The 140178-nt window shown below is 33.9% G+C and overlaps 17 protein-coding genes across 36 annotated transcripts in view; 10 read left to right on the top strand and 7 right to left on the bottom strand.

The window, feature by feature from the left end:
- Positions 1-3128, top strand: part of LOC110658628 (transcription factor bHLH110) — a 5985-nt gene extending 2857 nt beyond the window's left edge. Inside the window, exons 5-7 of one of the 6 annotated variants that reach the window (XM_021816328.2) lie at positions 124-183; positions 2324-2386; positions 2709-3128. In XM_021816328.2, the coding sequence (XP_021672020.2) occupies positions 124-183; positions 2324-2386; positions 2709-2864 (279 nt within the window). In that variant the 3' untranslated portion in view covers positions 2865-3128. Of the gene's footprint in view, positions 1-123; positions 190-2323; positions 2387-2702 lie in introns of all 6 variants that reach the window. The other 5 variants (XM_021816327.2, XM_021816326.2, XM_021816325.2 and 2 more) reach the window with 5 other exon arrangements.
- Positions 3129-5757: 2629 nt separating this feature from the next.
- Positions 5758-9694, top strand: LOC110658627 (bifunctional nuclease 1). Its single transcript, XM_021816323.2, has 11 exons — positions 5758-6114; positions 6505-6823; positions 6990-7160; positions 7269-7318; positions 7461-7517; positions 7773-7838; positions 7938-8012; positions 8224-8339; positions 8855-8946; positions 9287-9351; positions 9444-9694. The coding sequence occupies exons 2-10, from the start codon at positions 6523-6525 to the stop codon at positions 9346-9348; spliced, it is 990 nt and encodes a 329-aa protein (XP_021672015.2). The 5' UTR covers positions 5758-6114; positions 6505-6522; the 3' UTR covers positions 9349-9351; positions 9444-9694.
- An 839-nt stretch (positions 9695-10533) lies between these two features.
- Positions 10534-24278, top strand: LOC110658626 (phosphatidylinositol/phosphatidylcholine transfer protein SFH8). Of its 3 annotated transcripts, none has more exons than XM_021816320.2 (14): positions 10534-11298; positions 12830-13127; positions 13503-13602; positions 13816-14082; positions 14216-14293; positions 14406-14507; positions 14600-14649; positions 14744-14843; positions 14970-15053; positions 15165-15278; positions 16286-16418; positions 16568-16965; positions 23747-23821; positions 23948-24278. In XM_021816320.2, the coding sequence occupies exons 1-14, from the start codon at positions 11235-11237 to the stop codon at positions 23966-23968; spliced, it is 1884 nt and encodes a 627-aa protein (XP_021672012.2). In that variant the 5' UTR covers positions 10534-11234; the 3' UTR covers positions 23969-24278. The 3 variants fall into 3 exon arrangements, with proteins under 3 accessions (XP_021672012.2, XP_021672013.2, XP_057986797.1); XM_021816321.2 differs by lacking the exon at positions 10534-11298 and adding an exon at positions 12112-12461; XM_058130814.1 differs by lacking the exon at positions 10534-11298 and adding an exon at positions 12177-12334.
- A 1040-nt stretch (positions 24279-25318) lies between these two features.
- LOC110658623 (bifunctional dihydrofolate reductase-thymidylate synthase) lies at positions 25319-36099 on the top strand. 4 transcript variants are annotated; one of them, XR_009141865.1, is made up of 10 exons: positions 25319-26096; positions 26450-26994; positions 27076-27475; positions 27608-27652; positions 27828-27893; positions 28223-28284; positions 28353-28427; positions 28508-28673; positions 29095-29201; positions 35536-36099. XR_009141865.1 is itself a non-coding variant. In XM_058130806.1 (9 exons), exons 1-9 carry the CDS (start codon positions 26046-26048, stop codon positions 29122-29124), a joined length of 1440 nt encoding a protein of 479 aa, XP_057986789.1. In that variant the 5' UTR covers positions 25320-26045; the 3' UTR covers positions 29125-29538. The 4 variants fall into 4 exon arrangements, 3 of the variants coding, with proteins under 3 accessions (XP_057986789.1, XP_021672002.2, XP_021672000.2); XM_058130806.1 differs by lacking the exon at positions 35536-36099 and having other exon boundaries at positions 25320-26096; positions 29095-29538; XM_021816310.2 differs by lacking the exon at positions 35536-36099 and having other exon boundaries at positions 25975-26079; positions 29095-29538.
- LOC110658624 (inositol-pentakisphosphate 2-kinase) lies at positions 29858-40858 on the bottom strand. Of its 6 annotated transcripts, XR_009141866.1 has the most exons (9): positions 40627-40856; positions 40280-40402; positions 39853-40059; positions 39357-39504; positions 36537-36577; positions 36325-36435; positions 35503-36102; positions 35146-35349; positions 29858-29917 (listed from the first exon to the last, which is right to left on the bottom strand). XR_009141866.1 is itself a non-coding variant. In XM_058130812.1 (8 exons), the coding sequence occupies exons 2-8, from the start codon at positions 40379-40381 to the stop codon at positions 35209-35211; spliced, it is 1305 nt and encodes a 434-aa protein (XP_057986795.1). In that variant the 5' UTR covers positions 40382-40402; positions 40627-40858; the 3' UTR covers positions 34275-35208. The 6 variants fall into 6 exon arrangements, 5 of the variants coding, with proteins under 5 accessions (XP_057986795.1, XP_057986793.1, XP_057986791.1 ...); XM_058130812.1 differs by lacking the exon at positions 29858-29917 and having other exon boundaries at positions 34275-35349; positions 39402-39504; positions 40627-40858; XM_058130810.1 differs by lacking the exon at positions 29858-29917 and having other exon boundaries at positions 34275-35349; positions 40280-40390; positions 40627-40858.
- Positions 40859-51124: 10266 nt separating this feature from the next.
- Positions 51125-55193, top strand: LOC110658594 (abscisic acid 8'-hydroxylase 4). Its single transcript, XM_021816275.2, has 10 exons — positions 51125-51421; positions 51526-51847; positions 52267-52416; positions 52536-52725; positions 52818-52897; positions 52991-53077; positions 54167-54245; positions 54363-54469; positions 54559-54677; positions 55058-55193. The coding sequence occupies exons 1-10, from the start codon at positions 51174-51176 to the stop codon at positions 55158-55160; spliced, it is 1485 nt and encodes a 494-aa protein (XP_021671967.2). The 5' UTR covers positions 51125-51173; the 3' UTR covers positions 55161-55193.
- A 5360-nt stretch (positions 55194-60553) lies between these two features.
- LOC110658622 (uncharacterized) lies at positions 60554-61964 on the bottom strand. Its single transcript, XM_021816306.2, has 2 exons — positions 61840-61964; positions 60554-61678 (listed from the first exon to the last, which is right to left on the bottom strand). The coding sequence occupies exon 2, from the start codon at positions 61653-61655 to the stop codon at positions 60696-60698; it is 960 nt and encodes a 319-aa protein (XP_021671998.2). The 5' UTR covers positions 61656-61678; positions 61840-61964; the 3' UTR covers positions 60554-60695.
- Positions 61965-68172: 6208 nt separating this feature from the next.
- LOC110658618 (glucose-1-phosphate adenylyltransferase large subunit 1) lies at positions 68173-73040 on the top strand. The gene is made up of 14 exons (XM_021816302.2): positions 68173-68913; positions 69012-69134; positions 69303-69476; positions 69646-69738; positions 69824-69907; positions 70015-70070; positions 70137-70230; positions 70600-70785; positions 70924-71004; positions 71088-71174; positions 71257-71361; positions 71665-71771; positions 72464-72524; positions 72688-73040. Exons 1-14 carry the CDS (start codon positions 68677-68679, stop codon positions 72787-72789), a joined length of 1590 nt encoding a protein of 529 aa, XP_021671994.2. The 5' UTR covers positions 68173-68676; the 3' UTR covers positions 72790-73040.
- A 47-nt stretch (positions 73041-73087) lies between these two features.
- LOC110658620 (mannan endo-1,4-beta-mannosidase 7) lies at positions 73088-75818 on the bottom strand. The gene is made up of 5 exons (XM_021816304.2): positions 75063-75818; positions 74757-74951; positions 74134-74256; positions 73843-74045; positions 73088-73712 (listed from the first exon to the last, which is right to left on the bottom strand). The coding sequence occupies exons 1-5, from the start codon at positions 75384-75386 to the stop codon at positions 73310-73312; spliced, it is 1248 nt and encodes a 415-aa protein (XP_021671996.2). The 5' UTR covers positions 75387-75818; the 3' UTR covers positions 73088-73309.
- Positions 75819-85243: 9425 nt separating this feature from the next.
- Positions 85244-88386, bottom strand: LOC110658619 (low-temperature-induced cysteine proteinase). Its single transcript, XM_021816303.2, has 5 exons — positions 87865-88386; positions 87139-87374; positions 86802-86942; positions 86280-86711; positions 85244-85719 (listed from the first exon to the last, which is right to left on the bottom strand). Exons 1-5 carry the CDS (start codon positions 88370-88372, stop codon positions 85621-85623), a joined length of 1416 nt encoding a protein of 471 aa, XP_021671995.2. The 5' UTR covers positions 88373-88386; the 3' UTR covers positions 85244-85620.
- A 1536-nt stretch (positions 88387-89922) lies between these two features.
- Positions 89923-93254, top strand: LOC110658616 (uncharacterized). Of its 4 annotated transcripts, none has more exons than XM_058130804.1 (8): positions 89923-90252; positions 90574-90675; positions 91138-91279; positions 91775-91922; positions 92002-92080; positions 92183-92294; positions 92393-92484; positions 92669-93254. In XM_058130804.1, exons 2-8 carry the CDS (start codon positions 90643-90645, stop codon positions 92711-92713), a joined length of 651 nt encoding a protein of 216 aa, XP_057986787.1. In that variant the 5' UTR covers positions 89923-90252; positions 90574-90642; the 3' UTR covers positions 92714-93254. The 4 variants fall into 4 exon arrangements, with proteins under 4 accessions (XP_057986787.1, XP_057986788.1, XP_057986785.1 ...); XM_058130802.1 differs by lacking the exon at positions 90574-90675 and having other exon boundaries at positions 89925-90090; positions 90199-90252; XM_058130805.1 differs by lacking the exon at positions 90574-90675 and having other exon boundaries at positions 89924-90252; positions 92005-92080.
- A 3779-nt stretch (positions 93255-97033) lies between these two features.
- On the top strand, positions 97034-101734 carry LOC110658615 (probable GTP-binding protein OBGC2). Of its 2 annotated transcripts, XM_021816294.2 has the most exons (11): positions 97034-97189; positions 97278-97747; positions 97953-98044; positions 98387-98470; positions 99465-99542; positions 99748-99948; positions 100027-100134; positions 100551-100625; positions 100753-100809; positions 100896-101008; positions 101235-101734. In XM_021816294.2, the coding sequence occupies exons 1-11, from the start codon at positions 97107-97109 to the stop codon at positions 101332-101334; spliced, it is 1461 nt and encodes a 486-aa protein (XP_021671986.2). In that variant the 5' UTR covers positions 97034-97106; the 3' UTR covers positions 101335-101734. The 2 variants fall into 2 exon arrangements, 1 of the variants encoding a protein (XP_021671986.2); XR_002495609.2 differs by lacking the exons at positions 100896-101008; positions 101235-101734 and having other exon boundaries at positions 100027-100450; positions 100753-100811.
- Positions 101735-102742: 1008 nt separating this feature from the next.
- LOC110658593 (dehydration-responsive element-binding protein 2D-like) lies at positions 102743-103847 on the top strand. The gene has a single exon (XM_021816274.2). It carries the CDS (start codon positions 102804-102806, stop codon positions 103524-103526), a length of 723 nt encoding a protein of 240 aa, XP_021671966.2. The 5' UTR covers positions 102743-102803; the 3' UTR covers positions 103527-103847.
- Positions 103848-104993: 1146 nt separating this feature from the next.
- LOC110658613 (purple acid phosphatase 2) lies at positions 104994-107873 on the bottom strand. Its single transcript, XM_021816291.2, has 8 exons — positions 107551-107873; positions 107120-107320; positions 106909-107020; positions 106585-106814; positions 106362-106500; positions 105827-106047; positions 105496-105617; positions 104994-105403 (listed from the first exon to the last, which is right to left on the bottom strand). Exons 1-8 carry the CDS (start codon positions 107725-107727, stop codon positions 105208-105210), a joined length of 1398 nt encoding a protein of 465 aa, XP_021671983.2. The 5' UTR covers positions 107728-107873; the 3' UTR covers positions 104994-105207.
- An 872-nt stretch (positions 107874-108745) lies between these two features.
- Positions 108746-111951, bottom strand: LOC110658614 (purple acid phosphatase 2). The gene is made up of 8 exons (XM_021816293.2): positions 111574-111951; positions 111123-111323; positions 110909-111020; positions 110590-110819; positions 110361-110499; positions 109822-110042; positions 109244-109365; positions 108746-109154 (listed from the first exon to the last, which is right to left on the bottom strand). Exons 1-8 carry the CDS (start codon positions 111739-111741, stop codon positions 108956-108958), a joined length of 1392 nt encoding a protein of 463 aa, XP_021671985.2. The 5' UTR covers positions 111742-111951; the 3' UTR covers positions 108746-108955.
- A 1605-nt stretch (positions 111952-113556) lies between these two features.
- Positions 113557-116181, top strand: LOC110658597 (protein NRT1/ PTR FAMILY 8.2-like). Its single transcript, XM_058130509.1, has 5 exons — positions 113557-113678; positions 113759-113867; positions 114000-114217; positions 114413-114972; positions 115093-116181. Exons 1-5 carry the CDS (start codon positions 113580-113582, stop codon positions 115949-115951), a joined length of 1845 nt encoding a protein of 614 aa, XP_057986492.1. The 5' UTR covers positions 113557-113579; the 3' UTR covers positions 115952-116181.
- A 5143-nt stretch (positions 116182-121324) lies between these two features.
- On the bottom strand, positions 121325-124150 carry LOC110658612 (protein WALLS ARE THIN 1). Its single transcript, XM_021816290.2, has 6 exons — positions 123841-124150; positions 123670-123732; positions 123428-123544; positions 122913-123321; positions 122113-122264; positions 121325-121883 (listed from the first exon to the last, which is right to left on the bottom strand). The coding sequence occupies exons 1-6, from the start codon at positions 124062-124064 to the stop codon at positions 121691-121693; spliced, it is 1158 nt and encodes a 385-aa protein (XP_021671982.1). The 5' UTR covers positions 124065-124150; the 3' UTR covers positions 121325-121690.
- Positions 124151-140178: the final 16028 nt, after the last annotated feature.

Here is a 140178-nt window from a genome sequence, read left to right as displayed (position 1 = left end):
AATCAATTTTATGCTTGCTTCACAATTAACTGTATACATCTAACACTATAAATTTGAGTTTAGATAAAAATAAATTTAATAATTATTAAACTAATATAAATTGGGTTTTGGAGAATACTGCAGACAGACACAGCATCCGTACTAATGGAGGCTATTGGATACATTAAATTCCTTCAAAACCAGGTGGAGGTACTTTCACTTTCCCAAACATTCTCCTTAGTTAGGTTTCCATGGCTTCCTATATATCTGCTACTATTATGCTATAGTAGTAGTAGCAGTAGTCTGACATTGTTTCTTTTATAGCATTAGAATAATATATACGATATTGACATTGGATGCATCAAATTCCTTCCCTCCAATACGTTCCTAGGGTTCCCAACTTTCAATACTAATATTCCTTTCTGTTTGAAATTGTAAAATCTTTGAGTTTAAATTCTAGTCACAGTTAAATAAATAAATCTAAGAAATAAATCAATGATAAAATCACTTATTTTTAATTAATTAAATAATTTGTAAAATTTAATTATTTACTTTTTTATTTTTATAAATTTTTTTAAGTTTGACTATTAAAAAAAGTTGGTATTTTTTTAGTTTATTTAGCTCTGATTAGGATTGAAATTAAAAACCTAATTAGGTTTAGTCGTCACTTTAATATTATTGAATTAAAGTTAATGTTAATTGATAAAATTAATTTAATTTTAATGATATTAACCTATGAGAAGAAATAAATATTTACTCTAAAAAGGCAGATAATGGGTAAGATAAATGTGTTTCAGCTGTCATGATAGATTAATAATTTCTTTTTTCCATCCATTACAACATAATCATTAAATCTTCATTAGGAAAAAAAATATATTTATAAGAATAGAATTCAATTTAATTCTTATATAATTATATTATTTTGATATTTATTTTTTTAATATAATTTTTTTTTAAATTCAAAAAAATTGAATGCCTATTAGGTTTTTAAAAAAAAATTAAAAAAATAAAATTTGAATTGAATTCTTATAAAATTTTAATTTTTATATAAGAGTAAAGAAAATGAAGCTTTTTTTTTTTTTTTGAATTGCACATTTCATTGCATTAAAACTTAGAGGGCAAGTAACATTTTACAAGACTTAAGGCCTACACCCATACAATTTACCCACTCAATGTGCAAACCCAAACCAACAAACCTAGTCCCTAGCCAGCAACCCTAGTTGAACCACCCAGGTAGAAAACCCAAGAAGCTCACTCAACACCACTAACCACCAGAACCGAGCAAGAACTATCCATTGGAGTTGAAACAGTTAGAGATCAACCTCCAAATACCAGCCGCCATAGCTAAACTAGCCCAAACTAAGAAGAAAACCTCTACAGTCAAAATCACAGTAAGACAGCTCTTCTATAGAAGCACCTAGGACTCACCACCGCCATTTTTAGAGGAAAGGAAGGCAGGAGCCATGGCATCTCAGTCTCCATTAGCCATGGGATGCTGGCAACCATCCTTTAATGCCAAATCTATAGATCCCCAAGCAGCCTTCCAACAACTTCCCCCAAAACGAATGGCCAAACACTAGATATGGGAGAAGTAAAAACCCATGAAGCAGAAATCACCCATTAGATCCTCCCACTGCATTCCCATTGCAGATCCTCTTCAATCCACCCTCACCATTTAGATTCCATATCTACAGAACCAGATTCACCAAAAAACCAAATCATACAAACCTAACCGAGGAAGGGGAGGGAAACCTATAACCTAGCTGGAAACCAAGCCTTCAAAAGCAATTACTTACAACAATAGGTTAATTTCTATCTATTGATGTAAACATCAATAAGTAGATTGTTTCCTGAAAACTTATAGAAACTTATAATTGGAATGGTAAAGACATAACCTAATTGGCAATCATTTGAGAGGGTTCAGGTGATAAGGATTATCCCATTCCCATTCAAATCAATCATATCTTCTAACAAGCTGTATCTTCTTTATCTTAACAACAACTATACCTGCATATATTTGTAACACAAGCTACATCAATGCAATTAAGTGATTCGATGTTCAGTCTAGCCTATATACACTGAACTTATCTATCTAATCAGCCGAACTTCTACAAGGTTCTCTTTAATTTTTATACTGTCTGGAAACTTATTGAAAAATTTATCTTTAGCCTTTCAAGATTATAATAATAATAATTCTTGCATAGACCAAGCCCAATTTGAACCGAAATATAAATATGTGAGATCCTATCATATATTTAGTGTTTCAAGTTAGACCAAATTTAAGTTAAAAAAAAAAAATTACAAACATTTAGCAGTTTGACAATTTTTCTTCTTGTTTTGGCAGACACTAAGCGTTCCATATATGAAGTCATCTCGCAACAAGACCAGTATTGGAGCTACGCAAACAGTAAGTGATTTTCAAACCTCTCTAATTAAGAGAAAATTATTATATATGACTGCCTTTTCTTGAAGTGCTTTTTTTAATCCTGCTTAATTATCCTGAAGTAGCATAAATGCACCAGCTTATTAACTATCAAGATTTAATTCAGAAAAAAAACAAATGAAGCTTGGCTAGACTTTTCTTACTATAACTTGGCTTATATCGGAAATTCAAATTTGAAATTTTACAATTTTGATGACGACTTGAATTAGTAGCTAAATGATTTGTTTGAAATGTGTAATTAGCATATGTATATATAGAACCAACAGTAGTTAAAAATTAGTTTCAGGGTTCAACCATGGAGGATGGAAATGATGATGAGCCAAAGAAAGATTTAAGAAGCCGAGGGCTGTGTCTGGTTCCATTGTCTTGCATGTCTTACGTAACCGGCGATGGTGGAGGAGGAGGCATCTGGCCACCGCCTAATTTTGGTGGAGGAACATAGAACTGTGTAATTTAATTAAACATATTGAAGTGTTGGGCGGACAAGATTAATTAGCATGTTCATGATTGTTCTTTTAAGCTCATGTTGGATAGGAATTTAAGGTTAACTAAACTAGTTTTGTTCTAATGGAGCAAGTTTGGTCATCTTGTAAGAAATCAAGGATTCCAGAGAGCAGGATGGACCAAATTTGATCCATTAACAATTCAGTTAACATTCATATGTAATTTAATTAAGGAACCCCTTAAATTCACTCTTTTTTTACACCCTCTTCTTTTCCTATCTACATCGGCCCAACCCAACCTAATTTCTATTGGGCTTTAGTTTGAATTGTCTTAAGAATGCAAGGTTTTTTTTTTTCTTAATTGTTTTAGAGTAAAAAAAAAATTTAAATGATCTACAGTGATATTTTTCTTAATTTAAATTAATTTATAAATTTTAAAAATAGATTTACTTGTTTATTTATGACACTTTTTTAGTTTATAAATTGTTTTTACAAGGGATACTAATTTTTTATTTTAGTACTTATAAGTCTTATATTTATAAATTAATTTAAGTATTTTACCATATTATTTTTATTAAATTTTTAAAACTTCATTATAAATCTTATTTTTTTTAATCATTTTAATAATAAATATATTTATAAGCTATTTTTTATCAAGCACATCAATTGTTTATCAGTCACTTATAAATACTTTAACAAATATATAAATTCTTATAAGCTAAAATTAGCTTACAAGTAGGTATGGCAACAAGTTAAATTTTTGCAGGTACCTAGTTGATCAAAAATCCTAATAAGACGAGATTGAGTAATATATAATCTGGATTGGAACAAGTTTAGTTTTGAAATTTAATATCCAGTGATGAGTTCAAATTTTACATATTAGGTATTTATTACCTGAAACTCATTTATATAAATATTTAATTAATATAAAATATATGTTTTTAATAATAGTATTTATAAATTTTTATATATTTTATTTTATATAGAACAAAATTAAAATATTTTATAAAATTATTAAAATTTTAAAATAAATATTATTAATAAAAATAAATTTTTATATAAATTTTTAATTAAAATATATAAAATTAAATGAGTTTGGCTGGGTGATAATAATTGGATTTAATATGAGTTCAATATATGAAAATAAATTTTAATCAGAATTATAACAGTTTTAAATTTTAAAAATATTAATCAAATTTAAATTTATGTACGATAATTTTGATTGATATTCTATTTATTATTATTCCTATTTATAAGTAAATTTTCATAATTTAAGCTAAATACATTTTTATTCATCGGCTAAAGATTTATCATTTACTTAGAATACTCAAAGTGAGTCTAACCCTTTCAATTTCTCTTTTAAATAAAGAAAAAAAAAAGCCAAACGACGACGTACGAGAGTGGATAATGTTTGTATGGTTCAAGAAAACCTGCGTACTCATGTCCGCCAGTGGGCCATTCCTGAACTAAATGACCCCAGCAACCCTCCTCCCCCTTTGTGGTAATTGGGCGCACTCTTAGTTGGCAAAAGAGATATTTTCTTTTACAGGTTAGAGAGTAAAAGAGATTTTTTTTTTATTTAATTTCTTAATTTTGTATAAATAATTTATTTTTAATCGAATTAAATTAACTTATAATACATACAATAATGAAAATAATAATGTTCAAGAGAAATATTAACCTTGCATTATGTATTAATATATTTTTATTAACTGCCTAAATATAGCATTCAAATCACTCACAACATGAAAAATATCATGAACGTGCATTTTCCAGCATGAAAAATGTCAAAACTTTGCTTTAAGGTGAGATTTCATTTTCAAGAAACGAATAAGCTTTAGAATTTTGCGAGTCTTATATTCTACATTTCTTTGAAGCATAAATGGACATTACAAAAAATAAATAAATATTTATATATAAAAATATAAAATTGTGTATGCCCATATGAATTTGAAATTTTGAAACTTCCCAACAATATAAAATTGTATAGTTAATGTATCCAAGGCAATGAACTTAGAAATTACCCATATGAAAGCAACGCACCAACCACTTGCCAATATTTTGATTTTATGTCTCTAAATGAATTTATTTAATTTTTATACAGTTTAATATTATATTATGTAATTATTTATATAAAATTAAAAATAATTCTAATAATTACATTATCTGTGGTGTGGGCAGTGGGCCTGTGATACTGTAGAGAAAAAAAAGGAGATTTTTTTGGGAGAGGAGAGAGTTTATCCAATCACTCAGTCCCACGTGGCAGTCATCTGGTCGCCTTGGTTTTTTGGGCTGTCGGACGTGTTAATCTGTGGGCGGGATAGCGAATGTTTATGTCATTCCGAGGAAAGTGTTGTATTTTGATTTTTTTTCTCTCTTTATCCGTTTTGATCTTTATGTCGTTTATACCCTTCTACCCTCGACTAAATTACAGTATACAGCTTGATTGGCCAATGGATAGGGCCCATCCAAGCACGAGCTTCAACTTAAAATGATCTTTTTGAAATATAATTAAAACTTTATAATTAAATTGAATATCACAATAAAAAATTTAAATTTATATAAAAATAAATTTAATAATTATTATATTAAATATTATTTTTAAATTTTTATATTCATTATTCAACATAAATATTAATGTTTAATTTAATAATTATTAAATTTATTATTATGTAAAACTGAGTTTATATTAAATATATTCAATTAAAATATATTAATTTATAAAATTTAATGATCTGTAATAAGTATGTTGATAAGCACCTTTTTTTTTTTGTCTGATTTTGCTAAACACTTTAATCATTATCAATATGGCATTTAGGAGCGTAATTAGCCAATGGGGTTAAAACAGTCATTTGACGAGAACATTATAGACAAAAGGAGTTGGCATCATAGAGTGATGCATCTCCTGAAAGCTGAAACAGTTACAACCCTTTCTTAATTCTCGCAAGCTTACCAAAAGCCAAGAAAGAATCTCTTATCTCATTACTCCTCCTCGCCCATCTCTCATTCCCCTTTTATCTGATCCTTTCTTGTCGGTTCGTTCAAATCTTTTACCATCTTAATTGCTTACACTCCAATACCTCTCTTTTCATCCCTTTCATTCCTTCGATCGTTTCGCTTTATTTCTCAGAGGAATTTATTGAATTGGCCTGGTTCTTGAGAATCATACTAGCTGTGATACGTGAGTTTTGACCGCTCATCCTTGTAAAGAGGTCCCGAGATTGCTGCTTCTTTTTTGGAGGATTTCAGGTGGTGTTCAGGTTTTGGATTTTATTTTGGTCTATGTGATCATTCAGTTTGTCTGATGCTATGATCTTACAATGATAGTTCACTATTAGGGATAGATGATGATTCAGTGTTGTGTGGATTTAGAAGACTGAATCTTCCTTGTTTGGTTGCTGAGAAACATTATTCGATTCTTTATGTTGTTATTAAACTGATGAAATATCTTGAATTATTTCTCATTACCCCCCTAATTGTGAAAATAAATCAAGGGAAGCTTGCACCCCATGTAATTCTATTGCACTTTCAATTTTACCGTTGACCTCTTTTATATATAATTAAGCGTATCTATTGTATATTCTTACGTTTCTGTGCGTTGATTTATGGATTTTCTGACTTATATTGGTTGTCGAGCAGGACTTGTGAGGAGGTGAGATGGCGTCATTGCAAGGACCTGTTATTTGCCCTGCTGGGCGTGCAAAACAAGCAGGAATTTACACTCTGCCAGTGAATGTCCCTTTGGTGAATGCTAGGCTTATTAGAAATGGGTTATGGAGATTCAAGAGGATCGATGGTTACAAAACTAAAGTGGGTTTATTTTCTCCTCAACTAATTGCACAAGGGCGCTATACAGTGCAGTGTTGTTTGAGTTCATCCTCGAATGGCAATGGGAGCACAGCCGAGAATTTCAATGAAAACGATGAAGATTATGTCAACTCCAGCATAGTTGAAGCTGGTATGTCCGTATAACAGCTAACTTATGGTTCTGCCCTTTAAATTCCAAGAGTGGTATGTATGCACATATTGGTGATCTATTGAGTATATGGTGTCTCCTTGTGAATGATCATTGCGGTTTCAAAATATCATTAATTACTAATGTTGCCCTTGATTTTTTCTTATAGTTGAGGTTAAGAGTGGAGCAGATGGTTTCACGATCAAAATGAGGGATGGGAGGAACTTACGATGTGTCCATAACAACCCTCAAGGTGGGCGTCTGCCAGACTATGCACCACATCCTGCAATTGTATTGAAGATGGAAGATGGGACTGGTCTTCTTCTCCCTATAATTGTTTGTATGTGCATCTTATTGATTGTTTGCATTTAGTAGTTTTTAGAATAAATGGACCTTCATTTATGAAATTTATTTTAGATTCATTTTTAAGATCTGCTTTTGTATGCAGTGGAGATGCCAAGTGTGTTGCTTATGGCAGCTGTGCGCAATGTTAAAATAGTATGTTTATAATATCCTCATTTATTATGTTAGGATCTTTATATTTTTGGACTAACGGAGATGTCAAAGTTGGACTTTTGCAACTGCCTGTATTTGTGTCGAATTACACACTGATGAATATTATTTGCTTGTTGGTCTGCAGGCTAGACCAACTTTGTATCAAGTGGTGAAGGAAATGATTGACAAAATGGGCTATGAAGTAAGTTTGTGTTCCTTTATTTTTATTTTATGAAGAAATAACACATACTGAGAGGGGATAAAAAGGTAGAGCATATGCTCGAATGGTCAGAATTTTACAAGCGACCTTATCTGACATGGCAAATTACAACCTACCAGATAGAAATTCTATGGAGAAGATATTAAGCTTGTGTTCCTTTCTGCTGTTGTAATCAAAATCCTTCCATGTGTTGTCCCTTGAGAATCTTGATTATGATCCTTATCTTCCCATCTGCAGGTCAGACTTGTTAGAGTTACTAAGAGGGTGCATGAGGCATATTTTGCTCAGTTATACCTAACAAAGGTGCTTACATCCTTGTCATTCAGTTGAATCTTGTGTGATGTTATTGTCTTAACTTGTGTAAGCATAAAAATTTTACTGAAACTCTTGGATGTCTCACAGATGGGCAATGAGAAAGAATGGGTCAGCTTTGACCTGCGTCCTTCAGATGCCATCAATATTGCAGTGAGATGCAAGGTGCTTTGTGAATGTTGTTATTTGTTTTTTTTTCCCCCTCTCCATTGAGCATTTTAAGAAGCCATTGAATTGAGTTTCTCTGAGTTTGGTTTTTCAAACTACAATTTTAGTATTCTTTTTAATTTTCATTTTTCCATGAGTTGAACTTTGAATGCTTCGTATTAGCTGTTTAATGATCTGCGGCAATGTATCTTTTTTATATTCTATCCAGGTGCCAATTCAAGTCAACAAGTACCTGGCATACAGTGATGGGATGAGAGTTATTGAATCTGGAAAGCTAACACATTCTCCTGCTTCAGATGGTTTGTTATTTACTGAACAAGATCGGTTAGTATTGAAATCCTTATGATTGGAAATTTTTTTTTTCTTTCATCTTTTCTTTTAGGGGAATGGGGGATTGAAGAGATGGAGAAAATGAAAAATTGTATTTCCATTGCAAGAGGTTTCATTATCCTGTAGCAGTTGAACCTTTTTTTTTTTTTGTGATTTATTGTCAATGGTTAAGCAATGACTTCATAGAAGTGGATGTCTTTCACAGTTTGACTAGGAGATTAATGCTACTCATCTAAGATTTGAGATTATAACTGCTGTTTGTTAAATGTTGTCTCAGACATGAAATATTCAATTGGATCCTACCCAAATTCTGACAGATTCCAGAATGTAATAAATTGAAATCTGAGCTTAAATTCATGAACACTAACATGGCCATGATGATTGAATTAATAATCACGACAAGCAGATTGATAACTGAATCAGTACTTACACAGCGGATTAGTATCAATGTACACGGTACCTTTGTTTCAAGAAAGAAAAGTGTGCGACTGAAAGCAGTATGTTTGCAGGCCTACTGGTCAGCCTTGTCTTGACACCAAGGAGTTTAATCTTGTCCGCAACATGATTACAGCAGCCATTGAGGAACGTTACCAAGATGCAGGTACATTTTCTTTTAATTGTTTTCCATGTTTGTAGGTTATGACATTATTTGAACAGTGCTGGTGGCCTTGTATTGGATGCTGTCATTTTGAAATGATGCCAAATTAGTTTGCTTAGAACTGCACAATGCAAAACCCCCCTGTAATCAAATGTATATGTTTTTCTTTGAGTTTTGGAAATTGTCTTTTTTACAATGATATTATATGGATGGTCTGATTAATATTTTTCCTTGGGAGCATTATAGCTGGATTTTGCAATTCCCTTATTCTTTTTAATTGTGTTTATTTTCATTAGTAATTTTGCATCTTTTACATTGTAATGATCTTCATGTTCTATTAAAGCTCAATGGAGGGACAAACTTGGTCAATTTAGGGCTAAAAGGAACTTGAAGAAATATACATGACAGGTGAGAACATCAGTACCATTATTTTTAATGAAAAAATAGGTAGATTCTGATTCAATTAAAGGAATTTGATGGAGTATTCGTTCTTGTTTCAGTTATTCCACGAGAAATTGTATATAGAAAACATTGTTGGAAGCTGATGAGATCAGTTTTATACAGCAGTAACCAATTATGTCCCTTTCCCTTTCTACCAATGTGCGTGTAACAAGTTTGTGAATATATGTATAGATAAAACTTTGCTTACAAAAACGTTGAAGCAATTTAACACTTGTTGATTTCTGCTTATTATTCTGCTGTGGATGCTGAAGCTTATCAGCTATTAATTGCATGAGGGGTTCTTCTTGCATTTTGCTGTTATGTGTTAGACATCTATACTAAAGCTGTTGTATGAAATTTATGAAATCACAAACGGTAGAGAAATGTTTGGATGGGCTAAACTGATTGAAGATGACTTCCTTCCCACCCTACCTAGTTTCTGAATATTTAGCCTGGCCTTGATCAATTTTTGTGAACGTTAGGAGTTCTTCGACTCGGCCAAATTCTAATGCATAAAGGGGTTGCTTGTCATCCTTCTTTTCCTTGACCTAGAATCTGCCCCTTTCGCCTAGTGGCCTTGTCTGCATGTCTGCTCTACAATTAACTATTTATGGAGATAAAGATAATAGCTGCCCTGCTTTGGCGCGGGTTCAATTTAGGGGAAAATTAAGCTACATGTGCAATTCCAAACGGCAATACCTTCTTTAATGAAGCTTACATGTTAGTCTATGTGTTTTTTATTAATCTTAAAAGATTTTTTTTAATTTTTCAAATTATTATTAATTTTAATAAAATTAATCAAAATAATACGATTCATTTATAAATTTTAGGTTTTAATATAAAATAATTTTTGATGTGATAAAATTAAAATTTCAAATATTTTAATTTTATAAATTAAATTAGTTAATTTTATAAAATAATTATTAATTACATAATTAAATATTAAATATTAATAAATCTTAATTTTTAGTTATTTTTAATTGTATTTATGTTTTAAATATAATTTTATTAATTATATATATATATATATATTAAAAAAAAAGAAAAGAATATGGGTGTTGAAGTCTAGGCTCTGTCAAAATTTTTTATCTATACTCGATGATACTCATATAAGTAGGTCTTAAAAAAAAAAAATCGAGACTGTATAGCGTCTAGATTCAAATCTGAAGGTCCCCTCCCTCCCCTGTTCCTGTTTCAGTCCAGCTTGCTTCCTCTCTGTTCCTCTTCTAAGACTAGCTCTCCACCTTCTCTGTCAAAGATCTCCATGACCTTTGGGATCATCTTAAATCCAATCTCATATCTATGATTCTGTATTTAACCCTCCAAGTGTTTTTGTTGACCGTTTATTTCCTCACTTGCCCCCGCCCTACTTTACCTTGTGGATTTTTCCGGTTATGAGCTTGATGATTTGAGAAAATGTACCATGCAAATTTATATTGAAAGGTCTCCGTTAAGGGGTTCTTTTGCTAAGCATAGCCTTAGGTTTCAAAGGAAAATTCTTGAAGGGCTTGGGCTTGGAAGGTCACTGCAAAGAAGTGAAGACCGCCAGATTCGTGCCAGCAACGACAAATTGATGCTCACCCCGTTCGATCTTATCCTAGGAGATATGTTCAGATCGAAGACCTCCAGATGTGTCGACGCTTGAACACGGCTTCAACCTTGTGGGCTTCGCAACATGCACAAAGGAAATGGGTGAGATTCATTGTCTGGCCAAAAAGAGCTGGTTGAGGATGATATTGGAGATGGATGAACAGGGATGAGGAAGTGGTTAACTGTGAAATGGTGTGATTCGGTCTGTGAGGGAGATTGGAAGTGGTGATGACGGTTGTTTTTGACTGATTTGTGAGGGGATGAAGAGGGGTGGACCCACCAGGAGGTGCTGGAAAATAGACGACGTCAGCGAATGCGGCAGAGGTATTAGGGCATTATGGTTTTTTTTTTCCTCTCTAAGTAACGGAGATTTAACCGTGATTATAGCATCATAATTAATATATATAGAATTTAAAATTATAAAAATTTTATGAAGTAAATTATAATTTACCTTTTATTTAAATAATCTTAAAGTAATTGTAGCATGAGAACCTAATAAAGTAAAAAAAAAAAAAAATAGGAAAAGGGTCCCGTATGATTTCCTTGGAATTTTCAGTATCAGCTGCCTAGTTTTCCCTTTTCCCGCTGGTTAAGTCTAAATTGATGGCTTCGGAAATTTTATGAGGCTGTAATTTTCATCTTATCTCATCTGGAAATCTTCTGTTTAATTTTATTTTTCTTAAAATTAATTATGGCCATAAAAAAAAAACAGCTCACTGTATATGACATTGGACTGTTATTAAACAAAAAATATATATATTTTAAAAATATTTATTAAAAAAATTAAATTTTAATTTAATATATTTTAATTATAAATTTTGAAATAATTAAATAATTTTTAAAATTATTTATTTTAATAACATTAATTTCTGTATAAGTAAAATCACGATCCAAAATGGTTTAGCTTGATTTGAACTCATTTATTTCATGAGTGTTGGGTTTCCTATAAAAACATTAAAAAAAAAATCCAAAAAGCGGTTAAAAAGTAAGTTAACGTCGCACTCGCTCTGGGAAGCTTAGCAAAATTCCCGCCAAGCAAAACCCCCCTATTTGACTGCCACGTGGTCGTAGGACCCACCCAAACAACCAACCACTGGACAAGAAAAATCCTAATTCCCAGCTGTTATTCGGCACCGTGTGTGGCATTTCCAAACCTCTCGCTTTCAAATTGCTTCAGCGACAACTACTACAAATTTCTTTTCTTTTTTTTTTTTTCTGGTCATTTTCCCTCTCGTTTATTATCCACTGCACGTAAATCTCTCTCTCTTTGCTACGGCTCTCTTTTCCTCTACCAGCTGGAGCAGTAGCCGACGAAAGATCGTTAGATTTTGAATTATGCGATGCGGGATCCGTATTAGCAGTACGATTCTTTGATCTTTCGCTCCTTAATTATCTTTTCGAACGATTACTTTCTTTTCTATAATTGAATCGATCTTGTGAGCTGAAAGTCCACATGTCGGGACCTTTGGATCGCTTCGCGATGCCTTGTAAGTGCTCCCTTCTTTGACTGATTCAATTCATCACCGAATAATTTTCTTTTTCATATTCTATTTTTGTGGATTATTTTGGGTTTAAAATTTTTTCCATTACTTGTTAGTTATAGGATTAGCGCTCGTTAGTTTGCTTGGAATTGTTAAGCTTCACGTTAATGGTAGTAAATTATGCACCGAAAATTCTACTGACGTCTTTGGCAATCTTGGGTTAAGTTAATGTGCTGATTCAAATTGCAAAAGTGGGAATTATATTATGTCTAAGAATGCTTGGAAGAGGTAGTGAAGACTTGAATTGGTAATTAGTTACTCGTTTTCCATTCTACTTTTGAATTGGGCTATAATCTTTCCTCCATGTTCTATAGGTTTTGATGGCTCTTCCGGCAATGATGAAAGGAGAGAACGGAAATCAGATTTTGAAAACTCAGAGGAAGACAGGAAGACTAGAATTGGGAATCTAAAGAGGAAAGCAATGAAGGCATCTAAAAAAATCAGACGTTCTCTCCATAAGAAGAAGAGTAAAAATAGCGGTGAAGAGATTTCTGCTGCAATTGAGGATGTTCGGGATGTTGAGGAGCTGCAGGTTGTAGATGCTTTTAGACAGGCACTCATTGCGGATGACTTGCTTCCTGCAAGACATGATGATTATCACATGTTGCTGAGGTGCTTTTCCTATTCTTCCCATTTGTGCTTATGAATGAAAACACTAGTTGCTCATTACATCTTTGCTATCTTAAAGTTTGCCTTTCACTTAGGTCACATATGGGATTACAGCAGTGTTTCTAATTGTTGACGCTGTTCCAGTTTTTGATTCATGTACAGTGAATTATTTCATGTTCAGTCTTTACCTTTGTAAACCTCATTGTATTTTGTGCAAGAATTGGTTCCTTAAATTATGTTCACATTGATCTTGAAAGCTTCATTTTCTATGCAAATTTAGATATATATTGCTGCATTAAAACAAGCCATACTTGCTTCAGTTTACTTGGTGCTTATGTACAGCTTCACCATCATTCTTATGAATTGCCCTTTCTTCAGGTTCTTAAAAGCAAGGAAGTTTGACATTGAGAAAGCAAAGCAAATGTGGGCCAATATGATTCAGTGGAGGAAGGACTTCGGCACTGACACAATTATGGAGGTATTAATATTTTATTATTTTCCTGGATCTAATGCAATCTTTGCTACCATGCTCCCGTGTTTCTTATTTATCTTATCCTGGCTATTCCTTAGTTTAGCAGTTAGTATCATATAATTCTGCCTTCTTCTTTTCTTTCTCCTTAAAAAAGGCATTGTGTTGATGCATGAGATTTCTGCCTTATGTTGTAAGATATCTTAATTTTTTGTTTTCCAGGATTTTGAGTTTAATGAGTTGAATGAAGTTCTCAAGTACTATCCCCAGGGTTACCATGGTGTAGATAAAGAGGGTAGGCCTGTCTACATTGAAAGACTAGGGAAAGTTGATCCCAGCAAACTTGTGCAAGTGACCACTATAGAACGATATTTGAAATATCATGTGCAGGAGTTTGAAAAGAGTTTTGTAATTAAGTTTCCTGCTTGCTCTATTGCTGCAAAAAGACACATAGATTCAAGTACAACTATTTTGGATGTGCAAGGAGTGGTATTCTCTCTCTCTCTCTCTCTCTCTCTCTCTCCTTCTAACATTTTAAGTTCCATAAGGGCAGCATTTCAAGTTTGTTCTGGTCGGATTATACCTTATCCTGCATTTCTTGTTCAAATGAATTTGTTCTTAGGGTTTGAAAAACTTTACCAAGTCTGCACGAGAAATCATCATACGTCTACAAAAGATTGATAGTGACAACTACCCTGAGGTACATAGTTTTGCTTTCGAGTTCTCAAAAGTTATCTAAGAATTGTAATCCCTTTATTTTGGGAATCAAAGTCAAATTGAAAGTTATCCGTCTTAAATGCCAAATTTTGCAGACACTTTGCCGAATGTTTATAATTAATGCTGGTCCTGGTTTTAAGTTGCTCTGGAACACGGTGAGATCTTTTCTTGATTCTCAAACAGCCAGCAAGATTCATGTGAGTAGGTCTATACTCATTCATATTTAACCATCTGCTATACTTAAAAGAAGTGAATCATAGGATTGGCTGATTTTTGAATTGAACCTCAGGTTTTTGGCAATAAGTTCCAGAACAAATTACTTGAAATAATAGATGCAAGGTAATTAAATTTTATGATTTTGAGTTTTCTGGTTGTTTCCGTTTCAATTATACCAACTATCTAAAACTTTTGAAATATCTTCAAACTTGTCTAGTGAGTTGCCCGAATTTCTGGGTGGGAGCTGTACATGTGCTGATCAGGGAGGTTGTATGAGATCTGACAAGGGGCCATGGAAAGATCCAAACATTCTAAAGGTTTGTGATTTTCTTGAAATTAATGATGATTCTCCTGTATAAATTGTCTCACTATTTTTTTGTCCCTTTCTTAGGTAAACATCCTGTATTTATGTTTAATAAATAAGATTGCCTGTCTCTATGCAGATGGTTGAGAATGGTGAAGCACTATATTCCAGACAAATAGTAACATTTTCAAACAGTGAATCTGATAAGCAACGTTATCCACTGGTATTGTCCAACAAAATTTCTTTCACCACATAGACCAAGATTCTTTTAGTACAATTTAAAATTGTAACTTCAGATGTTCTCTAATATGGGTTTCATTCTTCTGTAAATCAGATAAAAACTGGTGATACATCTACCGCAGAGTCAGGATCTGAAGTGGAAGATGTTGCATCTCCTAAACCAACTAGGAGTTATTTGCTCCCAAGCTTGACTCCTGTCTGTGAAGAAGTAAGTGTTGGCAATACATTAATACATCCTAGAAACATCCAGATCACTTGAGATTTATTTGAGGGTTTCTATTTTTTGTGAGTTTGAAGAGCCAAAATTCTCTTGCTTGATTACAAATGCAGCTTTATCATCTTCTATTTTATGCGTACTTATTGCATGATAAGGTTGCATGGATGGTATATGGAATGGGTCTCATTGAAAACCTTGGCTTTTCTGCACTTTAACCTGCTGTTCTTAAGTAGTAGATGCAAACCAGCTACCTATGAAGCTAGGAGCTTCTGGCCTCTTTTTTCTGACTTGTCGGACACTGGATACATCGGCTTGTGGATTGAAATCACAAAAATTAGATCTTGATATTGATATATTAATCCTTACTTTTTAATAGTAAAATTCTTATGCCTAGGTATTCTGAATGTTATGCCTGACAAAACCCATTCGTGATAATCTCCCCTGTAGGTTAATGATTGATTGCCAAAATCACAACAGTGATGGATTTTAGACAATTTAATAATAATTTTTATTAGATTCTTCAGTCACAAACTCTTTCTTCTGTCTATTGCAGTGCATTAATGATATATGCATAATCTTTGATTTTTTTCCTTTTCACCTAGAATCACAAGTGATATCATATAGTTGTTACTGTGAGATCCTTGTAACATTTTTGTGTCAGGTGCAGATGTATTTTTGGAGTTTAATGTAAAGTTTTAGTTTGCCGAAGAAATTTCATTACCAATTTGATAAATGCATTGCTGTTTCATGGCTCGTATTTTCCTTATTTTGTGATATGTTGAAAACGTCATCTATTGATTTCATTGCTATTCCTAATATTAAGAGGTCAGAATTATGGGGGTCTACGGTAGGCTTATTTAAATTTGTTGAAAAGTGTGACTGACACCTGTTTAGTTCAACAAAAAATCAGTGACAACGTGAAATGCAAATATTAATGTAATGCTAATAGATTCTTTAAAATTCAACTCATTGTTATATTTGCTTGGATGTTCATACAGGCTAGGGTTATTGGTAAGGCAAGTCCTGCTAGAGGCTTCTTAGAATATGATGAATATGTACCCATGATTGACAAGACTGTAGATGGTGGATGCAAGAAACAAGTGCTCTCTCAAGAGCCACATACGTCCAGAGGTTATCAAGTTTAACTGCAATAGGCTCTAAGCATTATGCTTTCTTTGTCTTGTCTGATGAGGGTACCCTTATCACAATTGGATTTAATTTTATCTACTTTGATATTATAATGATTGGACACTGAATGGGTTCCATGAAATTCAACGTAGGAACACTACCTCCACCAAGTGTAGAAAAATCTCCAGAAGGATTATTTGCTTGTATTTGGGCTCTGCTCATGGCAATCTTCATAGCATTCCTCTCTGTCATCCATTCATTTCCAATTTGGTTGACTAAGAAAAACCCTGAGCCTAATTCTGTCTGTGATGCTTCTGATCCAACTCTTGAACCAATGCTCAAGGAGGAGTCCCGTCCCCCTTCTCCTGCTCCAGGATTTACTCAGGCAGACCTGCTCTCGTCTGTATTGAAAAGGCTGGGTGAACTTGAAGAGAAGGTTGACATGCTACAGATGAAGCCTTTTCAAATGCCTTATGAGAAAGAGGAGTTGCTGAATGCTGCTGTTTGTCGGGTGGATGCACTAGAAGCTGAGCTAATTTCTACAAAAAAGGTGATCATATCTCTTATTCCATCCTACCCTTCTTGCAGAAATACAGTGATATGGTACAAATTCATTGGTTTGCTTCCTTTACCTACTTCAAAAGTTAAATTTTTAACATTTCGCACTGGAGATGCATCTATCATATGCATAGATTCGGACCTCAATTACTGGGAAGTATGTTGAGTAACTGTTTCCCTAGGGTGAAAAATGTGGTTGTATATGATCTCACGAGTGTCATACTTTATCAGTAAAAGCTAGGATATTACTTGACATCTTAACTGTGTGCTGTGCCCTGGAATTCTCTTAAAGCCCTGAAGCAGTGGAATTTCTACATCTTCCTTTTTCTCTCTTCCTGTGAATGCATGTTATTGGAAAGCAAATAATTTGTTAACAGACCATTACGAAGCTACACACGCAGGAAGACACGTGTGAATATCCAGGAAATTGAAGACTAGTTCAGCATTTAGTTATTTTTGACTCTTTCTTAATTTGTTATTTTTTTCAGTTATTTTAGGAGATTTATGCTCCATGTAATCAAGTTGTGATTCCTTTGATTGTGAAGGTTGTTACCTACAATCTGTATAAATAATCAATAATAATCAATGAAGAGGAACTTGAAAATCAATTAGTCTTGAGTACTTTACACTCAAAGGTCTAGGTTCCCTTTGATGAATCTAATATTATAAACATAGGTCGAAGTAAGAAAACCCCTGTTCCACCTTCCTCTCCTACTCCATCTTTCCCTGCAAGCAGACCCGTAACTCGATCCTTATCTCGGGTACATAACAAATTGGTATCAGAGCCTGGAGTTATGGGCGATTCAACGCAGGAGCAGTTAAACAAAATGTTTGAACTATTACTTTCTGAACAAAAAGCGAATCAGAATCGCAGCGAACAAATGGATCAATTCCAAGCTCAATTGGATGCAATTTCGCGAGACCTGCAATCAACCAAACTCAGTTTATCGTCTTCCAGCACCGAGAGCCAACACCGTCCTCGCAAGGAAAAAGGTACGATGGGTGCAACCAATTCCGAATCTTCCGGAGAACATTTGGTTGTTCCTAAGTACACAAAGCTCGATTTTCCCCGCTACAACGGATTGGAAGACCCATTGGGTTGGCTCAGTCGTTGTCAACTCTTCTTTAAGCATCAATCCACACTAGAGGAGGAAAAAGTTGGCCTAGCATCCATCCATCTAGAAGGAATTGCCCAATTGTGGTACTTACAATTGATTCAAGATAATCCCGAACCCACCTGGACTGATTTTGAGAGTCAGTGTAACAAGCGATTTGGCCCCCCAATTCGCAGCAATAAGCTCGGCGAGTTAGCAAAACTGAAGCAGACCGGTTCCGTTGAAGATTACCAAAACAAATTTGAAACTCTGGTTTCTCGTGCAGGTACCCTAACGCAACTTCAAAAAATCCAACTATATATCAGTGGTTTGCAGGAATACATAGCTGTGGAGGTTGAACTCCATCAACCACAAGACCTGGTTTCGGCCATGAGCATGTCACGCTTTGTCACGAAAGGAAGGCTGAATTCTCGACTGCCCTCTAATCGAGATTTCCAGCGACCTTCAAACCCACCTGAACCACGTACAGCGCGTCCAATCAAGCGGCTCACTCCCGACGAGATGGATGACCGCCGGAAGAAGGGATTGTGCTTCAACTGTGATGAGCCATTTGTGCGAGGGCACCAATGCAAACGCTTGTTTCTCATCGATCGCGGAAGAACCGCAATCGGATGAAGATATGGACTTGGACCCGCCCGTAAATTTCTTTACATGCCATCACAGAACACAAACTTCTCACCATGCGTTTGCGTGGAGTTTGGAATGGTTTACGTGTCTTGATATCGTTGATTCCGAGCACGCACGCTTTATTTCAAGCTAAACTCTCGTAAAATGGGGTGAATGTCGACGCCAAGGCGTGATTTAGGGTGAAAGTAGCCAACGGCGAACAATTGCATCTGGTATTTGTAAAAGCTACAATTAATCTCTACCCCATTTTCTTTAGGGTGGATTTATTTGCTTTACAACTAACGGCTTTGATATAGTGTTGGGTGTCAATTGGTTGAGAACATTGGGACCCATTTTGTGGGACTTTGAAATTATGCAGATGTCCTTCTATTTCAGAAACCAATTGGTTGAGTTGCGAGGAATAAATTCCAAATCAGAGGCGAGCCCAGAACTGCACTCTCTCCTGGCCGCATCCAACCCTGATCTGCAATTACAGAATTTATTGACAGAATTTGCGGCGATCTTCGAACCTCCAAAGGGCCTTCCTCCAGCACGCAACTGCGACCATCGCATTCCCTTGGAACCCGGATCCAAACCGGTGGTAGTGCATCCGTACAGGTATCCACATGGCCAGAAGGATGAAATCGAAAGGCAGTGTTCTGACATGCTCAATCAAGGGATCATCCGACCGAGTCGTTCTCCCTTTTCCTCACCGGTTATCCTGGTCCCTAAAGCCGACAAGACATGGCGTCTTTGTGTGGATTATAGGGAGCTTAACGCCAGAACTATAAAAGACAAGTTCCCAATCCCAATTATAGAAGAACTTCTGGATGAATTAGGAGGGGCACAGTTCTTCACCAAACTTGATTTGCTTGCAGGATATTATCAGGTTGCCATGTACCCGCCGGACATTGAAAAGACGGCCTTCCGAACACATCATGGCCATTTTGAATTCCTGGTAATGCCGTTCGGGTTGTCAAATGCCCCATCCACTTTCCAATCCTTGATGAATGAGGTATTCCGGGATTATTTACGCAAATTCGTTCTGGTTTTTTTTGACGACATTCTGGTTTTTAGCAGTTCTTGGGCAGAACACTTACAGCATCTTCGCCAAGTATTTCAACAATTGGCAGCTCATAAGCTTGTCCTGAAGAAACCCAAATGTTCGTTTGCACAACTCCAGGTGTCCTACCTTGGCCATATTATTTCACAGGTTGGAGTTCAAGTTGATAATTCAAAAATTTCGGCCATCACCGATTGGCCTCAGCCTACAACTCCACGAGGGCTACGCGGTTTCCTGGGGCTTACTGGATATTATCGCAAGTTTGTATACAATTACGGCTCAATTGCTGCACCGCTAACAGCTTTATTAAAGAAGAATTCTTTTCAATGGACGGCTGCCGCAACTCAAGCCTTTGAATCCTTGAAGAAAGCTCTAACTTCCACTCCAATTCTGGTTCTTCCCAACTTTGATCTTTTATTTGTAATCGAGTGTGATGCCTCTGACACAGGAATCGGCGCCGTACTGCTTCAAAACAATAAGCCAGTGGCCTTCTTTAGCCGAGCAATGGCTGTCCGTCACATTAGTCTTCCGGCGTACGAAAAAGAATTAATTGGTCTGGTCAAGGCAATTCGACATTGGCAGTCTTATTTATGGGGGAAGCAATTTGTGGTGCGTACAGATCATTATACTTTAAAGTTTTTGCTCGAACAGCGTTCACTCTCCTCGCCCCAACAACATTGGGTGAGTAAGCTACTACCATTCGATTTCAAAGTTGAGTACAAACCGGGCAAAGCTAATACAGTGGCAGACGCCTTATCACGCCGGGATGTTGACCAACACAGCCTCTATGCTATATCACTGCCTCAACTTGATTTATTTGATGACATCCGAAGGGAACAACAGTCTTCGTCAGATATTCAGCAGCTGATTACTACAGTATTAGCTGGTACCGCAGCCGATGTGTGGAGCTTTAAACAGGGGTTACTGTTCTTCAAAAATCGAGTTTATATTCCTCCAGAGTCACCTTCGGTTACATTAGTCATGACAGCACTACACAATCAAGGTCATGAAGGTTATCAGAAAACTCTCCATCGCATTACCAGGGATTTCTATTGGAGGGGCATGAAACATATGATTCAAGATTTCGTTCGTGCTTGTGAAGTCTGCCAACGTAATAAAACTCAGACCTTGCAACCAGCTGGTTTACTACAGCCACTGCCTGTTCCGCAACAGATTTGGGCGGATATTTCACTAGACTTCATTGAAGGGCTTCCCAACTCCAAAGGTAAAAATGTTATCTTGGTAGTGGTAGATCGGTTCTCTAAGTACGGGCATTTCTTGGCACTTTCTCACCCATATACTGCCATCACTATTGCTCGTTTATTTTTTGATAACATTTTTCGATTGCATGGGCTGCCTGAGTCTATGGTCAGCGATAGAGATGTTACTTTCACTAGTTCCTTTTGGAGAGAATTGTTCAGGTTGTGTGGAACGAAATTATGTTTCAGCTCAGCTTATCATCCACAATCGGACGGGCAAACCGAGGTGACTAATCGTACCGTCGAGATGTATTTAAGGTGCTTCACCAGCTCTCAACCACACAAATGGTGCGACTGGCTTCCGTGGGCTGAGTTTTGTTATAATACAAGCTTCCATACTGCTCTCAAGTCCACTCCATTCGAAACAGTCTATGGTCGGCCTCCACCAAGACTCCTTTCTTACTTACCAGGTAGCTGTGCTATTGAAGCTGTGGATGTTGTTCTCCAACAGCGGGATGAAATGCTACAGCATCTACGCTCTCACCTGTTGGATGCTCAAAACCGGATGAAAATTCAGTATGACCGCCACCATAGGCCATTGGAATTTCAAGTGGGTGACCAAGTTCTCTTGCGCCTTCAGCCTTATCGACAGTCTTCTGTTGCCACAAGAAGAAATCAAAAGCTCGCTGCCAAGTTTTATGGGCCATTTAAGGTGCTTGAACGGGTTGGAACAATGGCTTACAAGTTGCAGCTTCCTCCGGAGTCCAAAATACATCCTGTTTTCCATGTTTCTGCACTCAAACCATTCCATTCCGGATTACAGACTGCTGCTACAATCCTTCCTCCTTTGGACGACCCAGCACAGCAAGCTCCTCTCACTGTTCTGGGTCAACGAATTCGAGCGGGCATACATGAAGTGTTGATCCATTGGAAGAATACAAACCCTGCCGACTCATCCTGGGAACGTGTCTCAGACATCAACAACCGATTTCCCGAATTCAAGCTTGAGGACAAGCTTGCAGTGGGGGTGGGGAGTATTGTTAACAGACCATTACGAAGCTACACACGCAGGAAGCCACGTGTGAATATCCAGGAAATTGAAGACTAGTTCAGCATTTAGTTATTTTTGACTCTTTCTTAATTTGTTATTTTTTTCAGTTATTTTAGGAGATTTATGCTCCATGTAATCAAGTTGTGATTCCTTTGATTGTGAAGGTTGTTACCTACAATCTGTATAAATAATCAATAATAATCAATGAAGAGGAACTTGAAAATCAATTAGTCTTGAGTACTTTACACTCAAAGGTCTAGGTTCCCTTTGATGAATCTAATATTATAAACATAGGTCGAAGTAAGAAAACCCCTGTTCCACCTTCCTCTCCTACTCCATCTTTCCCTGCAAGCAGACCCGTAACTCGATCCTTATCTCGGGTACATAACATAATTCTTGGATATTATACGTTTATACTATTTGCAATTAGTTTAGGCTTTTAGCAGACAACTATGTAGAAAAGCAACTAACCTCTGGATATTATATACATTTATACTATCTGCAATTAGTTTAGGCATTTAGCAGATAACTATGTAGGTAGACCAAAAATGGCACAAGCTGGAGTCAAGAGTTGTAAAAATGATTTTATGTCATGATAACTCAAAGAAAGCTCAGTTCAGTGAAGGCCAAATTGGTGATAAGGAAGGAGTTAGTTTGAATGGAGTGGCACTGTCCCAAAGTAATCACTTTAAATATCTAGGCTCAGTTCTTCAAGTAGATGGGGGATGTGAGGAGGATGTTAGTCATAGGATTAAAGCCGGATGGTTGAAGTGGAGACGTGCCACGGGAGTTTTATGTGATCGTAAGATTCCCAATAAATTAAAAGGAAAATTTTACTGACCATACGACCGGCTATGCTATATGGTAGTGAGTGTTGGGCACTGAAAGAGTCGTATGCATTTAAGATAAGAGTTGCAGAGATGAGAATGTTAAGGTGGATGAGTGGCCATACTAGACTAGATAAAATCCGTAATGAAAGTATTAGAGAAAAGGTAGGAGTGGTGCCAATAGAAGATAAGTTGAGAGAAGGGAGATTGAGGTGGTTTGGTCATATGAAGCGTAGACATACGGAGGCTCCAGTTAGACAAGTAGAGCACATTAGGCTAGAGGATAGAAAGAAAAAAAGGGGTAGACCTAAATTGACTTGGAGTAGAGTAGTACAGCATGACTTAGAAGCATTACACATTTCTGAGGATTTAACCCAAAATCGTTCAGAGTGGAAAAAGCGAATCCATATAGCCGACCCCAAATTTTTGGGATAAAGGCTTAGTTGAGTTGAGTTGAGTTGAGTTGAGTTGTATAACTCAAAGAAAGCTGGTCTTGAACATCATGGAGAGAGAGAGAGAGAGAGAGAGAGAGGATCTCCCTAGTAGTTTGGAGTATGAACTTAGTTATGCAGATTAGTTAATTAGAAGTAAAGTGTGTTTGCACCATTGAGTGTTAGTAATAAATAACCAGTGGTTTTAGGGCCAAACAATCTCATCTTGTTTATAGACAGCTGAATATTGAGGTTGCAGGTATGATTTTTCATAGGAGTGCAAGTGAATTTGCCAAACCTGAAGAATGTATTGTAGCTTAGATGCTCAGTGTGTCAGTGTACTGAGGGAGTCATCTTAACAAATCAACTATTAATTTTTCTGGAATTGGCAATACTCTCCTCAGATGTATAGTAAATTTCTGGAGTGTACGTTGACTTCTATCTACTAATGCTTTGATCAGTAATGCTTATTTCTCATCAGGCTTTGCACGAAGCTTTAATCAGACAAGAAGAGCTTCTTGCATATATAGATAGACAAGAGGAAGCCAGATTTCGGGTAATTTGAATATTAAATTCTCACATGAATGCTTGAACTGATTAAAAAGTTCCTTTCAAAAGAAAAAAAGGATTAAAAAGTTGATCCTTATGCTTATTTATGGTTCTCTCTCTCTCTCTAATGCAGAAAAAGAAGTTTTGCTGGTGAAGAAGAGTTTTGTGTACAGGAGGAAATGTGCCATTGTTCATTCATGTCCTTAGCTCGTCTTTTGGAGAAGCGCTGATGCTAATACACACAAGGTCCCTATTTTATACATGATAAATAAAATATTTGTTTTGCGCTCAGAAGATGCATACAACTTTGAGGTGGTATAAAATATGAAACTTCGATGTAAATTTACAAATTACAACAGAGAAGAAGGATATATAACAGCAGTACATTGACTTCCTACTAATTTATTGAACTCAGAAGATGTATATTCAATGCCTTGAATTCAGATTTCGTTGGATTTTTTTTCTTTTTTTTTTTTTAGAGGCTGAATATTTGATTATTGAACTAAATTTGATCCTATGTTTGAAATAATTTTTTTTTTGAATTCATTCATTAATTTATAAGTATTATATTTAAAATTATTAAAATATTTGTTTAAATTTTTTTCACTTCAGTAAAAAACATTTATTATGATTAAATCAATCTTTTAGAAGAAGGTTTTTTTTTTTTCTTTTACATATAAACAAAACTCTATTAACAAAAAAAAATTATATAACCTCTTCCCCTTTCTACCTTTAATAAAAAAAAAAAAGAAGGAAATAGCATATACGTTTCTCCATCATTCTAAAAAATAAAAATAGTAAGTTTAATTTTATATTTGTCTAATGCTGTTTTTTAATGATTATTTGTTTTTAATTTTTTTAATAAAATCTTTATTCTTATAGAATTACAGTTTAATTTTAATTTTAGGGGTAAGTGAATAAAAATTAATTATTATCCTTCTAATTTTTAACTCTTTATTAAAATTATTTAAATATTTAAAAAAATTAAATTAATTTTTCACACTATCAATGTCTATACTCATTAAGGAGATCAAATGTTAACTTTAAATGTTTAATAATTATATTTTTAAAAATTAAATTTTATAAAATAATATTTATCCTGTAATTTTTTAAAATTCAAGCAAACTTTTCCTTAAATAACGTAAACTTTATCTAAATTTCCTATATTGATTTATCACATGTCGCCTAACATAGGCCTAGCCAACGGCGGAATCGGAATGAGGCACTGGCGATTTTGATTTAGGGTTTAGAAAATTAGGATCAGAATTCTAGAGCTTTCATAGTTTCGATCTAATTGACTAAACTAAAAAGTTATTTTTTTTAAAATTCAATTCTTTATTTGAAATCAAACTAATTGATTCTGATTCCATTCATAAATGATTTTAATTAATTCGGTTTCATTTGATTTTAATTTTAATTTGCATTGAATCAATTTTGATCTTAAACTGATTCTTAGTCAAATCTAACCCAACCCAATCTAATTTTACTGAAAATTAATTGAAAATTATAAAAATGCTTTTACAATAAATTAAAAAAAAGAAGATCACATATAAACGCGAATTGATTTGGAAATGAAAAGATCCCTAACGAGAATTGAATCAAAATCCAACCATATTTGGTTATCAAACCAAATTAAAGATTTTCTTCCCAGTTTTACTTCCCTTCAGTTGTCTCCTCTGGTCTCTGTGCACCTTTCCTTCCCATCAATGAAAGCTTCTTCGGTTCTTCCCAATTTCGTCGTCGGAAAATTGCGTAAGCACTCGTCTCACTTTGGCGTTTGGAAACAATAACCACTCTCCCTTTTCTTTGTGGGTGCAGGCGCAATCCTTATGGAGTTGACTGAGGTGAGTTATGCGACTTCATTTAATTCTAACTTTTACTTGGTTTTGTAGAAACGAAATACTGATTTTTTTTCTCAATTATAATTTTATTTTCTTTTGTAAATACCCAACTGGGTATACAATGTATTTCAATGCAAATGACTCTTCAGTCTTCACAGAGTGATGTACGCTTGCTTGTAAGACATTCGCTACTCACCAATTACATGTGATGATTTTATTATCTTCTTTGATTGTGGAAAATCTCTCTAATACTGAACAAATTGGAAGTGTTCTTTTACTTCTGTTGCCCCTTTTCTTATTTTCTTGTGTGTTTCTTTTATGAAGAGGATTTTTTTTTTTTTTCTAACCTGTTGGAGACAAATGGGTGGATCTGGCTAACCTTCAGCAGATATGCAGATGTTGATACAGCATTGCACTCAGAAGAGTATGCTCTTTTCAAAGGTTTTCATGTAACATCCTTATTATTCTCGCAGCTATAGTGCTACTTTCTTTTTTGTGGGCCCTTGACGAAACTTTGTGTGGTACTGAGCAAAGTTGCAATCTTTATCAACAGGATAACTAGGTTGCTGAGTTCATTATAAGGAATCGTTTCCCACTTAGCATTGATTTCTAATGATTCTTTTTTTTTTTCAATAAGCATGTTTCTGTTCAGTTGGAACAATGTAATAATTATCCACCTACATTTTCCTATCTACTTTTAAAAAATAGTTTACATGAGCTTTGTCATGATTCTTGGAATTGCTATTCTGAATTGAGTTCTGTTTTTATCTCAGTTGCATCTTATCATTTTTCAGGTTTTACTGGGTTCTTGTAAAAATAGCTTCTGCAATGATCGTCTTGTGTCCGCAGCCCCCAAACTACATAGAGCATCTTATATAACTTCGAAGTACAGAACTTGCAAAAGATTTTCTGTTATGTCTGGTGATGTTCCAAGGAGCTTTCCTAGTGGCGATGCCACTACACACCGTGATCCTAGGAGTTACGAAGTTGTGGTTGCTGCGACTCATGATATGGGCATTGGGAAGGATGGGAAGTTACCATGGAGCTTACCATCTGACCTTAAATTTTTCAAGGAGCTTACATTGAGCACGTCAAATCCTGGGAAAAAGAATGCGGTGATAATGGGTAGGAAAACATGGGAGAGCATTCCTTTCAGGTACAGACCCCTACCGGGACGTTTGAATGTTGTCCTGACTCGTTCTGGAAGTTTTGACATCACAGCTGCAAAAAATGTTGTAATATGTGGAAGCATTCCATCAGCTCTGGAATTACTGGCAGAAGCACCTTACTCTTTCTCAATTGAGAGGGTGTTTGTCATAGGAGGTGGTCAGATATTGAGGTAATGTGCTTCTGAATGAATAAATTGCACGCTCGTATCTGTCCACATGGCAAATATTGATTTTTTTTTTTTTAACTACAGGGAAACAATTAACGCACCAGGATGTGATGCCATCCACATTACTGAAATTGAGACAAGCATTGAATGTGACACCTTCATTCCAGCTATTGATTCTTCTTTATTTCACCTTTGGTACTCATCTCTACCATTAGTGGAAAACAATATTCGATATTCTTTTGTGACTTATGTTCGTGTAAAGAATTCAGAAAATGGAACTCCTTTTAAAAGCACCGCAGCAAAGTATAATGGTAATCTAAATTCCACCAAGTTTGAGACAAAGAATTTTTCCTTTCTTCCAAAGGTTATTTTTGAGAAACATGATGAGTATATGTATCTAAGACTGGTTGAAGAAATTATTTCAAGTGGAATCCTGAAAGATGACAGGACAGGGACTGGTACCCTATCAAAATTTGGGTGTCAGGTAATACCAAACTTGGACTTTCTATAAATGTTTCTGCTCATTTCTTTTTCACATTTTTGTCTCTATTTCTTCTGCCTCATTGAAAGACATTTTTGTCCTGCACTTAATTATTGATACTTGCTACACTTACAGATGCGTTACAATCTGCGCAGATCTTTTCCACTCCTTACAACCAAGGTATCTGTTCCCTTCTAAAGTTTATCCCATTTGTTTTATAATAACTAGTTTTTTGGAAAATATTGATAGTCTTCAATTGTCAAATACTCGTCATAGTTTATTATGCAGTTATGTAATATTTTTCATCTGCAATATCTAAAATGCTAGTCACGGCTATCATTTTCTGAATACACAGAGAGTGTTTTGGAGAGGAGTTGTTGAAGAACTTTTATGGTTTATTAGTGGTTCAACAAATGCAAAGGTGATAATATCTTCAAGAACTTTGAATTATGTTTTTCTCTTCCTTTTTTATGTTTTTATGCAATCAAATGCTACACTTGAACAATTTAAAACATCTGCTATCCATCCATAAAAGGAAAATATTGTTACGTTTAATTTTTTTTTTTCTTCCTCTTCTACTTGTGACAGGACTTTTTTCTTATGTCATAATTAGTTTTACTGCAATTGCTGTAACTAATGCTAAGCAATCATACCAATTTTGAGCATGAAGATATATTTCCTGAAGTTTTATAGCTTTAATATATCAATTACATTCTGGAGAGAATTTGGTCAAGTATTTTCTTGCAATAGGTTCTACAGAAGAAAAATGTTCACATCTGGGATGGAAATGGATCGAGAGACTACCTTCACAGGTAACCTCTCAAATATGAAAAATTGCCTTTGTCTGTACAAACACAACTGATGTATCTATATTATTCAGTATTGGCCTGAAAGATAGAGAACAGGGCGACTTAGGACCCATATATGGCTTCCAATGGAGACACTTCGGTGCTAGGTTAGTGTTTAGCATTCCTCATAAGGGAATTTCAATGTCTTTTTTCATTTTTCTATTATTGTCTTAAAGTTTTTCTACAGATATACAGACATGCATGCTGACTACACAGGGCAAGGGTTTGATCAACTAGAAGATGTTGTTGACAAGATCAAGAATAGACCAGATGACAGACGCATTATCCTCGCAGCATGGAATCCGTCAGATCTCAAATTAATGGCACTCCCACCTTGTCACATGTTTGCACAGGTTTGGGATATTCTTGTTCTCTTTATCCTTTATCTTGTGTGTGTGTCTGTGTTCTAATATTCTGGTTAATAATAATTTCTTTTGTTGTGGAAGAATTATCACTGGCTCTGTTTGTTAATTAATTGCAGTTTTATGTGGCCAATGGGGAGTCACCTGTCAAATATCAGCGCTCTGCTGATATGGGTCTTGGAGTCCCATTTAACATTGCATCTTATGCTTTGCTGACTTGCATGATTGCTCATGTTTGTGGTGTGCATTTGTTTCTGGAATGTAATTCTTGTATATGTCAAACAAAATATAAGCCTCCATTTATGAACTCCTTTTTAACATTGCTCATTTTCATTTTAGAAGTAGCTTGCATGTCAATATCATCTTATACTTTTGACTTAAGAATTATTTTACATTTGCTTTACCCATGCAGGTCTTGTTCCTGGTGATTTTATCCATGTGATTGGAGATGCTCACATTTATAGAACTCATATCGGGCCTCTGCAGAAGCAGCTACAGAAGCTTCCTAGACCTTTTCCAGTATGTTAGACTATTAGAGTATTCTGAATTCAGTTGGATTGACTAAAACTCTTAGGAACTACATGCCATGATTATTGATTCCTTTGGTTTGAGGAGGTGGACTGGAAAAATACATGAAAAGAGGGAAAAAAAGAATACAAACATCACCAAGAGAGAGATAAAATGAATAGAAGGTAGCTAAGCTCACCGTTTTGCTTCAAAATGGTTCCTTCGGGTAAATGTGTCCAGTTGCATTATTGGGGAATATTTCTGTTGAGGGTTAACTACAGAAAATGTGCACGTTCAGTGTGTTGTCTAATTTATTGAATTTCTCAACAGCAGAGAGTTTTATAGACAATCCAACAGTGCATTACAACATTTTGCAAAAGTAGCATGAATAACCTGATATTACATGTCATGGCCAACAGGGCGTGGAATAGTCCATTAGTTTATCAAATCACTTTAGTGGGCATTGGGGGTTAGCTGAGTGAGTACAAGTTACCCTAGTTCCGCCACCCTTTACGCCTTTGTTTTGTTTTACATACTTCCGAAGAGGTCCCAAGAAGGTCCTGTTCTTATACACACAGATGCCTTCAATGACCTAGCACCTCATTATCAAGGACACGGGAAAGCTGTACGCTGCTGCCAATTTATTGGATCGCATCCTGCAGCCAAGATTGCAGGTCCCGATCTGAAACAATGCCCAGGCATCAATCTTGCTCATCTTCATACAGTTGCTGTTTAAATTATGAAATTTAGTAATCCAATTAGAACCTTAGGTGTCTAGAAGGGCATGAAACAGTCCGTTAATAATTTCACATGTAAATCATTGAAAGAATGTCACAGAGGGAGAATCTAGAACTACAAAATATGCAAACATGTAACATGGTACTGACAAACAGTAGCAATGTAGTAGCACCAGTCAAATTTGCCTACAATGGTCTACCAACCATGTAGTCAAATTTCTACAAAATATTCAGGTATATCATCAAAAGATAATATTATAAAGTTGAAATAACTGAAATGTTTCAAGAAATTGCCACCATTTAATAGGTTGACTTAGGACACAAAAACAGAAGTTGAGCACTTAACTGAACAAGAAGTTGCTCATTCAAATACCGCTTGAAATAGCCACCATTTAGTAGGTTGACTTGGAATCTCCATAGGATAGGACACAAAAACATAAGTTGAGCACTTAACTAAACAACAAGTTGCTCATTCAAATACCGTTTGTGTACACTTATTCACTTAAGCATGGATTATAGCTCAGTTAATCATAGATGAAAATCATGTTGCACAAAAATTTAATTATGCCAAAGAGGTAACAGAATCTAGAACTACAAAATATGCAAACGGAAGCATGTAACATGGTACTGACAAACAGTAGCAATGTAATAAAAAGCCCACAGTAGCACCAGTCAAATTTGCCTACAATGGTCTACCAACCATGTAGTCAAATTTCTACAAAATATTCAGGTATATCATCAAAAGATAATGTTATAAAGTTGAAATAACTGAAATGTTTCAAGAAATAGCCACCATTTAGTAGGTTGACTTAGGACACAAAAACAGAAGTTGAGCACTTAACTGAACAAGAAGTTGCTCATTCAAATACCGCTTGTGTACACTTATTCACTTAAGCAGAGCACTTAACTGAATAAGAAGTCTCATTCAAATACCGTTTGTGTACACTTATTCACTTAAGCATGGATTATAGCTCAGTCAATCATAAATGAAAATCATGTTGCACAAAAATTTAATGATGCCAAAGAGGTAACAGAATCTAGAACTACAAAATATGCAAACTGAAGCATGTAACATGATACTGACAAACAGTAGCAATGTAATAAAAAGCCCACAGTAGCACCATTCAAATTTGCCTACAATGGTCTACCAACCATGTAGTCAAATTTCTACAAAATATTCAGGTATATCATCAAAAGATAATGTTATAAAGTTGAAATAACTGAAATGTTTCAAGAAATAGCCATCATTTAGTAGGTTGACTAGGAATCTCCATAGGATAGGACACAAAAACAGAAGTTGAGCACTTAACTGAATAAGAAGTTGCTCATTCAAATACCGCTTGTGTACACTTATTCACTTAAGCATAGATTATAGCTCAGTTAATCATAGATAAAAATCATGTTGCACAAAAATTTAATTATGCCAAAAGGTAACAGAATCTAGAACTACAAAATATGCAAACGGAAGCATGTAACATGGTACTGACAAACAGTAGCAATGTAATAAAAAGCCCACAGTAACACCAGTCAAATTTGCCTACAATGGTCTACCAACCATGTAGTCAAATTTCTACAAAATATTCAAATATATAATCAAAAGATAATGTTATAAAGTTGAAATAACTGAAATGTTTCAAGAAATAGCCACCATTTAGTAGGTTGACTTAGGACACAAAAACAGAAGTTGAGCACTTAACTGAACAAGAAGTTGCTCATTCAAATACCGCTTGTGTACACTTATTCACTTAAGCATAGATTATAGCTCAGTTAATCATAGATGAAAATCATGTTGCACAAAAATTTAATGATGCCAAAGAGGTAACAGAATCTAGAACTACAAAATATGTAAACGGAAGCATGTAACATGGTACTGACAAACAGTAGCAATGTAATAAAAAGCCCACAGTAGCACCATTCAAATTTGCCTACAATGGTCTACCAACCATGTAGTCAAATTTCTACAAAATATTCAGGTATATCATCAAAAGATAATGTTATAAAGTTTAAATAACTGAAATGTTTCAAGAAATAGCCACCATTTAGTAGGTTGACTTGGAATCTCCAGAGGATAGGACACAAAAACAGAAGTTGAGCACTTAACTTGAACAAGAAGTTGAGCACTTAACTGAACAAGAAGTTGCTCATTCAAATACCGCTTGTGTACACTTATTCACTTAAGCATCGATTATAGCTCAGTTAATCATAGATGAAAATCATGTTGCACAAAAATTTAATGATGCCAAAGAGGTAACAGAATCTAGAACTACAAAATATGCAAACGGAAGCATGTAACATGGTACTGACAAACAGTAGCAATGTAATAAAAAGCCCACAGTAGCACCATTCAAATTTTCCTACAATGGTCTACCAACCATGTAATCAAATTTCTACAAAATATTCAGGTATATCATCAAAAGATAATCTTATAAAGTTGAAATAACTGAAATGTTTCAAGAAATAGCCACCATTTAGTAGGTTGACTTGGAATCTCCATAGGATAGGACACAAAAACATAAGTTGAGCACTTAACTGAACAAGAAGTTGCTCATTCAAATACCGTTTGTGTACACTTATTCACTTAAGCATGGATTATAGCTCAGTCAATCATAGATGAAAATCATGTTGCACAAAAATTTAATGATGCCAAAGAGGTAACAGAATTTATTTAGTGCCGACACCAACCCCCCCCCCCCCTTCACAGCGCCTTTCTTCTCTCCACTTAACTGAACAAGAAGTTGCTCATTCAAATACCGCTTGTGTACACTTATTCACTTAAGCATAGATGAAAATCATGTTGCACAAAAATTTATTGATACCAAAGAGGTAACAGAATTTATTTAGTGCCGACCACCACCCCCCCCCCCCCCTTGCCGCCTTTCTTCTCTCCACTTAACTGAACAAGAAGTTGCTCATTCAAATACCGCTTGTGTACACTTATTCACTTAAGCATAGATTGTAGCTCAGTTAATCATAGATGAAAATCATGTTGCACAAAAATTTAATGATACCAAAGAGGTAACATAATTTATTTAGTGCCGGCCACCACCCCCCCTTGCCGCTCTTTCTTCTCTCCACTTAACTGAACAAGAAGTTGCTCATTCAAATACCGCTTGTGTACACTTATTCACTTAAGCATAGATTATAGCTCAGTTAATCATAGATGAAAATGATGTTGCACAAAAATTTAATGATGCCAAAGAGGTAACAGAATTTTTTAAGTGCCGACACCCCCCCCCCCCCAACTGTTCCCTTTTTTTTTTTTCCTTTTCTCCCAAAACAAGCAGAAAACACCAAGGGAGAGGGAAAGAGCCTACAAGCCATTTTTACTACCATTGTCATGTGGCTTTCTATCCCCCCCCCCCCCCCCCCGGGCCCCCCAAAAAGAAAAAGAAAAAAAATCCCATCAGATGACAAATGAAGGTAGAAAGCTGAATAATCTCCACATCAAACATCTATCAACAAATGGAGTTGCTTGTAGATTGTTATGGAAAGTCGATATATTTTATACATATATTCCTATTTAGCGTAGGATCTATAGATCTATATCCCTACACGAGGGTAGAGATTTATATTCCTAATTAGTAAAGCTAATTTTAGGGATGTTTGTATAGAAATATATGATTTTCTATTCTATCAAAAATAGAAGAAAAATAAATAAAGATATAGTTAATAAAGATGTAGTTCTTATGGTTCTCTTCATTTTCTTATTCTTCTAATTCTTAACATGGTATCAATGCTCTCGACTCATTAGGGCTTCGACACTATTCACAGGCACTGCTTATCAATATTGTTCATATAAGGATCCACCTACTGTTTTGTCTCCATTATTTCTCACTAGCATAGCCTTTGGAGAGGGAAGTGCAACCTTATGTGTTTGCTCCGTGTTGATGTTTCCCAATCAGCGTTGCCTTTTGTGAGGAAAGTGCAACCTTGATAGTTGTTTTGTATTTTGGTGCTTTGTGCTAGTGTCTTTGTGTAGATATTTATGAATCTGCTTTGTGAACTTCTGTTTATGTCATTTGTAAGTTGTGAAGAAGTTATTGACTTCGATAAGAATCTCATTAAGGGAAAGTGTTGGAATTGATGAATGCTCCAACTTAAAGGGGAGTTTTATGGAAAGTTAATATATTTTTTATATATTAGTATTTAATGTAGGATTTATATTTCTAAATAGGTAGAGATTTGTATTCCTAATTAGTATAGCATAATTTTAGGGATTAGCTAAAATAATTTTAGTGATATTTATACATAAATGTGTGATCTTCTATTCTAACAAAGATAGAAGAAATGATAACAAAGATGTAGTCTTTATGATTCTCTTCCTTTCTTTTTTTTTTATAATCTTTCTTAATTCTTCTAATTCTTAAATTCTTAACATAGATAAATCAATTCAATCACATACAAAATCTCTCATAGTTGATAGCACTATTAAACCTTTGAGAAAGGTCAATAAAATACTATCTAGACTTTTGGAGCTAATGCTAAAAGAGCATTGCTTGGAGCAGACCCACGGATGGCATGGAATTTTAAACATATCTATGTTACAGAAATGGAGCAGATTATTCGTAAACCTAAGATGAAATATGACAAAGCGTTAGGCTTTAGCATTTTTTGACCTCCATATAAATGTATCTCTAAAATAAGTAGAGAGTATGAAAAAGATCCATAGCTAACTTCAACTAGATTGGATTAATGCTTATTGTGTTGAATGTAGTATTTGAAAACAATAGCTAAAAATCCCAATAGCTTCATTGCACATTTACATTCCAAAACGTAAAGTCGTCATCAACTATTCAATGAGCATAGTTAGTAACTCAAGGGAATGTGATTTATGACAAGCATCGAATCTAATAATACAAGTTTAAAGATCAAAGACAATGAATGACATCTGTAGTTCAGTCCTATTTTCAGAGTTCTCAAGACATCACATATCAAAAAGAGGACTCCTTGCACCCAAAAACTCATAATGGATGAAATAAAACTCAAATTCAAGAGTCAAAGACCACTCATGTTGCTAAAGAAGAAGAAGGAGGAGGAGGAAAAATATGACAATAGAAACAGAATTATTCACATCTGTACGGGAAATTCAATCTTTCCAGCAAGTAAAGAAAATGATAAATTTTGTGAGCCAAGAGATGAAAAATTGACATCTTAATTTTTACAAGCCATATACCAATAACTAAAGAAAAAGATGACCACACCAAACTACTTACACTTACCAGTAAAATTTTAAGTAAAGTGAGAATGCTCCAGAGTCTAGTTGAATGTCACTTCATACTTTCTTAAGCCTCCATAACCAGAGTGTCGCCTTTCATGTGTTTTGTTTCCGCTGCCTGAACATAGGAGTTCAGTATCTTCTTGTCCTTTTCATAATAGGTTTCCATCTTATTTAAAGGTTTCAAATCCAAGTCGATGAAATTCACCTAAGGAAGTTACAGCATAAATGAAATAACAAAATATAAGCAAAGGCATGGTGCTAGTTGTTATTGAGAGATAAATTGATCAAATAATAATACCTACCAACTTTATATCTACTATGTGATTTAAGATAAAATTGAAATGGGTTAAAGGCCTACCTTGTAATCAAAGTTTTGGTTGGTTGATTTCAGATATATACTGCTATATGGAGACCAAAAATCCGTATCTTCCCTTGGTTTAAAACTGATCATCAAACTACAGTCCTTTGCAGTTGCAGCTATTAAATAATCCTTTACCATCTTCAAGCTCTCATCCAAAGGAATGGAATGCAAGGAGGCATACCTAGGTTGAAGTCTTGCTTCATCCAATTCACTACATACCATGCAAGGCTGAGAAATAATGTTATAATAAGCATGAATTGCCCCTTCAATGTCAAAATTATCAAGCTTTTGGACTTCAAGAAGCCGATCCAGTACTCGAGAACTATAGACTGTCTCAGCCACAAGCTCTATGAAACTCCTTGTACGCAAACCATCATCTGCCTGGATGAGTCCCTTCAGTGCATCTTCAAAAGCCTTTTCAATCACACAACTAGTTTTATTTGTGCCACCACCCAAGCCCCCAAATATAATAGATCCATTTAAGAATACGCGGAAATTGTTCTGCGGGGTGTTGTAAAGATCATTGATAGCTTTATGTATTCTTTCCTTGGAACCAGAGAAAATATCCAATGGATCATATTGACTTAACTCCGATATCTGAAAAATTAACACGTTTGAGAGAATAGAAATTATAAAATAGATAAAAGACCTCATCATTGAGGTCCACAAGCCTTTTACAGCTAGTATTAACAATACTAATGAATAAGCATTAGATTCCCCTGAACCAAGTCATATATGATTGCTGACAATAGGTAAATCAATACACAGCATCATTGAAGTAACTATGCCATGAGACCATATCAAAGGGTAGAAAATTACCTCACGTTCGTGCAACTTGAGGACTTGGTGCATTCTAAAACGAGTTGTGCTCCTTTTAATGACATTTCTTTCAGCTATGAATCTTGATGAAGGGAGAAATCCACATTTTGGCTACTTCATGGAAAAAATTAGTGAAGTCATAAAGCCAATAATGAAAAGACATTACTCAATAAGAGAATAAATGTGAAAAACATTAAATTGCATGTCAGTACCTTTATTTCAACAGATATACAAGGCCCAACATTAAGAATACCTGGAATGAAGAAAGCAGAATAAATTAAAACTTCTAGATATTATGTTAAATTAATCCACTTTTAAAGTATTTAGGACTTTCAAAAGTGGGCAACATAGAAGCCAAATTGACTTCCTCTTAACCAGGAAGACAAATAGAGCTCTATGCAAGGATTACAAGGTCATTCCAGAAGAGGCTTTAACAAGTCAACATCGGTTAGTGGTCTTGAATATCAAGTTTAGGAACAATTCAAGTAAGGTCAGAAGAAATAGTGTAGTTCGAACAAAATGGTAGGAGTTCAAAGGAGTAAAGCAAGTGAAGTTCAAAAATAAGCTTCTCAAGTCCGAAGCATGGAAGCTGGATATGGAGGCCAATGGTATGTGGATACAGATGACATCAAAGATTAGAAAAGTAGCTAGAAAAGTACTTGAAGAGTATAGAGGACATGGACCACTCTCAAAAGAGAGATGATGGTGGAATGAGAAAGTACAAAAAGTAGTGAAGAGAAAGAGGGAATGGTATGAGAAATTAACTAAGTGTGATAATAATGAGGCATATAAACAGTACAAGATAGCAAAGAAAGAGTCAAAAAAGGCAGTTAGTCAAGCAAGAGCGCAGGCTTTTGAAAAGTTATATGACAAACTTGAAACTAAAGAAGGGGAGAAAGATATTTATAGATTAGCAAGGAGGAGAAAGATATTTATAGATTAGCAAGGAGGAGAGAAAAGAAATGTCAAGATTTTAATCAAATTAGGTGCATTAGGATAAAGAAGGAAAAGTGTTGGTAAAAGATAAGGACATTAAAAAAAGATGGAGAAATTATTTTGATGATCTCTTTAATAATAGTCAAAATGGTAATAGCATGAATATAAACTACAGAGCAATAGAAAAGAATGTGAATTATACTAAAAGGATTAAATTTTTAGAAGTAAAAAAAGCACTTAAGAGAATGAAAGTGGGTATAGCCTGTGGACCCGATGGAATACCAATTGAAGTGTGGAAGTATTTGAGAGATATGAAAGTGGAATGCCTGATGAATGGAGGAGTATTTTAGTACCTATTTTTAAAAATAAGAGAAACATATAAAGTTGCTTAAATTCATGAGCCATACTATGAAATTGTGGAAGAGAGTTGTGGAACATCGATTACGTCATGATACTTCTATCTCTCCCAATCAATTTGGCTTCATGCCCAGCCGTTTAACTATGGAAGCGATCTTTCTGATTAGAAACTTAATGGAGAAATATAGAGATATGAAGAAAGATCTACACATGGTTTTTATCGATTTGGAGAAAGCTTATGATAGTGTTCCAAGAAATGTCTTATAGAGAATATTAGAACAAAAGAGGATATCTATTAGTTACATACAAGTGTTGAAAGATATGTATGAAGGAGCAACTACTATTGTGCGCACAGTGGAAGGGACACGAGATTTTCCTATCTCAGTTGGATTACACCAAGGTTCAGCTGTAGTCCCATACCTTTTTATATTAATTTTAGATGAATTGGCGAAACATATACAAGAGAGTATCCCTTGGTGCATGATGTTTGCGGATGATATAGTTCTAATAGATGAGACACGAGAAGGAGTCAATAGAAAGTTAGAGCTTTGGAGAAACACTTTAGAGTCAAAGGGCTTTAAGTTAAATAGAACGAATACATAACACATGCATTGCAAGTTCAGTGAAGGCCGAACTGATGACGGGGAATGAGTAAATTTGGATGGAGTGGTACTGTCCCAAAATAATCACTTTAAATATCTCGGCTCAATCCTTCAAGTAGATGGGGGATGTGAGAAGGATGTTAGTCATAAAATTAAAGCCAAATGGTTGAAATGAAGACATGTCACGAGAGTATTATGTGATCGCAGGATTCCCAAGAAATTGAAAAAAAAAATTTTACCATACAGCCATACGAATGGCCATGTTATATGGTAATGAGTGTTGGACACTGAAATAGTCGTATGTGTCTAAGATAAGAGTTAAAGAGATGAGAATATTAAGGTGGATGAGTAGCCATACTAGACTAGATAAAGTCTGTAATGAGAGTATTAGAGAAAAGGTAGGAGTGGTGCCAATTGAGGATAAGTTGAGAGAAATGAGATTGAGATGGTTTGGTCATGTGAAGCGTAGACATACGGAGGCTCCAGTTAAACAAGTAAAGCACATTAGGTAAGAGGATAAAAAAAAAAGGAGTAAACCTAAACTGACTTGGATGAGAGTAATACAACATAACCTAGAAGTATTACATGTTTTCAAGAATTTAACCCAAAATCGTTTAGGGTGTAGAAAAAAAACCCATATAGCCGATCCCAAACTCCAAATTTTTGGGATAAAAATTTAGTTGAATTGAGTTAAATTTTAAAGTATTTAGGAAACTTTAGACCTTATTTCACATATTTAACAGTTTTATCACATGAGATAAGGGCTGAAGGCTTTTAACAGTCATTCTAGGTAGGTTAGCATCCAGTTGCACATATTATAGTGAGGGAGCATGTAAACCATTCCCTAATGCTGCCTCAGAAGTCAAAGCATTAAAAAGGAAGGGTTTTAGTGATAGAATCAGAAGAAAAATAAATAGAATAGAATTTAATTTAGGAAGACAATTTAGCTATTTGCGTCCTTTGGACTAAAATAAGCTATCAGATTAAAGATCCTGTTTTCCTAATTAGTTTAACCGTGAAAGAATAAGAAAATAAAATAATTGTACCTACAAAAGTGCAGCGTATAAAACATGTCAAATCACAACCAGTTTCAACAGTTTGCAGGTTTAAAAAAAAAATCAAGAACATGGTAATTACCACTGGGAAATAAGGAATGATCGCTCATGAGAAGCACGAAATTACGTTGTGTGTCAATCTTGGCAGCATCAACTCGCCAAGCAGGACGCTGGCAGATCACTTTCTTCTCTATAGATTCAAGAAACTCTCGAGATACAAGGACATGCGTCTGCCAAGTTCCAAGGAGGTCACATCAGAAATCCTCATTAAAGAAATTATTTTTCCTTAAATTGATTAGGCAAATGCTACATATAATTTCCTCAACCGTTCTCACATGGACTTGCAACCAAGAGGGATACCCACAATTCCCTAAATATAAACATATGATAATCTCTATAAATATCTACGTTAAAAGGACCACAAAGAAGCAAAATAAACAAAAATCCCCGCAAATTATCCAGAGACAAGAACTAAATTAATGACCAGATTTACATTAAACAGAAAAAAAAAATAAATAATAAAGAAGTTAGCACTAGAAAAGCAAGAGGGAAAGGGTAAGAAGAAAAGGCATACATACACCAGCATCAACGTGTTCGGGACCCAACAAAGGGCTTATAACATGCTGCACATAAAGCAACTCCGCTGATTCTTTTGTAGGAGACGATATTAACTCTTCTAATTCTCTCCATAGCAACGTTTCATGCTCTGTTAAAACAGTGTGATCAACCAGACAACGCGAAGAGCTGTTGCTAGCTACTTTTTGTATTCTCATCACCTTCCCAATCTGTGTTATTATAGTAGCATACATTACATATCAAACAAAACAGTTTCAAAAAAAAAAAGAGTTGGATACGTTTTTTTCTAAAGAGAAAATTATTAGGCAATTGATTTTTCTTACTCCACTCTAAAATTCCCATATAATGCATTAGCTAAAAGGGAATCTACTTTTCACTGAGAAAATATAAACAAAAATGTAAAATTCCAATTAGAGTCAATGAACTCACAAAAACGGTAGAGGAGCCGGTGTAAGAGAGGACTAGATTAGCAGCACCTTCACCTCTGTAAATCCAATCAGCTGCGTCCTTTTGCTCTAATTTGATCTCCATTTGGTGAACCTGGTAAGCTCTCTACAGTTCATTACACCATCGGATTACACCTCTCCAAATAAACAAATAAATAACCAAAAAATAAAGGCAAGAAGAAAAATAGGATAAATAATTACCTAGAAAGAACTGACAAAAAAAAATCTCTGATTAGAAATCTAAACTATCAACCCTAGAAGACAAGCACTCGCACACTATACTAATCTCAAAGAATCACAATAAGAGATCCAAATTAAAGGATGCTGCACCTTTGCTTTACTCTCTCTGAGCTGAGCTCCACAGAGCTGAATTTAAAGGCGCGAATTGCAAATTGAAGTGGAGAAAAGTAGCGGAAAAAGTGAAAAGTTGGGTAGCGGAACGCTTTACTTGTTAGGAAAAGAGAGAGACCATTTTCAATTCGATTTTATCATTCTAGCTTGGACTCTCTACAGTTGACCTATTGGACGCTCATCGCTACTGTGATATGTGCGCCTTGCTTCGGTTGCTGTACCATGGGGACTAGTCGGTCATTTCAGTTTCAAAAGTACAAAAATGGAATCCAATGCTTGTGCGGATTCACGAGAATAATTTTTGTGGGGGCACGTATCTTATCGTTACCCTGACCGAAATCCCACTTGATTTTAATGGCAAGAAGCCAAAAAAAAAGGTAAAGGCCGGCATTATTTATGCCGGACAATGGCCACGTGATCTATGACGTTGTTCGCGTGGATCGGCAAGAGGATGAATTTTGGACCCCTGTCTAGGCAATGGCACAGGCCCAGATGTTTGGATAATCGATTTAGAGTCTCAAATCAATTTGGGCCAGTTTGAGTGTGAGGCTTAGAGTTGAAAATATAAAAACATCATTTAAATAGTTTTAAAAAAATAATTTAGTTATTTTCAAAAAAAAAAAAAAAGGCCGATGAGAGTTGCCAACAGTGGGAGCTGCTTTCACAGGCACTCATAAGCATGGTTTCAGAGGTGAATTTTTCTTTTATATATTTCTTTTCAACCCCATTAAATATATATGTAAGAAATTTTTTAAATTTCGGGATATTTGTTTCTATAAGAACTCATTGTGAGGAAAAGTTAGTCAAATATATCATTTAACACCTAATCTTTATTAAAAAAATTGTTGGTTCCTTAATTTTTTCTGTTGTCAACATTTAATATTTAACCTTTTTAATATTTAATTTTGTTACAATTTTACACCTAATGTCCTAATTAGTATTTTAGGTGGAATCACGTTTTCATACACAAGTTTTACACTGAAACGATTACGACATAAAAAAAAAGCGTTCTAAGAAGTTCACGTCTCCATCTACCAGTAAACACAATGATTCAAGCAAAGATTCAAATTAAATAACTCTCCAAGATCAATACAGCAAATCCAGGGCAATGATTCAATTACATAAAATGAAATGCAATTACAAACAAACAGAAGCAAGAGTGACGTGGAGTCACAAAGATTTGCAATTACAAATAAAATTTTGTGATCTGCTAAGCCAGTGCTCTCATGGCAGCATTCCTCTCTGCCAGTTGTTTGCTTTTCTTGGGTTCAAATAGCATTTTGCCAAACTAGGGTCCATGAAAAATCAACATACCCATCTAACGTTTTTCAGATGGCCAACCTGCACACCATATTTTTTCATTGAAGACCATAGCAATTGAGTTAATATGCGACGCCAAGCAAGCATATCTGATTGTGGAGTTGCCACGTTATGGATATATAACAGAGTGAAACTATGCCGTGAATTTGCAACAGATTCTTCAATTTGTGTTGTCTGTGGATTGTGGCCTTGTGGAGGTTCGATTTGCGCCGTTTATGGACTTCGATCTGTGTTGTTGATTGATAGGTTTTAAAAGTGGCTAATGGATTCAGAACAGGCAAAGAACAAAGAGCGAAGAAGAATAAAAATAGACAAAGCAAGCATGAGAAGATGATAAAATAAAAGGGCGTTGGGCTGTTCTCTTGAGAAAAGACAGAACAAACGGGAAATTGACCGTACAAGGTTAATTTAAAAAATAAAATACTGAAATGGGTTAGATTGTTGGGTATTTAAGAAAAGGGGGTGAAAAAACATAAAAATGTTGATAAAAATAGCGTCCCAACAGAAAAAAGTTATTTTAAATAGCGTCTCAAAGAAAACGCTATTCAAAATAGCGTCCTGATGCCAAAACGCTATTCAAAATAGCGTTTTGACGTGAGGATGCTATTTTGAATGGCGTCCCCACGATCACCAGCACACCACTTGTAACACCCTAAAATTTTAAATTTTATGAGCATTTTTAGTATTTTAATTTTATTTAAATTTTAGGAATTTTTTTGAGATTTTTCGGATTTTAAAAATCGGGTTCAATTTTCGAAAAATATAAACTTTGATGATTTTTAAGAATTAATTTAAAGACCACGTGGCAAAACTAAAAATATATTTGGAGTCTACGTATTTTTCTGAGTTTTCTGAAATTTTTTCGGAATTTTTGGACCTCGTTTTCGGTCCCGAGGCAGAGTAAAAATTCAAAATTTATGTACTAACCCCCGTGTTATGGGCTTCGTGTAGGTATCCTCAATTCGCGGAAATTCGATTGGCCTGATGCGTGAATTTCCCGCATGCACTGCTACGGAAAATCTCCGAATTGGATCGAGGTTTTGGCTAGCCCCCCATTGTCAGACGTCCCGAGCGCGTTCCCGAAGTCGGAATCGGCCAAGGTAAACTCGAACCTTGCTTTTTCGTAATTTTCTAATGCTTAAATAGGATTAAAAATTCATAAAATATTCGTGGTAGCTTAGAAAATTATGATTCTTTTTGCAATAGCCTAGTAATATTGCTAAGGACCGCGGGGCAAAGTTTTAGAATTTTTAGAGCTTATTTGGGCAGTTTTTGCAAAAATGGTCAATTATAGGGACTAAATTGAAATTTTACATGTTTGATGGACTGGATGAGGGAGCTGAGCTCCCATTTATCATTATGATGATATGAGTATGTGGAGGGTGAGCTGAGCTCCCCAATGGATTGTTTATTGTGTTTACAGGTCGGGTGAGTCAAAAACTCCCCATTGGTAGGTCCATTTTATGGCCGGACTCTGTCCGGTTGGTTTCTTGAAATTGGGCCCAAATGGGCCTTAGAGTTGGGTAAATGAATAGTTAAGGCTTACTACGGGCCTCGGGGGCTTTAGGTCGCCTGTGTCCTAGTGCCGATCCTACCATAAGTTGGGTCGTGTGGATGATGTGGTATCGAGCTTAGGCTCCATTCTTAGGGAATGTTTGTCTAAAGTGTTGGGAAGAGTCTACTAGAGTCACATGCGAAAAAATAGGGTCCACATTCGCCTTGCATTGTCGTCTTTGCTTCTAGTTTCGCTTCATATATTGTGTGTAAATATGAGTCTATAGAGTAATGTAATGCGCTTTGAATTTTGTGGGCTAATGTCGAATTTCAGAAAATGCGAAGCGTAAGAGCGCCATCGCACTGAACTGCATGTGCCTGACGAGGTGTCGGACAGATGAGGCGCCCGCCCGAGGAGGCGGGTAGGAGGCCTAGAGTCGCCAAGTAGAAGAGCACCGCCACCGATCTGAGAATCAATCTTTATGGCACAGGTCCCATGGACCCAATGGCACTACTCTAGTCGGTTACAGAGAACCATCGACATGATGGCGCAGTATATGGTCCACCCTCCACAGCAGCAGCAGTCCACCGCACCAAGAGGGGAACCTTATAAACAAATAATTAATTTCAAGAAGTTGGTGCCTGGAACTTATGGTGTGTCAGACGATGCATATCGGTTTTTAGATTCCTCGCAGAGCAGAAATGTAATTACGATTGATCGATAGAAGACTGATAGAGTGTATGCAGATGTCATGGGGCCTATGCCTAGACAATGGATGAATGACTACGTGTTACCGGATGGAGGGTTTGACATGGGCTCGGTTGTGGAACTTTTATCAATCGGTTTGTGCGAAAGCTTGAGATCGAAGCGGTGGGCCTTTGAGGTCTTAAGACAGAATGGCAGTGCAGAGATGAATATGCTCTGCAATTTCGAATTGAGCAGATATGCCCCTACAGCAGTATCTACAGAGACTATGAAGGTGAAAAGATTCCTAAAGGGGCTTGACAGGAGGTATGCGAACCTGGCTATGATGTCTAATCAGTATTTTGATGTGGTGGTTGATCGAGCCAGACAGATTGAGATTAGCTATGCTGTGGATGACAGCGGTAGAGCAAAGAAAAACAGAGCAGAGGGTTCTTCAGGTGTTCTCCACATGGGTACTACGGATAGTGGTGGCCAAACTACTTATAGAGGAAGAAGCAGGAATAAGAGGAGTGGTTTTAGACACAAATCCCGAGGGTTCGGACTGGTACGGATCCAAAGAAAGGTACAGCTGGTACGCAGCGATTCGCTCGTTCAGATCCTCTTTGGCACCTTGTGCACAAGTGTGAAGAGGACATTCAGACCTTGTTTGATGGGTTCAGAGTATGTTTCTGTGTGGCCAACCAGGTCACTTTGCTAGAGAATGCCCCGTTTTCAGTGAGCCACAGATGGGGTCACAGGGTTCTGTTGCAAATGTTCCTCGCCAGTTGTATCCGGGTACTTCCAACATGGCAGGCAGTCAGTTCAGTGGCCAACAGGGCCGAGGACAAGGGGGACGTGGATTTGGAGGCGGTCAGAGGTAGAAGTCGAGATCGTGGTTCGCCACTCAGGGTAGGGGTCAGGCTCAGGTTTTCACCCTGACCCACCAGAATGCTCAAGCTTCAAATGCAGTTGTGGCAGGTATTCTTCTGGTCTGTTCTTATGAGGCTCGTGTTTTGATAGATCCGGGTGCTACGCACTCATTTGTCTCCCCTGTGTTTGCCATGAGGTTGGGTAGAAACCCTACAACTTTAGAGTGCCCTTTGTCAGTAACTACCCCACTTAGCGACAACATAGGTGTAGATATGATTTTTTCGGGTAGCCCAGTAGTAGTGGATGGAAAGATCCTCCCAGCAGATTTGGTTCCTCTATCGGTAATGGATTTCGATGTAATTTTGGGGATGGATTGGTTGGCAACTCATTATGCCACCTTAGACTGCAGGAACAAAAAGGTGTATTTCCACATACCTGGTGTGGAAGAGTTTAGCTTTGATGGTGACAGGAGCGTGGCTCCATATAATTTGGTGTCAGCAATTATTGCTAGAAAAATGTTGAGGCGTGGATGCCAAGGGTATTTGGCATTGGTGAGAGATACATCTGTAGAAGGTGTCAGCATGGAAAATGTTCCTGTTGTCAGAGAATTTATGGATGTCTTCCCAGAGGAGCTTCCAGGGTTGCCACCAGGAAGGGAAATAGAGTTTTGCATTGATGTTGTGCCGGGTACAAATCCCATATCCATGCCACCTTACAGGATGGCACCAGCAGAATTGAAAGAGCTAAAGGAGCAACTACAGGAGCTTTTGGACAAGGGTTTTATACGTCCGAGCACTTCACCTTGGGGCGCTCCTGTTCTATTTGTGAGAAAGAAGGATGAGTCATTGAGGTTGTGTGTTGACTACAGACAGTTGAATAAGGTGACTGTGAAAAACAAGTATCCACTTCCTCAGATCGACGATCTGTTTGATCAGCTCCAAGGGGCTAGATTCTTTTCCAAGATAGACTTGCGATCAGGCTACCATCAGTTGAGAATCAGAAATGAGGACGTGTCCAAAACGGCATTTAGGACAAGATATGGTCATTATGAGTTCTTGGTGATGTCTTTTGGACTCACTAATGCACCAGCAGCCTTCATGGACTTGATGAACAGAGTGTTCAAGCCATTTTTGGACCGTTTTGTCATCGTATTCATAGATGACATTTTGGTATACTCTCGGACCGAGGAAGAACACGTGTGGCACTTGAGAATGGTGTTGCAGACTTTGAGGGAGCACCAGCTATATGCCAAATTTTCAAAATGTGAATTTTGGCTAGAAAGCATCTCATTCTTGGGACATGTGGTTTCTAGTGACGGCATTCAAGTGGATCCCAAGAAAATTGAAGTCAGAATCGATTGGCTTAGGCCTACAACAGTCACTAAGGTGCGAAGTTTTCTGGGTTTAGCTGGCTACTATAGGCGTTTTGTGCAAGATTTTTCCAGGATAGCAGCTCCCTTAACTAAGTTAACTCGGAAGAATGTTCCATTCATTTGGACAGATGACTGTGAGAAGAGCTTCCAGAAGCTTAAGGAGTGTCTAACCACCGCCCCTGTGTTGACACTACCTATGAGTGGTGAAGAATACACCGTATATTGTGACGCCTCCAGAGTTGGCCTAGGGTGTGTTTTGATGCAGAATGGATAGGTAGTGGCTTATGCTTCAAGGCAGCTTAAGAGGCATGAGCAGAACTACCCCACCCATGATTTGGAAATGGCGGCTGTAATCTTTGCACTAAAGATCTGGAGACACTATCTGTATGGTGAAATGTGCGAGATATACACCGACCACAAGAGCTTGAAGTACATCTTCCAACAGAGGGATTTAAACTTGAGACAGAGGAGATGGATGGAGCTTCTGAAAGACTATGATTGCACCATCCAGTACCACCCTGGAAAAGCCAATGTTGTGGCAGATGCCTTGAGCAGAAAATCTTCTGGCAGTTTGGCGCACATTTCAGTAGAGAAGAGACCATTGATTCAGGAGGTACATGAGTTGATGGATCAAGGTTTAATCCTAGATCTGTCAGGAGAGGGGGTATTGTTGGCTCATTTTTCAGTGAGGCCAGACTTGAGGGACAGAGTTAGAGTTTCCCAGCATAGAGACCAACAATTGATGAAGATCATAGAAAGAGTACAGCAAGGTGAAGGTGGTGAGTTTGGATTTGCCAATGATTGCGGCCTAGTGCAAGGTTCTAGGATATGTGTGCCCGATGTGGACAACCTCGGGAATGAAATCATGCGAGAGGCACACTACACAATCGCATGTGTCCACCTGTGTTCCACCAAGATGTACCATGATGTGAAAGATAGCTATTGGTGGAATGGCATGAAGAGAGACATAGCGGACTTTGTGTCCAAGTGCCCGACTTGTCGAAGGTGAAGTTTGAACATCGAGACCGTCGTGAAGCTGCAAGAGCTCCCTATCCCAGAATGGAAGTGGGAAATGATCACTATGGATTTTGTGACTGGGTTGCCTCGTACCACGCGAGGATATGATTCGATATGGGTAATTGTAGACCGCTTGACCAAATCAGCTCACTTCTTGCCTGTGAAGACTACATATTCTGTGGCACAGTATGCCCTCTACATTCGAGAAATAGTCGATTGCATGGAGTTTGGCTTCCATAATATCCGGCAGAGGGCCCCATTCACTTCTCGGTTTTGGAGAAAGTTGCAGGAGGCACTTGGCACACGCTGAACTTCAAGACGACTTTCCACCCTCGCATGCACGGACAGTCCGAAAGGACAATCCAAACACTGGAAGACATGCTTCGCATGAGTGTCTTGGATTTTGGAGGTCAATGGGATGAGCAACTAGCTTTGGTGGAGTTTGCCTACAACAACAGTTATCACTCCAGCATAGGGATGGCACCCTATGAAGCATTATATGGAAGAAAGTGTAGGTCTCCTCTGTGTTGGACAGAAATGGGGGAAGCGAAGGTGCATGATGTAGACCTAGTGCAGTACACTTCAGAGGTAGTTCCTTTAATCAGGGAACGACTGAAAACAATTTTTCAAGAGGCGTAAGAGTTATGCAGACCCCAGACGGAGGGATGTGGAGTTTGCAGTGGGCGACTATGTATTCCTGAAGGTTTCTCCAATGAAGGGAGTTATGAGATTTTGAAAGAAGGGCAAGTTGGCACCTCGGTATATCGGACCTTTTGAGGTTACTGATAGAGTTGGAGCAGTTGCCTACCGGTTGGAGCTACCACCCAACCTTTCTCACGTTCATCCCGTGTTTCACATCTCCATGCTCAGGAAATACATTCCAGATCCTTCTCATGTACTACAGCCGGATGTGATAGAGCTAAAAGAAAACTTGACATTTGAGGAGCAGCCTGTAGCCATAGTGGACTACCAAGTGAGACAGCTGAGATCCAAACAGATCCCTATGGTTAAGGTTTTGTGGAGGAGTCAGTCAGTGGAAGAGTGCACCTGGGAGTCAGAACGGGACATGCGTAGCAAGTACCTTATCTGCTCAATGTGTAATCTCAGATTTATTCTGCCTTGTGTAAAAATTCGATGACGAATTTTCTATAAGGGAGGAAGAATGTAACACCCCAAAATTTTAAATTTTATGAGCATTTTTGGTATTTTAATTTTATTTAAATTTTAGGAATTTTTTTGAGATTTTTCGGATTTTAAAAATCGGGTTCGATTTTCCGAAAATATAAACTTTGATGATTTTTAAAAATTAATTTAAAGACCACGTGGCAAAACTAAAAATATATTTGGAGTCTACGTATTTTTCTGAGTTTTTTGGAATTTTTCGAATTTTGACCTCGCTTTCCCGAGGCGCAGTAAAAATTCAAAATTTATGTACTAACCCCGTGTTATGGGCTTCGTAGGTATCCTCAATTCGCGTAAATTCGGCGATTGACCGATGCAGAATTTCCGCCGCATGCACTGCACGGAAAAGTCTCCGAATTGGATCAAGGTTTTGGCTAGCCCCCCATTGTCAGACGTCCCGAACGCGTTCCCGAAGTCAGAATCGGCAAAGGTAAACCCGAACCTTGCTTTTTCGTAATTTTCTAGTGCTTAAATAGGATTAAAAATCCATAAAATATTCGTGGTAGCTTAGAAAATTATGATTCTTTTTGCAATAGCCTAGTAATATTGCTAAGGACCGTGATGCAAAGTTTTAGAATTTTTAGAGCTTATTTGGGCAGTTTTTGCAAAAATGGTCAATTATAGGGACTAAATTGAAATTTTACATGTTTGATAGACTGGATGAGGGAGCTGAGCTCCCATTTATCATTATGATGATATGAGTATGTGGAGGGTGAGCTGAGCTCCCCAATGGATTATTTATTGTGTTTACAGGTCGGGTGAGTCAAAAACTCCCCGTTGGTAGGTCCATTTTATGGCCGGACTCTGTCCGGTTGGTTTCTTGAAATTGGGCCCAAATGGGCCTTAGAGTTGGGTAAATGAATAGTTAAGGCTTACTACGGGCCTCGGGGGCTTTAGGCTGGCCCAGGTCCTAGTGCCGGTCCGGCCCATAGGTTGGGTCGTGACACCACTGGCGTCCCAGCAAGCAGGACGCTACTATAAGTAGCGTCCCAGGAACAAATATGCTAATTATATTAGCGTCCGGAGCTACAAGATGCTAATATAATTAGCATCCGGAGCACAGGAGGCTAATAAAACTAGCAACAAAGATGCTAATTATATTAGCGTCCGAAACTACAAGATGCTAATATAATTAGCATCCGGAGCACAGGACGCTAATAAAACTAGCGTCCCGCGGGTTATAGATGCGACGTAATATTTCATCTGGGGTGCGTGCAATGCGTGCAGGTTGCGTGCAGATTTTCTGCAGGTGGCGTGCAATGGGACGCTATTCAAAATAGCGTCCCAACTTCGGATGCTAATATGAATAGCGTTCGGAGTTCAAACGCTATTTTGAACAGCGTCCAGAGTTCGGGCGCTATTTTGAATAGCGTCCCAGACGCTGATCACTGATACCCACCCCCTCTTCGTAATTTTTAGATTTGTTAGCCCATTTCAGTATTTTTTATTTCCGATTCACTCTGGTACGATTATTCACCCCAAAACAAACAGATGTATTTCACTTTATTTTTTATTATTTTCTTACTTGGCTGTAGTAATACACATGGATATATTAATGAGAACCATGTTAGAGTTTGTTTTTGCATCATTGTACATGGTTGTCAAAGACCTTAATCTTCCAAAGTGTTAAATTATAATAAAATCAAAAAGGTTAGGTGTTAAATATTAACAAGGGAAAGATTAAGAGGTCAACTAATTTTTCTTATAAAGGCTAAGTGCTAAATGATGTATTTAGCCCGGAAAAGTTTGATTCTTTGATGCTTCTCAAGCACCATATATGTATGAAATAGAAGAATTAAAGTTAGATGTAGAAAAAGAAAGGTGAATATAAATCACCTTAAAACCTTTGAAATCGAGTGAAATGCATGAAAGAAATTATATAATGAATCGGTTATTCCATACAGGTGACCTTATATGGAATGATAAATTAATTGTAGAGTAATAATTAAATTAAAATAAATTTCATAAAATTTAATTTTATTCATATGTTAAGAATAATTTTCTTTCTTTAAACGATAATTATTTTTTTATACTTAATTATTCTTATATAATTGATTTATCATTCTATATAAAATATTAACATAAAATTATGATTATACCTTATAATATCTCTATGCATGGAGGCTCGAATGGTAATGGTACGCAATGCCCATTTGCTACACGAAGGGCGTTGGGTGGCCATTACGTAAAAGAGCATAATCTCGATGTTCCCATTAACGTCGGTTTATGACGCGGGTTTTGCAAATTGACAATGAAATACTAATTGCATTTGGAATTGGGCCATTACATATAGAAAGATTGACGAGACAGCCACTGGGAACGGGTGCATAAATATATATCATTTTTATATTACTATGGAGGGTTGACTATACCAATATAAAGCTTATGGAGATATTAATTAAAACTTAAATTCAAACTCCATATAAGAGCTTGTAGCCCAAAACAACAACACCCATTAGGTTAATTTCTCAACCGTACACGTTTCACAATTTTCCAATATTTATAAGAGAAGGGAATAACACATATACTACACTATAGTATTAATGTTCATCCCCACCACCCACCGAAAGCTAATTATTAACCAAAATGCTTAATTCTCTCCTATGGCCTCATGCAAATACTTGCCTTTGTTTCTACGCAGCTGTTGTTCTCTGTGTCTTGGTTTTTTTAATCGGCCAACTTGTGAAGATGCTGTTGTCTCCTTATCAGGAATCCATGCCTCAAATTCCTCCTGGTAGTCAAGGACTACCATTGATTGGAGAGACCCTACAGTTCATGGCCGCCATTAATAGTGCCAAAGGTTTCTATGACTTTGTCAGAATTCGCAGTCTAAGGTTTTTTTTTTTTTTTAACATTGCAATTAATTGAAATTTATTATGAATATGGATTAATGGGAACAAAAACAAGGAAGAATTCTATGATTTAATTTTGAGTACAGGTATGGAAATTGCTTCAAGACCAGCATATTTGGGCAGACCCATGTTTTTGTTTCGAGTACAGAGTCGGCTAAGGCAATCTTAAACAATGATTCGGGTAAATTTACCAAGAGATACATCAAATCAATTGCAGAGCTTGTTGGGGATCAAAGCCTACTGTGTGCTTCTCACCAACACCACAAACTCATACGTAGCAGATTGATAAATCTGTTCTCCACCACTTCTCTTTCATTGTTCATCCAACAATTTGATAAACTACTTGTGAAGAGTCTTCACACCTGGGAAAATGAGGGCACTATCATTGTACTTGACCAAGCACTTAAGGTCGGTTAGTTTTTTTTTTTTTAAATAAAGTTAATTTTAATTTGATTTCAAATTTAAACCGGATCGTGGCTGGTTTGGTTTGCATGCCCATAAGTGCCGGATCTTGACTTCTGAGGCTTTGCACCAGTAGTGCCCAAATTAGTTTGGTGGGTCCATCATTTTCTGAACTTGCCGGCCACTTGAAGCCAGGACCAACTCCAAGTCGCAATTGCATCAGCTCAATTTTCACTTTGGGCCTTGAATTGTGATGCCGAATATAGAGTTAGTCCATAGGTTCACCTGGATTGTTGACCCAATTTATTTTCTAATGGACGACAAGGCCTCAAACTCAATCTCATGATTTGGGCCCAATGGTCCAAATTTTCAGGCCTAACTAGTCACTAACATGTTGAATTTTGATGCTCAACTTGTTGCGGCAGATAACCTTCAAAGCCATGTGCAAGATGTTGATGAGCATAGAGGATGGGCAAGAACTAGTAATTTTGCAACAGGACATAGCCCACGTTTGTGAAGCGATGTTGGCATTTCCTCTGAGGTTTCCCTGGACTAGATTCTACAAAGGGCTCAAGGTAATCGCCATATATAATTGTTATGGAACTCTGATTATTCTCAGGACGCAATTTCTGCATTCCAAATAGAACTGGTTATGGACAAATTACATTTTTTTTCCCTCGAAACGATATTTCAGGCCAGGAAAAGAATCATGAGCACGTTAGAGAAGATAATGGCTGAAAGAAGACGATGCTCACTACCCAATAATCAACAAGATTTTCTGCAACATCTTATGATAGGCAATGATGATAAATCATGTTCTGAACAAGTCTCGAGGCTGACAGATTCAGAGATCAAGGATAATATATTAACCATGATAATTGCAGGTCAGAACAGGGTTTCAATGTCATCGACATAAGCTTTTTGATTACTGTGATTATCAAATACTTGGCAGGGAATTTTATCTGCTAATATGTAGGTCAAGATACAACAGCAAGTGCTATCACATGGATGGTCAAGTTCCTTGGTGAAAACCAGAATGTTTTAGACAGACTTTACGTACGTGTTAATTTAATTTACTTTTCCTTCTGATTTATCAAAGTCAATCCATGTATATATAGTTATATGCATACGTTTCTTTGATTGGAGCAGGCTGAGCAATTTCACATTGCGGACAAAACTTCAAAGAGGCCATTTGTTACTCTGGAAGATCTTAATGAGATGCCTTACGCTTCAAAGGTAAATAAGTAGTAAAGCACACACAAAACCAGGATTATTTTCCCCAACGAATGAGTCACTGTTTATGCCAGAGTTTTATTTACTTTCATTCTTCATAATTTTTTATTATTTTAGAGGAAGAGAAAATTTTTTAAGATATTTACAAGTTTTAAAGAGAAAATCTCATCCATATTTTTTATTAAGAAAAAAATTTATTTATTATAGGAATTATTAAAATTTCATTATTTTTATTAAAATTTCATTATTTTTCATGTATTAAAATTTTAATTAAAAGAATAAAATGAAAATCTTAATTAGAAAAACAATAAGCAAGAGAAAGGATAAAAAACAAATGAAGACCACAAATTGCAATGTGATTATGACTTTTTTATTGTTATTTTAAATATTAGCATAACATTCAAAACAATTCAAGATAAAATCCTTGAGCATATTTATTATTATATTTTTAGTATACACATTTTTTTTTCAATTTACATAATATTTTTGTTTCAATTATATTAAAAAAGATATTAAATTGTTAATTTTTTATAAATGATTATTTAAAAAATAATTAATAATTATTTAAGAAATTAAATTTTAATAAGATAAATTTAAATTGCATTTAATATGATTAATTAAAATTTTTATCATTAACAAAATTTATACTATAATTTTAAAAATATAAATGTAACCATTAATATTAAATTATATTATTAAAACAAAAATAAAAAACAACAATTTTTTTATTATTTAGAGAAAGAGAGTTTTTTTTTTTTATTTTAAGTATTTAGATTTTGAGATTTTTAAAAACTAAAAAAAAAAAACCTCACTTTAAAGAACCACAACTTCTCTCAAATACAACTTGAAAAGCTGCTGTTACTCTAATAAATCTCATACCAAACAAAAGGATTAGAAGGATATAAGAAAGCTCTAAGCCCAAAATTAAATGGCAATCAAGTTAAGTTAGATGACTTTTTTTTTTTATTAGACCCTTAATTTATGAATTGTTTCAAATTTTATATTAATTTGATTTTTGAATTAGATGAATGAATAGACTCTAAATTTTCCATATCCAGTATTTTGACTAACAAAGTTAATGCAAATGAACAGGTAGTCAAAGAATCCTTAAGGTTGGCATCTATAGTACCCTGGTTTCCAAGATTATCACTTGATGAATGTGAGATTGAAGGTTTGCGTTCCAATACCCAAAAATCTAATTATCTTCATTACAATATTTAATTTCTTGCTAATAAATTTTCAAATTTCATGAATTTAATTAGTCTTATCTTTGTGTTTTTTGTCCTAGGATTTAAGATAATGAAAGGGTGGAACATTAACATTGATGCTAAATCAATACACCTTGATCCTATTCTATACGAAGAACCCAATACTTTCAATCCTTCAAGATTTGATGTGAGTCTACAAATTTTTGTGAAAATTAAACCTGATTTAGTTTCTTTGTTTTAATTAATTAAATTCCTATTCCTCTCTTTCATTGATAGGATGATTCTAAGCCATATAGTTTCGTAGCATTTGGAATGGGAGGAAGGACATGCCTAGGAATGAACATGGCTAGAGCCATGATGCTAGTTTTCCTCCACCGTCTTGTCACCACATACAAGTGAGTTTTCTTCTTCTTATTATTTTGACATCAAAATTTGGCTTAATTATAGTAATTAGCAGTAAAACACCCTACAAATAATATTATATTTAATAGCAAAAATTTTTATCAACAAAAATATAAAATTTATTATCATAAATAAATTAATAACAATAATATATTAACTATTACATTTTGCTGTTATAAAATTATAGCCGTAGGCATTTTATAATAAAATTATAATTGTTAAAACAAAATTCAAAATAAAAAATTAATTATTACTATAAAAAATTTATCAGTAGTAAAAATTGTTTATGTTACTGATGTATGTTAGCTTTATAATAGCAACATTAATCTAATAAAGTTTTTGTTACTAATTTTAATATTTGCTATAAATACAGGTGGAAGGTGATAGATTCAGACTCGAGTATTGAAAAATGGGCTCTTTTCTCCAGATTAAGAACTGGTTGTCCAATACATGTATCACGTATTAATACAAATTAAGGATGTCACTAATAATAAGTATTATTAAGAACATTATAATATCTAATTTTAATCTATTATAATATTATGTGGATAAGGTTAAACTTTTAGATTTGGTTTCTTGACCATATGTAAGATGGACGAATGATAAAGATATTTATTTTTGTTTAAATATAATTGGAAAGATAAAGGAAGCTTTATGTCTATTATAGGCAATTGGGTAGCTAAAATAAGGATTAGGCAGAGCTTTTACCTAATCTTACCAGTTGGCGTAGTCTAAAGTCTTGTTTGTGTGACGTCCATGAAAATTGAATAACAAAGATAAAGGTCTTCTAATTATAAGCAACTGGATATATTATTTTGATTACAGAATTTATAAAATCATTCATTATATAGCATTGTTGACATTTTTTTTTAATTGTTACGATATACTATTTTAATTATAATAAGAAATTTAATTTTTATTTTTTATTTTTTTAGAAAAGAAAGGAGAAAGGAACTTTACAAACGTTTTAGGTGGTATAGGGCATGTGTTGGTAGATGATAACTTATTTAAATCAATACCCACACCCAGCTGTGTTCACTACATCAGAAATATTTAGTGATGGTCCCAAATTTGTCAAGCAAGCCTTAGCATACCTCTAAAAGACAAGGTCCCAAGCTAAGCAATAAGCAGTTTCAGTTGAGGACCAGTCCATTCTATGCCAATTGCAAATTTGCAATCACAAATCTCCAAATCTTTCCACGCAGTCTCATTTGGGTATGTATCAGAATTGATATGATTCCAAATATTGAAACCGATTTTATTTTAGAAAAATAATCAATTAAAATCAGACTAATCAAAACCCTAAAATTGAAACCGAATATCGGCTTTCGGAAACGAAATTATTATAAAGAAGATTTTATGATTCCATTTAAAATTATTGGCAACAGCTATTGTTGAAATTATTAATATATTTGGTGCTGTTTCCCAACCACACCATCAATCCAATAGCAATAACATTATATTTAATATCTAATTATTTTTATATATTTATCAATAATTGGATGGTACACCTTCTATATATTTATCCATGCATAAATGTTTAGTGCAAAATTGTACTGCTCAATTTTTTTTTTTTTTATCAAACTCAATTAAGCTCTTAATTTTTTTTTAAATTAAACCTTTATATTATCAAATAGAGTCAGTTAAGTTTATAAATGAAATTGGAGTAATTAACTTAGATTTAAACAGATAGATTAACATCGTTAAAAAAATTATTAATAAAAAAATTCTCATAAAAAAAAAAATGAGGCTCGCGGGGAAAATAAGTCATTGCTTATCAGAAAACATGAAGACAACCGTGTCATCATCTCCATCCAACCATCATTATTTCTATTCACCACCAGATCCACCACCAGTATTTCATTATCACCACTATCATAAGCCAACACCAAGACGACGCCATAGCCGCCATAGCCGTCACCATCACTATGGTCACCCTAAGCCAATCACCTCCATATTTTGACCGAAGTAAACCCGTGTCTTTTCCTGAGTTCGTTAGGTCCCTCTTCCTCATTCATTACCATTTGATTTAATATATTGCTATACTCATGAATGCATGTCCTCTTGCCAATTTCATATATATATATTTTTTTACTCTTATTAAGAAATCACTCAATTTAAAAAGTTGCTAAATTTATAAGTGAGAGCTCCAAATTAAAATTGAGAATCATCTTATTAAAGAATTACACTATTTTAAATTTATAAACTCTAAAAAATTTTATATCTCTAGTAATTTATTTACTTTTTTTTAATTTTATTTCCCACTGAAAATAACAATATCGTTCTAAATCCTCCTGCACCAGATTTACATTAATCGTAGATATTTGTCATAAAGTAAAACTTTGCCTTTCAATAAAGTGTAAGAATTTTAATTAATTTATAGTTGTGAGATATTAAATTTGAGTTTGATTAAGAATTAAATAAATTAAAAAAAAATCTAAATATTTAATATGTCTGAAAAATATTACTTAATTAGGGGAGCTGCTGTTGGTTTATAATAATTAATCATTTACTTCCCCATCATAAATATTAGCTTCCATTTAAAATTCAGCAGTAGATGTATCTGTGATTCAGTCAGTGACTCTGAATCAATTGTTTAATTCCACCATCATATACATACGAGTAAGCATAAGAAAACAAATATGAATTTGTTATTGACATTTGAAAAGTAGCAGGACTCGACTAGTTGGTAATCTTTAAAACAAATTAAATGTGGGGACAATTTTTTTTTTTTTTTTTTTTAAAGATGTTGCAATTTGTGATTACAAAATAATTAATTAAGTTTAATATTTTTAAAGTCGAATCAATTAGATAATTAGTTGATTTAACTGTTTTTTTTTTTGGCTTGATTAAAAGTCAATATAATATAATTTCAAAACATAAAATTTTAATATATAAAAGTGAATTAAATTAAAAAAAAAATATATAAAATCAGACTAGAATTTTGCTACCAACATTCATTGAGAGTCTATTTATAGTTAATTAGAGAATATTAAAAATTAAGTTAAAGTTAATTTAATATATTCAAGTCTCAACCATAGTTTCACATGGAGCTGAATAGTTGATGATGTTTACTTCACCAAACATGGGTTTCATGATCTGCTTTAATTTGTCATTGACTTACTGTAGTCTATTGGCTTTCTAACATCCAACTTGTTATTTAAATGCAAGTTGTATCACACAAAAGATTTAATTTGATAAGCAAGAGATTTATTCATTAGAAAGAAAAACAGCAGAGGTAAGGAGGTGACAAAAAATCAGCAGGCTGATCACCAGATTACACAAGGATTATAAATTGCATGGTGTACAACTATAATATTAATACGTTGAAAATTGGTTATGAGATTTCAGATTTAGTAATCTATTGTCCTATTTTGATTTGGGATGAAATATTCGAACTATATTTAAGACTTTAATAAATTTTTTTTCCTTCTTTGAGCTAACTTTTAGGGCGAAATTAAGTTTCATTGATTTCTTAATATGGTATTAAAGTCTACCATATTTTAATATTGGACTTATAAACTTCACATTTAAAATGTTAATGAACAAGCTTGAAGGATTTCATTTACATCAAGAAATGACAAACCTGAGAGACAAGACTATTGTCCCACTATAGGGACAGCTCCCAAGATGCATGTTTATTTATTTATTTATTAATATAGTTAATTTGGTTATAATTACTTTATTATAAAATCTACCATTATCAGCTTACGATTATGAGAAAGATAAGGGTCATCATCCTCTCAAGGAAAGCAAGACTAAACAAATAGCAATTGTAATAATTAAAAAATTGGCATCATGATTAAAAAAAATTGAACATTTTAATAAGATTCATAATTTAATTCAGTTGTTTTAAGTTTATAATTTAGAACAATTTTAACATATTTATTATAATTTTAGGCTTTTAATTTTGATAATTTTTCAATAAAATTATAGTACAGATTGATAATTATAAGTTTAATTTTAATTAATTAAAAAATTGAAAATCTAATTTTAATCAATTAGTTAAAATTGTAATCAATTTATTTAATTTATCAACAATTGATAAATAATTAAAATGATTAGATTAAATTGTTTTGCAAAAAAGTTCAGAAATTTTTTTGTGATTTTGAAAAAAAAAATTTGTTTTAATTTAAAATTGTAATATTTACATATTTGTAGCCAGAAAATATAAAAACTCAAGTTCTTTATATTCCTTTACTTAAATCATTCGAAAATGGTGAGGGAGGAGGATTCAAAGATCAAATTTCAAATCACATAACATTAAATCCAAGGATTTGACCCCTAGATTTGATCCCCTTTGCCGACAGAGAAGAGGAAGATGGAAGTCCAAGAAAATAATTGAGATGATCATTGACAGCGCACAGAGCTAAATACAACCAGAGAGAAGAAATGCTGAGAGGCCAATTACGTAAAAAGGGATATCTTTACCTTCTTTAATTTGTTACAGAATTCTCACAACAAGTGGATAAGAGCAATTATAAAGAATACACCATAATGCAAAATAATCATTATAATTTCATTTCTTAGCAACAAAACAATTGTTTCATGCGACCCCAATAAACAAATTATACATGAATTGCCCTCAACCTTCCTTTGTCCCCCACCTTTGCTTTCTGAACTGGTCCCATCACACCCAGAACCAAAAAGTATTAGGAAACTAAGAAAAGGACAGATTAAAGAATAGGGAAAATGGAAGAAGAAGAAGAAGAAGAAGTTGCTGTGACCTACAAGAGACAATGTGGAGGAAGGAGAGAGAGAGTTAACTTTTGGCTTTATCAGTATGTAAGAATATCCTTCATTCATAATGCCAGAAAAAGTGCCCTCGGTCCTCAACCCTTACCCACACAGGACTTGGAAATGTAATTTATGAGAAATCATGTACTAGGACAGTTCCTAATTACTCTACATTTATCCTAAGCAGACCAAAAAGTGACTTTCTTTTTAGTAGGAAAATTGAGGAAGTAGGAACTCAACTTAATTTGTCAAGGAAGTGTTATGCCTCATCCAAATGAACTAAGCCAGACTTAGGCCAAAAGGGAATTTTGGCTTGAGAAGATTGCAGCGTTTATAAGCAAAATAATTTGCTCTTTCTTGTAGTGGAGCAATTATGCACTCCCGAAAGCCCAATTTGGTGGCTAGTCAAGTGACTGTTAATCATAATACGCAATTTTATTGTGTCATTACATCAGTTTATAAACGCAAATATTTTCCCATATTTCCGGTTGTTTGGTTTAACTATAAATTCAATTTTTTATTTTTTTATAAAATTGAGTGTAATTATTTTTTTAAAATAAATATTTTAAAATCTTTTAAACTCATTAGATGCACCTTCATAAAATTCCAAAGTCCACATGCTTTGGCCCCAGAAAGAGGATAAGTGCTAATAATCGATTTGTGGACATCATTTAAGGGCATATCCTTATTAAGGGAAGAGGATAGAATCATAAAGGGCAGTTGTTAAGAAAGAAAAATCTCATCTAGCCGTTAGGTAAAGTAGTTATTGTCACATATGAAAGATAAACACTTATTTCTTACATTTGGCAAGTAGAGGCAGATTTTATAGTATTGGTCGTAATACATTGCTATCACCATGTCTGAACACAAGAATTGATTCATTTCTCATCCATTTCATGTCATTCCAATTTATTAATTTCCTTTCATATTGGAAAATCAAAGCAAAAGAATACAAATGACAACAAATATTAACAACTCCTAAATAAAGTTTCACCAAAACCCAGCTTGTTATTCAATTAAAAAAAATATGAAGACTTCAAGGTCAACCTGGCATGAAAATGAACCCATTTAACAATTGTCAGATTTCAATATATATAATTAAAAAAAAAAATCATAGTCAAGTAAAGCATAATGAAATATAATATAATTCAATATTTAATTATAAATTTTCATTAATTTAACCTAATTTCTTCCCTTAATTAATTTATAATCTGCTGCTACATAATCACATGTGACTGTGGTAAAGGACTTCTTTCATTCTTCCATTGAAACAGCTATAGACCCCTTTCATTGTAGTGACTGGCAATGAAACTCTCAATTCTAAGCCTAAACTCTTCATTGCTCATTTCTTGCTCCGACTTACTCGTCAGCGTACGGCCACCAGCGACCACCATTTCTCTTCCGTTCTCTGTCTCCGATCGCCGCAGCTCTCGTCGTTGTTCACTTCTTTTTATCTTCTCTGACGAGTACTTCTGTGTTCGTGTTCTCCTGAAATTCTTCTTCTCCCTATCAGCCTTGTAAGTTTCTGTCACCGCAGGATCACGAACTGGATTCTTTTCTACTGGAGCACAATCAGCATTGTCGGAATGAACTATCTGTTTGTTGTGAAAGATATTCTCGTCGGGTTGTACGGCCTCCACTGCCGCCGGTGTTCCCCTATCTGTTTCCGATGGCCGCAGCTGTCGTCGATGGTCACTCCCTTTTATCTTCTCTACTGAGTACTTCTGTGATCGTGTTCTCCTGAAATTCTTATTCTCTCTATCAGCCTTATAAGTTTCTGTCACCGCAGGGTCACGATCTGGATTCTTCTCCACTGGAGCACAATCAGCATTCTCGGAACGCCCCGTCCGTTTGTTGTGAAAGATATTCTCGTCGGGTTGAACGGCCTCCGCTGAGGCCGGTGAGAATACTACCAATTGTTTTTCCTCGTCGGCAATTGTTTTCCAGCGAGAGGAGGATATCGAGACGTATTGATCGTAAAGAAGCTGATGAGAGGCGGAATCGTTCTGTCCTGTGGTGATGGCGGCGACTCTGGCGTTGGATAAATGGTAGATAACGAAAACCAGAGCATTCATGAGAAGAAAAACGAACAGATGGTTGTTCAAAACGGAGAGATAAGCAGGTGCAATCTCTTGGACGAACGGAAACCATGTGATGGAGCAGCAAAGGAGAGTGACGGCCGCTGATAGGGTAAAACAGAATCCAGAGATTCTGTCTCTCCTGTATCTTCTCATGGCGTCAGCTTTCTCAGCCTTGACTATATCAAGTTCAAAAGAAGACATCTTCAGAGGAAGCCAAGTGAAAGAAACGATGGAGAATAGAATAAGAAGAGAGACATAAAGAAAGTGCACACACAGAGAGAGAGAGAGAGAGAGAAAGAGAGAGAGAGAGGGTTAGGGTTTTTGGGTTACTTCTTACTTGCAGAGGAGAATTTTGCAGAGAAGGAAAGTAAAGACTGTGATTGTGAGCTGAGTTATATGTTGGGAAGTTCTTTAGTTTCTTGTTTTTGGGGGAGGAAGTAATAAAGGAAACTTGCCATTTGAGAGATACATAGAGTAGGCAGGGGGTTTATATAAAGCCCAGAGTAATTGTTCATTTATAATAGGGTAATTATTAAGAATATTTGATTTCTTTGATAAAAAAAAAAAACAATTGATTTGGTTGAAAAGTATTTTAAAATTATTTATTTAGAATATATTAAGTCTGTATGAGAGAATGAGTTTAAAATCGTTGACAAAAATTAACTTAATATAGAAAAGTTGACTTGATATTATTTAAAAATATTTATCCAATTTAATAATTTTTTATTAATTTAATTTCAATTAAAATTTAGATTATTTCCAATTTTAAAATTCAAAAAATAATTTTAATATTATTAAATTAATTAAACCATTTAGGAATTCAGTAATAAATTCATTGGCCATTATTTTAATTTTAAAATTAAAGAAAAAATTGAGAGATTTGAAGTCTAACAACTCTTGTTGGGTAAAATTTTTTTATTAAAATTAATTCACTGATAAATCAAATTTTTACGAGAGTAAATTAATTGAATTTGTGTAATTAAAAAATTAAATAAATACAAAGCCCGGACAGGTGAAGTGGGACCAAACCTCCGCCCAGACGATAGTCCGTCGGTGGCGAAGGCAGCAGACAGGAGTGGACACTATGGTCTACGTAGACTCTGACACGAGGCCGAGCTGCAATGACGTAGTTAACGGGGCTGATAAAGATATAAAATTTTAATCTTTTAATTAAAAAATTAAATTAAAATTTATTAACCTATTTAAATAAAAAAATAATAAACTAATTTTAAAAAAAATTAAAAAGTTAAATTTATATTAGTTTAATTAATTTTAAAATTAATATATTATATTTTTTTAAATATCTTTTTAATTAATAAAAAAATAAATTTAAAAAATATTATCATTATCATTATCCTTAAATTTAAATTTAAATTTAAAACCACTAAATTAAAATGTTGTGTTTATCACTAACTCTCTCAATCCGTCACTGTCAAGCTATGTAAACATTACGCCGATCGAGTCTTTTGTAACATCAATTTTTCAATTTGTCCGTATCTTATTATTCTTCTTCTGGAAGTAACTTGATTTTTATACTCATTAAATAAAAAAAAATATATATTTTAATATTATTTTTCATATTTTTAAATAAAAATCATATTTTAGAGAAATTTTTTTTTAAATTCAACTAATTAAGAATTTAATACATAATATATACAATAAAATTTATGTATAAAATAGGTGAAACTCATATATTTATATATTGAGTCAATAATAAATGAAGTCTATATAAATTTTTTTTTTCTAGATTATTTTTTAAAAAATTATATATTAAAATAAAAATAATTTAAAATTTTTATTAATTTTTTTAATTTTTATGATTAAAATATATTAAATTTAATTTAAAATATAAAATTTTAGAAATTAAGGTTTTTGAGTGGTTAGAAAAGCTTAGAGAGAGATATATATATATATCTCGGAAAAGTATCGATCCAATATATGCAAGAATAAGGCTAAAATTTCCAACATAAGGTTTCATTTTTCCACTTGAAATAGCTAAGTTTTCATTTTGGTCCTTGAAAAAGCTACGAATATTGATTAATAAATCGACCATACTACATAAAAGTCCAGTCATAGATAGAGCAATTACAAAATAGATTATGACATGCCATAATATTTTTCCAAATTGAGTTATTTTGCAAGACCCAACAAACTAGATATATAGCTATAAAATCCTTTATTTACATAATGTTGATTCATTGAGAATGATTTTGTTAGCATTCATCAATTCTTCTTCCGTGTACTAAATGCAGTAGTGATTAACCTATGACAATTCTACAAGACTTGACTCTGCGAGTGTTTGCACCTTGGCACGCGTTTGAATGCTTTTTTCCACCCAATTTGACAGTTAGAAAAAAAAAAAAATAGTGAACAAAGAACAGGCCACGTGATTTGGTAATAATAAAGGAAAAAAGTTGCCTCATTTTGGTCTCAAGGCATAATTAAAAGGTAAATAGTAAAATAATTTATAATTTAGTCTCCAAATATAACAAAAACAGTTTAATTTCTTTATATATAACCAAAATTATAATACTATGGGGAGAGGTTTGAAACTTGAAACCCAAAGGGGAGATAAGCCAGCAATTACCTCAAAGTTGAATGGATAAGGAGAAAGAGAGGACTTTGGAAGCTTTTCGCGTGGAAATATTAAATAAAATAGAAAAAAGGAGGGGAATGCTTTCCATTAGAAACACAGCAATTATGCAATTTCTCAAGCCAAAAATCATTGTGTTTGTTGCCGATTTAATTAAACCATTATTTGAGAGATATATATATAGATCTCTCTTCCTGTAGTATCACAACAATTATCAATCTTTAATCTCCATGCTATAATGAAGTGAAAGAGACAATCAAACAAATGGATAAATATGTATTTACCCCCAGACCACCACATCAATTGGTTGTTCTCTCTAATATGACTGCTCCAAGCACCATCTTAATGAAGAGAGCCGCCATATCTTCTTTAACCCCAACCCACTAATCATCAAACTTTTATTAGGAAATCAGAATCAGTATGTCCAATGGGCCCTACCACTATGAGGCCCACTATCAAACTATATTTATAGCTTACAAATTTCATCTAATAAGTGATAAAAATATTTATAAAAAAAAAAAATTCAAATTTTCATTTTGATTTTGATTTTATTTTAATATATTCTAATAATAAAAATTAAAATCTCAATATCACCTAAAATGATGATTTAAAAAAAAAAAATAATTTCTCCAATATTTAGCTCATTGGTTCTAAAAAATATTTTAACCTTTTAATCATGAGAAATTATATAATGAATTAATTATTCAAGGGGGACAATCATATAGAAAATAGCAAATCAATTATGAAATAATAATTAAATTATAATAAATCCCATAAAATATAATTTTATCTACGTTTTAATTTAAAAAAAAAAATGATAATTACCTTTTTTATATTTAATTATCCTTTTATTGTTTGTCATTCAATGTCTAATGCTGATATGAAATCACATTTGTATTATATAATATCTTCTTAATCATTGCCTCAAACGGCACACTTTCAAACTGAGCCTTGGTAGCACACTTAGAAATGTGAATTCTACTACGCGCAGCTGAGTTTGCTGAACATTTTTTGGTTTATCATCTTTCTTTAAGTCGAGATTTTCAAACGCCTGACGGTATTCTGTTGTCTCTTTTACAAGATAAGCATATTTCCATAACTACAGTGTGGAGATCCATGTGAAGATGACGAGAAATTTTGTATTCTGGATTTGAAGAGAAATACGAAGAATAGATATATCATGCTATAAATACAACTACTTGTGACACCATATACTACAACCTGCTCCCATTTTTGGGTATGGACAAGAACAAGAAATGGCTAAGCTACATTCTTCCAGCCAATTCTGTATCTTTCTCTTCCTCTTCCTCCTTGTCTCCACTGGCATGATCCATCATCAATCTTTTTCCTATGACTCTTCAGTTATCTTTGACATATGTCATCTCCTTGCCAGTAGGAACTTGTGTGTGTGTGTGTGTGTGTCTGTGTGTTTGCATATTGAAAATTCATGAATGTATTCTGATATTATGTTTTGTGTAATGCAGAGATGCCAGTGACAAAAGCAGAAGTTTGCCAGATGCTCAGCAAAACATGGTCAGGATTTGCTAAGCACTCAAGCCCTGTTGTCATGCTTCTATGGGTTGCAACTATGTCCTCAGTTTCAAGAATATTATTGACAATGTCAACAAGTTTATGTTCTATGTCCTCAATGCCAATAAATTGTAACTGAAGGTAATCCTTACTTTTCCTAAATATGTTCGTCTCCATGTCCACAAACCCACACAAACATGGCTCCCATATGTCAAACGAAAACAAATATTAGGAGGGGAAGAAAATCTCCTGGAAGTTCCATTTCAATACCGTTTTTAAGAGATGAAGGTAAAAAATGGACAGGGTTAAAAATCAAGTATAAAAGGACAACAACCATCTTAACTTCATCCAACAACAGTACCATCTTCATTCGACAGGATTTCACATCCTCTTCAAACAAGCATAATCCCATGATCAAAGATAGGTTAAATAAGAAGTCCTTGCTTAACAGTTTTCAAGAATTCCATAACATGTTGGCAGTAAATTCACAACCCATTGAATCAAACAGAACGCAAACAACAAAACATTTGCAGGACAGAAAATCATTGTTATTTAATATTTGTAAGTAATTCCATGACATGTCTTTCATCCTCTCAAGTATGATTTACCAAGCATGTTTCAGTGCCTTATCATTAGACATCGTTCGAAAATGTGAAGGTACTTGTAGCATAGCATGATGTGCAATCTATCCCGAAACTGTAACCTTTTTTGGCTTCCTGAAAATTCAAATAGATCCCTCAAATATTGCATAGCATGCTAAAAATGAGTTATAAGTCAATTCAATTTGTTGTATTTTGGTGCAATTTTCAGTAACTGAACCCATGCATAAGCATCAAGATTCAACAGATTGTTGCATTACAGAAGCACCAAAAGCTAAACACATGTTAGGCACAATTTCAACTCCAAACTAAGCATTTCATCAAACAACTAACAATCAAATAACAAACACCAAATAAACACATACCCTTTTTAACTCGATCTCTTGTTTCTATTTCTTCTTGCCTTAGCCAGCGGATTTGCGCCTAGAGGGCAACACAATTTCACCTTTAAGAACAGGGATTTCCACAATCTGCGAGAGCTCACCGAATTTCTTGCGGAACTTCTCGACCTGGTCAGCGTCTACAACGACGGCCAAGCGGTTTCCGACGTAGAATGGGTGGTTGCCGGACCAAACTTCCACTACGTACTCCTTCTTGGCCCCACCGGTGGTCATCACCAGTTCCCCATTGCAGTACACCTTCGACCTCGTAGAATTGCAGGTGTATGTCCATCTTCCAGCGCGTCACCTGCAGTGCAGAATTCCCCAATGCACTGACCTTCACCCACAGCCAACAATAACGAACAAATCCAAATAAACTAAAAACAATGTGTGTACAGGCAGAGAGGTTCATTGAGTGGAAGTTGATATAATCTTCCTGATGGGTAGAAGTGGAGGATAAGGAGGTTTAATCTGCAGGAATGTGAGAGTTGGACAAACCGCCATTTGTTTGGTGGAACTGAGATAAGCTTTCTGGTGGTGGTGGGCTACATTTAAAATTTGGGTAATCTATGGAATTAGGCAGAAATTGGGCCTCGAAAAAGATAAATATAAATCGACCCACCAAACCCAAATCAATCAAATTGATCCAATATTCAACTGGAACTGGCCTTGTTTCTCTGGGCCTTGTGAATGCCAATTTTATGTTAGAGACTAAATTCTTTATAATTGGTTAGATTCTTGCTTTTGATGGTAATGTTTTTCATGAAGAGTTTAAAGCCGCTTCACTGTAACATTATAGTACCATCGTCCTAAAGCTGATTGCTTAGTTTAATAGTTTCTTTAGAGTGAACAGTAGTTTAATATTTTGTTACGTCACCATAGCATCAAAATAAGAAATCGAACGGTCACGTGAGCGTCGCTGTCATCTGACAAGGACAAAGATAGGCACGTGGAGACTTGCAAAAAAAAAAAAAGGGGCCGTCACTATTTGTGATGCGGTTCATTGATTATGAGCCACGTGTCACTGCGTGCCTCCAAACACCACGTTCAAATCTCCAAGCCTAGTCACTCACACCGTGGCATTTTGACCGCTGACCTTAAAAAAAAAAAAAAATCTTCCAGCCACCATTTAATCGGTTATAGCCGGAAAATTGCAGTGCATTTAGGCTCGGCGATGGTCTGATTCGGACAGGAATCACTGTTTCTTCTCCCTAAATTGATTGATTTGATCTGGTCTGATTTGAAATCAAAACAATTTTTTAAAAATGAAAATAAAAAACTTTTTAGCTACCAGTTTGATTCAACAATTAATACTATTTTATTAAGTGATCTGGTCTGGATGCTGCACTTGCGAGCTCAATGTGAAAGGTTAAGCGAAAAGATGAGCTACACCATGTGCGAGAGATTTTTAAATCAGAGTTATTTAAAAATATATTTAAATTTTATTAAAAAAAATAAATTATTTTATTATTAAATTTAATTTTTAATTAATTTTAACATACTTTTCTTAACAAAACAAAAGAAAAATAATTAAAAAAGGGACTTGAAATAGAAAGGAATTTTAGTAGAGAAAGGACTCTTTCAAATGCCGTGCGAAGTCTGTGGCAGCCGCATACTGTGGAGTTAGAAGTGGCATACAGATCTCTGACTCCAAAATCACAAGCAATTTTCTATTCCAAGATTAGCTTCTCGTGTTTTCTCCTCCCATTTCTTCGCAATCCCATTTTAAGCTACTCATACATTTCCTGTATTCAAATCTCTCCCCTGTTTGCTCCTCCCTTTCTTACCTCGCCACCCTTCGGTTTTCTTCACTTCCCATTTTGTTTCCTTCTTCCTTGCATATTGGGACTGGTACGAAGTCTTGAATCTTGTTCGTTTTGACATCTAGGTACCTTTGGTTCTTCTTTTTTGGCTACCTCTCTGCCTCTGGGAAAGTAGTTTTGCCTTTTCACAATGCCATAAATCTTTTTTAAAGATTCCAAACGCCCTGCGTCTCACATCCTAGGATACTCTTTGTTGAATATTCCCTCTGAAGCATCATCTGGACTTCTAATTTATTGGTTGCTTCAGCCATGGATTCTTGCTGTGCTGCTCTGAAGGCTTCTTCCAATGCCGTTAGTGTTAACAGAAGTCTCTTTAATAGGAGTACTCTTTTTTGGGGGGAGAGTATCAGGGAGAGCCTAAAAGGCAGGAATTTTAATGCTCACTTATGGAAGAATTTCAGAACCAAAAACAATAACGGTATCAAAAAGGTCAAGCCTCGAGTCGCCTACTCTGTTCTCACATCTGATGTTAACAAAGAAACTGTGGTAAGTAATACCGTTCCCTTAACTTTTCTTTTGTGCCCAGAAAGCTAAAAAAGATTCCATTAAATGGTATTGCTCAAGTGTTTTTTGGGTTGGGTTAGACATTTGATGCGACGGCTTTTGAGACACCGAGGGCAGATCCCAAAAACGTAGCTGCGATCATATTAGGTGGAGGTGCTGGTACACGGCTCTTTCCACTTACTAGCCAAAGAGCCAAGCCTGCGGTAAGATTTCACTAACACATGTTGTCTAGCTTTAGCTTTTTGAGTTGAAGACATTTAAAATATTATAAACTTCAATTAATTGGTGTAGGTAATTATGCAATGTGGACAGGACAGGGAATCCTTGTCTGAGAGGAAATTATTTTACATTGATTTTAATTTTATTTTCAGGTTCCACTTGGAGGGTGTTACAGGCTGATTGATATTCCAATGAGTAACTGCATTAATAGTGGTATTCAGAAGATTTTTATTTTAACACAGTTCAATTCCTTCTCCCTCAACCGTCACCTTGCTCGCACCTATAACTTTGGAAATGGTGTTAATTTTGGAGATGGGTTTGTGGAGGTAGTTGTATTGTATGATTTTCACCATCAACACTGTTTTACATTTTAACTGATTTATATTGGTATCAAATGAGGTTTTAGGACAATAAGACCCTCATTTGTATGAGCCAATACTTGACAAAGTTGTGTTGTTTTTAAGTTCAATATAAACATAATTCCGCATGGAACAGGTTCTGGCTGCAACTCAAACGCCAGGAGAGGCAGGAAAAAAGTGGTTCCAAGGAACCGCCGATGCGGTGCGGCAATTCATTTGGGTGTTTGAGGTGAGGGCTAAGAATTTTGGCACTTTTGGAGGCTTGAATTTATCGCTGTGAATGGGACTAATTAGCTTTCATACGTTCTATGCAGGATGCAAAGAACAAGAACGTGGAGCATGTATTGATTTTGTCTGGTGATCATCTTTATCGGACAGACTATATGGAGTTTGTGCAGGTCAAGATTTAATTACAATGGATTGTTAAGTTAATGATGTTTTTCATTATATTTTCGATTCCTTAATTATGACTTCTTGTGCTTATTATTGTTTACTGCAATTGCAGAAGCATATTGACACAAATGCAGATATTACTGTTTCATGTGTACCTATGAATGACAGGTAGTCTGAAGTACTTTTATGTCATCCATGAATTTTAAAATTCATCCTAAATGATTTGTTTTGCAGCCGTGCATCAGATTATGGATTGATGAAGATTGACGACACAGGACGCATTATCCAATTTGCTGAGAAACCTAAGGGAGCTGACCTGAAAGCAATGGTGGAAATTCTCATCCATTTTACACAATTTCCTTGAAGTTCAGATTATATGTTTTCTACCTAATATTTGAGGTTTGGTCATGTAAAGTTTTGACATACGGAGGCTCCAGTTAGACAAGTAAAACACATTATGTTAGATATTATGTTAGATGTAGAGGATATAAAGAAAAAAAGGGTATAACTAAATTGACTTGGAGGAGAATAGTACAACATATTACACATTTCTGAGTATTTAACTCAAAATCGTTTAGAGTGGAGAGAGCGAATCTATATAGCCGACCCAAAAAATTTGGGATAAAGGCTTATTTGAGTTGAGTTGAGTTGAGTTTTATCTAATATTTGAGGCAGTGATTTCTCTTTTGCTGTGCAGCAAGTTGATACTGCTGTTCTGGGGTTATCTAAGCAAGATGCTTCACGATTTCCTTACATTGCATCAATGGGTGTTTATGTGTTTAGAACTGAGGTCCTACTGAAGCTTCTTAGATGGAGTTATCCTGCTTGCAATGACTTTGGTTCTGAAATTATTCCATCTGCTGTGAAGGACCACAATGTCCAAGTGAGATTGAGATTGATTTTTTGATATCGAAATGCTACTCTTTTAAATGATCTTATTGTGCTTCTAATCTTTCTTTTCTTTTATGTATTGTGTGAGTTTAGTTTAATCTCATAATTTAAATGCTGCATTTCTTGTCAGGCATATTTATTCAATGACTATTGGGAAGACATTGGGACCATAAAGTCATTTTTTTATGCTAATTTGGCCCTCACAGAACAGGTTGGTTTCGCTTCGCTTTGATAGACTTCCTCAGACAAAGGTTATAATTCTGCCAATTTACCAAGCATTTTCCTTTGATGCAGCCACCAAAGTTTGAATTTTATGACCCAAAGACACCTTTCTTCACGTCTCCTAGATTCTTGCCACCAACAAAAGTGGATCAATGCAGGGTATGATGTCTATAAGCTTAAGTAATCTTTTGTAATTATGATGTTGATGTTGCATCTCAACAACACTTATTTGTTGTTGCAGATTGTGGATGCCATAATTTCACATGGCTGCTTCTTGCGAGAATGTAGCATACAGCACTCCATAGTTGGTGTGCGTTCAAGACTGGAGAGTGGTGTTGACCTTTCAGTGAGCGTTCTTTTCCCTTTTCTTGTGCATTATGCCACCACCTTAACCATTCTTTTTATCTGAGCATGGGTTAGCAAAACTGCAAAAGTGCAAGAGCAAGACCTCCTTTAAATTTTCATTGAAGCAGGATTGTTTTCTGCTTTGATCAGCTCACTGAACATAATCTGTTTTTTATTGCTCTAGGCAATTTAAATCTTTATTGTCATACTCATAGATGATAGCAGTATAGTGGAACTTGTCATTTGGCCTCTTCTTGTCTTTGTAAATGAAGACTGATAATGAGAAAAATCATACTTTTTGCAGGATACTTTGATGATGGGTGCAGACTACTACCAAACTGAATCTGAAATTGCATCTCTCCTTGCAGAAGGGAAGGTTCCAATTGGGGTTGGACAGAATACTAAAATCAGGTGAACTTTGGAAGGGATCTCTATCTCCTCCCCAAAATAAAAAAAAACAATGCTTGCAACTTGCTAGATCTAAATAAGATGTTTCAATTTGATGATTATCAGCTTACCATTTAACATCACTAAACTAAAGTCTTATGAATGATTAATTAGTTTGAAACAAATATTTAGAATAAGTAGTATATACACACAAACTTTATTAGATCCTTACCTTTGATCTTTGAAGTTTTGAACTGTGACATTTTATATATAAATTATTATAGGTTTAATGATACAATTATTTATGTATGAAATAGTTTATCAATACTTAGGTTTAGGATTAGAATTTTTAATATAGAATTTTGAATTATTTTATAATAACTAGAAAATATGTTTAGTATTATAAAATAAAATTAAGATTACCAATCATGATATCAGTCACATAGAATAATATATTCTATTAGTAAATTTATGAATATTTATTAGATTAGGATTGAGGAGTTTTGTTTATATTCCTTTTGTAAATATATAAATTTAACATGTATTTTTGTTGGTTCACAAACATATCCATATCAGTATTTTTATATTAAAAGTCTGTTTATTCGTTCAGAAGTTTATCCTTATGGATATATATAATTGATTATATTGATCTGAGTTTTCATAATGAATCGCTTATAGTTTACTTGTTGGCTAAACATTTGCCTTTCTTTTTCAAGGAACTGCATTATTGACAAGAATGCCAAGATAGGAAGAGATGTGGTCATCACAAATGCTGATGTACGTAAGCATTTTTCTGCAGTTCAAAAGTCGTGTTATTTCTATATTTTTCTTCATTTTTTAGAAAAAATATCTCTTAAAGTTACCAAGAAACCCATTAAAAGAAGTTCGTTTTGTATATAACTGGCAGTTCTCTGCTTAATAAAATGATTCTATTTCTCAGGATGTTCAAGAAGCAGATAAACCAGAAGAAGGATTTTACATTAGATCAGGGATCACAGTCATACTGAAGAATGCAACAATTAAAGATGGAACCATTATCTAGCCATTGAATTCCCAAGGACTCCCTGTTTGGATTATGCTAGTAATGGAGCTGAGGAAGCAGTTGGTTTAAGATCTTTTAACTCAGTGGCACTGAGCAGTAACTAGTAGTGATGATACATGTAAATTAATGCTCCTCAAAGAACATCCTATTAAAGTAGTAGTGTAACTAACTCTATAGAATAATGAGAGCTCTAAGCTTTCATTATGTGGATGCTGCCTATGATGTTTGAATACAAATAATATTTGCTCTCATGTGACCATTGTTGCGAAGGCTTGGTTTGTAGATATGTAGCAGACAATTGAATATCATCTTACATTCTTACTGCTTGGAATTAACAGAAAGGAGAAAAAGAACAGAGAAAATCTCCTGGATGAGCGGTATATGTTGCCAGGGACAATACACTCTTGAAACTTCATGATAATTGATACAGCATTCTATGTAGTATTATATATATATAAATGTTCAAAGGTCTAGTATGTTTATGCTACTGCTATTGTTCCCAGTCCACTACTGAGAGCTTCTAATTTCCCCGTGCTTCATTCCACTTCTCAATGTTTCTAAGTCTCGCATACATCTTTCGAATCTTGTTAAGTTTTTGAGACTGATCAATTATAATAGCAGCTGTTGACGGATTCTCACTGAAGACTACCTCGTAACCATCTCGGAATGAGTCCATTCCGTCAGTGAAAAGTTGCCAGAACATGCCACCTGCAGCTGCACCTCCGCCCCTAGCCGACGAATATATTGCTGAGTAGATTGTATTGAACAGCTGGTCTCTTTGTTCATAAGGGGAGGTTTTAGATGATTTTCCAAACTCAGCAAAGAGAACTGGCTTTCGAAGTATGTTCTGTGAATCCTGGATGTGATTGTTCAGCCAATTGTTCAAAAAAGACTCCTGGCTTTCACCATCTGAACTAGGCAGCCTGTTCATAAAAAAAATAATGCAATTTATTAGTGATATAAATTTGCAAATTTGAGATTATAATCTAGCAATACACTGACATTGATCGCTTTGGCTGGAGACTTGTACTTGAAATAGTTACCAAAACTTACCATTGGTCAGGATATGAGTGAACTGTTGCAAAATCAATGCCTGGAATCTGATTGTTTGCAATGAAATCTGTCCCTATTTGAAAATTTGGATTGTATTGCTGTTTTTGAGATGATGATTGCCCATAAAACCCTTCCAAGCCTGCTTCTAATAAGTGGTTGCCATCTATGGATTTCAAGTAAGAAGCCATCTCTGTAATCCAAGCCTGCACAAAACAGCAGGGTTAGCCGTTATACACACACACACACATAAACTGATCAAATGCAAGATTTTACAACATGAAATGTGGCCACCTGAATGGTTCCTCCTGATGGATCTGAGGTGCATCTGGGTTCATTCATAAGTTCCCAAGCCATTATAGTTGGTTCATCTTTGTAAGCAACTCCAGTGATTGTATTACGCCTTGTAAGAACAGTCTGCCATACAAGGTGAAAGTTTTAAAATTAATATTGCATTAACTTAACCAAATCACCAGTTCTCCAATTCCTATACACCTTAAGCAAATCAGAAGGAAAAGGAAGTTGAATCCTCTAGTGTCCAAAATTAACAACAACAATTAAGCCTTAATCCCAAACTAGTGGGGTTGGCTATGTGATTCTTTTTTGCAATCCGATTCTGTTTGAGACTAATTCCAGGGTGAAAAAAAAAATCATAATTTTTTCATTTCAAGGATAGAGAGATATAAACTTCATATCAACTCCTACCAACAAAAGCAGTAAAGTTTTCATCTAAAATTTGCCAAACTGGTTTCATATTAATGCAAACGTTTACTCCATCAATGAAATAAACCAATTGAAAAGGTGAAGATTCACCAACCACAAGTTTAACCTTTTAAAGCTAATTAATTACTAATATTAGAGAAAAAGAAACACACACAGAGAGAGAGAGAGAGAGAGAGAGAGTAATAGAGAGTGACCTTGATATGATTTTTGTAGTAGCCTTTGACTACAGAGTTTGCAAAGAAATCATCATCAGATGATATAGACTGCCCCTCACTCCTTGCCCAGTTCACGTACTGCTTTTTTCCTCCAAAGCTCTCATAATTGTTCACCAAACTCAACACTAGCTTAATCCCATATTTCTTAGCTTCAGATATTACAAAATCCAATCCCTAAAAAAAATTACAAAAAAGGGAAATTTTGATAAAGAAAAACGAGCGAGAGATCAGATCAATGATTATAGGTGAAGTATGGAGTTAAAAAATAGTTATATCAAGACTAACCTGGAAGGTCTGTTCATTGTAGGAGCCAGGAGAGTACTGCAAAGCTCTATCTTGCGCATCGTTGAAAGCCCAAGTTCTTGCTAGTGTAAGACCATGGTCTCTAGCTTCTTGAAAAACAGAGGAGACTTTGTTTCTCATAGAAGGGTCAGTTGCAAAATACATGAGCCAGTAAGCATTGAATCCATTTGCATAAAATGGACTCCCATTCAACATAAATTGCACTCCTTTGGTACTTATAAAACCATCATCTGCTTCAACTGGGAGAAAAATCCCCTGTTTTTGAACAAGAAGAACCACAAAGAAAACCAGACCCCAGTTCTTCATTTCTGTTTTCTCTTCCAGACGCTACAAGAGAAGACACCCGAATAAAACTCAAAGAAGATTCTAGGGATGCTTATGTAGATGGGAGAGTATCGTTACACACGATGGTTTGTATTTCTCAAAAGAAGGCAAGTAGAAAATACCAAAAACGTCATTACATTCAATACCCAATACCAATCACTAAAGTGCAAAGAAATGTCTAAAATATGAGAAAAATGGAAGAAAAACTCGTGGTCAAGGTGAAATTCGGTTACTCATTTATCATGGCCCTTAATTTTAGTGGACATCTTTAATGGAGTTGACAAAATAAGTATTTGGTGGTGGTTCGACTCAGAAACCAGAACTCGTCCTCATAATTTGTTTTTCCCCCCTCTTTTCTCTACAAAAGGTTAATCGTGAGATTAGTAGATTTAAAACTATCGTAGGAGCTCTCTTATTGTGAGTGAATTACAAATTCGTTATTTATTTATTTATTTCACTCTACAGAGATTGAGGGAGTGGTTGAAGGGTTTAGATTTGTTGGCCCACTTAACCAAAGCGCACTGCCTAAAGTGAGCGTATGAGCATCAACCTTTTCGCAAATTTAGCGGGCATCGCGGCGACATTCAGGACACCGCCTTTAGCGATAGTCTCTTGAGAGCAAATGCTGTCCCACATAAATAAGACTGAGAAGAAAGAGGCATGTTTGGGAAACTTCTAACTTCTGTAATGTAATAAGATAGCGACGTTATACTATACGACAACGCTTTAATTATAATGGGTATTTGGTAATTTTGATTTAACAAGAATTTCTCCACCAGAAAATTTTACACCCCAAAAGCCCTCACTAATAAAATTTGCTCAATCTCCCGTTATCCGACTCTATCTTAATTTGAATTGAATTTTATTTCTATAAATTATTAATTAAATGTATAAAATATTATTTTTTAAAATATAATGTAAAATTTAAGTAATTTTAAAGACATGTGAACATGGTTCTGGATAAGGCATGCCACTACCGACGGTTGGTTCAGGCTATGTCCCCTTGCGAATTAAGACAGGCCGAATGATAGTGGTAATCGTCATCAATGGGTAGCTTAAACTTGTTATCAAGAAAGGAACACTGTAACTGGAGCAATAATAACACAAGGATGTCAAGGAGTGCGATAGGGATGGCAATTGATTATGAATCCGCCCCGACTCAATTTACACCGATCGTTTTTTTAATATTTTATTTTAATTTTGAAATTAAATTCATGTAAAATAAATCATTTAAAAAAATAAAATAATTCACATAATTATACATGAAATATTTTTTAAATTAAAAAAAATAATTTTTTCATTTTAAATATAAAAATTAATAAAAATAAACAAATTGAATTGAACTATTACAAAATTTTACATTTAAAATAAGAAAATTATGAGTGAGATAGAAAAACCTTTTTCCTGCTCAAAATTTCGTAATCTGCCTTAACAATAATATATTATTTTTTTAATTAAAGAATAATTAATTTTCACATTTTTAAGTTTTTTAATATTATAATTTTAATAAAAAAATGTATATTATTAAGATTGTTGAAAACTTATATTTATAACTTATTATTTTTTAATAAATAAATATATATTTTAAAAATAATATATTAAAATAAAAATAAAAAGAAAAATAATATCCATAAGAAATCTCATTCTTTTTTATCCCCATTTTTAGTGAAGTAAGCATGGAACAATTCCCACTCTATTGTCATTCCTAACGCTTTATCAAGAGCATTATGGAGCGAATTTTTCCGTGAGTGTATATATATAAATTTATTCATTAGAAATAAATTATAAATTAAAAAATATATAGAGAGAGTTTAAAGCATAATCTTCATAATAAATGAATTTTTTATTAAAATTAATATATTTAAGTAATTAATTGTATTAAAAATTTAATTTTTAATAAAAAATAATAATATATTAATCATGTGAGACAAAAATTAAAGAATTAGCGGTTTTCATCACAATATCAAATATAAAATAGGATAAAAATGTTTTAATTAAAATATAAGACAGGACGAGTGAATATCAAAAACACTTGCCATCCCCAAAACGCATAATGGATTTAAGATTCCTTTCATAAAATCCACTGCATGCACGCCCCGCGTCCCCAATCCAACCCACGTGAAATCAGGCTCCACTGCCGCATGCGCGTTGTTCTTCTCTCTCTAATCTCTCTCTCTCTCTCTCTCTCTCTGTACACACACACAAAAAAAAAAAAAAAATTAAAAATTAGAATGAGACGTGATCCGCTATTTCGTTATGTGAGTCTTTCACTTCATTTTCAGTTGTTTGTTCCTTAGTTTTATATTCAATAATAATAATATACAAAATAATAACATGATGTGTTTGTTGAATTATTTATTTATATCTGATATAAATTAATATTAATCAATTATTAGATTCATTGTTAAATTAAATAATGATATCAAATAATAAATTTAGTAATTAGAAATATTTAAATGGATTAAGTCATGTGATTGGATAAGTCTGTAATTGGTCAGACCGTCCATAAGTCTCCATTGAGGAAGAGGCCCCAACTCTCAGTCCTACTCCTATATATATATGATAACCTCATTCAATATTGGATAGAATTCATATAGAATTTGAAGACTGTAGATATTGAGAGTTGTGAATCTATCGTTTCGCTTTCGTTCTTCATTGTTCATAGAAAATCATGGATATAAGCGTGTCTAATCATATAATCTATAACGATTTAATTTATTTCTAACAATTGGTATCAGAGCCATGGTTAGGGATTACAATTTTTTTTTTGTTAATTTTGTTATTATATGTTTGAATATTAATCTCGGCAAACAAATATTAAATTTGATTTCATGGTATTTATTGTTGTGTATATATATATTGAATTTCAAATTCCATATGGCTATATGTTGCTTTTTGGAAATAGTACATAATATATTCATATAATGATTATGATTGAATATGATTGAACTTTGTAGCCCATATGAAATATGTATACTGTCACATATAATTGATTTAACAAAAGCCAATAGCATAAAATATTTACAATTCTGTTTAGTTATGTGTTTATTAATTATAGTAATATTATGTGTTTATTAATAGTTGTTAGTTTTATTGGACTAATTATGTTCGGACATATTGAGAACATATCCATAAGTAGTAACATTGTTATTTTGTTCATAATATGGTGTCCATGGAAATTCTGATTATAGTAAATACTTTTATGATTATGAGGTCACCTATCGTGAGACTAGTCATAAAATTGTTTTGTTAATTTGTTTAAAAATTTGTTCCATAGATTTCAAGAGTTATTTAGATTATATTAATAGTGAATATATCCATCGGTATAACACTATTAATATAATAAGTTATTATTGATTGTAATGTTATTTGTTAATTGTCTTTAATATTTTTTTTTAATACCCTATCGGCATAAAAAGTATTAAAGATGTTAGTTTATATATATATATATATATATATATATATATTTGATGAGTTCAATGAGTTTTCTTGATTTTATTATAATCCGAGACCCTCAGGCGGGATTATAATAAATAATAGTTTTGTTTATAATTACTTACTTAGCTGGATCTAAAAGGAAACTTTAGTTTTGTGATTATGTTATATACGTAATTCATGTTTCCTCTATTTTTTTTTCCAGCTGCTGTTTATATGTAATTATCTGCTGTGAAAACTCTGAATGGCTCCAATTTTGATGACTGAAAATAGTCTCTGAGCATGTACCTAGCAATAGTCCAACTGGATTTAGCCTTAAGGGTTGATGCACCTGCTGAACTTACCGATGAATCCACTATTGTTGAAAAGACTTATCATGAGAAGTGGCAAAATTCTAATAGGGTTTGCTTAATGGTAATGAAGTATACTATAAATAAGTCCATAAGACAAGGTATTCTTGTTAAGGAGACTGCTAAGGAATTTCAGTAGGCTGCTACTGAAAAGTTTAAAAAGTTTGACAAGGCTCAAAAGAGCTATTATCTTTCTTTTCTGGAGCACACCCAATATGATGGTGTCAGTGGTGTACGGGAACACATCATGACACTTATAAGTTATTTCAACAAGCTCAAGTCTTTTGATCTTGATTTGGGAGAAAGTTTTCTGGTCTGGCACATTCTTGAATCTCTTCCACCCCAATTTAAAATTCTCAAGACTTCTTGCAACTCCCAACAAGGGGAGTGGACAGTTGATCAGTTGATAGCCATTGTGTGCTAAGAAGAGGAATCTATGAGGAAAGAGAATACTCCTTCTGTTAATTATATTTTTAAAGGGTCTAGTAGCAAGACTAATAGGAAATTTCAGAAGGACAAGAAACCTAAAGCTAAATTTGAGAATAAGAATGGTGGTAAGCATGATCATTATTTAACAGTTAAGAAGAAGCCCTTCAAAGGCAAGTGCAACTATTGCAAGAAGCTTGGTCATAAGTTAGAGGATTGTTTCAAGCTTAAGAAGAAGCATGAGAAGGAAGGTAATAGTCTAGAACTTGGCCCTCTAGCTCTAGTATGTTTTGAATCAAATGTTATTGATGTTCCTTCAAATTCTTAGTGGTTGGATTCTGGTGCTACCATTCATGTTTCAAATTCCTTGCAAGGGTTCAAAAACGTGAGAAAGCAAAGTGAAAAGGAGAAGACCATTTTAGGAGTAAATGGAGTTGCAGTAGTAGAACTCATAGGGACTGTTTCTTTAAATTTATCTTCTGGACATACGTTGGAATTAAATGATACTGTTTATGTTCCTTCTTCAAGGAGAAATTTAATTTACAATTATATTTTAGATAAGTGTGGTTATGTGTTTCTTCAGGGCAATGAAAAAATTGTTATTTATTTTAAATCTGATATTGTTGATTTCGGTGGTTTATGCAATTATTTATACATGTTGGATTTAAATTCAGTTCCTTTTCAATATGTTGATCTTCCTATCAATGTTGTTATTAGGCACAAACGTCAAAGAGTTAATGAGAACTCTTCAATATTATGGCATAGACTATTGGGTCACATTTCTAGGGACAGATTAGAAAGGATGGTTAAACAAGGTGTCTTGCATGGTTTGGATTTCTCTGGTTTTAATACATGTGTTGATTGCATTAAGGGAAAATTTCCTGCAAGAGCTAAAAACAAAGGGGCAATTAGGAGTGAAAGTGTGTTGAATTTGATTCATACAGATATTTGTGGACCCATTTCTCCTGTTGCTATGGGAGGTTTTAAACATCACTTTTATTGATGACTATTCTAGATATGGTTGGATTGATCTTCTTTATAAGAAGTCTAGTTTCTTGGATGCCTTTAAAGCATTTAAGGCTGCAGTTGAATTAAAAACTGGGAAGAAGATTAAATGTGTAAGGTCAGATAGGGGTGGTGAATATTATGGCAGGTATACTGAGACTGGTAGAAATCCTGGTCCTTTTGCTTTGTATTTACAAGAATGTGGGATTAAGGCACAGTACACCATGCCTGGGACTCCACAACAAAATGAGATTGTAGAGAGGCGAAATCGTACTTTGATGGACATTGTGAGATGTATGCTTAGTCATTCCTTCTTACCAGAATTTTTATGAGGTGATGCTTTAAAAACTGCTGTGTACATTCTCAATCAAGTTCCTAGTAAATCAGAGCCTAAGGCTCCTTATGAATTAATGTTTGGTAAGAAGCCTAGTTTGAAACATTTTCATGTATGGGGTTGTAAGGCAGAGGTGAGGCCATATAACCCTCAGATCAGAAAGCTAAATGCTAAATTTGTTAGTGGTTTCTTTATTGGCTACTGTACAAGTTCTAGAGGTAGTAGATTTTACTATCCAACTCATTCTACTAGAGTGATTGAATCATATTGTACTTTTTATTTTGAGGATGAGATGGATAGTGGAAGTCAAATATCTCGTGTTGTCAATCTTAGAGATGAGACTATTGTCTTTCTTATACCTTTGCTGCCATCCTCAGTAGATTTTAATCCTCCTGAGGGCAATGATGAATTTTAGAATCCTGTTGATGTCAATTTAGAACCACCGGTTGTAGATGCTGAGAGGCCTGATACAATTGATGAAGTTGTACCTTTGAGGAGATCTCAAAGGATTCATAGACCTGCAATATCAAATGATTATATAGTCTATTTATAGGAACACGAGTTTCATGGTGCTGATATTTTTGATCCTATTTCTTGTCAGGAGGCTATATGTAGTCCTAATTCTTTAGAACGGATGAGAGCCATGCAGGATGAACTATCTTCTATGTATCACAATCAAGTCTGGGATCTAGTTGAATTACCAGATGGTTGTAAAGCTGTAGGTTGTAAATGAGTCTTTAAGACCAAATGTGGAGTCAAAGGTGAAGTAGAAAGGTATAAGGCCAGACTAGTAGCAAAAGGTTATAATCAAAGGGAAGGTATAGATTATACATAAACATTTTCCCTAGTGTCTACTAAAGATGCCTTTTGTGTGGTTATGGCTTTAGTTGCTCATTATGACTTAGAACTCCACCAGATGGATGTTAAAACAACTTTTTTAAATGGAGACTTGTATGAAGATGTGTATATGGTTTAACCTAGCAGTTTCATAGAAGCTAGTAAAGAACACTCAGTGTGCAAGTTGAAAAGATCCATTTATGGTTTGAAACAGGCTTCTAGACAATGGTATCTAAAGTTTGATCAAGTTTTGACTTCTCTTAGTTTTGAGGAGAATGCTTCAGATCAATGCATCTTTCAGAAGATGAGTGGGAGCCATTTCATTATTATAGTGTTGTATGTTGATGACATTCTTCTTGCCAGTAATAGCATCAATCTCTTGAACGAGACAAAATACATGCTTTCTAGTCACTTTGACATGAAAGATCTTAGTGAGGCCACATGTGTTCTAGGTATTCAGATTCACCGTGATAGGTCTCAAGGCATATTGGATTTGTCTCAAGGAACTTATATTGATCGAGTTCTTAAGAGATTTAACATGCACACTTGCTCATCTTCTATTGCATCTGTTCTTTCAGGTGAGAAAATCTTTAAAGCTCAGTGTCCTTAAAATGACAAGGAAAGAACTGAAATGGAAAAGATTCCATATAGTTCTGCAGTTGGGAGCTTGATGTATGCTCAAGTATGCACTTGTCCTGATATAGCATTTGCTATTAGTGTCCTTGGTAGATACTTAAGTAATCCTGGATGGAGTCACTGGAAAGCTGAAAAAAAAGTTATGAGATATTTGCAGGGTATTAAGAATTATATGTTGACTTACAAAAGATCTTGCAATCTGGAAGTCATTGGGTACTCTGATTCTAACTTTGCAGGTTGTGTAGATGATAGAAAATCTACTTCTGGTTACATCTTCATGATGTCTGGAGGAGCTGTTTCTTGAAAAAGTGTTAAACAGGCACTTACCGCTACCTCCACTATGGAAGCAGAGTATGTTGTTTGTTATGAGGCCACTTGTCAAGCTGTTTGATTCAAGAAATTGATTTCTAGTATGCTTGTTGTTAAGAGCATCTCAAGGCCCTTGACCATTTATTGCGACAATGCTCCTTCTGTTTGCTTCTCTCAAAATCACAGGAATTCTAGTCGAAGTAAAATAATTTTGATGTCAAATTCCTGTTTGTTCGAGAGAAGATTCGTGAATCACAAACTCAGATTGAACATATTACTATGGACTGAATGATTGCGTATCCGTTAAACAAAGCTTTGCCCATTAATGTTTTTCAGAAGCATGTTGCGCATATGGATATAGTGAAAACTTTTGATGATGCTTTGGTTTAGTGGGAGTCTATTTTATATTACATTTGGGCTAGCATTTGTATGGAATGCTTAGACCATTATTTTTTGACATATTTTGTCACATATATATAATATTGTTTTCCCTATCGGATTCAATGTTATTTTGTTTGCCATTACATTAATTGGATTTTATAGGTTAAATTGCTTACTTGTTATTAGATATTATTTTGTATTTTATTAGTCTGTACTTTTAGTTTAATAAATTGATTACTGCTATTCAAGTGGGAGATTGTTAGATTATTTATTTGTATCTGGATGTGGATTAACATTAATCAATTGTTAGACTTATTGACAGATTAAATAATAAGTTTAGTAATTGATAATATCTAAATGGATTAGGTCATATGATTGGACAAGCCTGTAATGGGTCAGGCTGTCCACAAGCCTATTGAGGAAGAGACTCAAACTCTCAGTCCTATATATATATATATATATATATATATATTCTGATAACCCCATTTAATATTAGACAGAATTCATATAAAATTTGAAGACTGTGGATATTGAGAGTTGTGAATCTACCATTTCGCTTCCGTTCTTCATTATTTATAGAAAATCATGAATATAAGCGTATTTACAGGTACACATATTATCTAATCATGTAATCTATAACGATTTAATTTATTTCTAACAGTGTCTAGTTGGAAATCCAAATTAAGCACCTAAGCATAGATTAGGATTAATCAATCCAGTATATACACACAATAAACTGAATCCGTAATCACTGTTCATGATAACAGTGATTTGTGGACTATTTAGTAATTTTATTTTCTTAATTGTAAAAATAAGATTCTTCAAATAGATTCGAGGTTACTGATTAATATTTTTAATTTGACTCAATTTTATTTATAGAAAGGGACCTACTATTCAGTTTGAGATGACGTCCAATGAGATGAATCATTAGACAATCCATTAACTCTCATTAAATTTTTAAGTGAAGATAATATTTAGTCATTATATTAAAATAGAGAACCAAAATAAGATTGGACAAGGCTATTTTATTGGGTTAATCACCGTATTAATAAATTAAAAATAAAAAAATAAAAGTTATCCATTCAATTCTAATAATAATTCGCTAAGGATCTGCATTTTGTGCTTGTTTATGTGTACGAGATTAAATATCATTTACCAACCATGCTAATCTCAGTGCCAGCCGAAGAATAAATTTCAGGGAGAAGATAAGAAAGAAATGTTTTTGTTTATAAAAAAAAGCTAAAAAACAATTAAAAAAATATTATTTTAAATATTATTAAATATATACATTTTAATTTTAAATAGATTAAATATCAACCGGATTTTGATGTTATTTCGTGTCGGCCAAAATCTGAATCTAGCATAATTTGACAGAATTATGGTATTCTCTCATCAGATTTTGTGCATTCTAAAAGTTTACAAATTTAGACTGATGATTTATCTGGTGAGATAGGCCATGGGTGGCAGCCCATAAAATGCCACTTAAAGCCATTTGATCTCTGAGTCTCAGGCGGCTATCCATCCATTTATGATTTTATCTATCTTCTTTTTTTTTGGCTACACGATTTTCTCCTGCCACAACGTATTTAAATCCTGTGCTTAGGACTTGGGCAATTTCACCACGGCATTTCAAGGACAATAACTGGCAAATTTGGAATAAGCAACAATGCCCGTGAGGGAAAACTTGCCAAGTCTTAAGGCTGACATCAATTGATGCGCAGACTTTCTAATTTGTTTGATATGACATTATCCTAACCCATTCAATGATTTTCAAGTATTTTCATGTAACAAGAGATAGATTGAACCTTTTTTCTTTTAAAAGCTCTTCTCTTGCCGGCTCAATTTCGTTATTGCATCAGTCAAGTTACTATTTAGTTTGATATTTAACACAAGGACCCCATCCTTCTTTGTCTCATACTTTTGATAGTACTTGACATAGGAATCCACTGACATTAACACCCTTTGGATTGAATACAGTGTGATTTATTAATACAAATTGTTATCATCATTATAAGAGCTCCGCTGCTATCATAATTATTACTGTTTTTATGCTTCCACAAACATCCAGTTTCAAGTTTAACAGGATGTTTGTGTTTTATCTACTCATTTACATATGAAAACTAGCATACTACAAGCCTTTATATCTAATATTCAGGAACTTATCATACAAAGAAACAAAATTGCTGTTATGCAGCTTGTGAGAAGCATATTACACATACAAATGAAAGAGATGCTCACACCAATCTTACATCTAGCCTAATGAAAGTCCCGAATCAATTTTCTGATTTCAATACTTGATGGACTTCAGAATCAGGACAGTACAAGCCTCCCAGTTCCCTGATTCCCCTGTTAAATTCATCCAACAATGCAATGAAATCTTTACTAACCAACCCTCCATTTAGTTTTTATAGTTATACCAATAGTCTTTTCTTCAGTGGTGAAACATGTGAATTCTAAGGGAGCTTGACATAAAAAAAATACAGTAGTACAAATGAAGCTGGCTTTACAGAATCCAACCTTCAAGAAGGGAACTCCAACTGCCAAACTTCCCAGAGGAGCTTTTCTTTGCAACTATTTCCATTCTCGTGCCATTACTGTGATGCTGCAAGCACAAGGCAGTTATAGTTTACAATAGGAAAACATTTAAAACAAACTAAATTTGTTCTCCAAATTTCAAGCTGTAAATTATAAGTGCTAAAATGATAGACTACCTCTGTCAAATGAAGTCTAAAACCATCCATTTTCAAATCAAGAGACATGATCGTATAACGTGTTATTATTGTAATAACTTCAAAGGATCATAATCACTGGAGGGAATCATAGAATTCCTGTTGCTATTGTCATTGTGTTTTATCCTATTCTTCTATATCCCAAAACCTCAAATTTGTTAAACTAGTAATTCTAACCTAAATAAACAAGATGATGCTCAAGAAGAAAATGACCATTATAAAAATCCAGAATGATAGTATAATGAAGTTCAGTAATTTGTAAAAATCTTCAGACAATGCCAATTTAGAATTAGTAATATGAAAAGGTTCTCAAACAACTAAAACATTAAAGGAGGAATTTAATGTTTTTGTTATCTTGTGTGGCTTTGATAATTCATACACATGACAGTTAAATATCAAACTGAAAGCAGAGAAGATAATACAGACTGCTGACCTTAAGGCATATGTCCCTCGTTGTGTCACAAACCGGATAATCATGGGGGCAACAATGACGTCCATCCTTGCAACAAACAGCAGAATCAAGTTCGCAACATTTCCATGTAAAGCATATTCCAAAAATGTGGTGGGTACAGCAGCAAGTTTCCCCTTCTCCACAGCGAGTAAAGAGATCACATCTAGTAGGTCCTGGTGGAGATGGAGGAGGTGGATTTGGGCTGGTCTTCTTTGGATATGAAGCCAGCATGTTGATGCCACAGACACCTCGAGAATTTCCACTGTTTCGCAGCATGTGCATATAACCACTCATTCCCCAGTTTTTTCCCCATGAGTTTTTCACAATCCAATAATCTACTCCATTTTCTGACCCATATCCTACAATCAATACAGCATGATCCAAAGAAGTTGAACATGGGCCAGTGAAAATCCCCTATCACACAAATAATCATAGCACTTACAATCACACTAATGTTTATTTAACAGTTTTCAGTAGTCACTCAGATTAAACATAAGAACTAACCTTTGAGTACAATTGAAATGCTCTTTCACTGCCACATATTCCCACACTCACAGGTTGATTTGCAACAGCCTCTAATAGTGCTTTCTCATTGTTTTGGGGCACATCAGTGTATCCATCAATGGTCACAACACGCCTTCTTAACTGCAATGTGTATAGATTAGGAATGTAAGAAAGGAAAGGAATACGTATATTTCAATTTAGAGTATCAAAACTTCCCCAGAAATGACCGAGAAACATTGAATTGACAAGGCAAAAGGAAAAAATAAATAAACAATCATGAGCATATGGAAGAAGGGCAAATCAAGTGAAGGTTTGTTGATGTAGAAAAAGCAATTACCTTTGCTTTATTGCAGGACCTTTCGCGTCCTAGGTATGCATAATCTTCCTCTGTGTCAATCCCATTGTTGTTTATGACAAATTGGAATGCATAGTCCATGAGCCCTCCCTCGCAACCATTATTGTAAGATTTGTCGCAATCAACTAACTCTTGTTCAGAGAGGCTAACAAGAGATCCAGAAAAGATCTTATTTATGCCTTCAATAGCTCCTGTGGCTGAGAAAGACCAACAAGCACCTGCAAAATACAATAACCTGTTTATTCCCAAGCATAGACCTAGTAGAAACAGATGAGCAAACCACATTTATAAATTCTTATTAACTGAGAAAAAGAAAGTGTAAAGAACAGAATTTTGGCCAGAATCAGAATTATTAACTTATATTACAGGAATAAAGTTGCAGAGAGATGCACCTTTCATAGATAAAACAAACATCAAATGTCTAAAACAAAACACAAGATCATAAAAGCAATAAATTATAATGAGATGGCTCGCAGAATGCTGTAATTGCCAGATGATTCCTAAATTCAATTTTCATTTCAAAAAGAAAGAAAGAAAGAAAACATAGACACATAATAGAGAAACACTTTCAGTTTGAATGAGAAGAAATACCATAAAAGTTTGAAATTGGGTATTCAGAATGCTCATATATCTGTATTTAGCTTAAAACACAGCCTCCAATACTAAAAAATTAAAAAGATTAAAATCAGAAAAGAAAGATTAACACACCACAGCCCCCTTGATCCTTGACCTGAGTCACAGCCCCTTTCTCTCTCCAATCAATTGAATCAGGAACATCGCCAACAAAATCAGGCATTCGTAGATTTGGTCCGTCATGGTCAAGATTCACAGAGGCTGAAGCAGCAGAGAGACCCAAACGAGAAGCCTTGAACTCGTGATGGGTGAGATCAGCAAAGCCATTAAGAGAAAGGGTGTAAGAAGAATTGCCCTGGTTATTATGTGTCGTAACAAACTCATAGTTGTCCTGGAAAACCCTGAGTCTATAGAGCTTATCCTGTTGAGAAGCATAAGTCTTGCCATGTTGTATGCACCATGTTTCAAAGAGCTGGGATATGTTGGAAGAAGCAAAAGAAGAATAAAGAGAAAGGCAAGAGAAAAAGAGAGTGTGCAAAAGGGCAAAAAGGATGTTCATTTTTTTTTTTTTTTTGGAGGAAAGCAATCGAAGAATGAGTAAGGTGGACGAATAGGGAGGGTGGGGATTATAGAGTTTAGGCATGTGATTGGGTGCATAGCCTAGAAACGTGGCGAACCAGGGAAGCGATGAAACATGTCTCGTTTATACAGGAACTTTCCTTACAGCTTCCTGAGTTGTTGCACGTGCTTACTGCTTACCATTTAAAATAAAAAGAAAAAAAAGAAAGAAGCAGGTAACTTCACTTGTGATTTGTCCGTGGTCCCTGTCCCTGGTGATCTACCTGTTTCTTTCTCCAGGAAATGACAGGAAAGGTAAAAGGTAAATGCTGCGTTCAAACCTACAGTTGTTCAAGTAGGTCACCGACAGGCCTTTAACTCGGGCTTATCTCTCTCTAGCTGTTAGAGGGAGGAAGTGCTTTTTTTTTTTCAAGGAAATAACCTTTGTCATCTGTTTTATCTAGATGATGTGCATGGCTATTTGAGAGCTTATATAAACTTAATCGGGAGTAGTTCTACTACTGAATGTAAGGAGAAAATATCTCTAAAGTTTGAAGAGTTGATCAAGAGACTATCATTGTCCTAACTAAAAGAGATTGAAACACCGATTGAGTTCTATTTCTCTTCCGCTTTTCTCCCTATGTGAGTAGCCGGTCTAAACTTGAATAATTCCCTTGATCTCATGACCTTCGTTCTCTCCACGATTAATAGTGGGTTCTTATTTGGTTACTTTATGGTACTATTTAGAGGAGAGCAGTTTTCAGTTTAAATTGAAAAATCGAATTAAATTGATGTAATTCGATTTAATCAATTTAGTTTTAAAATTTAATTGATTCGATTAGATTTATAATTTTGATAATTTCTATTAATCGGTTCGGTTATTTTTATAAAAAAATAAAAAAAATCGAACCGAATCGAAATTATTAATATATATAGAAAATCAAAGAAAATTGAACTAAATTGAATCGAATAGAACCAAAATAAAAAAAAATTGAATCGAACCTTAAGATTTTTGAGTTTTTTATTTCTATTTTTTTTTGTTTTTATGTTTTATTATTTATATTTAATGTTAAAAGAATTTTTTTAAATTTTGATTTGATCGGTTTAAAATCAAATCGAACCGATATTTATCGATTCGATTCGGTTCAATCTTCTTTTATTAATCAGTTTGGTGCGGTTTTTAAAATTTTTTATTTTTTATTTTCAATTTTATAGGTTCGGTTCGGTTTGAAACCGAACCGACCATTGTACACCCTTAGTACTATTAGGTTTGAAAACGCAATGCATTTACAGATTCTCAAACTATTAGGGTTTTTGAATTGGGTTGGGAATATAGGTTTGGACATTCTTGTAAATTTTTAGACTTTTTTAGGGTTATGGAGTTTTTTTTTTTTAAGTTTGTATTCTCTACTTAATTAAGTTATTTAATGAACAATGACAAAACTAGTGATTAATTTTAGATGAATTTATCATTTAATGTATGTAGAATTTACTGATTTATAAAAATTAAGATATAAATACATTAATTGTTATAATATAAAGATTATAATAATTTCAAACTAATTAATTTTAATTTAATAACTATTTTATTATTTTTAAATTAATTTAAAGTGATGTAATTTCAATTTGGTTTGGATTCGGAACTGGCCCTGACCAGTTCTAGAAGCAAGGCAAGGCACGTGTATGGAGGCAGAGGAAGCTGAGCCAAAGACAGCAACAGCAGTTAGATACATAACACAAGATAGGGATCCAACTCTTCTCTGCTTCTGAATACAATACCACCGCTATCCATCCTCTCTCACTGTGATCACCTTCCTCTTCTTTTTCAATCTTCACATTCCAACCACCCACCTCTAAACATCTTCACCTTAATTTAATATTCTTTTCTCACTTCGTCTTGATTTTAATTAGGTTGTGTAATCCCACTCGATCATGGACGTCGATCCTCGCAGTTATGAACAAGTTGTAAGTATTTCATCATCCCATATCGGTTTCTGAAATTATTTGCAGTCATATATAGCTCTCTGGTCGATTTGCAATGATGCGTTCTCAAGTCGTTGACCTCTCTAGATTGATTGAAGAAACCCTAAGTTTATTTTATGTTTTTATTATTTTCTCCATTTAGCCACTGCCTAAGGTATTGTCGATTGGTGCTGAGTAATCGGTAAATTTTTTTTTTCTGTTTTTAATAATTGTGTGAAGAAATCGCTGCCATTGGAAGTCTGATGGTTATTTTTTTTTTTTTTTGCATGTAAAATTTCCATCAAAACATGATTTTGGGGACAGAGAAATATAAAGCACAACAGTGCTTTGTAATCTTAGGTGCTTGAGGCACATGAAATCCGTGTTGAACTTATGGGTTTGCCACATTATATGATTCTCAATATGGTTAGTTTTTTGGGAAATTAAGATAGCGTTTATCGCAGTGGTTAGGTCTTTATCTGTAACCATGGTGTGATAATATTTCCTGGTACAACTGGCTTGTGATTTTGTGCAAAATTTAAGTTAGTGCTTGATGGCAATTCAATTCAGAAACAACTGTTTTGAATCTCAGTGGTGCTACTTTTGCTAAGTCCTTGAAACATCTTAATATTAGTAGAAGAATGTATTTAATCGATTTTGCATGCTTCTGGCCTTTAGGGAATCATGGGTTTTTACCCTGGGATTATTTTGCAGTCGTAGATGTGCTTTCTTCTTTCTCCAACATTTCCAACTCATTGATAAGGCTCCGTAACGAAAAATTACATGCTTTTTTTAAGTTATTGTTGCTATGTCTTTTATGGTTGCTTGATCTCGGTGTTGCTGTTGTTTATCTCTTTAATTCCTTCTCTTCTTTATATTTGTTTACAGGCCATCAAAGACAACGAAATTCACAATATTGTTCTCTCATATCTGGTGCATAATTGTTATAAAGAGACTGTGGAATCCTTTGTAGCATGTACAGGGATGAAGCAGCCTGCAGATTGTCTTGAGGACATGGAAAAAAGAAAAAGTATGTGAACATATTCAATTTTGATAATAAAACGAAGGATTTATGACTCAAAGTTGTTGACAAATAGCACCTTCATAATGGTTGCTTTGCAAAGCTGCATGTTTTTATTCCAAGTTATGCCTCTTCTTTTATCCTTTTTGCAACTCCTTAATTATGTCATTTGCAGATTTTGTGGGCAAAATACTTACATCTAATATTTTTGGCTGTGCCTATCTGAACCTGCTAATCTATTGGAAATTTGTTTAACATGTAGAAACATAAACTTGACAGAACTTTAGTTGGATTTTGATATGAACATAGGAGTAGAACTATAGGACTGCGTGTTTATCATTTGGATAAGGGTTTAGCTCCTGACTCTCTTTGTTTTTGTATGCTATTATGCGATGTTACTTTTTCTTATAAAGTATAAAAGCTCTAACACTCTCTGTTAGTTTAATTCGTACATTGAGCTATGTCCTTCATTATGGTGGTTCTAATTGTACGTTATATGATCAGGAATTTTTCACTACGCATTAGAGGGGAATGCACTTAAGGCCATTGAACTAACAGAAGAGCTGGCACATGGCTTGCTAGAAAATAATAAAGACTTGCATTTTAATCTTTTGAGCCTGCATTTTATTGAGCTTGTCTGCACTAGGAAGTGGTGAGTAATATATGACTGATGTATTGAAAATCAAAAGTTCCACATTTCCTTACCATGAAGTCCTCCATTTATATGGCAGCAGCACAGAAGCGTTGGAATTTGCTCAATCCAAGTTGACCCCATTTGGGAAAGTCCAGAAATATGTTGAAAAGCTTGAAGTACATTCCTTTCAGAGTCGAACCATTTTAAACATATCTAACACTGATACAGTTAGTCCAATTCTTTGTTCGAGATTGAAAAACAGTTTTTTATTGCTTCAGGATTTTATGGCTCTGCTTGCTTATGAAGAACCAGAAAAATCTCCAATGTTTCATCTGCTTAGCTTGGACTATCGGCAGCAAGTTGTAGATAGTTTGAACCGAGCTATTCTTGGTTTGTTTCCTTTGTTTCTTTTCCTGTGTGCAATATTATTTTGATAATTTTTAATATTGTTGATCTCTCTTCTAATTCTTTGATCTTCAATAAATAAGCGCATGCAAACCGCCCAAGCTATGCAGCAATCGAGAGGCTGATACAACAGACAACAGTGGTCAGGCAATGCTTAAGTCAAGATCACAACAAGGTAAGGCATAGATAATAGCTAGTTACGTTCTAGTTGATTTGTGTTACTCTTTGATATTGTCTTTCCCTGAAAGATTGAACTTAGGTGTTTTTGATTGCTCGGATTAGTTGTTGTTATGTGTACACAAATGATGTTTCATTCTTCTAATGTGCTGATCTCTTACTCTTCAATATGACTTTTGTAGGATGGCCTTCCACCATTCTCTTTGAAGGATTTTCTCAAAAGCTAGATATGATGTGTTTCCAATACTTTGGTAGGGGTAGCCAAGGTTACTTCACAACTCATTGCCACCATATGGTTTTGGTGTAAGGTTTTCACATGGGTAGATGATGGTCATCGATGCCTCCACATCTGTAAAAAGTTGCCAAGTAGGCTGTCTCATGTGTCTGGGTTTTGCATTTGTTGAGGTACGCCTCTTTTCATGGTTGGCCACAATGCTAGCGCATTTTGGTTCCACCCTGCAAAGTTTGGATTTATTTTAGCTGGTGGTTTTGATGATCCTATGGCTTTTATTTGCTTGCTAGTATTAAGACCTTAGGAATTAAGATTATCTGTAGCCTAACATCATATTTTTATTTGGCATAAATAGGAGTCTTGTTTAGTGAAGCAAGGTCAAGATTCAAAGACCATTTCATATCATTTCTCATATGGGAAAAACTTAGGAAAATTGTTTATGATATCTCTCACGTGGCAAAAGCTGCCTGCAGTTGTGTGGTTGTAAATATATTCATATTTGAGTAACCTGTTATTATCTGAAAACTGCTTCTACATTTTTTGAGTGATTATATATTTACATTGCGTTTATTAGTGTTTGAAGCTGCTACCATATTGGGTTCCCCTCTTTTGGGATGTTTAGTTCTTAGGTGGAGATGTCTGGCTGTAAATGGGAGAACAAGGGAAGGGGGTATGATACAGAGAAATATGAGTGGCTTTGAAAATAATAAGGGCCGTGTGGAGTTTTATTATTGGCCATCTACTATCTAGCCGAAGGTAGCATACAGTTTTATTTGAAAGTACTGTGTAATTCTGCAACTTGAGTAGATGTTTTATTTTCTGAGATGGTGTAATTATTAAAATGATTCTTCCATTGGGGCTGTTTGGTTTCCCTACCATCTCCTCTATCGTGATGCGATTGCAAGGAATTTTTTCTATGAAGATGATACGTCAGCCCAGCTACTCTCACCGTTCGGATAGGATGGTCGCCCCTTCCTTTTTTCCAATGATCCTTATGAAATGGTTACATCATGCATCCGATTAAAAATTGAACACAAGACATTTGATGCTAGCGTCTCTTTATGCATGTAAAAGGAGTGCTTGGGTTTGTTTGCTGTGTTGGGTTTGCATGGATGAATAAAATTACATGGTTAAAATCTATCAATTGGCAATTGCTGTCCCCACAAATAAAAAGGGCCAAGTTAGCGTTTCAACGTTTTGTCTTTTAAGTTTTTATCGTATTGAGGGAATTTTTTAAGATTAAAATTTTTTAAGCATAATGTCTAGTTAAAGCAATATTGTAACGGCCCGGTCCACTAGTGATATTGTTCGCTCTGGGCTGAAACCCTCACGGTTTTAAAAATGCGTCATTAGGGATTTGCCTAGGGTGTTACAATTCACTCCTCCCTTATGGGACTCAGCGTCCTCGCTGAGGTTTGTCCCACCATCGCTCAAGGTTGCATATGGAGTGGCTCTGATACCACAAATGTAACGGCTCGGTCTACTAGTGATACTGTCCGCTCTGGGCCGAAACCCTCACGGTTTTAAAACGCGTTACTAGGGGTTACGAACCATCAATTTATAAACCCAGCATCTCTCCTGTGTTTTGTCGATGTGGAATTTGCCTATAACACCCTAGGCAAATCCCACATAGGCAAAACACGGGAGAGATGCTTTGTAACACCCTAGGTAAATCTCACATCGGCAACACACGGGAGAGATGCTGGATTTATAAGTTGGTGGTTCGTAACCCTTAGTAACGCATTTTAAAACCGTGAGGGTTTCGGCCCAGAGCGGACAATATCACTAGTGGGCCGGGCCGTTACATTTGTGGTATCAGAGTCGCTCGCGTGTAAATATATGCTGAGTCTCAAAAGGGGGGGGAGAAAGGTCCCTTAGGAAATCACACATCAGCAAAGCATGGAGATGGTTTTGGGTTCAAAAAGTAATGATATATAAGATGGGGAACTAATCACTAGAGACGCCTTTTGGTGAAATGGCGACCTCCTGGGAAGTTCTCCATTCCACCTATGGAACAAAAACGCGAGGCTTATGGCCAAAGTGGACAATTCCTCTAGTGGTTGGAGCCCGATTGTTACACATATCCGGGTAGGAGAACTCCTTTCTACATTTAGAATATCACCCTAAATAAATGATTTATCACATAAGTGTGTTATGTTTCGAGTATTGTCCTAAATAAATGATTGTAATGTATTATTAAATGCGAGCATTTGGAGGTAAATATGATTTACTAAAGATTAGTTGAACAAAAAATGACAAACGTTTATGTTAATTTGTATTTATATTCATAATTTTTAATTTTATGTGAAATAGATTGTAAATTTGAAAAGAATTTTATGTGAAATAGATTGTAATGAAATTGAATTTGAAAAAGTTAAGTATATGAGATTTTATTTGATAAATAAATAAAAATTTTATATATAATCATAATTTAATATAAAAATTTTATATTTTTAGTCTTTGATAAAATTTTATATTTAAAATAAATTTTATTTTATATTTGTTTTTAATTAAAATTTTATGCTAAAAAGTATTTTTATTAATTTTAATTTACATAATTATTTTTTAAATTAAGGCTTAAATATAAACATAAAAATAAATTTATATATTTTTATAAAGTAATTATGGAAATAATATATAATTAAAAATAATATATTCTACATAAATTGTAATATTTATTAAATAAAATATATATTTTATATAGAGTTTACTCAAATTAATATGTGCATCTTATTTAGTTCATATTATATTTCATTATAAATTGGGTTTACACAAACTCTTTTTATTAATTTTTTACTAAATTTTTTAAAAATTCATTAATGAGTTTAAATTTTTAAAAATAAAAAAAATCAATGCAAAGATATGTCTGAATTTATAATTTTATATTTCATGATAAATTGGGTTTACACATAAATTCTTTTTATTAATTTTTTACTAAATTTTTAAAAAATTCATTAATGAGTTTAAACTTTTAAAAATAAAAAAAAATCAATGCAAAAATATGTATGATTTTATAATTCTATTTTCTCTAAAAAAAATAAAAAAATAATAATTCTATGAAAATTTGTTAAGAACTCTTATATTTTACTTTTTATTTTCATGAAGTTTGTAATGTAAAGAATTTATATAAATTATATAATTTATGCCTTAATATTATATATTACATGTTTTGACTCACATAATAAATTAGGTTTACGTGTATATATATATATATTTTAAATTATTACTCACTAATTTTCAAAAAACTCACGTTTGAATTTTAATTCAAGGGGAAAAAAAATTTAATACAATAATATTCATAGTTCTGCAGTTCTCTTCACAAGGAAAAATAAAAGATAAAAAAAAAGTAGTGTAAAAAATTTATATTTAAAATCAATTTATCATGAACCGTAAAATCCATCATATAAAATATACATGTTAATTAAAGTAACTTATATATAAAATATATATTTTATTTAATGTATACTATAATTCATGTGAGATATATATTTTTTCAATTATATATATTTTTTTCAAATTGTTTTATGAAAATATATAAATTTATTTTTATATTTTATATTTAGATACATAGATTTATTTAACTTTATTTAAAAGATAATTACGTTAATTAAAATTAATAAAAATATTTTTTTAATATAAAATTTTAATTAAAAATAAATATAAAATAAAATTTATTTTTGAATATAAAATTTAATCAATGAACTTAAAATGTTGAATATTTATATCAAATCATTATTATATCTAAAATTTTTATTTGTTAATCAAATAAAATTTTAAATATTATATTATAATTTATTATTAATTAAATTTAATTTTACTTCATTAAATACAATGTGTTTTTGTTCAATTGACATTTGCTAAATATATAACATTCATAATATCCCAGTTATATGTAACCACTTATCGTGAAATTGAAATTGATTGAATTCAAATTAATTGTCTGAACTAAATTAAACTGAATTAAAATCGATTTGTTGAATTGGATTGAGCTGAAATTGAAATCAAAACTGAGGTAAAACCGAAACTGAGGTTGTAACTGAAACTGCGAGACCTTTATAGGTCCGGTCCCTCCGAATCTGGAACGGGGTGGAAAGAGGACCGTGGCCGGCGTTATTCATTTATTCAGTGCAGTGAGCATTGTTGCAAAGTGATAACCGGTCCTTTTCAACGAATGTGCTTGACAATAAAAGGGCCATTTTGGGCTTAAAAACGATTTGTAGGGCCGAAAGATTTCGCTTTAGCAATAACGCGTTCTCACAGCAACGTATTTCTTGGGCTTGTAAAGAGCGAGTCAATTCCATATTATAAGTGGGCCGAAACCCTAACATATCTAAACCCCGAAAAATCTCCGCGTCTCTTTTTCTCAACGACAATGGTCTACACTCTGAATGGCTACTCTTCCGTCATCTTCGTTTCTCAGCCTCCAATTTGGTAACGATAAGCTATTCTTCGCTCATCTTCTTCCTAAAAGGTATTCTCTTGCTTCTACCATTTATGGTTTTGGCTTTCGTGATGGAAGGTAGAGAGAAATGACTCCATTGGTTGCTTGTTATGTATAGGTGTTGTCATCGCAATGACAGTTATGATGGCTTAACGCCCTACACGGTTAAGTGCAGAGTTACTAGGTCCAAAGAGGCTACTCCGGTGAATTCTTCTTCATTCATAAGAGAACCTCACAAGTATTTCGATCAGGTGATAATCACGGTTCGTTCTGGAGATGGAGGCCACGGCGCAATTCTTAGCTTACCTAACCAGAGATCTGATAAGTCAAAGGGGAAAGATAAAGACAAAACAAGGAAGAAGAGCTCGTATAAAAGAGATTTTGATGGGTCACTTGTTCTTCCCTCGGGTGGGCATGGAGGGGATGTAGTGATTTATGCGGACGAGGGAAAACATTCCTTATTGGAGTTTCACTCCAAAGGCCGCTTTAATGCAAAACGCGGTGGAAATGTTGATGCTATGGGTGTTTTGACATCACAGTTGCATGATGGATTCGCTGCCCCAACTTTGCGTATCCCTGTGCCTGTAGGTTTGTACATTATTCTGTATCAATGTTTGTTTTCCAAAATTCTTCTTCAGTTATGGATTCCAGATGATACACGAACAATTAGATGTTTTACCTGAATTCTCTAATTGTTCAAACAACAATTTAGATATGTTAATATTTTCGACATTGCGCCGAAAATGGAGAAGTTCTCATGTATCTTAGCTTACTACGTTTAGTCATGTGACAGGCACTGTCGTCAAGCATAAAAGAGGGAAGCTACTGGCTGATTTAGCACAACCAGGCGATGAAGTACTTATTGCAAGGGGTGGCCTAGGAGGGGTTAGATTTTCATGCTTTCATGTGAAATTTTGGAATAGCATCTTTGTTTTATTATATGAATTTGTCAAGAATGGTTTGTTTTCTTTCTTTTCTTCCCATAGGATATTCTTGCACATCTACTATGATTATTTTTGCTTGTTGGAGATAGGATTATTTTCAATTTGTAAAGGATTTCAGAGAATTGGAGAAAGGTCTGAGAAAATTATTGTATTACAAGTCTTATTCTGTTTAACAGTGAACACACTTGTGGCATATTGGTATTACTATTCAGCTTAACGCTCAGCGTTTATGCTCATTTTTTCTGAGGAATTCACAAGTTGTTTATATTGGTTTTTGGAGCAGATTAGTTTGCTAGAAGCACCAGATCATAGGAGGAAAAGATTAATGGCTTTAACCACAAATGTGTTAAGAGATGACAATGATAAGGTAATGAGGAATGCCCTTGGTTTGTTAATGAGTATTCTATGAAATGCATCTTCATGTAGGTATTCGCTCAACTATTCTCGAGTTGATGTTGTTCAAGCTGTGCATTTGATGGGTATGATTATTTGATTGGGGGGGTTTCTTCCCTATAGTTGTTTTTATGTGAATCAAATACTAATAATGGGGTAGAATCATGCAGACTTACCTACTGTTGTTTCAATTGGGTAGGACATCTTTTTAGGACCTGTTTTACTGGAGGCATTGCTATTATCAGTTTTACCAGCGTTGATGATGAAAACATAGCAAAATTATCTTTTGATTTTAGGCAAGAAAACAAATATTTGACTGGTATGAAGAAAGATACTAAAATTTCAAATAACTAAGCTCACTCACAGTTGATATTTGGGCATCAACCTGCTGAAAATATTAGGTTGATGGATCTTTTTCATGTTTATTTGTATTCTTGTATGCAAGATTTAGCCGAGTACAGAGAATTTCTGAGCATTTAAGATGATAGGGTAGTCAATTGGTGGCCAGCTGCAAACCACCCAATACCCACCTTCCTATTGGTAAGTTTAATAGGTGGCTGCAGATGCTGTAATGAATGCTTACTTAGAAACACTACAAATTTCATGGGCAGTGCATTTTTTAGATACATATGCAACTATATGTGATACCCAAAATGTAAAGGGATTGGATTTAGCACTTGAGCCAATGCATAATTCCAAATGTTGACAGTCTACCTGTGAGGACAATCAAAACTTTTATTGATCTTTATAAAAATAAGTTCAGTGGCGCTGTATCTCTAGCATGTAAGTGGAATACCTTCCTCCAGATGCTTTATTTGAAGAAAGTGATCAAGAAATTCTGAAATTTATTAAAGAGGTATAAGATACCATCAATAATATTGTATGACTTATCAGGATGCATGATTGATCTTCTTTTCTTATGGTAGTATGTATACTGAACTTTTATTTTACTCTTTCTTCTTTTGCAGGTTCTAGTTTTTGGTCAGCCTGGGGAAGAGGTTAGTTTGGACTTGATTCTACGAATTGTTGCTGATGTTGGTCTAGTTGTGAGTATCTCTACTTCTTTTCTTTATATGCGACACATTATTCATAAGCATGCAACTACCACTTAATCTTTCTGTTTTTACCAGTTTTAGTCAAAATTTCATTAGCTCACACTTGAAAGAGTAGCAAATTATATCAAAATTAATCACAAAAAAGGTATTATGCCCTTCTGAATTCTGATTGATAGAGATTTATTTGCCTTTATAGGGTCTTCCAAATGCTGGAAAATCTACACTCTTGGCAGCTATAACAAATGCTAAACCTGAAATTGCTGATTATCCTTTTACAACGTTGATGCCAAATCTTGGGCGCCTAGATGGTGATCCGACTTTAGGGGCAGCAATGTATTCATCTGAAGCAACAATGGCAGATTTGCCTGGTCTTATAGAAGGTGCTCATTTGGGGAAGGTATTATATTTATTGCATCTTGTTCAGCAGTTTATGTAATGCTCCTCGATGCTAAGCTGAAACCTTCTTATCCTTCAGGGTCTTGGTCGTAACTTTTTGAGGCACCTTAGAAGAACTCGGCTATTGGTCCATGTTGTTGATGCAGCCACTGAGGACCCTGTGAATGATTATAGAACCATCAAAGATGTATATATCTCATTATTCATATGCTCATTTTGCTTGATTATACATTTCTCATGCTCATGTTAATTTCTTCTGTTGGTATGTTAGCATATCAATCAGATTTGATCAGGATCTCCATGCTTGAATCCATTATACGTAATCTCATAGGATTCAGAATGCTCCTGGTTAATGAGAATTCCAAAGAAAAGCGGAAAGGAAGAGGAGGAAGAAAACTTGAACTCGTTAAATTTGTCTATGAATATGATCTTGTGTGGAGTTATGAAGTGTCTGTCCTCGCGTTGGAATTTTTCCCACCTTGCTTCCTTTCTTTGTATAATAAGTATAGACTATGGAAATCTCCTTGCTGTCTGTTGCATTGTCATTTCCTTTCTGTTGCAAGTTGTTGGACCACTCCTAATTAATGGATTACGAATCTACAGGAATTGAGGATGTACAATCCTGAGTACCTTGAAAGACCATATATTGTGGTCCTAAATAAGATTGACCTTCCTGAGGTATGTCCATGTGCGGCCTTGATCTTTTCTTTTCAGATGTGGTCTTTGTTGCTGCTGGTGATGTGGTTATAGAAAATTTCATGCGTTCTTGCTGTAATTTAAAGATATGCATTGGTTGCTCTTTTAGGCAAGGGATAGGCTTTCATCTTTAACTGAAGAAATATCAAGAATTGGTAATGACAAGGTACTTCTGAGCCAGAAATGATGTCTAATAATGCATTTCAACAATTATTTACTGAAGATGACAGTGAAAATAAATTTTCTTCTCAGGTCAATAATGGAGATAAATCTGGTAAGGAGAGAGAGGACCATCCAGCCCCTAAAACTGATAAAGAAATAGAGGACTATCCAGCCCCTCTTGCTGTTGTGGGTGTTAGTGTTCTGTAAGTTCATTGCACATTTTGTTTATTCCTATATTCCTAGACATTGTAAGACCGAGGGTGGGTTCTTGATAACCATTTGCCATGTCCAGTCAGTCACATGAATATCTAGTGGATATTGTCATTTTGTAGGAAGATAAAAAAAATGAGTCTGCTGAAGCAATATCTCAATGACTATTGTTTATGAACTTTTATTTTCTATTAAATCTTCTTTTGGGGTGTTTTCCAGGAAAGGCATCAGGTTGAATGAGATGTTGAAGGAAATAAGGGCTGCCTTAAAAAAGTGCGGAGATTCTAACGAGGCATTGGAACCAAGTGAGAGACGGTGAGAGCATACAAGTTGTAAAAGTCTTCATAACACCTTAGGGCCACCAATTCTTCAACACGAAGCTCACCATAAATTTGGATCAGCGGATGAAAGCTCAATTGTTGGTCTACAGCTACCAAAAACCTAACCCTGCTGGAGACTTGTTTGTACAGTGAGGCGCGTAGTGTAATCCTTTTTTCAATCTTTGTAATTGTCATATAGATTGGATCCATAGGATTTGGCTTGATTGTCACTAGCTTCTGTACAATGTTACGGTTGATAATTTTTGGCAAATTTTGTATTTGTTTTTGTATTTGTACATGCTGACGTGCAAGACAAGGTCTCCATTGTGCCTGTCTGCTTTCAGAGGCTTTTAATGCAATGTGGATTATAAATGCAATGGGAATGGATAAGTTTGGTTAGTTTGAGGCAAGTTCTACTATTTTGAGAATTTATTGAATTAACAATTAAAATTTGTGTGGAAATTAATGTTGAGAAAATTGCATGACGTCTGTTGAACATTGTGAAAACGTTTTGAACATCATGATAAATTGAATTTGTGTGAAGATTTATACTTTCTGCTCATGATGAATTTAAGTCCAGATTTGGATATTTGTAGGATTTAAGGAGATGTGGGAATGGGTCACTCATATCGGGGCCAAACGGCCCTATATAGCAAGCGCCAACTGCGTAGTAAATAGTAATACTTCTCCCAAGATCTATTTCATCAATGATCAATCCCTCGAGTACAAGAGAAATTGAATTGAATTCATGATATGCTATTCATTTTAGCACAAGGTGCATGAACAGTAAGGTATAGGATGCCAAATGGAGAGCGACGAGGAGTGATTTTCTGAGTTGGAGAGTTTTTCTCTCTGACCCAGAGGGAGAGATTCAGAGTACAGCATCTGAATTGTCAGTCCCCTCCACTGGTGCATGAATCCCAAGTCTTAAACTGGAATCTGTGTGCACAAAATAGTCACTGATTTCCAAGGACCTTACTGCCTCAGGAGACTCAGGAGCCCCCCACGTATCAATAGACCGTCGCTAACTTGTCGTGTTATAGGTTTTTAATTTTTTAAATATCAAAATCGTGTTATAGTTTTTGGGAAGCTCAATATGTTCTTATCCCCGAACTCTTAACCCCAAATACACCGCCTCCAATAGTAAATGGCCATTATCCAACAAAAATTAACACCCACCACCCAAAATGCAAAAAGCCTCCTTCTCCTTGCTTGCCACCTGAGCTTGTGTACGGACAAACTCCTTCGGCCAAGTGTGTTTATTACACAAATCTTTGTTGACACGAACAGTCTGGTTCTTCTTGCCAAGTATCAGCCCAAGCCCACCTAGTGACACGTCTCGTGTGGTTATGCCTTTTTTCGATGCACTTATCCCTTCTTACTGCTGTATAAATACCTGCCCTCCCTTTTCTACAATGTGCTTATCACCGTCACTCGCGTTACTTTCTACCTGGATTTCTCTTTTAATATGTCAAAATCAATCATGACTCCTCTCGGAGAGAAAAAACCCATCAGGAAGCCTGCACAGGCTAGTTCAAGGAAAGGGTGCATGAGAGGCAAAGGAGGACCGGAGAATGCGCTCTGCACTTATAAGGGTGTCCGCCAGAGAACTTGGGGCAAATGGGTAGCCGAAATTCGAGAACCCAATCGTGGTGCCCGTCTCTGGCTTGGTACCTTCGACACCTCTCACGAAGCTGCCATGGCTTATGATGCTGCTGCTCGTAAACTATACGGCCATGAAGCCAAGCTCAACTTGCCAGAGTTGCACCTCAACAATAACCAATTTCGAGCCCCTCCTGGCAACACCCAGGTTTCCCAAATCCAAATGGGAAATCAATCCCAAGTTCTGAATAATTCGGGTGCCATATGTTCATCAAGCAGCAGCCCACTCATTAAGCCAGGTGAAGTGAATCCAGCATATAGCCATGACACGATCATGCCAATTTCTGACGATAACGTGGAGTCAGATGTGAAGGTAGCAGAAAATGAAGGGAATTTAGCGCAAAATCAAGAAGGAATGGACGAGTTATGGGAAAATCTGAACGTGAATTTGCCCTTGTTAGACGATTCAATTTGGGCAGAGGCAGCAATGTCAATAGATTTCCAGGCAATGGATGATCCCAGAATTTTCTCCGGAAACCTTATGGATGGAACTGGTTGGGACGCGTTGCATACTCCGTGGTGCATGTAAAAATGCACAGCTCTGCTCTTCTTCTCATGATGGCTGGCCACGCATTAGCCACCTCAAGTTTTCTGGGCTTTATCGTGGCTCTTGTATGTTGCACCAATACACATATCAGTCACGTGCGCTAGTGTGATTATACTTGAATACTTGCCATGTAATATATACCAAAATAATAATAACAATAATACAAATCCTAATAAGATATATATAAAGAAAAAAAAAAAGTTTTATTGTATATATATGTACAAACAATTGTGGCAGCTAATATCAGTAATTTCATTTCCTGATATTCTGAAAATCTATTAAAAAAAATTTCATTCTCCCATTTGTCCTTAACAGCCGCTATATATCTTTCTTCAACTTCCATATACTTTTTTTAAGTAACTTTTAATATTTGAAAAAAAATAAAAATAAAAATAAGTATAAGTGAATGTCTGTATTGATATGGTTATTGACATTCGAAAAGTGAAATTTACTCTGCAACTATTAAAATACGGCAACTTGTCTGTTGTCTCCACACCATCTTTCAGAATTCTTCACCAATTGGGAGAGTTCTTCAATTCATTAGTGCAGGTAAGGTAAAATAATGCCAATCATGCATTTCCAAAATTTTCATTACTAAATACTGACCCAACAAATAGTAATTCCTTACAAATAACTAAAAATCAATCCATTATTATAAATAAATAAAATCATGTCATAAATCACACACAAATCTTTATTATTCATAAATGCATCATCAGACTCGGAAGAACAGCAAATATTACAAGCATATTGCAGAGTGCATCAGTTGTAAAAACATTAATTTATTATATATGCAGTTTGTAAGATGTAATGATCGTTAATTATTACTGCTAGGCGGTTTATTATAAATATTTTTCTCGTCTCAACCAAATACCATTTTGTCGTTAATTATTCATGGATCATTACTATCGTCCAAGCATGATTAACATGTTAAATCGAATTTTATTTAATAATCTAACTACTACTAGGGAAAAAAAAAATAAAATAAAAATGCAAGATGAATGAAAACAGAGTCACCCTACACACACACATAATAATACTAATTTCCTTTCCTAACTTAAAAAAAAAAAAAAAAATTTTTTTTTTTTATTTTTTTAGTTTAGTCTTTTTAGTTTTATAATTATTTAGTCATTCTGTTAACTTAATTAATAATAAAGGGTGAATGATTGTAGAAAGAGATTGAATAGTTTATAGATTTAAAATTAAGAGACTAAATAATTATATTATTCAAATTATAAAGATTTAATTGTTGAGTTGAGAAAAAAATTACTTTAAAATAAAAGGAATGATTAAATAATTCACAAACTAAAAAATAAATGGACTAAATAGTATATTTTATAGGATAAAAAAATTAAATAATTTCATTAAAAAATAGAAACTAAATATTTAGTTAAAAGGTTAGGTAATTAACTTATTGGAATATATATATATAATTTTAGCAAATTAAACTGTTTATGATGGATGTTCTTTCTCACAGTTTAAATCTTTAATACATCACAGGTCATAATTAAACTAAATAACAGAATGTATATATTATAAACGATTTTGTATTATCTGTACAAAACCTTTCTTATATTTTGAACACAATGATCGAGCAAGGAGAGAACTCACTGCAGCCTGCAAGTATTATCTTCAGAGCTAAGATTGCAAAATGGCCATCTTTTCATGTTGTAGCCTTTGATTCTTCTAAGGAGCTCCAATATCTATTTATCAACAATACGGTATCAGCTTCCACGGCGTAGCCATCTTGATTGCGATGCCAACTGAAATAGGCACGAGTCCTGTTCTTTATATCAAGAAGACCATGTCCAAAGCTGGCTTCACGGAAAGCTGAGTAGCTTGGCTGTGGTTCTGTCATTCTGGATAATGGAAACAACCAATTACTAAATGCAAAATCACATTTCCTACTGATCAGCTCTGAAGCAATAACCACAATAATAATAGCAATTACTCGGTCACCAGTCCTTCTAGATTTCCTCCATCTCCAATGGTTATGTAAATTGGAGCCGATTGATCACCTATGGGAGTGCACAATCCATTTACGACATTGTATGCAATATTCGATACTCGTTCCTGCAATGCAAAATTATTAAAGCTTCATAATGCATGATTAATTGATCATTGTTTTCTTCTCTCTACTAAATTAAAATATATTTGGTTCCATTGTTTCAAAAGAACAATTTCCTCACAAGCATATTCATAATTTGTCCCATGTATGTAGTTTGCTAGTCTAATATCCTCACATAAAGCAAAAGCTTAAAAACAGGAGTTCTTGCACTTACAGATCGTTCATAGGCATGAACATGACCAGCGAAGACAACATCAACTTTGTACTCCACAAACCAAGCCTCATACATCACTCTCATGGTTTCCCCTTCCATATAATGATGTGCATAACTGTTGTACATTGGACAATGCATAAGAACAATAAGCCATGGTGTCTCGGTCCTATTCACTTTAGGCAGCTCTTGTTCTAGCCATTTGTATTGAGGAGTGTATTTCCCTGCAATAAATGTTTTAAAAGAATTTCAAGTTTCCCACAAATTTGCATCATTCACATCTAACAATAGCAGTAGCATTATTGCAAGTGCACTGATCTGTCGATTAGACTAATGTAAACAGAAGCTTAGCAAAGGCAGAATTGGCTTTTGAAGCTACTTTTTTGCAATTCCCAAGATAAAGTGTATAAAAATGGCTTATATAGAAATTCGGCCAAAATAAACTCAACATTTCATCTAATTTTTATGTTAGTCTATGCTCTTTGAGAAAACCTCACAATTTATAATAAACGCTAGGAGTGAAAACCCAAATCATTACCAAATGCTGAGTAAGAGGACATGACAATGATGTATGCTGAAGCTCTCTTGATGGAATACCAAAGAGGAGAGGTGCTTCCACATGCAGTGTATGGGACATGATATCTGTGCAAATAAGGCTTAAAGGGGATAGGTTCACCCTGCAACAGTACTAGCCTTGTTTAATAAATTAAAAAGTGACAATCATGTTTAAAAGATAGTGAAAAGGTATATAAGGTGCATACAAATTGAGGAGCAAAATCAAGTTCATGATTCCCAGCAGTCCAAATCCAAGGCTGATAGGCAGCATTTCTTTCTATGAACCTTCCCCAAGTATCCCACCTTACATTGTCATGAAATGGATAATCATCTGCATAGGAAAGGTCTCCAACAAACAATAATGTCTGTCCCTTTATTGGGTTTAACTCATAATGGGTAAGCGTTCGATTTGAGTCATGGGTTTGCCCAAGATCCCCTGCTCAAAATGCTAGATGCAGTAAGACCATTAAACCTTACAGATACTGACTTAAGCATGCACGTGTCTAGTTAAACGAAGAAGCCAAGACTACCTATAAGGCCAAAAGTGTAAGGAACATCTGGGCCAGATTTAGGAGGGGTTATAAACCAGAATTGCCTAGTTGCTTTACCAGTACCAACGTCATAGTAATATTTAGTATCAAACTGCAAATAATAAAATAAATCTAATTAATTTTGCTTCATATATTATAGAACTCACAAAGCCAAAAAGTGATGATCAATAGTGAAACTCCAAGCACACACCTCCAAATCCTTAATGGTGCAGTGATGAATGTAACCAGAAGTGTAATTGAAGTACTTGTACTTAACAACTACACCATCTGCACGATTCTTGAGCTCACTATTTTCAGCCCAGTAAAGCAGTGTTCTTGGACCGGGTTCATCTAGAGTGACCCAAGAGACAATCACACTGTTTGCTTCATAATCTCCTTGTGTTATATGCACCTTTGATCACAAGAAGTTACACTTAAGAATCAAAAATCAAGAACCCAAACCCACCCTGAAATGAAGTCCAGAAAAATGAAAATTTGGGGAAAGTAAAAACCGTACAGTAGCCTAATTGTTCTGCTGAAAACAAGTTTATCACTAATCTACAATTAAACAGAGTTTTCCGTTTAATTAACAGTATATAAAGAAACTATAAGATGGAAGAAATGAAACAGAGACATACGCACCTGTTGAGGAGCATTATAACCAGGAGGTACTTTAAAGACATCGCTATCTAAAGGCATATCAAGAGACAAGTCATCGTTTCTTACAAAAGTGCTTGTCCTTCCACCATTAGACATCTCTGCAAAACTTACAACAAGAACAAGAACAAGAAAAAGAGCAGAGTCCCACCTTACTCCCATCTCTACCTTACAATCCAGTAATCCACAAAAAATTCCCCGGCTTCTAAAGCTTCACAAAATAATATCCGTAACAATACACGTCGGCTATCTGTCAGTCAGAGGACGCACACGGTAAGCCATTTGGCCTCTATTATTGGCAGTGTGAAGCGTGGACACTCCATTGGCTCAATTTTCTATTTAATGAAGTTTGAAAAAAGTTCCGAATATTCAAGGTGATTAACGAATATGCTTGCATTTCTTCTCAAAATTAATTATACTGAAAAACAAATGTTATATCATATTATTTGGTCGAATATTAATTTAAGAGAAATGAGAGCTTATTTGGATTGGAGGAAAAGATAGAGGAAGAAAAATAAACTATAGAATATATTTATTATGTGATATTTTTTTTTATTTGAAAAATGAATAAAAAATGAGGATTGATAGAAAAATATTTAATATTTTCCTTTGAGCTCGTTCTCTCTGATTTGAAGAGAAAAGAAATAGTGTGGAGTAAAATAACCTTTTTAACTTATAAAATTATATAATAATCCTTTTACTTTTATATTTATTTATATTTTTTAATTATTTACATATTTTTTTAAATATTTTTAACATTAATGATAAAATAGTGGAGTAATATTTTATGAACCCTTTTTCATAATTATATATTTAATATAGTGTTTATTAAATTAAAATCTTTATTCACATAAAAAAAATAATTTATAAGATAAGAATAAAATAGTAATTTTAATTATTTTACTTTCACTCTTTTACAAGAGAAAATAAATTTATTTTCTCCCTTTCCCAACACAAAAAGGGAAAATAAAGGATGGAAAATAAAAAAAAATTTCCCCCCTTTATTTTCCTTCCACTCCTATAATTTATCCAAACATAGCATTAATTTCATTTTTCCTATCCTTTGGAGTAATAAATAAAAAATTATAAGCAGGAGAAACTTAAAAACATCGCTGACTAACGGCATGTCGGTAAAGAAATCATTTTTCCTTACATGTGCAAAGCTCAATATCAACAACAGTTTGAAAATAACTTGAACGTTATGGTCATAAACTTAATAACAGAATGTCTATGTTATCCATAAACATTTGAAAATATTTTACATATAAAAGATTTTGTATTATCCGTACAAAATTTTCTTATACTTTGAACACTATGATGAAGCGAAGAGAGAACTTGCTGCAGCCTGCACGTGTTATCTTTAGCGAGATGATTCAAAACGGTCATTTTTTCATAATGTAGCCGTGGATGATTCTTCCAAGGGGCTCCAATATCTATTGATCAACAATACAGAATCAGCTCCCACGGCATAGCCATCTTGATTGCGATGCCAACTGAAATAGGCATGAGTCCTGTTCTTTATATCAAGAAGACCATGTCCAAAGCTAGCTTCCCGGAAAGCTGAGTAGCTTGGCTGTGGTTCTGTCATTCTGGATAATGAAAACAACCAATTAATAAATGCAAAATCACAATTCCTACTGATTAGCCCTGAAACAATAACAATAATAATAGCAATTACTCTGTTACTAATCCTTCTAGATTTCCTCCATCTCCAATGGTTATGTAAATTGGAGCAGATTGATCACTTAAAGGAGTGCACAACCCATTTATGACATTGTATGCAATATTTGATACTCGTTCCTGCAATGCAAAATTATCAGTCTCATAATGCATGATTAGTTGATCATGTTTTTCCTTTCTCTAGTAAATTAAAGCATGTTTGTTTCTAATGTTTTATTGTTTCAACAGAATAATTTCCTCATAAGCATATTGATACATGCATTTTATATAGTCATTTAGGTTAAATTTCATAATCATTTTATCCATTTGTTAATTGTTTTTAGTTAATATCATCAGTTATTTAGTTAATTTTTCATAATTGTTAATTTAGGATTAAGTTGTAATTTCGTTTTTGTTTTGTAGACAAATTGGTAGTTTTGAGGGACTAAAAGGTAATTGTGCAAGTGAAGAATAAATTCCTAATCCAAAAGTGCAAAAAATGAAGCCTAAACATTCATAATTTGTCCCATATATGTAGTTTGCTAGTCTAACATCCAAACATTAAGCAGAGCTTAAATCAGGAGTCCTTGCACTTACAGATCGTTCATAGGCATGAACATGACCAGCGAAGACAACATCAACTTTGTACTTCACGAACCAAGCCTCATAAATAACTCTCATGGTTTCCCCTTCCATATAATGATGTGCATAACTGTTGTACATTGGACAATGCATAAGAACAATAAGCCATGGTGTCTCGCTCCTATTCACTTTAGGCAGCTCCTTTTCTAGCCATTTGTATTGGGGAGTGTATTTCCCTGCAATAAATGTTTTAAAAGGAATTTCAAGTTTCCCACAAATTTGCATCATTCACATCTTAAAACAATAGTAGCATTATTGCAAACTGCACTGATCTGTAAATTAGACCAGTGTAAACAGAAGCTTAGCAAAGGCAGCATTGGATTTTGAAGCTGCTTTTTTAAACAGCCTAAGATAAAGTGGATAAAAAATGGCTAATACAGAGGTTTGGCCAAAATAAACTCCTATGCTCATCCAATTTTTATGTTAGTCTATGCTCTTTGAGAAAACCTCACAATTTACAATGAACACTAGGAGTGAAAACCCCAAATCATTACCAAATGCTGAGTAAGAGGACATGACAATAATGTACGCTGAAGCTCTCTTGATGGAATACCAAAGACGAGATGTGCTTCCACATGCAGTATATGGGACATGATATCGGTGCAAATAAGGCTTAAAGGGGATACGTTCACCCTGCAACATTATTAGCCTTGTTTATTTAATAAATTAAAAAGTGACATTCATGTTCAAAAGATTTAGCGAAAAGGGATAAAAGTTGCATACAAGTTGAGGAGCAAAATCAAGTTCATGATTCCCTGCAGTCCAAATCCAAGGCTGATAGGCAGCATTTCTTTCCACAAACCTTCCCCATGTGTCCCACCTTACATTGTCATGAAATGGATAATCATCTGCATAGGAAAGGTCTCCAACAAACAATACCGTCTGTCCCTTTATTGGGTTTAACTCATAATGGGTAAGTGTTTGATTTGAGTCATAGGTTTGACCAAGATCCCCTGCTCAAAATGCTATTCAGTAAGATCATTAAATCTTACGGAAACTGACTTAAGTATGCACTTTAGTAAAAGGAAGAAACCAAAACTACCTATAAGGCCAAAAGTATAAGGAACATCTGGGCCAGATTTAGGGGGGGTTATAAACCAGAATTGCCTAGTTGCTTTCCCAGTACCAACCTCATAGTAATATTTAGTGTCAAACTGCAAATAATAAAATAAATCTGATTAATTTTGCTTCATAGATTCTAGAACCCCCAAGCCAAAGACAGAGTGATGATCAATAGTGAAACTACAAGCACATACCTCCAAATCCTTGATGGTGCAGTGATGAATGTAACCAGAAATGTAATTGAAGTACATGTACTTAACAACTACGCCATCTGCACGATTCTTGAGCTCACCATTTTCAGCCCAGTAAAGCACTGTTCTTGAACCGGGTTCATCTGGAGTCACCCAAGAGACGATCACACTGTTTGCTTCATAATCTCCTTGTGTTATATGCACCTTTGATCACAACAAGTTACAATTAAGAATCAGAAATCAAGAACCCAATAAACCCAACTAGAAATGAAGTGGGTCACTGCCATATAATCAAGAAAAATGAAATTTGGGGAAAGCAAAAACCCTAGAGTAGCCTAATTGTTCTGCTGAAAACAAACTTATCAGTAATCTACAATTAAACAGAGTTTTCCATTTAATTAACGGTATATGAAGAAACTATAAGATGGAAGTAAAGAAACAGAGACACACGCACCTGTTGAGGAGCATTGTAACCAGGAGGTACTCTAAAGACATCGCTATCTAAAGGCATATCAAGAGACAAGTCATCTTTTCTTAAAAAAGTGCTTGTTCTTCCACCATCAGACATCTCTGCAAAACTCACAACTAGAACAAGAAAAAGAACAAAAATCCTCCCTCCCATCTCTACCTTACAATCCGTAAAAAAAAAAAAAAACAAAAAATCCTCACTTTCTAAGGCTTCACAGAATAATATTCGCAATAATACATGTAAACCTTTCACACACAGGATTCATGCGGTAGCCAATTTGCCCTCCACTATTGGCAGGGCGAACTGTGGAGTGTGGACTCTCGACTACTTACTACTAGTTCAATAGCTGAAATTTTTATTTAATAAAGTCTGGCATATTCAAGGTGATCAAGGAATATCAGTGCTTCTGTTATCAAAATTAATTAATAGTATTTATTTTTACAAAAGCATATGATATAAAAATATTATATATATACTTATATTTTCACATAATAAAGTAAAAATAAGTCAAATATTAATTTAAGAGAAATGAGTAATATTAATATATTTCACTCTATTTTTTTTTTTCATTATTTCTCTTCTACTCTTTTAATTTCTCCTTTTCATCCTTTGTATGGGTGGCTAAGGATGAGTATTTTTATAGTGGTAACTCATTTATTTTTTGTTATTATTTTTAATCATTTTTGAATTTGTGTCTTTTTAAAACGAATTTTGAATATTTTTTATTTTTTAAATTTATCATTATTAATAGATTTTAAGTTAATAAATTTTATATCTATTGATAGATCTCGAATATATGTCTATATAGGGTTTTGCTGTGTTTTTTCCTCTTTGGTGAGTTATTTTGCTTTTTGGAGGAAATTGTTTGAGGCTGATTGGCACGAAGGAAAAACAGAGAAGAAAAATGTGCGGCCTCATGGTGGGGAAGCATGTCCTTGATTATTTAATTTACTTCACTAAGATGTTTTCTTTTTGTTTTTCCAAATCTCACAAGAAAGCAAAGAAATCTGAGTTTTACTAATTTAATGGTATAATAAGGTGGTAAACTTACGAACAATTGGGTACTCAATCCTAATTTAATTAAAGATAAATAATTAATATTAGGATTTGTAAGTATAGTCTCATTTAGAATTGAAAAGATAATTAATAATTAATAATTTATTAATTGGACGAACTTGTAAAATTAACATTGAGAATTTCCTTTAAAATATCATTCACTTAATTGTCAAGAGAGGAAATTAATAAGGTCGTAACTTTGAAAGAATGAAAAATAAGTTTATAATCTTACCTTATATATATTTTTAGCGATGTGTTTAATTATCTCATTTCATTTTTTTAATTAATTTGGTGTATAAATAATAAAAAAATTTAAATTCGATTCATTATAAATTTAATTTAATATATAAATATATAAATTATGTCTATTTTATTTATAAATTTTACCTGTATATTAGATTTATAATTAATCAAATTTAAATAAAAAATTTTCGCATAGCAAATTAAGTCTATTTAAAAAATGTTTGGTTATGGAGAATCTTACAAGAGGAAAGATTCCAACCGGCAAATTCAGAAGGTAAGACTATAGATTGAGTTAATCAGGCATTGATCAATTGGTTTTGCACCCCAAAAACTTGGACGGCATTTTGAATATTTCCCCCTACATCGTTTATACCAAACCATTTCGCCAGTTTTTGCCTTATTGTACATCTTCTTCGCAGAACATGTGTCTCTCTAATTCAGCACCAAATATAACATATCATCTCTACGGCCGGCAAAGTATGTCTGTAATAAGTCCAAACACAACCTGGGAGGAGACTCCAAAATTAAGGTTAAATGTTACATCAACACGAGTATATAGTACTCAACACAAGCTGACCTTGATACTTATATGTCATACCATATAAGGTAGCACATGCTAGTTAAATAGATTACTTTATAGCTACTTGCAGAGGTAACAGATACCACAAAAGAGATTGAATCTCCATCTTCAAATGGATATAATTCAGTCCTCTGGTGATCCATTAGACAAGTCCTTTGTGCAACCATCAATGGAGAAATTCGTAGAAGAACAGCATCAAACTGCTAACAATGTAAGTAATATCGCCTCATTGATTAATAACATTGATTGATATTCATAGTTCTCTTACACATGGTGGAAAGGATTTTGCAGGAAGAAAAACTGCCAACCACCCTGGTCAGCAATGGGTGTGTTGATTTTCGAGGCAGAATTGCTGACAAGCGAACTACAGGAGGATGGAAAGCTTCCCCGTTTATCATAGGTTAAAGAATTAGCTATAGCCAAAATGATTTTACTAGTAATTTCTAGTAATATTTAAAGGCAAAACTTTAGAAGATTTAATTGTCATGTATACGGAGACAGAAGTTAATTAATTTTTTTGTGGCTGCTGCAGTGAATGAGGTGGCTGAGAGGTTAGCATTTTTTGCAGTAGCGGTGAACATGGTGGCTTACTTGGTGCTTGAAATGCGACAATCGCTTCCAGCTGCTGCTACTCATGTGACGGATTGGATCGGAGCCTCCTATGTTCTTACTATCCTTGGAGCATTTTTAGCCGATTCTTATCTAGGCCGATTCAAGACCATTATCATCTTCTCTTGCGTCTACGCTGTGGTAAGAAGCAGCAAGAAGCTGCTGCTTTTTTTGGGTTTATATGAACGCACTATCGGCCCGTAGTTTAGGGGAAAATATTGAATATATACAACTGAAATAATATATCATTTCACTCACACTTATATGTGAAATTTGTCTCCCATAATCTTCCATAGTTCAGTATTATGACTGGTATTGGTTTTCCGAATATTTCAGGGGATGGTGTTATTGACACTCTCAGCCTCCATAGACAGCCTCCGTCCGCCAGCATGCACAGCGCCCCCATGCACAAAAGCAACCGATGGCCAAAATACATTCCTCTTCTTTGCGCTAGCCCTCATAGCCCTTGGTACCGGTGGTATCAAGCCGTGCGTCTCATCATTTGGGGCCGACCAATTCGACGAAGCAGACGAGAAAGAAGTGACCAATAAATTTTCTTTCTTCAATTGGTTCTTCTTTGCCATAAACATGGGAGCACTCTTAGGCATAACAGTCATGGTGTATATAAAAGAAAAGAAGGGATGGGGCTGGGGCTTTGGGGTGCCTACAGGAACCACGATTGTTTCAATCATTATTTTAGCAGCTGGTATACGTTACTATCGTTTCCAAAAGCCTATGGGGAGCCCTTTCACCAGGTTTCTTCAAGTCATAGTGGCTTCTGCAAGGAATCATTTGAGAGGAGTTAAGTTAGGAAATGAAGTCCAGCTTTATGAGGTCAATACTGAGGAGTCTGATATTAAAGGTGCCCGAAAGCTCCCACACACCGCACAATTTATGTTAGTACTTCCATAACCTTTGCTTTGGTTGCGACTTCTGCAGTTTGTCAATCAATATAAGATCGCTCTTCCTGAGTTTCAATGCTCAAATTACATCGCTCACATGAGTCATTGGTGCAGGTTCTTGGACAATGCTGCGGTTGTGACTGACCCAGAAGCCAGCACAGAAAATCGATGGAAACTCTGCACGGTAACACAAGTAGAAGAATTCAAGTCCCTAATTAGAATCCTCCCAATTTGGGCATCCACAATTGCTCTGTCCATTTCCTTTACCCAACTCGCAACCTTCTTCACCAGCCAAGCCACCATCATGGACCGAAAACTCACCTCCAACTTCACTATCCCTGCAGGTTCTGTCACCGTCTTCAGTGCCATCAATGCCCTCATTCTCGTACCCATCTATGAAAAAATGATCGTCCCAATCATCCGTAAATACACCGGCCACCGTCGGGGCATCACATCATTGCAACGCATGGGTGTGGGCCTATTTGTTTCTATCTTTGCCGTGACCTCTGCTGCTTTGGTGGAGAAAAAGAGACGCGACAGCTCTAGCCCATCCGATATGAGCGTGTTCTGGTTATTTCCACAGTACTTTTTAATAGGCACTGCAGAAGTTTTCACCTACGTAGGACAACTGCAATTTTTCTACGATGAAGCAACTGATGGGACTAGAAGTATCAGTAGCGCATTGTTTCTTTCTGAGATTGGGATTGGAAGTTGGTTAAGTACTGCAATTGTTAAGATTATTGAAAGAACAACGGGTGGAGAAGAAAAAGGATGGCTAAGGAATAATCTTAACAAAAGCAGACTTGATTACTTCTACTGGATATTGACAGCCATTAATGGGTTTAATTTCTTGATCTTTTTATTCGTTGCTTGGCGTTACAAGGGTAGGAGCAGCGCAACTAGGAGTGTAAGAGATGAGTCCATGGTTAAGGCCACTGGTGATGGTAGAGAAGCGAAACGGGAGGAAGACTAAGGTGAATTTCAAAGCATTGCCTCCTAACTATATTGGATTTTCCTTTTATCTATTCATTCAATTTATCATCTCGACTATAAAGTTTGTTTAATGGTGTGATATATATTTAGGCTTTTGTCTTTTTCAAGAAATAACACTTAGCTGTGGAATATTGTTTTACTATGATGAATTTGAGTAGAAATTTCCTATAACTATCTGGTATGGCAGTGAAGAAAAATATTTTTCCTGTGTTATTGTTTTATGGGCTTCGGTATTACCAACTCTTGTTGTGCTTATTTTAGCATCGTTGCTCCAATCCAATCCATTACATGGGCCTGGGCTTAAAAATATATTGAATGGCTAATTAGATATTGAAATTTTAATATTATTGAATTAAAGATTGACTTTCTGATAGAGTCCAATGGCGAGGCAATCAACGCATTTCATTAATTAAAATGACGAGAAAGTTTTTAAAGCATATGCATAATTCACGAGGGTTGCTGGAATTAAACACAAAAGCGTTAAAAAGAAAGGTAAAGGAAGACAATAAAGGATGACATTCACATTCACTTTCACATAATTGAATCGCAAGTGCTTTTGGAAAAAGCTGTTCACATTATTATAATTATGCATCCTAATAAAGATTTATAACCTTAGTCTTACCTAGAATTTTTTTGTCTGTTTGCTCTTGTCTTTTAGCATCAGATTACATAGAGAAAATGCTATGGCATGTAAAAAATTGTGTTAAAGAAGAGCTTACATCAATTTCTAATTAAGCAATTTAATGGAAAAATTGTAGGCCAATTCAAAGAAAAGAGGTCAATGTGTGGTTGCTGATAAATAAACTTTAGCCGTCTAGTGTTTAGGGAATCTCCTCTTTTAATTCTTGCATAATAATTCAAAAAGATTTTTGAAGATGCAGCGTTTGGTGGAATAGAACTGGCTCTTAAAAATTCATTTCCATTTTTATTTTTTCCCCAAATGTGAACTAAACATACACCTGGAATCCAACTATGGAAAATTTTTGTCGCAATCGATTTATTATAAATTTAAAATATAAAATGTAATGTAATTTTTTATTTTCAGAGATAAGATTTCATTGAAAAAAAAAAGGTCTAATGTCCCATACACAAAAAAAAAAAAAAAAAAAAAAAACCCTTGCCTAAAATATTACAAGTATGTCACAATAATAACCCTAAGCTAGAAGATCAAAGCTTGATTAAAAAGAAGAAAAGGTATGCCTCAAATTTTATGAGATTATTTGATACATCATTTAATTTTTCAATAAGATCCACATATTTGCAATGGCTTTTAGGTGGGATTTTATCGAGTTTCCCTATTAATTACTTGAAAGAATTTTTTTAGTAATACTAACTCATCTATCCTATTTGTTTTAAGGCTAATCCATGAAATCTCATATCACAATTCTTTCTTCTCATTAGCTTGAAAGCAAGCTTTGTCTTGGTCAGAATAGGTGGCACTACCTTTTGGAGTGGCTCTCTTCTTTTATACGAATTTTTATACTGATATCACTCGAGTCTTTCCTTCCATTGGAAAGTCCATGGCCAATTGTGGCCGACCTTTTCCTGGATTTGTCCTATATTCTTAGATATATTATAGAGTCTCACTCCACTTATTTAAAGTATCTAGATTTGTGAATTTAAATTTCTCTCTATTTGAGTTTTTTAATTTATTTATTTTAAAATTATTCATTTTTATAATAAAAAAGGGAGATATATGACTACCTTGTATCTTTAATTACGGATTTAATTTAAGTATGAATATGAGATGTGAAATAAATATCTGAGTCTTGCGCTCTTATTCAATAATACTTCATACAAAGAACCTCCAAGATAATACACAAAATTTGAAAACGATCAATTAAAATCACCGTTGAAAGAATTGGGAAGTTGGCAAAGACACTGCAAGCAATTAATATGTCAAATTCGCACTCATTTCTTTTATGTCAGTTCTCACAACCCATTGTGAAATACAAGTTAAAGTATACTCTTAATTTATCACCCCATAGTGAGTCTTTTATTTTCTTCATTCTTTTATAAATATTGAAAGTAACAAAACATAAATAATCCTCTTTCATTTTTCATGTGCAAGCACTTTTCTGATTCTAATTTCATATGTGTTATATCTGTGTATTATATCTGTGTATTATATCTGTGACTCCAAATATAGAATGATGAAATATTTTCTATATAAAGTATAACTCCTATTTTAGTATCCTAAATTGAGTTAGTCCTAATTATATTAAGATTAAAGGGCTAATACTATAAATAGAAGTATTGTGGAGAGGTTATTTGTCTTTATCCATGGAAAGGGCTTCAACTCATTGCAAAGAATGGCTCTTGCCTATCGAGGAGAGTAGCTTTTGTCCAAGGAAAAAGAGACTTTTGCCCATTGAGGAGAGTGGCACTTGTCTATTGTGTAGTTCCTTGGAGAAAGATAGGCTTATGTCTAAGGTGAAAAAAAATGCATAAAATTTAAGAGGAAGAAATTTTTATCCATTGATGGGGGCTCTTATCGATTTAATTGAAAACACTCTTTATATTGTAACGTAGTTAAAGTAATAAATATATTGAGTTATGTCTAAAAGATAATGAGAGGGACTAACTAATATATTTACCATGGATAGTTATATAGCAAGAGTTTTAATGGGTGTAATTAAGTTAAAAGGTAAATATTTTTAAGCTTGTAATTGTTGATTATTTATTGCTAGCCAAAAATGATAATGCCTGTTGATATAATCCTACGTTGAAAGAATAAACCATGTAAATTTTGTTAGAAGGGAAAGGTGTTGTCTATGGCTGGTCGTTTGATGCTCATAAAATCATGCTTGTTAAGTATGCCTATCTATTTCCTTTCAATGTTTAAAATTCCTCGGAAGGTGGCTAGTAGAATTGAAAGCATCATTGGAGGTTTCTTTTGGGCTCGTGGACATAATTTAAGGAAGTATCATTTGGTTAAGTGGAGTGTTTTGGTACAGCCAAAGTTTAAGGGAGGGCTAGGGCTCTCTAACATACTGATCCACAACCAAGCATTTTTATTTAAATGGGTTTGGAGGCTTCAACAATCATCAAATGCTATGAGGGCATTGATTCTTAAGGATAAGTATGGTTTTCATAATGATGGTGGTCTCTCAATGGTGTTTAGGGGTAAGATGTTTCCAGTTTGGAGGGATATACAGAGTTGCTTTTTAAAGTTGATAATTTTTTAATTTGGGATAATATCTACTTTGCAATTGGTAATGGGAACAAGGCTCTATTTTGGCATGACTCTTAGGCTCATCATGCTCCTTTGAAAGCTGAATTCCTTGGGCTATTTGTGTTGTCTTCCAGTCCCAATGGATGTGTTTCTGAAATGGGCTAGTGAGAAGGGGGTTAATTAGGTGTGGAATCTTCAGTGGAGGAGAGCATTATTTCACTAGGAGATAGGGTTGTTGGATCTGTTTTTGGTAATTTTGAATGTTACTAAGCTTTGCAACCATCAGGATGATAGATTGATTTGAAAGCAAGCTTCCAATGGTGTGTTCTCCGTGTCTTCACTTTAAAAAATTTGGATTTTAGCCTCTACATATGATAATGTTAATGTCCCTGCAATTTGGATAGGCTATGCTCCACCAAAAGTTGAACTTCTTTTTTGTTTAGTATCGTAATAGGTTGTGTTATAGAGAATGGTTGAGGACTATTAGTGTTATCCCACAATCCCAGAATTCTTGGCTTTTTGTTCAATGTATGAGGAGTCTATACCACATATCTTCCTTCACTATTCTTTTTCATAGAAAGTGTGATGCTGGTTTTTCTGTTGGTGGGAGTGTTGTTTATGTGTTCCTGGTTCAGTTTTCGACTTTTTGGTCTAGTGGAATTCTCTTACTGTGGGGAAGTTTCAGAAGGTGTTTTGGTGTAACTTGTTTTTTGCTATTGTGTGGTCTTTGTGGTTGGCAAAGAATGATAGAATTTTCATTAATAAGGAGTGCACTGTAATGGCATTGTGTACTTTAATTCTCCATCGATTGTCTATGTGAATGAAGACTATTAAGGTGGATTTTCCTTTTTCAGGCTTAGATTTGTTAGTAATCTCACAATACATTAGATGCTGGACTAATCTATCTAAGCATATGCCTACTGTGAGTTGGGTTCCACTTGCTGCGTTAGCTTTGAAGTGGAATGTTGATGCATCCTTTAGGGGAAAACCGAGCTTGAGTGGCATTAGAGGAGTGTTAAGGAATGCTGAAGCTTTTCTTTATGTGTGTTTTCTCATGTTCAGTGGGTATAGCTGATTCTAACACTATCGAACTATTAGCTATTGCAAAAGCTCTTGAGTTGTCTCTTAAACTAAATGATAAAAGGATTAATGTTGGTGAAATTGTTGTTCAATCTGATTCTAAGTATGCTATTTCATGGTTTTCAAAATAGGAAGATGCTCGTTGGATATTATTTTCTACAATTAATTCAGTTTTGGTTAGTTTGCAACAGCTTTAGTGGGTGATTTTTATTCATACACTTAGGGAGGCAAACTCTATTGCAGATGCTCTTGCAAGGCAGGGTATGGATCGGTTTTCAAATTATGTGGCTTTTCTTTAGCCTATGGCATCTTCATTATCGTTTTGAGATGAAGATTGGGGCTTAAGTATTGTTGTTGCTGATAACGGTGGGTCTGCTGGTGTTTGGTCATTGGTTTGTGATGTTTATGTTTTGTGCTAATCTTCTGTTGCATTTTTGTCTTGAAATTTTGTTGTTGTGCATTATCCTTGTGATTGTTGGACACAAGGCACTTGTTGTTTGCTTATTTTTTTTGATTTTGTAGTTGCTTTGTTCATATTCATTTTTTTTGGACTATGTACTGTGTTCCATTTTGATTATAGATTTCCATTTTGATTTTATCGTTGCTTTGTTCATATTCATTTATTTTGGACTATGTACCGTGTTCCATTTTGATTCTAGATTTCCATTTTGATTTTGTCGTTACTTTGTTCATATTCATTTATTTTAAGACTATGTACCGAGTTCCATTTTGGTTCTAGATTTTTTCACTTAGCTTATATTAACTTAGATTGGGTGACCTAATTTAGTTTGACTAATATATATTAAATTTTTCTTAATTATTAATAAAATTTGTTTATAAAAAATTATTATTGTGTTTATTTATTTATTTTAGTTTGTACGCTTCTCCAATGTATAACATTGTGACTTAGTTAACTTTTTTTTCCTTTTATAAGTATATAGTATGCTTCATATTTAACATACAAGATGATGATAAAATCTAATCAATTGCCGACCAAAATTATTTTCAAGGGCGAAAGGTTATGATGGCAGTATATGAAAATCAGCATGGTTGCCTCTTTAGCAATCGAAAATTATTTATACAAAAATTGTGGGTCCATTTAACATCAAACCATGATCAACTTTGAGCATACCTATGATCATAATGTGCTTTTTTTTTTTGGTAAAAACAAACCATAGTTTAACATATAAAAGCGTAAAGGGGGGTTTCAGCTTTCAGGCCTCCCGGACCACAAAGAAGTGACAAATGATAATCATTCTCATCCCTCAAAATCTCCCCTTCATCAAGGACATTACTAAACCAAGGGAAAAAAAATAATTCCAAAAAAAAAAAGAAGAAATAGAACAACTTCTTCATACACACACAATAAGCATTCTTGACAAGTAGTGCTTCTTTTTCAGCCTTTTCCCTTCAAATCCTCTCTGCTTCCAGCCAACTGTGTCGTTAAAGCTAGGGTTTTGCTGGTCAAACATTTTCCGTTGATGGAGGGAGCAGTGGCTGAGTGAGGGAAGTCTTGATGTGGGCTTGTGACCTGATGTTTGCGTGCTCTGGAGTGGACTGGATCACCGCATTTTCTTTGGCTGCAAACTTCTTTTCTTCACTTTTGCCCCATAGGACAAGGTATAATCCAACTATGATCAGCACTGCCCCAATGACCCTGAATGTCCACGTCCATAGCAAACAAAAGTAAATCCCATTGGTCAAAAAGATTCAAATTTTCACTTTAGACACTGTTCAGAAATACCCTTCTGCAGTTCTCTGTCCTCGTGTAAATTAGTAATTTAATAATCTAATTTATAATATAAAAAGTTAATAAATTATAAGGAACAGCGGATGAAGTAAGGAGAAAATATGAAGAAGTAAATAAATAAAATTAAAGGACCCACCCTCCGAGATAGAACTCTTCACGTAAAGCAATGGAAGCCATAATGGCGACAACAAGAGTCTGAACAGGTTGATAAACAGCAACGAAGACAGGGCCACCTCTGTCAATGCACCATATCTGTACAGCGAAGGCAATCCCTGATGCCACCACTCCCTGCAATTTTCCACACAAAAATGTGAAAAAGAAGCTTCTCTTTCATTTCGTTTTCAAACAACACCCACCGATCTGAATTATTGCATAACCACTTTTGGATCATATCATACCATATATACATAACAACTAAGAACAAGCTTACAAACATTGAAATTATATTTATTTATATTAAAAGAAAAAAAAGATCACCTAGCTATTAGCACTTAGCAGTGTAGCAACTGGGTTCGCACATGTTCAAACGCTACAAAGTCACGATTTTATTTGTGAAGGAATAAGACTTATCACCTATCAGGGCTTTTCAACACTCTCAAAAAGTAGATCGCAGGGATAACTCTGTTTGGTCTTTGACTATACATATTTTCATTAATTTCTTTCATTTGAATTTTATAAACAAAAGGCACAAGCTAAATAAGAGAAAATACAAAAAAAAAAATCATGATTTGGATATTTGGAAGTTGATTATGTAGTTTGGATTTTAATAAATAAATTTTTTGTGGTTAAGTATGTTAGAAAAAAGTTCAAATATCATAATGTTGTTAAAAGCTCAAATATCATATCAAATTTTATAAACAGCTGGCTACTAAACAAACTAAGAGCAAACTGATATAAGGAACAACTTTACTAATTAGAGGAAATATGAGTACTAACTGCATAGAGGATGGTGAAGAGTTCTCCCCCAGAATGAAAAATCCAGGCCTGTGGGTCCCTCTCAGTGAAGGCAGCAATGATCAAGAACTGTATGAGCCCAAAAAAGCATGTATAAGAGGTGACAGAAAGCCTGGCTGGGTATTTCTTAAGAACCGGAGCCTGCAACACTAGCCAACCGGACCAGGACAAGCAATGGCCAATGAGATAGATACAACCCAGGGTCCAGTTCTTGCCCTTCGCATCTCCAAGAGAAACAAACATCTGCGTACTGGGTCTGTCTAGCCGTGGAGCTGGGCTGTATATGACTGGACCCTTGTATAAAGTGATAACTGTGGCCCCTGCTACACAGAAGATAGTTCCTAGTACTTTTGCAATTCCATCTTTTCTGTTTAGTCTCACTTTCTCTATCCTGCAATATACAACAAAGAAAAAGAAAAATGAGGGTAAGACATTACAGAAAATTTTTTGAGACCCTACAGAATCTTGGCTGAGAAAGAGGAAGATGCGGGCGTTACCGGAGTAGGGCTGCCATGAGAAAGGTAATGGCTGGGACGGAGTTTTGGATCGCTGATGCGAAGGTGGGTGTAGTGTTATCTAAGCCCAGCAAGTAGAATCCTTGGTTTGCTGTTATTCTGTTCACGTAGGACAAAAAAAATGGTGAAAAAGAGAGATTATTTTTAGTTTGCTGAGCATATCCTTATATATTGATGAATCTTTGCTTTTCTTTCTTTGGTTATTTGATAATTTAGTCTTATACCCTACTAGCGCCAGGAAAAAGAACTGAAGGAGGAAGTTGAGAGTTATCGCTGGCCTTTCCTTCCTGAACAAAGAAAAATTACAAGTACGGGTCACATATCGTGTAAGTCATTCAATGTGGAAATGAATAGTAGCTAGCAGATATATAGTAATGGCTAGTACAGAGCGATACTTTTCAAGAAAATATGCAAATGGAAGTAGCAGGAGCAAAGCGATGATGTTCCTGTAAACTGGGAAGACAAGCATGCTAATTCCCATATTAAGGGCAGCCCTAGAGACGACATGGAATCCAGCATAGCCAAACTGCAAGGCCAACATGGCCAAGTGCAGCTGAAGCCTTTCAGGAACTGAACACCACATTCTGCTTGAAGAAACAGAACCTCCGGTGTCAGCCATTGAAGCACCAAAATGAAGAAGGATTAATTTCCTTTACAATAATAACAATAAAGAAGTGAATAAGGGAATTGAAGTTGTGGAAAGCAAGGGAGGAGTGGATGGTATAAATATAGTTGGAAGGAGTGAAAGGGGAATGTGGAGGGTATGGCCCATGGTGGGCCAATCAAGGGCCCTAAAAAGACGTTGTCAACTGTTAACAGCCTTCAAATGTTTTTGGTTGTCTCCCACATTCTTCTCTATTTTCTAACCTCCTCCCAATCAGCTGACTAGACTTAGACAACCCTAATCGCATTAGCTAGCTAAGCTACTACTATAGCGCATGAAATTAAAGAAAGAGCAAATGAAAGTGAGTGAGTGAATGAGGGAGAGAATATGATCTGCGGGTACTGTTTTGGTCTATGCCATTAATGATGAAAATTGAACGGAATGGTGAGCCGCCATAGATAGATAGCGTGCACGAGGGGAGGTGGTGGGTACCCCATTCGTTCTCACTAAAAAATATTAGTTGAAAGATATATTATAATCGTGTATATCTACCATATTTGATTACACATATTAATTATTTTAATTTTGATTACTCTTTTTAATTATTTAATTACATATATTATATTCATACTATTTTTTTTAATTATTACTGAAATTATTTTTGGTTGTGAATATTACGCTATTTATATTATCATTTTAGGGTTTAACACACCATATTTATAAAAGAAAAATTAAAATTTACGGAAACGGTTGTTTTGGTTGGGTGTGGATTAAGGATTAGTTGCTAATTTTTATTGCCTATTGGATTTCCATTTCCCAAATTTGATGGATTTCAACAAACTTAAGGCTAAAAGATTTCCGCGAATCCATCGACCCTTCTCTCATTTTCTTCTATATATACATCCTCTTCTCTTTTTCCCCTAAAAAAATTTGATTAATTAAAATTAACTTTATTATCAAAAAAATTAATTTATATGTATAATCTCATATTCTCTAAGACTTCTTTAGAATGAGTCATTTATAAAAAAGAATTCAATCGAAGTAAAACATAATCGTACTTAATTTTTATTTCTTTTAAAATAATTTTTTTAAAAGTAACAAGAATTAAATTATTTCATTTTAAATATAAAAATTGATAAAAATAAATAAATTGAATTAAATTTTTGTAAAATTTTAGTTTTCAAATGAGAAATAAATGGTGTGTAAAATGGAGTTTCACAGATTTAAATTCCTCATCCATCAATATAATTAGAGTTTTTTATCCTAAAATATAAAATGAGAGAGTTACTCTAATTGTGTAAACCATTATTAGATATATTTCCAATATTGGTAAAAGAATTTTAGGTAATTTGATTTGGAATGCACTATAAAAAAAAATGGTAAGGAATTATCTTGTCCATTTAGTAAATTTTCATGTCTATGTTTTTTATATTAAGAAATTAAGAGAGTAAGAATTCAATCTATCTATTAAATAATTAATTAATATGTCTGTATCATTTATTAATTGCTCATATAGAAGGAAAATATTAATGTGATTGCCTTTGGCTTTTGTTTCTATGTTTGTAGAGCATTTGTTACACTTGTTTCCAGCTGTATGGATAGGGTTATTTACTGATTTTTTTTCTCTCTCCTTTATTTTTATTTTCTTAATAATATTTTCTGCTTATATGGAAAACAGAAAAGAAAAATAATATTGATGTAGCCCAACCATAAGTGCATAGGTCGTTCAAGTAGTATAGAAAAAATATCATTCTTTCGAATAGTTGTGTTATAAATTGAATTTTTAATATAAAAATATACTAATTTAACTAATTTTGGGCTAACAATTTATAAAATAAAGGGATTGGGAATTAAAGGTATATTTGTAAATTCAATAAGAAAAAGGCTTGAATAGAAAATTTCACTAAAATTATAAGAAATAAATTGATCTAAATGCAATATGGCAAGAATAAACATAACAAGCAATTAAAATCAATTAACAATCAACAATAATAAAAAGATGATTATGGCATTTAGAGGTTCATATTTAATCTATTTTTGGATTTTAAATTAGTTATCCAAACATATGAAAATTATGGATTTCAAAGAAATTAATTCTCAAATCCTTTAAAAACTCTTTCGAGTGAGACAAAGAGTGACTTGATTAACTTAATACTACTTTTGTAGAGTTAAAACTAATCAAGACCTATTATATTCTTTAATCAATCTATTAATCCTTTTAATCCATAGTTTATTTCTAGATCTAAATTAATTAAGTCCAATTTTTTAATTATCTATCACTGTGTTTTCTCCTTTCAGTGTTTCAACCAAGGATTATGAATAATACTTAATGGAATCCTGCACTACGCATGTCATTAAGCACATAAAAAATGAATAAAACCTTTTAAAAACTATAAAATCTGGATTAACTAGCTCAAATCTATAAAATATCTTAAATATTATATACCCAACTCCAGAATATTAGAAAAACTACGCACTATCCATATTTAGTATAAGAGATTCTAAGCAAAAGAGGAAATAAATCATGAAAATAAATCAAAATTAGATAAACCCGATAGATGAAGTGTAGAAAATGGGAAGAAAAGAAGAATCCAATCTCTCGATCCAAAAATGAAAGTGTTGGCTTCCCTTCTCTTTCTTTCCTTCTTTTTCTAGTCTTTCTTCTTTTGCAAAAATAAGATAAAAGTCCTATTTATATTCTCTAATAAAAGCCCTAAAAATGGTGTGAGTGAGGTCATTGTTCATGTGAGAAAATTCCTCATTCAGCCAATTAATGAGAAAGTGCACAGGCTGTGCAAGTAGTTATACAGGATCTTGTGCACATTTGGGAGGTTCTAGAGGCTTCCCATGAAGGTGCACAGGCTATGCCGATTGGCTGTACAGGTTTCGACATATTTGGAGATCTTCCGTGAAGGTGCACAAGCGAGCTGCATAGGCTATGCAGGAGGTTGTGCAAGCTTCAACAACTTCAGAGTTTCTTCCACGAAGGTGCACCAGTGACCTACATAAGCTATGCAACATGTTGTGCAAGTTTTAACAATTTCAGAATTTCTTCCGTGAAAGTGCACAAGGTAAGCGTGAGAGTGCAGATGCTATACAGTCCCTTGTACAGATTTCGGCAAGTCCAAAATTTTCTTTTGATTTCTATACAAAAGCTACATAAGCTGTGCAAGTGTCCTGTGTAGATTTCGACAAGTTTAATTCTTTCAATATTCAAGCTTCATTTTTTGTACTTTTGGATTTAGAAATCACTCCTTACTTATACAATTACTTTTTAGTCTCTCAAAAATATCATTTTATCTACAAAACAAAAACAAAATTATAAATTAATCCAAAATTTGATAATTATGAAAAATTAAGTGAATAACTAAAAAAACTAACTAAAAATGACTATCAAACTAATAAAATGACTATGAAATTTAACATAAATGACTATATAATATGCATGTATCAGCTACTGAAATTGTTTGTGGTATCTATGGTTTCCACGAAGCAAAATTAACTTTACTAATGTTTCTGTGGATTTTGAGAGTTTTTTTTATCTTTGATTTTGTGCCAGGGAGGACAAAATTTAAATAGTTATAAAATTATTATAATTAATAAATAGATTAAATTTTTATCAAACAATTATGAATATTCAATGCTTTTTTTATAGATTATATATTTTATTAAATTTAAATAATTGAGGAAAACTTGAAAAAATACGATAAAAAGACATAAAAATACAAAATATGACATAAAAGAATTTCGAGGCTCCTCCTCTCAAATGGTGGGACTAGTACATTATAAAGTTGCTCTTGCTAGGGCATGAGTCACTTTATTAGCATGTCGTCTAATTAAGATATATAAAAAAAAAACATATTAGAGTAGTGAGATTAAAATATATATATATAATTCAAAATAACCTAATCAAATTTTAAACAATACTTGGCATCAGATAATGTGGCGCTGAATTCTTTTCTAATTAACTATTTAAAATTATAATCCTTAACCTGTAAACTGAAGTTGGAAATTATGAAAATCGAGATCTCAAAATTAAGTTAATATGCAAATCAAGTAAAAAGAAATCAAAGAACATATACCTTAACTAGCTAGCAAGCAATTCAATTCTTTATCTATACTAAAATCAATGATGAAAATAAATTATTACAGAGATCCACACAAATTTTAAAATATGTAAAAATTTAGTTGTTTTTTCACGTCATTTTCTTTTTTTTTCTTTTATTTTTAATGTTTTTATTTCTATAGCATTCTATATATATTCCACACTTTATGATATGTAATTATATTATCTTATTCATTTTTAAAATATTATTATAGTATAATAATATCCCAACTCCATAAATTTTATTATTATTATTATTATTATTATTATTATTATTATTATTATTATTATTATTATTATAGAGTGGATGTGTTACTATTATAATATAACTAATTGACAAAAATTAGGAGGGTCAAGGGCACCACTTTTATGCTCTCTAATTTATAGTCCAAGGTGTTACAGATTTAAAAAATTTATAATTAAAAAAAAAAGAAAACTCGGGTCAAGGGCCCCCAAGCTTTATGCGAGGTCCACCCCTGCCATTCGAGGGTATATTCAGAATCGGATGTATCTGGTGTCGTGATCCCTCTCAAAGTGGACAAGTTGGTCAGTTGGACAGCTCCTCCATTCGGTTGAGAAAGCTCTTAAGAAAATTGTGAAAATTCATATATATTTATTATTTATTATTATTTTATTTTAATTAATTAATAATAATTTAATATATTTATAAAAAAAATATTTTATTGAATGACCTGCTTATTTATTTTTAGATATATATATTATTTTAAAATTAAATACATATCTATAATCTGAACAACTCAATTCAATAATAACTCTTATTTCATTTTATACCTAATAGAACTCTTAAAGTATATATACCTTGATTATCTCTTCTGCTAAATTTTACTTTCAAAATCTATTTGTTACCTCCTTTTTCTACCAAATACTCTCAATTGATATTTTCATCATCTTTTATTTATTATATATATATATATAGATATATATATATATATATATATATATATATATAATCTGATGTGCGTAAAGAATTCTTAAAATTTTATTTCTTAATTCATCAATTTTGATTTTATTTTCAAGGTAAAAATTCTCATTTTTTGTTCAATAATGGGTAAATCTGATTTTATTTTCTTTCTTTGATCTGTTACAGCTACTCTAGAAATTTATTTTTTTCTTTAATTATTGGTATTGAGTTGGGTTAATCATGATTACTATGAGATAATAACATTGAATTTACATTATATATATACATATATATATTTATTTATTTTTTTCTTTATATTGATTGATATCTAACTATAAAATTTACTGATATGCTATACTGAATTTATTTGAGATATATTTAATCTTATTAACTCTCTGAAATTATTGAAATAAACTATTGAAATTGCACTATCAATTATTATTTGCTATTTGAAATTTTTTATTGATTTTGATTTATTTGTATAAATTGATTTTTTGTTTTGAATTGGTACCTGTGCCCAGTATCTGTTTCTGTTATTTGGCCCTACCGTGTGGACTATCACGGTATTAGGTTGCATTATCAAGTCATGCATCATTGCAGTTTATGGTTTGCATTAGTATCATATGCATTAATATCTGTGAATGAGGAGGAAGGTATCTAATATCTGGTAGCGCGCTTACCATCTGGCTTTTGGTAATGTGGTATATCATCACTCTGGTGCACTGTACCATAAAATTTTTATTGAATGAATTTCTTTTGTATATATATTTTATGAAATTATTTTATTAATGATTTTGATAGCATGAGCATGATTTTATTGAATAGAAAATTTATTGTGAAATTAATCAAGCGTCTGTCTGTTCCTATTCCGTTGTGTGCTATAATTATTATTCACTGAGCATTAGCTCAAACCAGGTTTTCTCTGTCTGTTATTTGTTTCAAATCAGTAGAATTCTGCAGCTGATCCAAATATTCAGTCCATTTTCTGGAGACGGACAATCTTTGATTTGTTCTCATGGTATGCCCGAATTCATATTTCCTCGGGCTAATAATTAGTTTAGTTTATTGAACAGTTTAAGTTTTTATTTGAAATCTGTAGAGACTCCGCAGTTTATTTATGGGATATTTATGATATTTATTCAGTATTTTATTTATTTGGATTTTGTCTATTTTTGGGATTAGTAAATGACAATATATTTATTCAAGATATTCTGATAAGGCTTACATAATTTAAGAATACTTAAATTATACGCAGGTCATGGCTCAGAATTTTGGGTCATGACAAAAATGTAGATTCTAACTCATATTTAAAAACTAACTCAATTGGAGGAATACCCAAAGCCATATAAGAAGCACATTACTATTATCCTAAATCAATAGAGGATTTTAAAACACGCCTCTCACGCTCAGAGCTGAACACCTAAAGTGTAAAACACTTATAAAAGACTCAAATATTGACTGTGAAAACTCTAATACCATTTTAAGAAAATAAGTCAGGTATAGCATAACTTAAAGTTAGCTTAAGGGGAGTGCCTAAGGAACATATTACCTATCCCAAGTAAATGTGGAATGTTAACAAAAGCTTAATTCAGACTGGGCTAGCTTTCAAAGGGAGCAATTAATGGGTAACTGTGCTTATGGTAGAGGTTTGCATGGGGATGAAACTGGACATTGGTGCATTCGGGGATCATGCTACCCATGTTGGACGATGTTTTAATTTGTGATGGGGATAGAGCTTTGGACGATCTATGAGAGTTGTGCAGTGATGATCCTCCCCTTGTAACTGTAGATCTCTAGTTACAGCATAAGATATGTTCTTATATAAGATTGAGAGGTTAGCATTCTACATATTTTTAGGAAGGCAAATATGAGTAAGGACTAATTTGCGAATTTTCCGGCCATTTTGTCAGCTAGTATTGATAAGAGATTTTTTTTTATAAATCTTGACTCATCTTTTAAAATTAAATAATAATTTGCATTACGAGTTATAATATATATGATGATGTTATATCATAGTGTGTGTGTATATATATATATATATAAATAATAACAATTGAATAAAAAAAGAAAAGAAGAAAACATAGTGGGGAACAAAGAATATGGAAATAATAATTATTCATTGAAGAGGAAGGACAATTACTTAAAGATTAAAAGAAAGAAAAGAAAATTTTAATCTCATTTGTTAAGAAAGAGGCAAGCAAATTGATGGTTAATTAAGATCGATAGAAGAGAAAGGTTCCGTTTAGATGAGGAGAGGGCTCACCATGACGAAAGGAAGAAGGACCGATCATTGTTCGTGGGATAGAAAAATCGTACCTCACTTTGTTATAAAAAAGAAAAGGTAGCAGACAAGAAGAGGAATCCATTTTTTTTCTGGTCCTTTTTATCGGAAGCAATGCTATGAATAAAAATGATAATGTTAATGAAGTATATTAAATTAAAGGGGGGGTTGTTTGATGATGATTAGTATTATAAGATGTTGATCGTGGAACTTTAAGGGAGACCTAATGAAGTGTTCTGCAAAAGTCTGCTGAAATTAATGTGGTGGCTTTAGGAGACATGGTGCCCCCCCTCCATTGAGACCACCATCATTCTAAATTTCAAAAAAAGAGGCCCCTTCATGATATAGTGAATTGAGTACTTTTCATCTTTGGAAAGTGTTTTTATCTGACACCAAATGCTTGCTTGCTGCTTTTGCAAATTTATAGTTAAAAACTGGAGGTTTTGGAAGAGCAGAAATGAGTCTGATCCGGGTTGTTTGAACTGGTCGGACACCACCCTGACCAATCCAGTTGTGATCTTAATTGCATTTGCACGGCTCCTTTCTCTTTTGGGTCGCATCAGTACATGCCTCACAGCTAGTGTAGATTTTCTTTGCACGAGAGAATCTTCAAACCCTCTTTCTGGTCGAGGTTTGAGTCGACTCATTTGACTCTAATTTATTTTCTTTTTTAAAGGTATCTTAATTAATGAGCTTTGTAAATATATATACATATACAAAAAGGTTCCTAAAGGCAAAATATGTTAAGTTCATCTTTTATAAAAAAAAAAAAAAAAAAAAAAGGTAAACGGTGGACTTCCATTTTCCCTATGATTACGCTTGTTTGTATAGAAAATGCAGGAAAATATATATCATATGTATGCTTTCCCCGTCTACTTTTATATATAGTTTTAAGTTTTTTACAGTAATTAAATTACATAAATTATAATAAAATATTATTTAATTTAATTTAATTATTTTTTATCTCTTCTGATTAAGAGAGGGAGATAATAAGTTAAGTTTTATAAAATTATAAAAATAATTATTATGTTAAGTAGAAACAAGGATAAAATTAAAAAAATTAATTAATATTTCTGAAATTTTTTAAAATGATAAATAATTTTAAATAAAGTAATTTTTAAAAAGAATAAAGTGTATCATCCCCTTCTTTTTTACTATATTATATAGACTAACTCTAGAGATCACACAGTGCATGGTGATCTCTTTCTCTTAGCCAATGCAAGTGGTGATACCAGCATTGCATGTGCAGGATGGACAGGTGGTAAAATGGCAGCACGGAGTATGGTCCAAGAATACTATCACCAGGAGATCTCTCATATCCAACATGCAAGCAACGATTCTCCATCTACTTAATTTCATTTCTGCTGTGAACTAATAACTTAATTAAGGATGTCATCAGTTTTTTTAGCTTTCTTTTCTGTTCATTATTTCGGCCAGATTAGAGCTTGAATTTAAGCTCTTAATTTCAATATAAAGATTCGAATTTCTGCACTTTAGTTGATCTCATGCCAAACGGTGAAAGATTAATTATGAGGCGGAGCACGCAGGCATGCAGCTAGCTTAATTGCTAATGCTGTAATAATGCATATTATTACCAATTATAATGTTTTATTTTTCTTTTTTGCTTCAAATTAATTATAATGTTTTATTAACTTTTTCTTTATTATAATTATTATTGAGATTTTCATTGCTTAACCTTTCTTTAACTTTCAACATGCATTCGAGCCAACCATGATCCAAAAGAAAGAAAATATTATCAGATATATAGGGCAAGTTAACCATCCATGATTACGACTTGAAGCTTGAATATATATGTGAAAGAGAATGATGGACAAATTGAATGGTTTCTAGAATCGTTTTCCTCACGCCCTAACACGATGTAGAGCATTTTGAGGACAAAGAGAGTCTTCATGTTCCCACTGATTTATGCATGGACAAAGGTGGCTGCCCCTGCATGGATAATTCCATATCATATTAATGGTTTCTGGTGTTAAGTCACCTTCACAGTTCGTTTACACGTGAATCTTAATTACGATTTATAACTAGTATATATTTTGGTTTTACATATTCAAAAGCTTAAAAAAAAGGGCTTAAAGATGCATTTTTTATACCCCATGTAGGATTTATACGTAGATCTTTTTCAGATTGGAAGGCTTTAATTTAGATACAGCATATATATGCCTTTGTTTGGTAAACAATTATAATAAGAAAAGCCGGTTTCACTTACTGAATCTGAGCCCCTTCTTCAACAGTGATGAGTGGGTCAATGTTGAAAGCAGCAGCAAGCATATGCATTGGATATGACCACTTGCCCAGTCAAGTGATATTGATTTAACAGGGAAGAAGATAAAGGCACAACCCCAATTGTATGACCTGGTGGGGGTGACAACTCCTATATTAGTCCCCAGCAGGACCTGATCCTCCATCTTTAACACTAGGTAGTGTCTTTTTTCCCCCGTTCTTTCTTTGCAAAGAGTCTCATGAGGATTTCATCTGATTCATTATTCATATGAAAGTCACTTTTCTCATTAATGGAAATTAACATTTAAATTTTATTAATGAGATTGACTTTGATGATATAACTTAATGAAAGTAATTTTAATTGTGATTAATTAATTAATAGTTTAATGATTGAGTATTTACTTTGTAATATAAAAAATTATATATTTAAACTTTAGCAACTTGTCTTCATTTAAAAAAAAAAAATTTGTTACACAATTAGAGATAGTTGCAGGATCAGAAAATTGTTTGGATTAGGGCAAATATGTCAAGTTACCTTTCGCTATTATTGTAAGGCATATGTACAAAGAGAAACTAATAAGAGATAGCCTGATTAATTTTTCTTTATATTTAAAGTGTAGGAGATAGAGGAAGGGTCTCGAATTTGAATTTCTCTATTTATCTATTTTAAAATTTATCATGAGAATGGAAAATGATTACAAGGCATGTGAAAAATAGAGTCGACTATGTGAGAACCTTGCTTTCTGCTCTCTTACGTGCTTCAGGGTTGTATATATTCTACATTGCCAATTCTTAAAGATTCACGCAGCACATACCAGCCACATTTTCTATGATGTGTTGAAAATTCCCTCGTGGGGTGAGGCAAAACAAAGCTTAGACTCCATCTTCAGCTCTCCAGTCTTCAAAAATAGTTAATTGAACGTGTCGTCTTTAAGAAAGCATAGCTTGTTCTGTATATGAGAAACGAATAATGGTGGAGAGAGGATTATTTTTTTTGCAAACTTCCAAAAAAAAATGGCAAATCGCAAGGTGTATCGCTAGAATAGGTTAGGTTTAGCCATTTTCATGAAGAAGTTAATATACCCTTTTTCCAATTAATCAGACATGCACAATTATCTAGCATTGATAGCGTAGATTGAGATTGAGATTTAGAATCAAACCAGCAGGCAAGATCAAGAAGCTAGCTGGCCCCAGCCATCTTCCCTTTGGAAACATCCCTCTAGCTTTAAGTGGGTTGGCTCTTTTCAGGTTTTCACTAACTGGCTAGCAGATAAACGCACTAGTACTGATATATCTTCTTTATTGCTTTTGTTTGGATCTTTTGGTACGTAAAGTGATTCCACCCACCACACTTAACTATAAGAGAGGTTAAGACATAGATATTTGGTGAAAATAATTTCACATGCCTTTTTCAAGACACCCAACGTGATTAGATATATATATATATATATATATATATATATATTGCAAATAAACACAGATATTTTATTAAATGGAAGTGTAAGAAAAACTTAACATGGATATTATCGGTTTATAGGCTACCCCTTCACACCCGACTTGGACAACATGATGCTATGTGCAAAAAAAAAAAAAGTGCAAAACAACGGTAGCAAAACAACAGGCGGGGGCAGAAAATTGACAGCAAACAAGATCCGAAAATGCAGTTAGATAGGTTCATTTAACTTCACAACTAGAATCTGCTATTTAATTGGTCTTGTAATATAAATAAAGGTTTTCTCCCATTCTATCGGTTCATCACATATATTTATAGACTAATTAATTACTAATATAAAGCCATATATATTATTTAAGTAATTTTAGAAAGCAATAATTTTAAGTAATAATTTGGATTTTTTTTTTTACAGATATATGTATGGAGCATGATATAAATAATTAATTCATATATCAAGTGTTCATTTAAGTAGTGTATTTTCTCCTCCATCATTATGACCTAAATTAATTAACAGTCATTAAAATTGACCAACTTCCTCAATTTGTAAGCTTTTTTTCCAATTCCTTTCCGTCTTCTCAGCTTTACTTTTTTATGGCAAAGATCCCCATAAAATCTTCCTCAATAGATACATAAGCCAATTGCCAGATTTTAAGCTTTTTATATATATATTTTTTATCCTTTTACGCCTTTATTGATTAGGTATATTCCAGATGCTTTTAATAAATATTATTTTACACCAACAACTTTTTTTTTTCAATCATACCATCTTAAATATGCATATTAAACATGTAATCTCGTGTTTATTTAAAAATGAGTAATTCTTATCTACACCATCAATAATTACTATTTTAGTTAAAATCATGACAAGTCTTACATAAAAATATATGTTTATAATTTGCTATTGATTAAATGTTTATGCACATGTAAGTAAGAATTTTTCATTCACGATATGCGCTCTTTATTATTTTACACAATAAATTAATTTTTATATTTTAATCATTTGAATTCGAGACTTTGGTGCATCAGGGATAACTATATAACTCTAGTATCACTTATAAGAAAATTAAATAAGGTCTCATATATATATATATATATATATATATATATATATATATATATAGATTTCTTTGAGAGAATAACACGATATATATGGTTAATGATGATTATGTATAATTAATATCTATACTATCATATCTAAAAAGAAAAGAAATGACATGGTGCTTGGAGTGGGAGACATTTTATATGGCTGCAAAGGCTATATCAGCAAGGTGCGAGAGTATTTTATTTTGCTTCTGTAGAAGAAATGACAAGGCATAGGAAAATAAACCCAGCCATCATATCTTCGAAGGAATGAGGCCTACGGTTGGCCAGTCTCCCTCAAATGCCCACAAACTGAGCGCCAATTGTCTGCCAAGGCAACCAACATATATACTTACAAGATCAAGCAAAAAAAAAAAAAGGAAAAAAAAAACTGTAACTTATAACGTTTTGTCTTCTCAGAATCCAAACTTGCCCTAATGGTTTTGCGAGGTAGCTAGATATGAACACTTTCCAACGCACATGGGAGACATCCATAAAATATGGAACCTGTAAAATCCCTAGATGAACACAGACAACATCAAACCCGTCTTAATCTAAGGCAGTAACTTCCACCGCCAGAAACACCAGAAGCTAATGGCAAATGATTTTCTGGGCCTCATAGCAGAGAACAAAAAATAAGAATTATTATTATGGTGCTTGTCCATCTGGTAGGATGGATATGTTTGATCTAATAAGAAAGAATATATCATGGATATGGACCACTCTTGCCTATCCCAATCAAAGACACCTTTCTCTCTAGCAATCTCTCTCTCTCTCTCTCTCTCTCTCTCTCTCTCTTCATTTATTGAACTCCACACTGTAGACATCCTCGTCCATGGGACTGACAAAGTCTCCATTACTATCCCCTTTAAATGTGCACCGTTTGTAAGAAAAAGAGTCCCTTAGCTGGGTTACTCCAAAGAAAACCAATACCAATATAATGTCCTATCTTAAGCCAATTTGATGCATATCGTTCAACTGCACGCTCATTTCTCTGTTGAGAAGAAAAGATGGTATTGGGATCTTTGAGCAAAAAAGATGCTTGCTTTGTAAGAATATCTTCCAAAGATGACAAAGAAGATTCCTAGTTGGTCATTTAAAAGATATTCTCTCATTGTGGTTCGCGTGGGTCTGACAAGCAGGATCAGTGGGCGACATATTAGTGGCCATTCGCAGTAGAAAAGAGAGAGCTAGCTCATTTCTGGCTTGACTTAATATATTGCGTTCAAAATCCACTCAATTAAGCCATACACACCTTGGTTTCGTCAGGGAAACATCTCTTTGTCGATTGGAGGATAGAGTTGCTTGGTATCCTCAGGCCAAATTTTGCTGAATACGGGGTGTGCTGGAAAGCAACATCCAGGTTTTTTTTACCTGAGGGGGTGTCATAAAAATAAATATATATCAGAATGAGTTTTATTTTAATTATTAAAACAGGATAAAATATGTTAGAAAACGAGTGTAGGCGCTAATTATAATAGCGTTTTGGGATCAGATATTATTTTAAATAGTATACAACTCTTAAATAAAATAAAGAAAGTTGGACTTAATTTAAAATTAAATTTTAATTAAAAAAATAAACATTTTAAATAATAATTAAATATAAAATTAAAATATAAAATGTTATATTTATTTAATTATTATTTAAAATGTTAATTTTTTTAATTAAAATTTAATTTTAAATTAAAAAATAATTTTTTATAATAAAAATATTATAATATATAATATTAATTATTATAATATTATTTATTAAAATAATATTTATATTTTATTTAAAATATAAAATAAAATAATTAAAATGAAAATGCTGTACGCTATCTAACTTTTTCGTTTTAATTTTTTAATTATTTTATTATAATAATATTTTATATTTTAATTTTTTATTTAATTAAAATTTAATTTAATTTTAAATTAAAAATAATTTTTTATAATAAAAATATTATAATATATAATATTAATTATTATAATAATATTAATTAAAATAATATTTATATTTTATTTAAAATATAAAATAAAATATTAAAAAATTAAAACAGAAACTGAATAATACTATAAGTAGCGTCCAACTTTCCTTATTTTATTTAAGAGTTATACGTTATTTATAATAGCATCCGGATCTCAAAACGCTATTATAATTAGCGTCCTAATCTATACCTTCCACTTCAAATAATTTATCCCATTTTAATAATTAAAATAAAATTCATCATTTTCTGATATATATTTGTTTTTATTACACGCCTTTAGTAAAAAACCCCAACCTCCACCTCAACATTAGTGATATACATTAAGATTCTAATTACCGTTTTCTACACAGATGTTTGTAGAAAGCACAAAAACATTAAAAAAGAAAAGTCATCTTCTCTTGCAAATACTCCAACCCCAATTACAAAAAGCCCCATCTCCTTTAGTTATTGTCTGTTGGCTCTTGAATGATGTTAAATGTTAATGGGAATAGCCTAGGGATAAGTTGATTTGATCTATGCCATCCAATTTGTCCAGAAGGGAAATTCTTATGTGCATCGGTTGATTTCTATATTTAATTAATATGGTGTATCATAATTTTAAATAATGTGTCAATTACTAATTGAATTAATCAATATAAATTTAGATGTAGGTAACACTAACCCTACAAAAAGAAATTTATTTAAAAAATTCAGCAAAAATATGAAATAATTTAAAATTTTGAAATTTAATTTGACATTAATTTTAACGTGAAAATAATATGATAATGATATCCAAAAAAGGTTGGCAATGGCATCATATGTTTTGAATTATATATGTTGATTTAGTGGCTGACCATATCAACTAGGTTTATTTTATCATCATATCGACTTTTACTTTTGAATGATATCTGTCATGAATAAGAAATTTATGCATTTAATAACGTTATATATTTTTTAATTACTAATATATATGTCAATCTATATAGTTCATAAATTGCTAAATCAGGCATCCAATTCAATAAAAAAAAAAATTTAAACAAAAGTCACTTAATTATTTTTTCAGGATAAACAATTGGATTCAATTTGCATCTAATGTGAGATCTGCATATTATACGGATACATAAACTATGTTTAAAGCGTAATAAAATGTAATTCAATATTTTATTAAATTTTAATAAGATATTTAATTACATTAATCACATAGTAAGATATACATTTACTCATGGGCAAACTAAGGGGCCAGAAGGGGCATTGCCCCCTAGATTTGAAAAAATTTTAATGTAATATTTAGCCTTGTGGAGTTATGCCCCCCTCTTTCATTTCATTTACAACCATCCTCTTCCAATATTAACCAAATTATTTACTCATTTGATTCACTAATTTAGTCTCATTTTGATCTAATATTAACCCAATATTGTTTAAACACAATTCCTTTATTTAGTCCCATTTGATATATTAATTTCTATAGGCTTTATTAAAATCTCATTATTAATCATTAGACATTAATTTTATTGATTATATATGATTATATTTACAATTATAACACACTAAGTTTTATTTTTTTTTCTCCACATTTGGAACACCTCTCAACCATACCATTCATTTTTTTTCTTCACTAGATATTATAGTTATTATTCTTCTTCAGTAAAGGCACCATTCATCAACAATTATTTCTCATTTATTTTCTAAAATTTTAAGGAAAAAAATTGTTAGATAGTAAGAGATAATGATGTATTGGAATTAATTTTTCATTTTCTTAATGATATATTTTTATTGACAATATAAAACTTTTGCAACAAATATGAATTTAAAATCAATTTTCTTGAAAGTAATAAGGTACTTTTCTCTTAATGATTTTCTTGAAAATTTATTGTATAAAAATGATAACTTTCATATAAATGATTATTATGAAAATTTATGTATCATAATATATTTTGAAGTGAATAATTCTCAATTCAAATGATAACATATATCATAATAAATCGCTTAATTATTATATAATAATCATAATAATATTTTATTAAATTAAAATGTACTTAGTTAAATAGATAATTAATGAAAAAGATATAAACATTGATTTTACGGAGGACCATTTGCCATATTA

This window comes from Hevea brasiliensis, chromosome 12 (assembly GCF_030052815.1).
Source record: "Hevea brasiliensis isolate MT/VB/25A 57/8 chromosome 12, ASM3005281v1, whole genome shotgun sequence".
NCBI classification, from domain to species: domain Eukaryota; kingdom Viridiplantae; phylum Streptophyta; class Magnoliopsida; order Malpighiales; family Euphorbiaceae; genus Hevea; species Hevea brasiliensis.
Note: the sequence above shows the minus strand (reverse complement) of the source record. Positions and strands in the feature narration are given on the sequence as shown.

Bases quoted from the DNA above. Each gene is read 5' to 3' on its own strand.
- LOC110658618 (XM_021816302.2), top strand. From the start codon at position 68,677: ATGGATTCTTGCTGTGCTGCTCTGAAGGCTTCTTCCAATGCCGTTAGT. The intron at 69,135-69,302 runs GTAAGATTTCAC...TTTTATTTTCAG, and splicing joins GCCAAAGAGCCAAGCCTGCG to GTTCCACTTGGAGGGTGTTA. The intron at 70,231-70,599 runs GTGGAAATTCTC...TTTGCTGTGCAG, and splicing joins GAGCTGACCTGAAAGCAATG to CAAGTTGATACTGCTGTTCT.
- LOC110658622 (XM_021816306.2), bottom strand. From the start codon at position 61,655: ATGAGAAGATACAGGAGAGACAGAATCTCTGGATTCTGTTTTACCCTA.
- LOC110658615 (XM_021816294.2), top strand. From the start codon at position 97,107: ATGGCTACTCTTCCGTCATCTTCGTTTCTCAGCCTCCAATTTGGTAAC. The intron at 100,135-100,550 runs GTATATATCTCA...ACGAATCTACAG, and splicing joins ATTATAGAACCATCAAAGAT to GAATTGAGGATGTACAATCC. The intron at 100,810-100,895 runs GTACTTCTGAGC...TTTTCTTCTCAG, and splicing joins CAAGAATTGGTAATGACAAG to GTCAATAATGGAGATAAATC.
- LOC110658627 (XM_021816323.2), top strand. From the start codon at position 6,523: ATGGCGTCATTGCAAGGACCTGTTATTTGCCCTGCTGGGCGTGCAAAA. The intron at 7,319-7,460 runs GTATGTTTATAA...GTTGGTCTGCAG, and splicing joins CTGTGCGCAATGTTAAAATA to GCTAGACCAACTTTGTATCA. The intron at 7,518-7,772 runs GTAAGTTTGTGT...TCCCATCTGCAG, and splicing joins TTGACAAAATGGGCTATGAA to GTCAGACTTGTTAGAGTTAC.
- LOC110658623 (XM_058130806.1), top strand. From the start codon at position 26,046: ATGCAGATGTTGATACAGCATTGCACTCAGAAGAGTATGCTCTTTTCA. The intron at 26,995-27,075 runs GTAATGTGCTTC...TTTTAACTACAG, and splicing joins GGAGGTGGTCAGATATTGAG to GGAAACAATTAACGCACCAG. The intron at 28,285-28,352 runs GTAACCTCTCAA...TATATTATTCAG, and splicing joins TCGAGAGACTACCTTCACAG to TATTGGCCTGAAAGATAGAG.
- LOC110658613 (XM_021816291.2), bottom strand. From the start codon at position 107,727: ATGGGAGTAAGGTGGGACTCTGCTCTTTTTCTTGTTCTTGTTCTTGTT. The intron at 107,021-107,119 runs GTGTGTGCTTGG...TATTATTTGCAG, and splicing joins GCACCATTAAGGATTTGGAG to TTTGATACTAAATATTACTA. The intron at 105,618-105,826 runs GTAAGTGCAAGA...TTTGCATTGCAG, and splicing joins TTCATGCCTATGAACGATCT to GAACGAGTATCGAATATTGC.
- LOC110658626 (XM_021816320.2), top strand. From the start codon at position 11,235: ATGAAGAGGGGTGGACCCACCAGGAGGTGCTGGAAAATAGACGACGTC. The intron at 14,294-14,405 runs GTACATAGTTTT...CAAATTTTGCAG, and splicing joins ATAGTGACAACTACCCTGAG to ACACTTTGCCGAATGTTTAT. The intron at 14,650-14,743 runs GTAATTAAATTT...AAACTTGTCTAG, and splicing joins CTTGAAATAATAGATGCAAG to TGAGTTGCCCGAATTTCTGG.
- LOC110658616 (XM_058130804.1), top strand. From the start codon at position 90,643: ATGGGTTTGCCACATTATATGATTCTCAATATG. The intron at 90,676-91,137 runs GTTAGTTTTTTG...ATTTGTTTACAG, and splicing joins ATTATATGATTCTCAATATG to GCCATCAAAGACAACGAAAT. The intron at 92,081-92,182 runs GTACATTCCTTT...TTATTGCTTCAG, and splicing joins AATATGTTGAAAAGCTTGAA to GATTTTATGGCTCTGCTTGC.
- LOC110658614 (XM_021816293.2), bottom strand. From the start codon at position 111,741: ATGGGAGGGAGGATTTTTGTTCTTTTTCTTGTTCTAGTTGTGAGTTTT. The intron at 110,043-110,360 runs GTAATGATTTGG...CATTTATTGCAG, and splicing joins GTCCTCTTACTCAGCATTTG to GGAAATACACTCCCCAATAC. The intron at 109,366-109,821 runs GTAAGTGCAAGG...TTTGCATTGCAG, and splicing joins TTCATGCCTATGAACGATCT to GAACGAGTATCAAATATTGC.
- LOC110658597 (XM_058130509.1), top strand. From the start codon at position 113,580: ATGGATATAATTCAGTCCTCTGGTGATCCATTAGACAAGTCCTTTGTG. The intron at 113,679-113,758 runs GTAAGTAATATC...AGGATTTTGCAG, and splicing joins AGCATCAAACTGCTAACAAT to GAAGAAAAACTGCCAACCAC. The intron at 114,218-114,412 runs GTAAGAAGCAGC...CGAATATTTCAG, and splicing joins TCTCTTGCGTCTACGCTGTG to GGGATGGTGTTATTGACACT.
- LOC110658594 (XM_021816275.2), top strand. From the start codon at position 51,174: ATGCTTAATTCTCTCCTATGGCCTCATGCAAATACTTGCCTTTGTTTC. The intron at 51,848-52,266 runs GTCGGTTAGTTT...TTGTTGCGGCAG, and splicing joins TACTTGACCAAGCACTTAAG to ATAACCTTCAAAGCCATGTG. The intron at 52,417-52,535 runs GTAATCGCCATA...ACGATATTTCAG, and splicing joins GATTCTACAAAGGGCTCAAG to GCCAGGAAAAGAATCATGAG.
- LOC110658619 (XM_021816303.2), bottom strand. From the start codon at position 88,372: ATGCCTAAACTCTATAATCCCCACCCTCCCTATTCGTCCACCTTACTC. The intron at 87,375-87,864 runs GTGTGTTAATCT...TGTATTTTGCAG, and splicing joins CAAGGATCAAGGGGGCTGTG to GTGCTTGTTGGTCTTTCTCA. The intron at 86,943-87,138 runs GTAATTGCTTTT...TACACATTGCAG, and splicing joins GGTCCTGCAATAAAGCAAAG to TTAAGAAGGCGTGTTGTGAC.
- LOC110658612 (XM_021816290.2), bottom strand. From the start codon at position 124,064: ATGGCTGACACCGGAGGTTCTGTTTCTTCAAGCAGAATGTGGTGTTCA. The intron at 123,322-123,427 runs GTAACGCCCGCA...TGTATATTGCAG, and splicing joins CTCATGGCAGCCCTACTCCG to GATAGAGAAAGTGAGACTAA. The intron at 122,265-122,912 runs GTTAGTACTCAT...GGAAAATTGCAG, and splicing joins TCTTCACCATCCTCTATGCA to GGAGTGGTGGCATCAGGGAT.
- LOC110658593 (XM_021816274.2), top strand. From the start codon at position 102,804: ATGTCAAAATCAATCATGACTCCTCTCGGAGAGAAAAAACCCATCAGG.
- LOC110658624 (XM_058130810.1), bottom strand. From the start codon at position 40,381: ATGGAGATCAAATTAGAGCAAAAGGACGCAGCTGATTGGATTTACAGA. The intron at 36,578-39,356 runs GTAATTACCATG...TCTTCATTCCAG, and splicing joins TCATTCCTTATTTCCCAGTG to GTATTCTTAATGTTGGGCCT. The intron at 35,350-35,502 runs GTAGGCCTTTAA...TAACTTCCTTAG, and splicing joins ACCAAAACTTTGATTACAAG to GTGAATTTCATCGACTTGGA.
- LOC110658620 (XM_021816304.2), bottom strand. From the start codon at position 75,386: ATGAAGAACTGGGGTCTGGTTTTCTTTGTGGTTCTTCTTGTTCAAAAA. The intron at 74,952-75,062 runs GTTAGTCTTGAT...AATTTTTTTTAG, and splicing joins ACAATGAACAGACCTTCCAG to GGATTGGATTTTGTAATATC. The intron at 74,046-74,133 runs GTGGCCACATTT...TGTTTTGTGCAG, and splicing joins CATCAGGAGGAACCATTCAG to GCTTGGATTACAGAGATGGC.